The 144,179-nt window shown below is 44.2% G+C and overlaps 1 protein-coding gene across 1 annotated transcript; it reads right to left on the reverse strand.

Annotated features, from left to right (window-relative positions):
* Positions 1–1,144: 1,144 nt before the first annotated feature.
* CYTH3 (cytohesin 3) lies at positions 1,145–111,067 on the reverse strand. Its single transcript, XM_073542972.1, has 13 exons — positions 110,860–111,067; positions 68,704–68,786; positions 64,001–64,065; positions 58,577–58,643; positions 54,858–54,976; positions 48,141–48,221; positions 45,784–45,896; positions 44,981–45,129; positions 34,605–34,716; positions 8,360–8,436; positions 4,800–4,871; positions 3,813–3,967; positions 1,145–1,738 (listed from the first exon to the last, which is right to left on the reverse strand). The coding sequence occupies exons 1-13, from the start codon at positions 110,876–110,878 to the stop codon at positions 1,666–1,668; spliced, it is 1,185 nt and encodes a 394-aa protein (XP_073399073.1). The 5' UTR covers positions 110,879–111,067; the 3' UTR covers positions 1,145–1,665.
* Positions 111,068–144,179: the final 33,112 nt, after the last annotated feature.

Consider the following 144,179-nt stretch of genomic DNA (forward strand, 5'->3'; position numbering starts at 1 on the left):
GGCGGGTCCCTTCCCTCAGTCTCCACACCACAGGCGGGTCCCTTCCCTCAGTCTCCACACCACAGGCGGGTCCCTTCCCTCAGTCTCCACACCACAGGCGGGTCCCTTCCCTCAGTCTCCACACCACAGGCGGGTCCCTTCCCTCAGTCTCCACACCACAGGCGGGTCCCTTCCCTCAGTCTCCACACCACAGGCGGGTCCCTTCCCTCAGTCTCCACACCACAGGCGGGTCCCTTCCCTCAGTCTCCACACCACAGGCGGGTCCCATCCCTCCGTCTCCACACCACAGGCGGGTCCCATCCCTCCGTCTCCACACCACAGGCGGGTCCCATCCCTCCGTCTCCACACCACAGGCGGGTCCCATCCCTCCGTCTCCACACCACAGGCGGGTCCCATCCCTCCGTCTCCACACCACAGGCGGGTCCCATCCCTCCGTCTCCACACCACAGGCGGGTCCCATCCCTCCGTCTCCACACCACAGGCGGGTCGCCCCTCCGTCTCCACACCACAGGCGGGTCGCCCCTCCGTCTCCACACCACAGGCGGGTCGCCCCTCCGTCTCCACACCACAGGCGGGTCGCCCCTCCGTCTCCACACCACAGGCGGGTCGCCCCTCCGTCTCCACACCACAGGCGGGTCGCCCCTCCGTCTCCACACCACAGGCGGGTCGCCCCTCCGTCTCCACACCACAGGCGGGTCGCCCCTCCGTCTCCACACCACAGGCGGGTCGCCCCTCCGTCTCCACACCACAGGCGGGTCGCCCCTCCGTCTCCACACCACAGGCGGGTCGCCCCTCCGTCTCCACACCACAGGCGGGTCCCTTCCCTCAATCTCCACACCACAGGCGACATACCCAATGGCTCAATCGGCAAGGGAAAAACAAGGCCTTTGAAACATCGGGGGTCACAGATTTTGACTGTATAAGGCATAATTTCTAATATTTTCGTGGCTGCAGTGGGATACACACTGCACTATGTGATCATGCACGGATGGAGGGATGCACTCGTCCTCTTGGTAATCAGCTGGAGGCGCTCTATACAACAGTACTGTCTTGCTCCGTAGCAGGCACAATTGTGTAATAACCCCGCTGTTCATTATATGTAGCATCAATATATATGTAATGTATATATAAAATAGAAAGACTGTACGGATGACAAGTTAGCTTATATTCAGTGACTATTCGGAGATTATCCAGATGTGAAATGAACCAGATTTCCAAAGCTGGTTGCTGTATTCTAGTTCTTTGCTTCGGGGAACAATGGGTGAATGCACCGATGTCAGCAGCTTATGGGATAGCTATGGCCTGCTGGCGCAACGCTATGCTTGCACCGCACCTGGTCTGAGCGTTTAGTACCTTCAACATAGCTGCCATGTTAGAAAAGGAAGGGGAACGTGAAATCAGACATGTATGCACTATGGGTATGGACATAGTGTCGTGTGACAGGAGATATTTACATCACCACGAAGGCGTCATAGGAAATAAATAAAAAAAACTGTGGGGAATCTGGATAGCACAGTGCTGAGAATCGCAGTGGATACCAGTACGGTAGACTTTCCCACTGGAAGGAGCGTTTCATGTGGCGCCTGTCGACGCATTTTAAGTCCAGGTTTAAGATTGGTCCTTTAACTCGTACCAGGAGTGACACTTGCATCATCATCACGTAGGTTATTTCTTATTAGCGATTCTCCTCTTCCTTGTCGCTAGCATGTCATAGAAGGGATCTTTGCTAATACTTGCTCTATAGAAAGACAAAACAAAGACATATTAGGGAAAACCACAAAACAGATTAACGCCAATTATTAAATTATCCCCCTCCTCCCACATCTGGCATAACCTAGCATCGTTCAGTAGTGCGCGACACATATGCTCGGTATAATTGGGCAATCTACGCTATTAGGTATGTTCTCGCAGGGCGGACATGCTGCAGATCGGCTTCCTGAAATGCAGGCAGAAAATAGGCACTGTAGTAAGAAATCGGTGAATGAAATAGAAGTTCCGATCGTTCATTTTCATGTGACGTTAATGAAGAAAAGGGAAAGTCAAAGTCACATCAATATTTGGTGTGACCGTCCTTTGCTTTCAAAACAGCATCAATTCTTCAAGTTGCAAAATTTAAGAGATATTGAAGGACTATGATCGGGTGTATGAGTAATCCGTTATTCCAAACAGGTGATGATTATCATTTTCATACATAGGTTGAAACAAAGTTATCGAGTGAAACAAACTGCAATGTAGAAGGCTTAAAATTGAGTGAGGAACAGCCAAACTATTACAAAGGTGAGGTTGTGGAGAGACTGAGCACAGTAACAAGACACAAGGTAGTTATAGTGCATCAGCAAGGTCTCTCCCAGGCAAATATTTCAAAGATGACTGAGGTTTCAATATGTGCGTTTCCAAATCTTTTGAAGATGCACCGAGATGGTCAACGTTGACTACCGTAGATGCAATGGCCAGCCAAGCAAAAGTAGAAGTCGGAAACATGCTCTTCTAAAGGCACAAATATGTGGTTGAGGAGGACAGCGGATCAAGATGTGGGCACCGATCTATCATTCATCACTTATTCAGAGGACCAGTGATAAATGCCTATGGCTGAAATGTCCCGGTCATGTACCGTAAGAAAACAAGAGCAGAGCGAGTCCCAGTAATGCTGTAATTTTACCTCTGAGAGAAAAATCATGGAAGAGAAAACTAAACCTTTAAAATTAAGAGCAGTTGGTATATAGGTCATGCTAGTAGTGGGAGAAGTGCTCTCATTCAAGCAGATTTGTGCCAGATGAGCAACAATTAATGATATACCAAGTTGGTGATTGATTAAAGGCTTTAATATGGGCTAACTGGACAGAGGCACTTGTTAATACAGCACATCTCCTGTTTACGTGGTGAGATGTGCTCACAACGACTTCTTACGGTGCATTACAGTGCACGATCATTGGGATTGAGCAGTGTAAATAAGCTGCTTATCACATGAACAAGCAAAATGCCCATTGTGCTTAAAAATCATTGTTCTCAGCAGCACATCATCCCATGTAAATAGGAAACGTGCTGCTGAGAACAATTACTACCTATGTGCACAGAACGATGTATTAACCAATGTTCTGTACCCATCGGAAGTGTATTGGGCCTACTGCTGTTAAAAGGAATCCGTCAGCAGGTTTTTGCTATGTAATATGAAGACAGCAGGAGATAGAATTCAGGGATGTCATTGGTCAAAGTGCGAGCTCTTTACTAACTGAAGGATCACTAAAAGATTCACATTGTTGGACTAATACAGCTACGCCCCATTCTGTGATAAGCAGCTCATGGTCTAAGGACATCGTATACACAAAGCCTGGTATGGGCGGGCTTAGATGTGGTTGTGGGCAGGCTTAGCTTCCTCAGCTCTGCTTCATTCAAAATCTAAAAGCTCTGAATGTGTCAGAACAGCTGCACCCAATAAACTACGTGATACAATGTTGGATTCAGCTTCTCTTTGCCTGCATCATGCTGTTCTCAGATGAAGTAGTAAAAACCTGCTGAAATTCTCTTTAAAATGATCGTTGATCGGTAAACATGCAACCAACCGATGGACATTCAGGTCGTATAATTTAAAAGCACCCTTAGGCTGCATACAAGTGTAATTGCCGCCATATTTACAAGGAGCAAGGTTGGGAAACAAAGATTCGTTCAACCCTTTGTCAGTGCATGTAACGGAGCCTAGCTGGGTGTGTGATCTTGAAGACATTTCACCATTTGCAGAGTTTGACTAGTAAAAGCTCCTCAGGATTTCTACATTTAGCTCACAGACTTATCAGTAACTAATGGCCATGACTCACTTTATAGACTTTATCCATTCTTCTTTCTCCTCGGGTGTAGGTGCAGATATTCTGTACACAACATGGTTTCCTTCCACCACTCTCCCATCTGCTTCTGTCTTACAAGCTTTGATAACTTGTCCTTTGTGGCTTGGATTGAATAACTCAAAACAGTTCTGGAATATTAAAACAAATAATTAATAAATGGAGGAGAGATAGGTTATCGGTGGTGTCACCCAGGTCACAAAGGCATCATATCCTTTACTGCTGCATGGGGAAGAAAAGGCACAGGACCCCTTACTATCCTATAGAATACAATGTCCACATATTTAGTAAGCACATTATCCATCTCTAGTTGTGTTGGCTGCAGTCACGGGTCACCAGAAGGGATCGAAAGCAGATTTTGAGATTGTTAATCCGTTACCGAAATGTGGACACAGTGTAACATGTTGGGTTATGGGTTGAACTCGATGGACTTGTGTTTTGTTTCAACCTTAAAAACTACGAAACGTTATGCCAGAAAGATACGGCTCCAAAATACCACAAGGAAATACAAATGTTATCGCCTGCTGTAAGCTAGAGAAATGGAACCGCAAATTTGGTTGAGATACTAAATACTTGTATTCCCCATGTAACAGTCCTGGAGCAACTTTTCTTGGATTCTGCATTGTGCCCGTTCCTCTGTTATCCCTCCCGGATGTGTATGTCTACACCGGCCGTTACCACTCCCCTTTCTCAATGGCACGGGACCCTACACATTATGTCCATAGTTACACTGTGCACGGAAACATCCTATTGACCTCAATTTTGAAATAAAGGGGTGCCATGTAAGAAAAAAAAAAAAAGCTTAAAATTCTAAAATAAATAAATAAATAAATCCTCCTGATGCTCCGAATTCATCTCACACAAAGAAGTGATACTGATAGTGAAATTAAGATTGAGAGCCCCTAGGGGCACAGTGATGATAATGACTGTAAGGCGCTGTGGAATATGATAAATAATACTCACTGGTTTGCGAGGATCTTCAACTTCTCTAATACTCAAGTTTTCCAAAGGAATTATACCTCTTGGTTCTTTGTCCTGTAAAAACAAACCGTGTATGAATGAACAAATAAATGTGACATTCTATTTGCAGAGAAAAAATAAATAAATAGAATAAAGAGAGATTATATAGATACACTATAGTATAAATATATACAAACGTTATATATATTATGACATCTAAATCGAAGGAAGATGCAAATCTTGCATTCTCCACCAGGGGGAGGTACAGTACAAGATATAAAGAACGAGGCCGGAGAACCAACTAAAATATAATGGAAATCAGAGCGCGGCGCCTAATAAGTCGTGGCGAGTTGTGCTAATTGAACATGATCAGGATTTGAGGAACAAGTGCGTTTAGAAAATAGCATAGCCCGTCATCAGGTACTTGTCAATACGTCCTATTGAGCATATGGATGGCAAAGAAGGGGATTCGAACTCTCAACTTTTTTTTTTTTTTTTTTTTTAACAGAGAGATAGTCTGAAGGAGTGTCTTGTGCTCTAGCGGACCCGAGAAGTTCTTGTTATAAAAAAGATGGCCTGGCCTTTCAGCCAACTATCCACCATGTAGTACCACCACTCTCCAGCAGTGGTCACTACAGGAGAAATGTATGGCTACTTGTAGCCATCAAAAAAAAAAAATTAGATGATTGCTCTGGTGGCTGTGTTTAGCCCTGGCATATAGTATTGGAGACCTAGCCTTACATATCAGATCAGTGGGGGTCTGACCCCAGCAGTCATTAGCTTTGTCTGTAGCCAGATGTAAGCAGTGTACAAAGCTGGAAGAGCTCCATTCAACATATAGTGGCTGTTCGTGAGAACGGCAGCTCAGCTCCTATTTAAAGGGGTTGTCCAGGCTGAAATGAAAAGATATTGCACACGATGACCACCCACGGGGGATACATGACAATGTATGCTTCGCACAGTCTCACAATTAAGAAGTCGCACAGACTGCAGACTTTCCATTTCAGTGAATAAAGGCCCCGTCTCACATAGCGAGATCGCTAGTGGGATCGCTAATGTGTCACCGATTTTGTGACGCAACAGCGATCTCGCTACATGTGACACGCAGCAGCGACCAGCCCCCCTGCTGGATATCGCTGATCATGCAGCAATGTCCTGGGCCATTTTTTCGTCGTCGGCGTCCCGCTGGCCAGCGCATCGCTGTGTTTGATCGCTGGATCGTTGCTGCGTCGCTGAAGAGATCTGCCTGTTTGGCAGCTTACTAGCGATCATTTAGCGACGCACCAACGATCCCTACCAGGTCGTATCGTTGTCGGGATCACTGGTGCGTCGCTATGTGAAACGGGACCCTAAGAGCTGAGCTGCAGTATCTGGCAGTGGCCGCTATACATTGACCAGAGCTGTGCTCCCAGCACTGTGCCCTTAGCATACGGCACAGAGTGAGCTAATAAAAGCAGATTGGTTGGACCCCCATCGATCTGATAATGATGACCCAAGCTAAGGATAGATTATTAATATTATACACTTGTAAGTCACCTTTAAAAGGGTTGCCCACTACTTTTATATTGAAGGCCTATCCTTAAGATAGGTCATCAATATCAGATTGGTGGGGATGCAACATCCAGCTCCCCCAAAAATCACCAGATCCTGTGTCGGCTACGATCAGTTGTGGAGTGAAACCAGCACAGCTCTGTCAACTGCACAGTGGCCGCAGTGGTGTACTGCAGATGAACGCCTATTCATTCCAATAGGACGGATGTGCAGTATCCGGCCGCGGGCACCATAGAGTTAACAGAGCTGTGCTGTTCCGCAGCAGATCACATCCGGATGCCACCAGCACTGGGAACAGCAGATTAGATGGAGTACCGGGTGTCGGACCCACACCGATCTGATATTGTTGACCTACCCTAATGATTAGCCATCAACACAAAAGTAGTAGACAACGCCTTTGCATAATGAAAAAGAGAAAATGGAGTGCTGACTTCAATATCATAAAAGACACACATTTTATTGAAAAAATACACATATATAACATACGATACATATAACAAGGGAAGATTCCACAAAGATACTCCTCGGGAGATTGATGACATGGGAAAGTGAAGCAAAAAATTGAGGCTGTATCAGTAATTACTGCACCACCCAAATAAAGTACAAAGTTAAAACAATAACCATGAAAAAGTATAAAGGGTGAGCATAAAGTGCATAGTGCAAAAATAATAGTCACAGCCATTTAAGCACACTTACCCATGTTAGTGAACGCAAGTGCTGAACAATTCCCAGAGGAGAAACCCTGGACGCGCGTTTCGCGGGATGCTTTATCAACAGGGATCTGTTGATAAATTGTGAAACGCGCGTTGGGGTCCCTCTTCCCACGTCCCTTATCAGGTTGTTGCATTGAATGACATGTATGCCTAGCTGACCATATGAATAAGAGTCAGTGATAAGCGGCCATAAAGGAGCGCTTAGGAAGCAACCCGGGGCAGACAAGGATGTCAGGTCTCCACCACAGCTCCAGCCGAAAACCTCCAATGGAGGATAGGAGCAATGAGAAAATGGAAAACAGTCTTAGGAGCGCAGGAGAGGGACTCAGACAAGAGATGGGTTTAAACCACAACGCGTTTCGAAGGAGGATCCATCTTCATCAGGTGGATCCACCTGATGAAGACGGATTCTCCGTCGAAACGCGTTGTGGTTTAAACCCATCTCGTCTGAGTCCCTTTCCTGCGCTCCTAAGACCGTTTTCCATTTTCTCATAGCTGACCATATGGTCTTTTTGCACATAATTGGGTCTTATATATTTAAAATCATGTGACTGTCTCCTATCTTGCACTTGTCTTTAATAACCCCCCTTCCAAATTATATATGCACTTTTATTTATTTGAAGGTCTGTTATGACCACGCTGCCGCACTTATCACTTTATATACTATGACTATTGGTTCCTTTATATAAAAGGTTTTTTTTCACTTTATCGTGCATTATTATTCTCTCTCGTTGAGTATAACTTTACTTGAGACCTAAATTTCTTTCTTCTTGACCCTGCTTTGGCGTTTTGATGGATTTGTATGCTAATCTTTTTGGACGTAGCACTTAGGTGTCGCTATCCCTTTATCATTATAAGAACTTTTTTTTACCCCTTTTTTTTTTTTTTAATCTGTTGTCTTCTACATCTTTATTGATAAAATTTGAACATATCAATTTATTATTTGCTCCTTTGTTCAATTTTTTTTTTTTTTTTTTTTTTTGGATATTTTTGGAAAATAGACCGCAGATGTAAATTTCAGGTCCAGTATGCAATCCAAGTCCTCAATCTGGATGACCACATTTCAGATACACACAATCATTGTGTAATCCATTCCCTCGCCGGTAACGTGCCCCTTTCATTCGTAGAGATACCTATAGATGTATCAGTGCCTATTTTTGGATATGTACCAGGGAGAACGCTCCGGTTAGATTTGGCTCCTGGGATGAACCACTTTTAAGTGTGCAAACCAATCATAATAGTGCCTTCCGGTTCTCTTGAAGATTATCAAAGTTTAGTGAAGATACCAGATTTACTCACCGTTGTGTATTCAAAGTAATACAGGCAATTATCAGTCAAGATGAACCATCTGCGTTTCCACGTCTTCACTCTTCCTCCTGGAGAACACAAAGATCACGCCATGAAGAAGCCAGTCTACAAATGGCCGCGCTGCACAAGAACCTCCAGATCTAACCTCTTCACTTCTAGGACACGTGGAGGAGACCTTGCCCCCGATCTAACCTTTTCACTTCTAGGACACGTGAAGGAGACCTTGCCCCCGATCTAACCTTTTCACTTCTAGGACACGTGAAGGAGACCTTGCCCCCGATCTAACCTTTTCACTTCTAGGACACATGGAGGAGACCTTGCCCCCTTTCTTAAGTTATAGAGGTGTCCTATCTGTAAGATCACATGCTTTCACTTATCCAGCACGTTCTGATTAGTTACTGGAGTCTCTCTCCAAACGGAGAGGGGAAATATAAATTAAAAAAAAAATAAATAAAAATTTACATATCTGGGGGGAAAAATAAGGGTCTTCAGAAACTTCCCAAAGGGTTCTCCATTATTTCATATATTTGATATGGGATTTCTTTTCAGAGAGAATCCCTGACTACATTACAGGGCACATGGAGACTGAAGCCTTCTACTGTGCGTGACCAAACGTTAAGACGAGCTCTGGACGGACTCCAGGAGCGATCCCCGAAGACTAAGAGCCGAGCAAAGTTTGTGTGCTGGAATGAAGTCATCCAATATCTCAATTAGCTGGGGCATACTTATTGCCGAAAACCTCCAACGACAAAAATAGCTTCCACCTGTTTTACATTTCAGATTTTATGGACGAGGAGGAAGAGATCGGATTTAACCATTTCTACCGCTGCAAACCGACCGGCTATAGGCATGCTGCCGTCCATCCTACCATAATAACCATCATAACGAGAAAAATAAAAAAAAAACAAGTTTAAGAGCAGTGAACATTTCAGAATTACAGAGAAAGCGGATGCAAGCCTGGAACAAACAGACGATGTCTGGACACGACAGTGAAGATGACAGCAAATTAAGCAGCCAATGGAGACCAAGACCAACAGCGTGACTTGTAAAGATGGGTGTTCAAAAGCTGTGCAAACTCATGCTTCTCTGCCCGTTGCTCCATCACCGAGTCCATCTAAGGAACCTAGGGTCTTCAGCCCTTGTTGGATGATCATTACGAGTGCTTTTCACAAGGCTTACAGTGTAGGAGAGCAATGATGGATTCATAGCTGGGGAGCTTCATGTTGCTTCTGCAATTTACAGCATTATGCCCTATGGTAAATTGGATTCCAGTTTAGGAGACTGCGCTCCGTTTTCAGCTTTATCTCTTTTTGGTTGACAGGTCGGAGACTTATGGTACTTATGAATCCATTATCCATGCCCTAAAGTCATTACAGAATAATGTTATTACAGATCTTGTAGTTGGATGATATCTCGGAAGAGAAAATGACATTATACACCTAGGAGTCACCATGTGCAGCCCTTCTGCAAGGCATCATTGCACTGCCACGAACGCTGCAAACCAAGCGGGAAACCCTACATCTCATACAGAATTCCCACATACTGCCCATGGATCGATTATTCTCAGTCATGGCTTCTAAGTAGGAGTATAAAACATTGTAAGGAAATTGTAAATCCTTAAAGGGAATCGGTCACCTTGGAAAATGCTATTTATCCTGCAGGTATTGGGTTAATCCACAGGTAAATAGCGTTACAATTAGTGAGGAGAACAATTGCTCGTTACTAGAGTTTTCCTAGGGTGCTCGGGTATGCACCAAGTATCGCGGGTGCTCGAGTGACATGTCCGAGTTCCCATGACCGCCATGTTTCCCAGCTGTTAGATATCCACAAAACATGCAGGGACTGTCCATGTATGTCAGGCAATCCTCGCATGTTTTGTGGCTGTCTACAGAAGTACAGAAGCGAAATATATGGGCACGAGAACTCGGACATGTCACTCGAGCACCCTTGATACTCAGTGCGTACCTGAGCACCCTAGGCAAACTCGAGTAACAAGCACTTGTGCTTATCGCTAGTTAAAAAGCTTCCTGGCTGCTGCCCTGAACCTATTTCCTCCTGAGAGCTGCCGGCTTTCAGTCATGGGGGAGGCTTCAGTATGTGGTGAGCAGCAGCTGTAAGCAGCAGCTGTAAGCATGTCCTGGCACTGTGATCGACAACTTGCTCTGCACAGATGCACTGCACCGCGAGTTGTCAAAGTGCCGCAATCCATAGTATTCATCCATACACTGCAATGGCTTCATGCATGCCCCACGACTGATAGCCGGCGGTTCCTGGGAGGAAATAAGTTCATGTTCTCCCAGTAGCCACACTTAAAAGTAAGGCAGGTGGGCATCATTGTAACGCTCTTTACCTGCACATTAAACACTACATCTCTAAAGCCCTGTCCCTCAGCTGCAGTATGTTTGAAAGAAGAAAAAAACCCACAACCTGATCTTTGCGTACCCTCCCCAGGTCTCTACTTTTCCTCCTGGTGTCTGCAGTGGCAACGTCACCTTGACAGCGCTGCAAACAATAACGGAGCTCAGCGTCTCTGCCCAAGTTGAAAGCACGAGCCGCTGATCTCACTGATCGACTACTTTAACAGTGCTACCTATCTTTGCTACAAGCAAGAAACACTGTAGTAAGATTTCTGCGCCAACATCAATCCTTTACTATAATGCTTTCTTACATCAAATGCAAGTAATGTTTAACCATTTAACTGCAATTCCAGAATAGATGGCAAAGAGAACCGGTCACAAGGTTAATATTGCTCATCTGCGGCATAAAGTAGAGGGCGAGAACTTGGATTCTAACAAAAGATCACTTGGGCTTCTTGCTGTAGTTTTGAGAAGACAATTTTATCTGCTGCAGCTCTACTGCTATGTATCCATCCATAGCCATAAACTATCCATGCATAGATTGGGCGCCATCAGACTGTGCACAGCATAGGCGGAAGGCTGTTAATAATGGCACTGGTGGGGTTAACAGAGCTCATCACAGAGACAAAGGAGTAATCTTATCAAAACTACAGCAAGCAACCCAGTGCTGGAATCAAGATATCTGTTCCCTTTTTATGCAGTCCTCCGATTTGGAAGAATAAAGCTGGCAATAGATGCCCTGTAAATATTCTTATGTACCAGACCCTGATGTATGATGATGTGTTCATTGCTCCCGCCTGTTGCGGGACTATACATCAAGCCTATTAGCAAGAGCCACGCCAGCAAACCCAAGTGTCCTGCTCATCATAAAAGAGAACATCTAATCTGTTTGCCTCCTGAGGGACGTGTATCGTATTGATTTCCAATAATGTGCTGCTCCACAGGACGTAAAGTATTTATGAGAAAGCAAAAATATTGCTTTTCACACACTAGTAAAAAGCCAAATTAAAAAAAAAAAAAAAAAAAAATAATACAATGAAATTCCTTTTTCAAATTGTAAAATTACTTAAAAACAATGGAAGCAGCATAAATAATTTTCAGCTAACTGTAAGACTTTAAAAGGCACAAATCTGTTGCCATCCATTGAGCAGGGGGTTGGACCAGATGGCCCAGGAGGTCCCTTCCAACTCTACAATTCTATGAAATCAGCAGCAGAAATTTAGCCTCACATTTCTGCAGCCTTCACTACATACATCTAGATGCTAATTTTCCACAGCATCGCCTATTGGGGAGGTCAGAAACCCGTAAGATGCCTATAGGGGGAAAGAAATAAAATACTTTGTTGGAGTTGGTGGACGGCTTTTATGCTATGTTTGATCAAATACAGTATGACTAAGAACTCTCTATGATTTAGATGCACTTTTGCTTTTTATTTATTTAATTACAGCAGGGTTTTTTATTTTGTCTTTTGTAGGTTTTGTATGCTTTTTGGCCATGTGAACATGCATTTATATGCTGCATGTGTACCAACTCAAACCAAGCTCAATTTTTGTGTTTTTTCTTTGTATTTTTGCATTCTGTGCAAGCTGGGGTGTGGCCTCCCTCTACTGAGCTGGAAATTGTATTTAGAAGCTTCCCCTGACTGGTGTCTGGTGGTTGGGACCCGGTCCTTGTCTGCCCTTATTCACACAGACGTCAACTTTGACACACGATAAGGTTATTAACACTAGACAGTGTAGGACCGCCCCGACCACAGAGTCACCTTGTCTATAGTGGGACGGCTTTTATGCGATGTTTGATCAAATACAGTATTACTAAGAACTCTGTATGATTTAGATGCACTTTTGCTTTTTATTTATTTAATTACAGCAGGGTTTTTTCATTTTCTCTTTTGTAGGATTTGTATGCTTTTTTGGCCATGTGAACATGCATTTATATGCTGCATGTGTACCAACTCAAACCAAGCTCAATTTTTGTGTTTTTTCTTTGTTGGAGTTGGTCTGTTGAAACTATCATCCAAACCTCTTAACAAGAAGTCTCTCTTTGTAAATATCACTGCCAAAAAAAATCCCCAAAATCAAATGTACCTATACACTTTAAAAACTATTTGTTTGCCCTTCAGCACACTCACTGACCAAGCGTGTCTTCTCAAAAGGGGGAAAACAACATGTTGCTGCCAGTTACCTTTGACAGTGAGATTTCTCCTGTGGTAATAAAAGATTGGACACGATGAAATCCAACATGCCCAATCCTTCCTTCCCTGAACATATAGCTTACAAGTACATGCTTTTTATGCCAACTTGCATATTTTTGCTTAGGAGAATCATGAAATCTCCACAATACAATCAAATTTTGGTTGAGGAGATCATCTTAAAGAGTAACTCAAGTTGTCTCTTGAGCAGCTCAAAACTCTGCGGCCTCCTTACTTTCTGGTTTATAGGGCACTTGTGTGGAGTAGAAGAGCTGTGGTATTAGTAGAACTATAATGCTCAGCACTAGTTCTGCTGTAACACATTCAGCCATCAGTGGTTTCTTTTGAGTCTACACTACTATCACTATTTACAAGACATATGAACATGCACATGGCTGGGGAAAGTGAGAGCAGTCATTAACACTGCGCTGGAATCCGCTCATGGTAGGGAGCTGGTGATTTTGCTGAATTTCTAACAGCAGCTTGTCAGGAATGGAGAGAGAGGGAGGTGATCAGATTACTGCTGAATATAACTCAGTGGGCTGGAGAAAGGTTGGTGGGACATTAGGATTTAACTTGCATCCTGGAATGCAGCTACTGAGCATGCTCGGTAAGGCTCTGGTGACCAAGCTCTATGGAACCAAGCTGTACACTATGCAAGATAAAAGCTCTCATATCAAGAGAATGACAGAAAATAGAAAAAGTCAACTGCAAAACTGATTATTTTCAAGCTGTTTAACTGACTAAAGCAATTCATCACCATCAGAAAACCCCTTTACACTTTCTCTAAAAACTCCACTATCAGGGGAGCCTGTTTGTCCCTTCTATTACATTCTTAAGACAGCAACACATTTGTCCTGTAGATTATAGACATCCAGACATGTGGCAAAAAGTAATGATTTCCACAGAGAAATCAGAAGTAGATTTCTAAGACATAGCAGGACAAGGAATTAAAGAGATAATGAGAAAAGCAGAAAGCCAGTCTTGTGAGCCTCATGTCCGTTTCCTGATTTAGGCATTTGTGTTTTCACTCCAAATTTAGGTTGTGTGCCCACTAGGGTGACCGCAAAAAATCGATGTCGCAATTATGTCCGTCTGGACCCCACAAAACGATTCCCCTTTCCAGATATTGAGATAGCCAAAATTTCAGCTCGATCAAACGACGTTAACCCGTGCCGCTCGTCGCTCAAAGTGTGAAAAAATCCAAATTGAGGTATTTTAAGATTTAGGTATTTTGCATAGTCTGTTAGACTATAAAGAATGTGACAACAACATTGCAGAAATAGCCCTGACCAAATTTTCGAACCATTTTTGGTATTTGAATGCAGAGTTGGTGGGATTATCGTTTTTTGATCCCACCATTACAGACAATGAAAAGTTGTTAATGGCTAATAAATTGCTCAGTAGCACAGATGAACCATCAGAGCACGCTAGGGTTGTAAATCCAAAAGTTAGGAAAGAAAAATTAAAAGAGGTAGGAAGTAACCGACTTTAACGACCTTCTGACAAAAGATGAAGAACAAAAGCAATATGTCCTGCAAGTTGTAAGCAAATGCCGAGCATTATATTCTGACGTTTCAAAAACTACTTTAACAAAAGCTCTAGAATAGATAACTATGTAAAATTATCAACTCATGTAGGTTAGCGTGCTCTGATGGTTCATCTGTGCTACTGAGCAATTTATTAGCCATTAACAACTTTTCATTGTCCGTAATGGTGGGATCAAAAAACGATAATCCCACCAACTCTGCATTCAAATACCACAAATGGTTCGAAAATTTGCTCAGGGCTATTTCTGCAATGTTGTTGTCACATTCTTTATAGTCTAACAGACTATGCAAAATACCTAAATCTTAAAATACCTCAATTTGGATTTTTTTCAAACTTTGAGCGACGAGCGGCACGGGTTAACGTCGTTTGATCAAGCTCAAATTTTGGCTCTCTCAATATCTGGAAAGGGGAATCGTTTTGTGGGGTCCAGATGAACAAGATTCCGACATTTCCCCCCCCCCCCCCATATGAGATCCGGTCACCCTAGTGCCCACATAGCATTTTTTTAAGCATTTCCGCAGCGTTTGTGCCGGCTCAGACGCTGCAGAAACACTTAAAAGAAGCTTCAAATTAATTTGCATGCGTTTTTGGCTTTTTGTGCCAATGCATGCATTTTTAACTGCTCAGGAATCGCTTAGCGGCTAAAAACGCAGCATGTTCATTAATTTCCGCATAGCTGAGCATTTTTAGCCTTCCCCAATGTTCCCAGAAAACGCGCGTCAAAAAACACATGTCTTTTTTGCAAAAACCGCGCAAGAAACGCGTGGAAAAAAGACGCGTTTTCTGGGAAGGGGATCAGTTTCCTGAGCGTTTAAAAACGCTAGCGTGGGCACATAGCCTAAATCTTTACCCAGAAGTACTGAAGCAGATGTAGAGAGAAAAAGCAGCTCTGTTCCCCAATCCGCCAGGCACCAGTCTAGTCAGTGAGAAGTTAAAGGTTTTTAATTTTAGGACCAAACCTCGCACTCCCCTAGCTCTATCCTACACAAGTCTCTCAATGGAGAAATAAATAAATTAGAATTAAAAAAAAAAAAAAAAAAAAAAAAAGGTACCGGAAGCATGGACTGGTTCTCTGCAGACGTCCATGATGTCCACTGTAGACTGGAAACAGGCAAAATGATGCACCTTTTTGTAATTTTAACAGGAGATGGAAGTAAATATTCATTTTGGTGCTTTTTTCCCTACAATTTTTGTCAAAAAAAGACTTCACACAGCTGTGCAGCTCTGTTTATAAAGCACTTTCGGTCGTCGCTGGCATCGGAGCAGCTGATCAATGGGAGTCCTGGGTGTCGCACCTCCAAAAGATATTGCTGACCTATCCTAAGGGCGCAGTCAGACGGTTGTATAAATCACACCGCAACACAATTCACAGACTGGCCAGCGGTTCTCCCGACCCAAGCATGACAGCTTCATGAATTTCTATGTAGTTGTCACGCTTTGGTAGGGAGAGCCACCGGCCAACGAGTTCTGATCTTGGTCCAATTTATATGGCCGTCTGACTGTTCCCTAAGGATGGACCATCAATATATAAGTCCCGGATAACCGCTTTAAGTTCACCTATTTCTTGCCAAAATTATCCTATCCAAAGATACCATCTGTTCTTCATAACAAATACAAAGACTGAACACATACTGATAGAACAATAGTGTCACTGTGGTACTAAAGGAAAAAGATCCACATGACTCAAGTTGAGGTCCAAAAAGAAAGGTCTATAACTCAAAAAATGACCTTACCTGCAGGTATAGTGGTAAACGTGTATAGAAGTCTAGCTAGAAGTGCGGCTGCAGGGAGAAAATGAATTTACATTCTACCTACAGCCACTCGTTTCCAATCTTTGGGGTAACACTGGGGCTGTGAACGTTCACTCCTCACTACATTGAGTGCCGGGTAATCACTGCTCCATGCCTGACATCCTACTCAGTATGCTGCAGTCGTAGAGAAGGAAGAGTGGAATCAGCGCACTCGCAGTGCAGAGAGCGGTGACTGTTACAGCTCCTTGCACCGCCCCGATGACTGGAAGAGAACTGGACAATGCACCTATGGACAGTTGCAGCACTGTTTCTGGAAGAAAGCAGCCAGGTTTTTCTAATCCTGGATAATGCCTCCAAGTCATATTTTCAAGGAGGACTCATTTCAACACAAGTACTGTATTAACCAGACAATAAGGAGCAACTAATAAAAAGTAAGAATAAGTAACTTCCAGTTGAAACTCTTAACACCACGATTGGGATGCAGAAAATCTCCCATGTGATTGGTAGCATAGTCATCCACAATCTACAATAAAATGAGGAAAAATGGCATATATACAGTCCGAGTGTGTGCTAAAAGGACGATTTTGACATATGTAGGGTCTGTAGAAGCCTATCGATGACATTGTGGGCGAACAGATCATCTCACTAGATTTCTCCAAATCTCATTAATGCAGATATTAGACCATGTTCACACCAGTTGACACCTTCTCTCTTATTATTACCATCAAATATTACAGAAACCACAAGAAAACTCAACACCACAAGTATTAATCGGGCCTCACATAGGATAGAGACTGCTGTAGTATTTACAATCGAATCTTCATCAGGAAAGGTGATGTGGCTGGGAAGGCATCTGTTCTCTGGAGAAAAATAGCCACTTATGGCAAAATTTAGATGCAAGGACATTTATTTCTGTCACAAGTCCTTTCTCTACCTTTTTGCATAGTATAAAAGTCTCCATATATTACATCAAAACTCATATACTAAACATGCAGAAGTACCATAAATGACGATTGGAAAAAAATAACACAATTACTCTAGCGAATGGATTTCTCAGCAGGCCAGTGTCCTAGAGGTCTCTACGGGGTCCCATCCATCCTCCCGGCCAACCTTTGACCAGACAGTAGAGCACAATTAGACTTCATTCCATCATGCAGATTATTGTTTTAATATAATTGTGCCTTTTTAATTTAATTTCATACAAACAAGCCAAGCTAAGCAGTGAAATGAATCACTGCTACAGAAGCCTATAATGAATTGGAGATGGATCACCCATCTCTGCTGAAGGCCATTAAGAAAACATCTCTGAATCATAGACTTAATGTTCCCCCTTCAGTCTTGGTTAAATTGAATTGTTAACACAAAAAGGTTTTACAGTGCATATATTTATCACATATCCTGGGGAGAAACGTAGAATCAATGAGTCTCTGAGCCTTAAATGTTCACCTATCTTGAAATTGTGGGTCCTTAACTCCTGTTGAATGGAGTGGTTGCGTGCCTGTTTCATTCACTTGCACAGAACTAGTGGAAATTGCTGAGCTATCAGTCCCATAGAAAGTGGTTGGAGTGGTGGTCAAACATGGGCACTACCGATCCATCCACATAGGGGACTTTATTATTCTCAAGATCAGTGAAAGTCACATTGATCGGCCCCTCAGTGAAATCATACACTTACTGCCGAATTTGTAGGTGAGCGAGTTGTTTAAAGAGAGTCTATCAGCACAAAATGACTGTTCAAAGCAGGTACAGCCGCTCCATGTTCAACCTTGGTATGGCCAAACAGTTCAGTGAACCTTCCCACCTACATGTTTCCATCCATCATGGCAGTAAGTCCTAAAAGTCAGTATCAACCCTTTATCAAGCCTTGCCACATGACTTAGGCAAATCAGATCTTCTGCTGTGAGCTGATGATGGGCAAACACCCTGAAACATGTGTCTGAAAATGGAGTGTCCGATTTGGCTTCTTATCATAAGTCATGTGCAAAGGCTTGTTAAGGGATTGATATGGACTTTTAGGTTTGCTTCATCCTATAGGTGGTACTAGATTTCAAGTCCGCTTCCTCTCCGAAGAGGCTATTTGCATATTTAAAAACCTCAGATGAGCATTGCACGGTTTTCCTATGCCAACTTGAAACTCTCCATAAGGAAAAATGTTCCACCTTAGTCCCATTACTGTCTGTAATGCTGAACTGGACAGGTCCTCCAGAGTGACAGATGCTCTTTGTAGACATTTTCCACCCAGTCCAAGAGATAAGGTTCCGGGATAGATGGCACCTTCTACTGACTTAGAATTCTCTAACAGGGTACATGAAAATTAAAAATGGGCTCATTAATCCTGGGCATACCCTTTTCAGCCCTTTCCTATGGAGAACAGCAGAGGACTGAGATAACAGACATCAGCAACGTCATCTCAGACACATCATCATTTTTGGCTGGATTGAGAGTAGTGGATTAATCCATTTTGCTCCTTTGGTCTTGATGGACATTTGGAAAATCTATAGGGACCTATATTGATTTTCAGAAGTGTTAAGTGAAGCAGGGAGCTAGAAAGCAGGGGTGGCAATGTTAAATGTAACTCAATCCACCTGCTGATTTGCCTGTAGAAAGCACAACACAAGCTGCGCCCCGCATGATTTATTCATCAGCATTTGCAGGACCACTTCTGCTAATTTCACCCAATTCCTTTGGGAATTTAATGACCAGCAGGGTATGCATGGAAAGCAGCCACCGCAAGGGCAAACAGCACTCAGTCTAACGTCGAGCAGCTTGGCCCGATGTGCAGCACTACACTTGAAGGGAGAAGGAAGATGGCTTCTCCCCAATCTTCTGTCTTTCCTCATGCCATAAGCTCATCCATTGCTGTCCTCATTTCTACTACTATTGTTCAAATTGGCAAATATTCTCTTTAAAATGCAACAAAAAGATAATAAAATGCCCAAGAAAATTGTACTACATTGATGTGTAAGCACAGGAGACTTTGGCACGCCAACATTAGGTATACATACGGCGTTCTCCGAAAGAGACACAAAGGTTATCTGTAATAGGCTAAGAATTCTAACACACATTCTAGAAAAATATTACCCTACTGGTACAAATTACAGACCGCTCCTGATGTAACATTTTGTGAATACCATATATTCTTAGACCTCTCCTTTGTGCTGTTCCTCATGGAAATATATGAATAAGACTGACAACTGAGTGATACCATTCCCCCTCGTCATTGGCGAGTGCCCCTATACAGCGTGACCCAGTTTTATAGAAATCTATCATAACAAAAAAAATAAATAAATAAAAAAAATAGACCCCCATAATAATGCACCTGCTCCCACCGTAAATTCTAAACCGGTCTAATGAGTGCCGATATTGTCAGACTCGCTAGGAATGCATCTTACACCCCTAATTGTTCACTTATTCCTACATTTCCACTATTATGGGTATGTCTTATATATTCTTTATTACTCAATTCCTTCCAATGTTCCTGGCAACATTCATTTGTGTAAATGGGTTTTCCAATAAGAAAGGAATCACCGATGCATAGGAGAGGCAAATAAAGGCATCACCGATGCATAGGAGAGGCAATAAATGTCTGACCGGTTGGTGGGCCAATCCACTGTTCATGTGGAAGAACATCCTACTGACGGAACAGAGTCCTTTGCTACTTGGGACCCCTCATTCTCGTGATCTTTGGGGGTTCCAGAAGGAAATAAGAAATGTTTTTTTTTTTTCAAAAAGAGACATTTAAATTTCCCAGTAACCCAAGTAAAAATAAGAAACGCTTTCACCCACCTAAATTGATAATTTTGCAGTAATCCAATGGTAGCGCTGAGAAATGAAGATTTAAAGCCCCATGAAAATTAGTCCGGCAGTGATCTAACGACATATTAATAAAAAGGTAAATTGACTTGCGTTACATGTGGCTTCAAATCTTCATTTCTCAGCGCTACCATCAGATTACTACAAAATGTGCACCATTTTTATGGGTACGGCCATTCCGCTAGTTTGAGTAGTAAACTCGTTCTGACAGATTCCTTTTAAAACGCTTTACAAAATGGGAAATCTGCCTTTTATTTAACAGAAAGTCCAAATTTAGATCTCATTAATATTCAATCTAAGACTCAGGCAACCTCTTGAACACGTGACTATAATTAAAAAAAGGCAGAAGGGGGTAAAACGAGGATAATCTAAGAAACTGATGGCAGAATGACGGACTTTGGGTGGAGTTACATTTTCTGCACAGAAGGCCTATGAAGAAGACGCCTAAAATGGCGAAACTGCTCAGACCTCTCTTTCCAAAAGTAAGACATATACACCGGCACCTTCATATTTTAATTTTTTAAATCAATTTTTTTATTTCTTTATTATTTTTTTTTTAATTTCCAGGATTTTTTTCTGCAGACTAGGTTAAGTGATTGGGTTACGTGTTAACTCGCATTGTGAAATTGAAATGTTAGCATTAAGGATTTATGCTGAAATGTATTTACCAGGCTCTTAATACACTGCAAATGGATACCCCCCCCTTCCCCAGCACAGTTATATGTTCCCCTCCGGGGGATCGAAGCCTGCGGCACTTTGCTTTCCTGAGTGCTACGGGCACTTTTGCGGTTATCGAGATCTGCAGGCCGGAGTCTCGAGAGCTCAGTCTCCCAAAATGACTGCAGATCTCCTATGAAAGCCTTGCAAAATTAGTGACTGGTAAATGGCGATGCTGGTTAACTAAATTAAATATTAGGGGGGAAAAATAAATTGGAAGCTTGGCAGAAGAATCAGGAAGATTTTTCCAACCAAAAAGGAAACAAAAAAATGCAAAATGGTGATTATGGTCGGAAGAAAATAAACGGAGAAGAAAAAAAAAAAAAAAAAAGCGCAATTCTGTGATTATTTTTAAAATTTGCAAAATAAAAGATTTGTGGAAATAAATAAAAAAATAAAGTGGATGAGTAACTAAAATTGTGTGGCTGGAAGCGTTTGTGTACGTACCTCCTAACGCAGAATAAGCAGAGACAGCCAGTCACAGAACAGAAAGGTGAAAGGTCATAGGCCATAAGGAAAACAAGAAGGCACATTTAAACCACTTATTAAAAATCATAGCCGAACCAAACCAATACAAACTCACAGATAATATGGAAAAAATTAAAAAAGACACACAAAAATAATCACCGTTTGTAAATAAATGCATTCATACAGAAAATATAACTTTTTTGTGGAAAACCATACCCATACATATAGCACAGTAAAGGGACTGTTCAGAGCAAGGTTGTCTTGCTTTGTGGAGAAAAGCACAATTGCAACCCGCCATTACTCTACCAGGGATTAGCGACATCACCAAGTTTGGTGTCTCGGTTTCTCTAGCTGCTATAACTACTATAGTAAAGGGAATCTGTCATCAGGTTTTTGCTACCCCATCTGAGAACAGCATAATGTAGGGACAGAGACCCTGATTCCAGCAATGTATCACTTACTAGGTTTGCATGTTGTAGATTTTATACAATCAATCTTATTTGCTGCAGATCTAGCAGTTCTGACTACTGAGCTCTGTATAACCCCACCCACACAACTGATCAACTGATTAGCATTTTGCTGCCTATGCAGAGTGTACAAGCTGCCAGTCAGTGGTGAGGGCAGGGTTATACAGAGCTCATGAATATTGAGGAATACATGGAAGCAGGCTTTCTAGTCCTCCCACAGCAAGTAGCTCAGTAAGTGAGACATCACTGGAAGCAGGGTCTCTGTCTCTACATTATGCTGCTCTCAATTTAGGTGGCAAAGACCCGGTGACAGATTCCCTTCATGTTTAGATAATGGCAGGGTTGACCTGATCATGGTGGACCTGTAACATACATCTGGTCTTGCTGAACATCACTTAGACTGGCTGATATCACAATGTTAGGAGGATTCTGATTGGTACTGTATACTACAATGGTCATTTCAGCAAATAACATGATGGAAAATCCAGTGGCTGGGTACATACCCATAAAATATAAGGCCTTCTATAACAAAAGCATACGATAAGTCCAAGAATCATCCATAACATAAGGTCAATGTAACCTCAAAGCTTGGGGCCCAATTATTTTGATCAAATTTCAATTGCTAATCATTTTCGGGATTCTGATAGGATTTGACTTACAAGTAGACCATACAGTCATCTTTCTGCATTTTTGCCAATCTGATGCTTAAAGGAATGCTAAATGACCAAACAAATAAAAGGAAAAAAACACTTACCTTTCAGTAATTTGCAAGACTTTCTATAAACGCTTAAAGCAAAAAGTTTAATAGTTATTGATTATCTTGTGGCCCATTCTATACATGGCCCTCTCCCTCTTCAGTAGGGGGATCATCAGTACAAACCTTCAGAGGTGGGGCACAGCTAAAGAAGAACGCCCGATATTTATTTTTTTCATCCCTAAAACTGTGTAAATGTTAGTGTAATGGAAGTGGGTTCATATACTCGCCGATCACAGTCTTCTCATGTTTCCAGTGCCACTCTGGTCCTCTTCTGGGTCACATGACGTCTATTCCCAGTCGCCACTGGGGTCAATGTACGAGTCGGAAGTCGCATTAACATCTTTGGAGCTTCAGAACGAGGCTTACATTGTAAAAGTGACTTCCGGCTCACACAGAACGCAAGATGATCCTGCTGTTTGGAATTGCAGTCATGTGACTCAGAAGAGGACCAGAGCAGCACTGGAAACAGAGGAAGATAGCGATCGGTGAGTATATTACCGCACTTACACTACAGGACACTAACATTTATACAGGCTTAGAAAAAATAGTAATAATGGGAGTGCTTCTTTAAACCTCCTTTCCCAAGCTTCATCTTTGAAGGTGGTCACATACAACAAAAACTTTATTTTGTTTTTAATACTACTTTTTAGCCTTTTGATACAGGTTGGGCTGTTTGTATTTTTTGGAGGGTTCTAACAGAATGACAGAACACACAGTTACTACATCCGTTCAGTCTGTGTTTATTCTGGGTGACCTCGGGACAAGGCTCCATAGGCGGCTAACCTAAAGTACATCCGTTCATAAGTTTATAACTCTTTTTCCCAAAACATGTCTATGAATTCGTGGTGAGGAATTCTATCAGTTACTTCTCAATACCAAGTCAAAAAAAGAGAGAGGAAACCACATCTGAGAATGTGTGGTTTTAGATGATGCAGCTACTTGAACTTCAAAGACATGTTTGGTAGATTTTTCAAAAATTTCCACAAAGGAGATCACTTTCATCCCCCCTGTGCAAGTAGCTATTGAGAGAAACATATCACTGACAACTCAAGAGATCATGGCTGCGTGAGACCATGGTTGATGTAGCAGATGGGAGGACCATTAGGCCTAAATAACAGAATATTGGTTCTCATCTCCTCTACGGCCAAACCTTATTGGCAAGCATGGTCAATTCCAGCCGTATAAAGCTAAATAAGGCAATTCCTCGCAACATTATCAGCACTGACAAACCTTTTCTAACTCTAAAATGTGACCATCTATACACATTAGAAAGTAGGTTCATTGTTGAAAAATCATTACTACTGATGAGCAAACATGCTGGGATAAGCATGCTCGAATGGCTGAGTGATTTTGGCGTCCTCGAGTCCCCGCGACTGCATGTCTCACGGCTGTTTGACAGCTGCAACACATGCAGGAGTTTCCTGATTGTTAGGGAATCCCTGCATGTGTTGCTGCTGTCGAACAGCTGCGAGAATTGCAGGAGCGTGGACTCGAACATACGCTTTGAGCATGTCGAAGTCACTCGGCTAGAACCCGAGCATGCTCAAACAACACCTTATCCAGCACTAATCGTTATGCAATGCTCCTCTGGGAAATTAAATATGCAAATTGTCTCTTCAGAGAGAAATAGGACTTGAACTCTATCACCACCTATTGGAGGTAGCAATCCTAAAATTCAATATCAAGCCTGTAACGAGCCTCGCCACATTACTTAGGTTAGAAGTCAAACCAGAAACCTAATTTGCAGACATGTTTCGGAGTGTTGCCCCGCCTCAGTGCAAAGCATGAGATCTGATTTTGGCTGTATAAGAGGCCTCTGACTGGGGGGTTAAGGTGTACCGTCTCTCCTTGTGGACAGTAAAATGCCAAGATAAGGAGACTCATAGGCCATGCAATGCTCCTCTTTTAGGATTGCTACTTCCAATCGGTGGCACTAAAATTAAAGTCCTTTTCGATCTGAAGAGGCAATTTGCATAGTTAAAAGGAGCATTGTATGGCCTCTAAGTCTCCTAACCCTGGCATGTCACTTTACACGTTATCCCTTTGACCCCGGTCAGAGGTCACTCAAACAGCCAAATGAGATCTCAGATCGGGGCAACAAGTGTCTACAAATTGAGATCCTGGTTTGGATTTTAGGTCGCAGTCAGACGGCCGTATAAAATCAGAAAGAGATTGGAATGCAGTGCATGGACTGGCCAGCGGCTCTCCCAAACAGAGCATGACAGCTTCATGTATTTCTATGCAGCTGTCATATTCAGGTCAGGAGAGCCGCCGGCCAGCCCGTGCACTGCATTCAGATTTTGGTCTGATCTATATGGTCGTCTGACTGCGACCTTATGCCAAATCATGTGGCAAGGCTCAATGAAGGGTCGATATTGACTTTTAGGATTGCTACTTGCAATGGTACAACTTCCCAACTCTGCTGCCTCTATTTTCTGCTGCAATATATCCAAATGGTACAACTCCATACTTCTGATGCTTTACCATTTTGCTGCATATTTTATGTGCTTGCTAAAGCTTTGGTATAATTCATTTGTTGCACTGTATGTAATACTTACTGCTTTAGATCCGTTACTGGGGCCTCTCTAGATCTTATCAGGTGGAAGGTGCTATAGCATATTGACACAGCCTGGTCTAGTGCCTTTGATCATCTAACCATCCCCCTGGTGTGCTGGCCCCAGCTGCCAAATTATACCCAACCAGCTCCCACAATCCCTCTCTCCTGACCCTGTAGTGTGGCCTATATATGTAGTAGTTCCTAAGGGGAAGCACGCAGTGTGGGGTGCAGCACGCAAGCATCCCATAAGCAAAGCATCAGGAAAACGGCAGTTATACATGGCAGTTAATCAGGGCAGGAGTCAGGTAACCCACACTTTGCTCTCCCTTTTAACCATGTGCTTTATTTTTATCCTCCTGTGTTCCCTTGCCATTCACATTCACCACCCTATTCCCCCACCATCACGACTCATACACATCAGCCCCTCTATATACTTCCCTCTCCCATGTACAGCTCCCATGCACGTCTCACCTTCCTGAGAAACCTCAGCCCATCTTGCCCAAACACATCGCAGAAAAAAACTACTTACAATTCCAACAAATATTTGCTCTTTATCTTCCTACTCCTACTGATATCAGGGGACATCTCCCCCAACCTCAACCCTTACCTCATATCGAAACCACAATAATCTTATTAATATTACTTGCACTCCCTCATCTCCATCTTTTAATTGTGCCCTCTGGAATCCACGGTCTGCTTGTAACAAGCTTCCTTTCCTACACAACTACTTTCTGAACAACTCTCTTAATCTGTTGGCCCTCACTGAAACCTGGATTCAGGATTCTGACACTGTCTCTCCTGCTGCCATTTCCTACGGTGGCTTACAATTCTCTCACTCCCCGAGACCCACAAACAGACATGGTGGTGGAGTCGGCATACTCCTGTCCCCACAATGCACTTTCCAGGTCATCCCCCCAGTTCCATCACTCTCATTCCCTTCTTTTGAGGTCCACACCATCAGGCTCTTCCGTCCCCTCTCCCTCAGAGTAGCGGTCATATACCGGCCCCCAGGCTCACCCACCCACTTCCTTGACCACTTTTCAGCCTGGCTGCCGCACTTCAGGTCCTCAGAACTTCCAATCCTTATCCTGGGAGACTTCAACATCCCCATTAATAGCCCTACTTCCACATCTGCATCCCAGCTTCTATCACTAACCACCTCTCTAGGCCTCTCGCAGCTTTCAACCTCTGAGACACACAAGGACGGAAACACCCTTGATCTGGTCTTCGGCCGGCTCTGTTCAATCTCCCACCTAAATAACTCACCGCTTCCACTCACTGACCACAACATTCTCTCCTTCACGCTCACAAATCCTCCCGGACCCCACCTCACTCCTACCTACCACACAGTCAGAAATCTACAAGCCATTAACCCTCAGACACTTTCAGATTCCCTACACTCATCACTGTCCCCAATCTCCTCTTTTTCCTGTCCCAATCTGGCTGTTCATCACTACAATGACCCTCTTAGAAGCACCCTTGACCAAGTAGCTCCCCTCACCCTCAGAACCTCCAAGCACAGAGTAAAACAGCCCTGGCTCACATCGCAAACTCAACTTCTCCAGCGATGCTCTAGGAGTGCTGAACGCCTATGGAGAAAAACCCGCCCACCACAAGACTTCATTCAATTTAAATTTATGTCAAGAACCTATAACGCTGCCCTTCACCTCGCCAAACAGACCTACTTCACCACCCTGATCTACTCAGTAGCCAACAACCCCAAGAAACTTTTTGACACTTTTCACTCCCTCCTCAGGCCAAAAGCACAAGCCCCCATCACAGACATTTGTGCGGATGACCTGGCCTCCCACTTTACAGAAAAAAATAGAAAATATCCGTCAGGAAATCTGCTCCCAACCACCAAGTGCTGTGACTCCCATCCCTTCCTGCATCTCCCCTGGCTCATTTTCCACATTTGATCCCATCACAGAAGAAGTCTCCAGACTCCTCTCTTCTTCTCGTCCGACTACATGTACTACCGGCCCCATTCCCTCACATCTCCTCCAGTCTCTCTCTCTCCAGTCGTCAAAACCCACCTAACTGCAATCTTTAATCTCTCCCTCGCCTCGGGCATTTTCCCATCCTCCTTCAAACACGCCATCGTTACTCCATTACTAAAGAAACCCACTCTTGACCCATCCTGCACAAACAACTACAGACCAGTCTCCAATCTCCCCTTCATCTCTAAACTTTTGGAGCGCCTAGTTTACTCCCGCCTTACCCGTTACCTCTCCACTCCCTTCTAGACCCTTCACAGTCCGGCTTCCGCCCCCTACATTCGACTGAAACTGCACTCAAAGTGACCAATGACCTTCTGACAGCAAAATGTAACAGTGACCACTCTCTGCTCATTCTTCTTGACCCATCTGCAGCTTTCGATACTGTTGACCACCATCTCCTACTCTCTATCTCTCTGACCGCTCCTTCAGTGTTTTGTTCTCTGGCTCCACGTCATCTCCTCTTCCTGTCAGGGTACCTCAGGGCTCAGTCCTTGGCCCCCTTCTTTTCTCTCTCTACACGGCCCCAATTGGACATACCATCAGCAGATTTGGCTTTCGGTACCATCTTTATGCTGATGACACACAACTATATACGTCTTCCCCCGACCTTACCCCCGCTGTACTACAGAATGCCAGTGACTGTCTGCCCGCACTCTCCAATATCATGTCCACTCTCTATCTGAAACTCAACCTCTCCAAAACTGAACTTCTTCTGCTCCCGCCGTCTACTAACCTCCCTAAATCTGGACATTTCCCTCTTCGTGGGTGGTACCACATAACACCCCGGTAGCAGGCGTGCTGTCTGGGTGTTATGTTTGACACCAATCTCTCCTTTACATCCCATATACAATCTCTTGCCCGCTCTTGACGCTTACACCTAAAGAACATCTCTAGAATCCGCCCTTTTCTCACCATGGAAACAAAAACCCTCACTGTAGCATTGATCCACTCCCGCCTGGATTACTGCAACGCTCTATTAATTGGCCTCCCCATCACTCGACTATCCCCTCTCCAGTCCATACTTAATGCAGCAGCCAGGGTCGTCCATGTGGCTAATCGGTACTCGGACGTGTCCTCTCTTCGTCAGTCATTACAATGGCTGCCCAGTCATTATAGGATCCAATTCAAAGTACTTGTTCTCACCCACAAAGCTCTCTACAGTGGAGCACCCCCCTACATCTCCTCCCTCATTTTTGTCTATCGGCCTAGCTGATCGCTGCGCTCCGCAAACGACTTTCGACTAACCTCTGCACTAATCCGTACCTCCCACTCCCGACTCCAAGACTTCTCCCGTGCTGCTCCTATCCTCTAGAATGCTCTACCCCAAGAAATTAGGACTAACCACAATTTGCATAGCTTTAAGCGCTCCCTCAAAACACATTTGTTCAGAGCGGCATATCACGTTCACTAATCAAAGTCATTCTATGTGTAAGTGTGCGTGTGACTATCTCCATCCATCCTTCACTCCCTCAAGATGGCAGGACCTTCATTGTAAATACACCATTGTAAATACACACCTGTACTTTGTATCTCCCCCACCTCATTGTAGATTGTAAGCTCTCATGAGCAGGGTAGTCTTATTTCGTCGTAATTTGCTTTAATTATTGTATTGTTAACGTTGTTACTTATGACTTGTGTTTTGAAACTGTTAAACTGTAAAGCGCTGCGGAATATGTTGGCGCTATATAAATAAAGATTATTATTATTATACGTGGCACTAGAGTTCACGTCCTCCTTCTCTATGAAAAGGAGATGTGTTACGCAGAGACCGCTATATGCATCTTACTCCATATTAGCTGTCACAATGGTCCAAACAGGCCATGACACAAACGGACCACTTTGGAGCAATATTCTTTCAAAGAGAGATCATTCATGGATGAAAGATCTATTATTGATTGAAAGATTTTTTTCACCAAATTTTCTGGCTACAAAAACAAAAAAAAAAAACAAACATGGCCGACTTTTTTTCAGGCGATGATGACGTGGTTGGCCAAACTGATCTTTGTCAAGGTGGAACTGTCCATTTTCATCAACTTTAGTCTAACGTGTATTGACAACTTTACTTTGATTTACAGCCAAAACATCGATCATGGCATTTCCAAAAAGTTTCAAAGTTGTCAACTTTTTCTTCCCCGAAAGACAATTGAGGCTGAATATACACCAGGAAAGAGAATGTTAAGATGTAAACTTTCAGCGTTCTTAGCGAGTGAATCTGTGCAACCCAGTGATATGCTGGATGAAACCAAAGTATGGTCGGCAAGCATCGAAATTCTACAGAAGCGCCTGAAGGTATACAGGATGATAAAAATACCAACAGAGCTCTTCAGATTTAGGCCGTGAGCTGCTAAGCAAATTTAATGATTAGGCAGAGCTCCGCTTTGAAGATAGCTTCGTTATAAGAATAAGCTAACATGCAAAATTGTAATGTAACCCCAGGGAATCTGTATACGGATTATAAAAAATATACTGTATAAATGGTAGTAGTCCATTTTCACATTTCCTTGAAATCACTGTACAAGACATTAGAAACTCCGTCGTTAATTTTAATGCTGATTGCGGAGTATCAATGGTTTGGGCTCTCATGATAACATCCGTTAAGTCACTTGGGAACACAGTCTATCTTGGAAATTCCTTATAAAAGTCCAGAAACAGAAGACTATAAAAACGAAAAATCAAAAAAGACAGTGCAAAATTGTGTCTTGATTTCTCTTGAAGTCAAAAGGTAACTTATTACAAATCAGGCTCTCTCCTGTGATTTAGCAGTCTACAAATATATTATCTGACGCGGCAGTAAGTTCAGTTCTGCGCCTCCCGCCCATATGCGCCATTAAATAGTCTATGTCACTGTGGCTTTATATGGATTATAAACACCTCAGATTTACAGCTCCTGAGGAAGATTGCGAAACGCGCGTCTAGGTGAGAAGTCACATCACTGGGACACATATACCAGCATCATGTCATTAGGTAATCTTTCATAATGTTGTCATTTTGGTTTCCTATATCATTATCTCATTATATATAGCCGTATATGTGTCTCATTAAATTATGTGTTTACAACTGATTAGAGGTTACTGATAATTATTTGGCACTTGTATGGCTTTATATCTATTGATACTGGTCTTTTGCATAATACCTAATGGTAAGAGAATTGATTTATTATATTATACTACATTTTATATCATGATTGTGGACTTAATTTATTGATATATTAAGCGGTTGCTGCATTTGACAACTACATATACTTGATATCTATTATTATACTTAATACCATCTTTAGTTTATCTATATCTAATGATAGTTTCTGTCATATCGCTGTCACACTGATTTTATATGTTTTTATAGAGGGTTTTTGTCAGTCTTTCCATTTTGGGATGTCCTTATAATTTATATTAATAAAGCTGTTACTTTTTATCAATCATGTATTATATTTTTGAACTCAATTAAAGGTCATACAAATATATTATCACCTACTCAATGTCTCCCACAATAACTGGACCACAACCAGGAGCTGTAAAGATTAGTGGGTCATGTATGTACAATATGACTCCACACAAAGCACATGGCACAGACATGATAGCAGAGATCCATTTTCATCATCACTATGATAGACAATGAATGGAGGCCATGTGTGACCGGACTCCCCAACTGACACCTCCATAGACCCAGAGAAAATCAACGGGTGGGAGACATTTTGGGTTATTCCAGTCTACAAAAATTAACTCCCTGGCACAACTAGGTGATAAACTTTGGGACTTTCAGTTCAATCCTTGCAGGTAAGTCAATTCACAGCACTAAAAAGCAGAGACGCCATTCCTGATTTCTTCTGTTCTACACACCCACCATTGGCGACCCTGCCCACTAGTAACAAGACCATTTCTTCGCCTAAAAGAACCCTAATCCTGAATTTTCACTCCACAAAAAAAAACAAATACTAAAAATGCCATCCTTTCCTCTGTTTAAAAAAAAAAAAGAATAAATTGACAAGTAGGTGTTACTACCGGTTGAGGGTGTGTCCAATCCTTGCTGGGAGTGTCAGACCACTGTACGGACAACACCGGTTTCTAACAGGAATAACAGAGGAACAGAATAAGGCAGAATTATAGCAAAATCTTCTCCAGAAATGTAATTTTCAAAGCCCATTTAGATCATCAGCTGAAAGAACTTTCAACAGGCAACTATTAACCTCAACACCCCCTCACAGGCTGTTCCTGTGATTTTACAGGCAGGAGGGGTGAAAACACCTAATGGCCCGCCTGCATCTGACAACGTTACCCACTTCTCAGGGATCGCTACCCATATGTACCGCATAACACAAATCTGGAAATTTAACAGACCGTACATAAACCGGTGTCTTCACCAAGGCACAATTCAATGAAAAGGAAAAAAAAAAAAAAAAAAAGGTATTCATGTAATGACAACTTTATAAAAAAGTTGCAAAAGCAAATGGGTGACTTGGTGACAATGAGAGCCTCCAACATATCCCTTCCGCCTAGTATAATACGTAGCGTTGGAAACAAACGTTTTGGTAGAGATGGTCTATAGCGGAAAAAAAAAAAGAAAAAAGAAAATTGACCAAGGTACCAACCACCGATATCCATCAGGCCATCAACGTCACACGTCGGGAGATTCGCCGACAATTGGATTTTAAGGAAATTCGTCATATTTTATTCTTTGTAATCCAGACAGATAAATATTGCCATCAGTGTTTCACAGCAGTAAACATGCAAGCCATGCCAATCCTGGCATGCATGTTTACAGGGGAATCACGAGAGATGGCTTTTGTTTGGGATGACACAGGAAGATGGCCTATTTCTTAATGGTTTGTCTATAAGGGTTCTTGTGGACATGGAAAGCGTTATTACGATAATGCATGTATCAACTGCTTCTGATCGAGAGGCAGTTATAACCAAGATAGGCTCTGGAGAGAAAAGTGATCCACCACTCATTTTCTATACTGAAAAGGGTATATCTAGAACGCTGCTATTTAACTTTAACAATATGCACCAAGACGTAAGCCTTGATGCCTCCACAAGAAGCCTATCCCAAAAGAAAACACGGCGCAAACACTTGCTATATAAGCACTGTCTAATTCAAGAATGACTCCTGGATTATTATGAAAGGTTAGAGAGGACACTGAATTTTGCAATCCACCCCACCCCCCACTGTTCGTGGAATTTTCACTCTTTTTAAAAAAAAAAAAAAAAAAAAAAAAAAAATTTGCCAAAAAATTAAGATGCAACATAACAATTGTAAAATGACAAACAATACAGTGGGTGAACTATTCCTTTATTGTACGTAGCTGGCCAAATCCCACTATTATGTACCATATTTTTCGGACTATAAGAAGCACTTTTTAGCAAGAAAAACGCTTGCTAAAGAGTGTGCTTCCTTATAGTTCAGAGGCAGCTTCCTGTGATGGAGAACACAGATAACTGCGCTCTCTCCTCCTGCCCAACACTGATCTATGTGATTGGAGCAGGACAGGAGAGGAAGGTATCTTGACCTGAACTGAAGCTGCACATGCTGAGCAGATGAAGGACCTTCCACAAGACTAGTTACAGGACCTTTCAGGTGATGTAATCAGTTACAATGCCTGGAAGGAACTACAAGATGTGGTAATGTATACACAATGTGCGTATGTATGTATGTATGTATGTATAGCTGTGTGTGTGTGTGTGTGTGTGTGTGTATATATGTAAGTAGCAAAGGTGTCTGTAGCAGTGCTATGTGTATATATGTATGCAGCACAGCTGTGATTGTATGTATGCAGCACAGCTGTGATTGTATGTATGCAGCACAGCTGTGATTGTATGTATGTATGTATAGCTGTGTGTATATGTAAGTAGCAAAGGTGTCTGTAGCAGTGCTATGTGTATATATGTATGCAGCACAGCTGTGAGTGTATGTATGCAGCACAGCTGTGATTGTATGTATGCAGCACAGCTGTGATTGTATGTATGCAGCACAGCTGTGATTGTATGTATGTATGTATGTATGTATAGCTGTGTGTATATGTAAGTAGCAAAGGTGTCTGTAGCAGTGCTATGTGTATATATGTATGCAGCACAGCTGTGAGTGTATGTATGCAGCACAGCTGTGATTGTATGTATGCAGCACAGCTGTGATTGTATGTATGCAGCACAGCTGTGATTGTATGTATGTATGTATGTATGTATAGCTGTGTGTATATGTAAGTAGCAAAGGTGTCTGTAGCAGTGCTATGTGTATATATGTATGTAGCAGAGCTGTGTGTGTATGTATGCAGCACAGCTGTGATTGTATGTATGCAGCACAGCTGTGTGTGTATGTAAGTAGAAGAGTTGTGTATGTATGCATGTATTTATATAGCCGAGCAGTGTGTAGGTATGAAGCAAAGCTATGTTTGGGTATGTGCATATGTAGCAGAGCTGTGTGTGTATAACACACACTGCTAAGAAACACTAACAATAGATCTATTCTACTCTAATGCATTAAAATGAGTGATAATGACCACTACATTTTACAAGACTAGTGAAGTTTTAATTAATAGGAAAAATATTTTTTCTATTTTCTGCTGTCTAAACCTGGAGTGTGTCTTATAGCATGAAAAATACAGGTAATTAGAGGTTTTTTTTAGCATTTCCTTTCCACTTTCTATTTTTATACCATGGTCTGCCTCCTGTTCAGCTGATCCTCACATCTCCCAGGGCTGCTGACCCTACACTAGAGGTTGCAGCTCCGAGGACCTGGCGAGCAGTCCAAGTTGAAATTGAAAGCTCAAGGTCCACACGTTTCATACTAGAAGGAAGGGGTCATGTTGGAGGGGCAAAGACTCCATAATGGGTATGTGATATTGGACTGTGCTGATGCAAATCAAATTGCTGAGCTCTGCTACCGTGGCTTGGCATGTAATGAGCTGAAATAATTATCGAGCAGCTTAGCAATGCACGGGGTGTCCGCCTCTAAATTCGCTTCAATTAGCAGAATAATCTCCAGATGGAAAGGAGCCTTCTACTCTGGGAATAATGCTTAAAGGTGGTGGCTCAAAATTTTAAATAAAAACCCAATTTCAAATCAATGATATGATAAGTAATCACAATTTAAAACATTGGAAAACAGCTTTCTAAAGACAGCCAGTTTAGTGACGAGAAAAATAACTAAAAAAAAACCTGCTACATAAAAACAAATGTAAAACATGAAAAAAGAAAAAGATCTAAAAAAAATATATAAAAGATATAAAAAGTAAAATAAAATGTAAATATATAAAATACAAATGTGTATAAATATTTACAGCAATTCTGTCTTCAATATAGTGATAATATGGTGACAAATAGATTAAATTAAGCTTGAGTTACAGACAAGTTGCAAAATAAATATTTTATATAATATTTTATAATATATATTCTTAGCTGACACATGTAAAGATAATTTATTCTTTGGGAGTAATGAGACGCTCGCATTGACTTCACATTGTCCTTCATGTGACATTGCCTCAGGCTAGATCTACAGTATTAAGTATGCAGGTTAGCTGGATAGGGGCTTAGATAGGTTTCAAAGAAAGATGGCTGAAACGTCTAGAAGGCAACAATGGAGAAATCAATGTGCACGTATATTCGGAGTCCACTAACCTAACTTCAAGAGCCAGCCTTCTCGGTCAGGGTTGAAGAACGTGTGTGTCAGGTCGTTGCCGTCGTCCTCTGGGATCTTGAAGGGCTCATTCTTAATACTCTCGTACAAATTCTGGAAAAAAAAAAATAAAAGAAATTGTATTGTAGAGCGATGAATCACATCCCAGAGAGAAAAAAAGAAGCAAAGAGCGTTGCTCGCCAGCAGGGAACACGGCACAGGTTGTGTAGTATAGCGAGAAGGCGTCTGTAAATCCATAGGGATGATGGACTGATCCTTCTCGCCTGCAGCTTCTTGTGCGTGTATGGTGGCGTCATATTATAGGGCTGCGTTCACACGCAGTTGTCAGGCTGCAGCTTTTAAACATAGCAGCCCTATGCTGCTGTGCTCTTTCTGCAGTTTCTCGGCACAATCCTTTAATCTTGCAGAGAAACAGCTGTTTCACCAGAAAGGCCGCGAGGCTGTAGATAATGGGAGCGCTATTTTGCAAACAGATGTTTCCTTGCAATATTAAGTCACTGAGCACAGAAATAATAAAAAGACACTAGAGGCAAAGGGCCGCTAGTAGAGGCAAAGGGCCGCTAGTAGAGGCAAAGGGCCGCTAGTAGAGGCAAAGGGCCGCTAGTAGAGGCAAAGGGCCGCTAGTAGAGGCAAAGGGCCGCCAGTAGAGGCAAAGGGCCGCCAGTAGAGGCAAAGGGCCGCCAGTAGAGGCAAAGGGCCGCCAGTAGAGGCAAAGGGCCGCCAGTAGAGGCAAAGGGCCGCCAGTAGAGGCAAAGGGCCGCCAGTAGAGGCAAAGGGCCGCCAGTAGAGGCAAAGGGCCGCCAGTAGAGGCAAAGGGCCGCCAGTAGAGGCAAAGGGCCGCCAGTAGAGGCAAAGGGCCGCCAGTAGAGGCAAAGGGCCGCCAGTAGAGGCAAAGGGCCGCCAGTAGAGGCAAAGGGCCGCCAGTAGAGGCAAAGGGCCGCCAGTAGAGGCAAAGGGCCGCCAGTAGAGGCAAAGGGCCGCCAGTAGAGGCAAAGGGCCGCCAGTAGAGGCAAAGGGCCGCCAGTAGAGGCAAAGGGCCGCCAGTAGAGGCAAAGGGCCGCCAGTAGAGGCAAAGGGCCGCCAGTAGAGGCAAAGGGCCGCCAGTAGAGGCAAAGGGCCGCCAGTAGAGGCAAAGGGCCGCCAGTAGAGGCAAAGGGCCGCCAGTAGAGGCAAAGGGCCGCCAGTAGAGGCAAAGGGCCGCCAGTAGAGGCAAAGGGCCGCCAGTAGAGGCAAAGGGCCGCCAGTAGAGGCAAAGGGCCGCCAGTAGAGGCAAAGGGCCGCCAGTAGAGGCAAAGGGCCGCCAGTAGAGGCAAAGGGCCGCCAGTAGAGGCAAAGGGCCGCCAGTAGAGGCAAAGGGCCGCCAGTCGTAGCATGACCACTGCGTGTGAACGCAACCTAAAAGCACCCATACACAGACTAATCTGCCGATATCAACACCTTTGGCCGACAGTCTAATGTGTATGGGGGCACCGGCCGACTCTTGGTGGTGGGGATGCCGATCAGTAATGTTTGATTTTGGACCACTGATTATATTGTTTTCCCGGGGATATGTCAGTCGGCAGCTTTCTCATACAGAGCACAGTAGCTCGGCCCAACGAACGCTCCAGTGTATGGGAGTCGGCTGAGTTGGCTGTCGGCTGAACGAAGCATAGATTGGCCAGCAGATATCTAATGTGTATGGCTGTTTTAAGGGTCTATCTAATCTTTTTAATTGTTCTTTTGCTGGTGTAGAGTAGAGGTCTACCTCTACCTCTACTACGTCTCTTTGACACTTTTCATTCTCTACTCAATCCAAGAGTACAGGCCCCAACCACGGAGCTCCGAGCTGACGATCTGGCCAATTACTTCAAAGAAAAAATTGACCAGATCCGACAGGAAATTACCTCCCAATCACCTCATACCAAGCACTGTCCTCCCTCCCCCACTGCATCTAACTCACTCTCTGATTTTGAACCAGTCACAGAAGAAGTAAGCAGGCTCCTTGCATCTTCTCGCCCAACTACTTGCACCAGTGACCCACTTCCGTCACAGCTCCTCCAGTCCCTTTCCCCTGCTGTCACCCCTCACCTAACTAAAATATTTAACTTCTCTCTCTCTTCTGGTATTTTTCCCTCCTCATTTAAGCATGCCATCATACATCCACTACTTAAAAAACCATCCCTCAACCAAAACTGTGCCGCTAACTATAGACCTGTCTCTAATCTTCCCTTCATCTCTAAACTCCTGGAACGCCTGGTCCACTCCCGTCTTATCCGCTATCTCTCTGATAACTCTCTTCTCGACCCTCTCCAATCCGGTTTCCGCTCTTTACACTCCACTGAAACTGCCCTCACTAAAGTCTCTAATGATCTGCTAACAGCTAAATCAAATGGTCACTACTCCATGCTAATTCTCTTGGATCTCTCTGCAGCATTCAACACTGTGGATCATCAGCTCCTCCTCACTATGCTCCGTTCCATTGGCCTCAAGGATACCGTTCTCTCCTGGTTCTCCTCCTATCTCTCCGACCGCTCCTTTACTGTATCTTTTGCCAGTTCCTCCTCCTCTCATCTTCCCCTTACTGTTGGGGTCCCCCAAGGATCGGTTCTAGGCCCCCTCCTCTTCTCCTTGTACACTGCCCCTATTGGTCAAACAATCAGTAGATTTGGTTTCCAGTACCATCTCTATGCTGATGACACCCAATTATACGCTTCTTCTCCTGACATCACGCCAGCCTTTCTAGAAAACACCGGCGATTGTCTAAACGCTGTGTCTAATATCATGTCCTCACTATATCTGAAACTGAACCTGTCAAAGACTGAACTCCTGGTGTTTCCTCCCTCTACTAATGTACCTATACCCGACATTGCCATTTCTGTGTGTGGTTCCACTATTACTCCCCAGCAACAGGCCCGCTGTCTTGGGGTCATACTTGATTCCGAGCTTTCCTTTGCCCCCCACATTCGATCACTGGCTCGCTCTTGTCATCTGCACCTCAAAAACATTTCTAGAATTCGACCTTTTCTTACCTTTGACTCTGCAAAAACTCTTACTGTTTCTCTTATTCATTCTCGTCTCGACTATTGTAACTCTCTTCTAATCGGTCTCCCTCTTACCAAACTCTCCCCTCTCCAATCTGTCTTGAATGCTGCAGCCAGGATCATATTCCTCACCAATCGTTACACCGATGCCTCTACCTTGTGCCAGTCATTACACTGGTTACCCATCCACTCCAGAATTCAGTATAAACTTATTACCCTCACCCACAAAGCCCTCCATGGCTCAGCACCACCCTACATCTCCTCCCTTGTTTCAGTATACCACCCTACCCGCGCCCTCCGTTCTGCTGATGACCTGAGGTTAGCATCCTCAATAGTCAGAACCTCCCACTCCCGTCTCCAAGACTTTACACGTGCCGCGCCAATTCTATGGAATGCACTTCCCAGGTCAATACGATTAGTCCCCAATCCCCACAATTTTAAGCGTGCCCTGAAAACACATTTATTCAGACTGGCCTACCGCCTCAACACATTAACCTAATCTATCCCTGTGTGGCAGAGCCAAAAGTTTTACCATAACCAGGTTCCCCGCATCATTCTCCCACATGCTTTATGCATCCATTAGCCCTCTGTGTCCGTACTGTCACACACCTAACATTATGGCTGGTCCATACAATCAGGGCAACTGTTACCACCCACCTTTCGTGTCTACCTCTTTCCTCATAGACTGTAAGCTTGCGAGCAGGGCTCTCATTCCTCTTGGTATTTGTTATAATCTACTGTATGTGATTATTGTTATGCTGTAATGTCTATTGTCTGTACAAATCCCCTCTGAAATGTAAAGTGCTGCGGAATATGTCGGCGCTATAGAAATAAAATTTATTATTATTATTATATTATGGTGTAGCAATTAATCTCTGATGCCAGATTTCACATTGAAGTAAATGGGATTTTATAAAATCTTGCTCACATTAGGCTAGGGGCTTAAAAAAAAATTATCACATATGTCAATACAATCATCACTCAATTGGATCAATTTCAATTATCACAAGGTTGCCTGGAATTTGTAGGACGATGGAGCTTGCCATGGCGAGCCCAAGGGCTTATTCACACAACCAGATAATGGCCACATTTTGAGGTGTGTACAGCGGCCGTAATGCCAGGCCCAAACTGTGGGACTTGGCGCTCAAACGTTGAAGCAAATCTGTATTATTTCACTTCTACTATTCAATCCCCATATAAAAAAAAAAAATATGTTTCAGTCATAACAGACCTTCATCAGACATACACATTGCTGATGAGGAAAGAGTGGAAGCGAGAGAATATCAGAGCTATATGGTCTGACTAGTGCTATCCACAGTGAGGATTCCCACCTTCCTTAGCGCTGATCTTCTCTCACTTACGCTCTCTTTCTTCATCAGCAAACCGTATATCTGATGAAGGTCCATTATGACTGAAACGTAATTTTTTTTTTTATATGTGAACCGCACTGAATGGAAGTCAAATGCAGATCTCCATCAATGTTTGCGTGAGACCCACAGTAGGGCTTGGAATTTTTGCTCGGAGTAAAGAACGCAAAATATGGCCATTATAGGGTCATATAAATAAACCCCATTTTCCTATGGATGTAAACTAGGGCAGGACCCTACTGAGCACCTAATCCATCAGGACTGCCATGCTCCATTACTGGCCAATGTGCTGCCGAGAGCATCTTATCTGCTATTATGGACACTCTCCACCTGAGCCTTTGTAAATTCAGGTATTTATAGATGCATGCCATGTATAGATTCCAGATGGGAAAACATATGTACGAGGCAATGTTCCCATAACCCGGACTGTCAACACCAATGGATTGCAGAGATTGTACATTAAAGTCTATTGGGAAATCAATGGGAAAGACCTGCTACGAGAACATGAAGGTGGATGGAAAGTCTGCTATAAAGTAGAACGTCACTGGGAAGGAACGACTGGCTAATAATCTCCAGACGTAGAAGGAAAAAAAATAGGATGGACATAGCAGAGTTCATACGGGCCCTATATACTACTTTCCGTAAATGAAATTTTCTATAGGACCGGAAACAAATATAAGCCGCTGTCAGCAACAATCGCGTCACCTTATTCCTGTGATAGCTGGTACTGTCGCACTACTGCCGACAGCATGCACACATTGTCACTAGACCGTTCACGGGATTCTATCTAAAGCATCACATTCCCTCCACTTGTTAAATTACTCACCTACTTCTACATCCTGTTCTGTTAGAGAGAATCTGTCACTAGCCTTTGCTACCTCACCTGAGAACAGCATAATGTAGTGTCAGAGACCCTGATTCCAGCGATGTGTCACTGCTTTCTGCATAATGTTATTTGCTGCAAATCTAGCAGCTCTCTGAAAGCTAAGTTCTATATAACCCCGCCCACACCATTGATCAGCTGATTTCTGTGTACACTATGCATAGGCAGTAAGCTGTCAATCAGTGGTGGGGCGTGGCTAGACTACACCGCAGTAAGCCCAGTAGTCCTCTAGTGATGATCTCCTGCTTATAAAACACTGGATGTTATAAAAACTACACTAAGCAGCCTAGTAAATTACACATCACTAGAATCAGGATCTCTGCCCTTACATTATGCTGCTCTCAGATTAGACAGCATAACCTGCTGATGGATTTCCTTTATCCAGAATAGCTTCTATAGACAATAATGTTACTAACTATTCGAAATCAATAGAGCATCACATCCTGAAGAGTGCCATTCGCATGTATATGATCACCACATGAATGACGGTTTAGGAGCACACAGTGCCACTATGATAACGAAGAACACGAGAAAATCAGAGCCCAACAGCTTCAAGTAGGATCTACTGTAGAACTTAAAATACTGATTACTTAGTTATTATTATGCTTTTTCCTCTCTTTCTTCAATGAGCCACAACTATGTCTATGAACTCTTAATGACCTGGAGAATCATAATGGCAGGTCAGTTTTAGCATTTAGAGAACATGGTTAAAAAAAATAAATAAATGTACAATTGCGCTTTTTGACATTTCACCACAGATGATAATAATAATAATAATCTTTATTTATATAGCGCCAACATATTCCGCAGAGCTTTACAGTTTAACAGTTTCAAAACACAAGTCATAAGTAACAACTTTAATAATACAATAATTAAAGCAAAATAAGCCAACCCTGCTCGTGAGAGCTTACAATCTACAATGAGGTGGGGGAGATACAAAGTACAGGTGTGTATTTACAAGGATGTATTTACAATGATGGTCCAGCCATCTTGAGGGAGTGAGGGGTGGATGGAGATGGTGAATGGGCTGCTCATGCACATTTATACATAGAATGACTTTGATCAGTGAACATGATAGGCCGTGCTGAACAAATGTGTTTTGATGGAGCTCCTAAAACTATGCAAATTGTGGATAGTCCTAATTTCTTGGGGTAGAGCATTCCAGAGGATTGGCGCAGCACGAGAGAAGTCTTGGAGTCGGGAGTGGGAGGTACGGATTAGTGCAGAGGTTAGTCGAAAGTCGTTTGCAGAGCGCAGCAGCGGTCGGTTAGGCCGATAGACAGAAATGAGGGAGGAGATGTAGGGGGGTGCTGCACCGTGGAGAGCTTTATGGGTGAGAACAAGTACTTTGAATTAGATCCTATAATGAATGGGCAGCCAGTGTAACGACTGGTGAAGAGCGGATGCGCCAGAGTACCGATTAGCCAGATGGATGACCCTGGCCGCTGCATTAAGTATGGCCTGGAGAGGGGAAAGTCGAGTAACGGGGAGGCCAATTAATAGAGCGTTGCAGTAGTCCAGGCGGGAGTGGATCAATGCGACAGTGAGGGTTTTTGTTGTTTCCATGGTGAGAAAAGGGTGGATTCTGGAGATGTTCGTTAGATGTAAGCAGCAAGAGCGGGCAAGAGATTGTATATGGGATGTGAAGGAGAGATTGGTGTCAAACATAACACCCAGACAGCGTGCCTGGGTGTTATTGTGGTACCACCCACGGAGAGGGAAATGTCCAGATTTAGGGAGGTTAGTAGACGGCGGGAGCAGAAGAAGTTCAGTTTTTGAGAGGTTAAGTTTCAGACAGAGAGCGGACATGATGTTGGAGACTGCGGACAGAAAGTCACTGGCATTCTGTAGTACCGCAGGGGTCGCAGTTAGAATTTTTCCCCCAATTTTCTAGTACACGATATGGTAAAACCAATGGTAGCCATTCAAAAGTACAACCTGCCCCACACACAAAAAGCCCTCACACGGCCATATTGACAGAAAAATATTTTTTTTAAAAAAAACGTAGGGTTCTGGGAAGAAGGGGGGCAAAAAACAAAAATGGAACATTCCAAGGTGGTGAAGGAGTTAAGCTAAAAATAAGTATAAAAAAACCCCAAAGTGCCCATATGCTGTAAAAGAAAATGTTCTTCAGCACAATCTATAAAATAAAGAGGCTGCAGAAAGAAACACATACGGTCTGCAGTTTCCGGCTTTGCACAGTACCCAGATACAGAGGACGGTACATATACATTATTTTTCAGTAGTCGTTGTGTAAGCCGTCACAGCTTTCTCCTGGGAAAGCAATCCATGCTGGTGGGATAATTGGCTTCCTGTGAAAGTGGCTTTAGTGTTCCTATGGTAAAGACATTAGACGGCAACAGGAACGGATGAGACTTTATTGCATTCTCCGACTGTACAGAGCCACAAACACACTGGCACCATACAGAAAAGGAGAACCCTAAACCTTGTACTGCCAAAGTATGCCGTGCCCATAAGCCAATGGTTTGGCAATATACAGTGTCTAGTCTGTGACTTGTAATTCTTGTTACAAAAATGTGCCGAAGAATGTCATTATTACCTATAACGCTCTATCCGCTCATACCATTAATAACCTTTATACTGTAGATTGCATGGGGGGGGGGCTTTAGAGGGCTGTTATGTTGGCCTTGTGCAATCACACTAGGCTCCATGCTGCCTGGCAAGAAGGTCCAATATGGGTGAGAAGGAAAGTGATTGGCCATGCACTTGGAATTATAAAAGGGGGGTGAACATTATCCTTCCCTCATACCAAAAAGTGGCGACCCTCCATATCCTGATACCGCAGCAGTAAAATATTTCTGGCAGTCAGTTACAACAAAGGGGAACCCAGTGTCAATCCAGACTTTTTTTTTTTTACTAGATAAAATAGGGTAGTCTACCATGTTACATAGGAGGTCAAATGGAGCCCAAAAATCATTTTTTGGACTCAATCTATAACATTCAAATAGATATGTCTGGGAGAAAGACTAAATATAGTTTTGAGCAAAACGCAAATGTGATGTGAATCCAGCCGAACGTTGACTGGACAAGCTAGATTTGTGAGAAATTAAAATCAAGTTTTAGGACATTCAGGCATTTTGGGCCATCGGCCAGCAACCATCAAGTGTACATGTGCCACCAAGAGTGTACTGTGACCTACAAGCGTCTTGTGCCTTCATTGTGGATTGTAACCATCAAGTGTACTGTGCACCAGCGATTGTAACCATCAAGTGTACTGTGCACCAGCGATTGTAACCATCAAGTGTACTGTGCACCAGCGATTGTAACCATCAAGTGTACTGTGCACCAGCGATTGTAACCATCAAGTGTACTGTGCACCAGCCATTGTAACCATCAAGTGTACTGTGCACCAGCGATTGTAACCATCAAGTGTACTGTGCACCAGCGATTGTAACCATCAAGTGTACTGTGCACCAGCGATTGTAACCATCAAGTGTACTGTGCACCAGCGATTGTAACCATCAAGTGTACTGTGCACCAGCGATTGTAACCATCAAGTGTACTGTGCACCAGCGATTGTAACCATCAAGTGTACTGTGCACCAGCGATTGTAACCATCAAGTGTACTGTGCACCAGCGATTGTAACCATCAAGTGTACTGTGCACCAGCGATTGTAACCATCAAGTGTACTGTGCACCAGTGATTGTAACCATCAAGTGTACTGTGCACCAGTGATTGTAACCATCAAGTGTACTGTGCACCAGTGATTGTAACCATCAAGTGTACTGTGCACCAGTGATTGTAACCATCAAGTGTACTGTGCACCAGTGATTGTAACCATCAAGTGTACTGTGCACCAGTGATTGTAACCATCAAGTGTACTGTGCACCAGTGATTGTAACCATCAAGTGTACTGTGCACCAGTGATTGTAACCATCAAGTGTACTGTGCACCAGTGATTGTAACCATCAAGTGTACTGTGCACCAGTGATTGTAACCATCAAGTGTACTGTGCACCAGTGATTGTAACCATCAAGTGTACTGTGCACCAGTGATTGTAACCATCAAGTGTACTGTGCACCAGTGATTGTAACCATCAAGTGTACTGTGCACCAGTGATTGTAACCATCAAGTGTACTGTGCACCAGTGATTGTAACCATCAAGTGTACTGTGCACCAGTGATCTCGTGTGCTATATCTCATATAGACAATAACAAACACAGGCTTCCTGGCGTTTCCAATTACCACTCGATTCAACTATGGAAGTACATACAATCCAGAATCTGCTCAGCTGTGTGTATGTGGTTTCTTTCTCCAGCTGGGTCGATTCCGGATTGTGTCTCTTTCCAGAGCTGAACCGAGAGGTGCATGGAGACTCCTGAAAGTTTATATCCCCCAATGTCTATGTGAGCTGTACCCCACACGACCGCTGGAATATTGCATAAAATTTTATGATGGTATCTAGGTCCTGGAAATTGTGTGGCTCCTCTAAAAGTACAAAATTAATGCTGGTCAAAAAAATGTGACTTACATCAAGCAAATTGTCTCCACTGTCATAGAAAAAATTTATTTGTTCTATCACAGCATTATTGAATTATTTTGTGTAGGCATCAGCATCCCATTAATAGCTTCATGCTGCACAAACCACAGGCAGCATCAACTAGCGCCTGCCTATGCAACTGCAGACAGGTATGTCTTCTCTAAATTCACATGGGAGAAACCTGCTATGCAACTGGAAGAAGCCTGAGCATTTTCGAGAAAAAAAATGCATACCCGCAATCACACAGTCAGGCTTTGGATTCTTGCTGCTGTCCGTGGTTCAGGTGGCATGAATCTAATAACAGGTTTCCTTTAAAAAGAACCCCTTTTACAAAAAACTGCGTAAAAAAAAAAAAAAAAAATAGATCTTTAAGTTCCTTAGACATCACCCTTGAATTTTCACTTGTTATCCTAGCTTCCATTCGCACTACAAAATATGATTGGGGTTCATTTAAAAATGCGGAGACATAAAGTGGAGTGCGTTCTTGGTACAGTACAATTAAATATATTGGCCATATCTAAAAAAAAGTAGTAACAAAGTTCTATAGATGAAACAATATTGTATAAATTAAGAGGATTGAATTACCCTTAATAATTCCTCTGGAAGATCGCCACCTTCATTGATTCCACGATTCATAGATATAAACCGCTCTACTGACGGTTTATCCCTCACATTGGGGTTATGCAAACTTGTGTTCAGCATAATGATAGCGAAAGACAAGACATAGCAGGTATCTATAGAGAAAAAAATGCTGAAAATTAATATACAAGCAATGTTATTGTCCCATACATTTTAGACATCGATTGGCCAAAAATGGTTCAGCTGATCGTTGGGCAGCAGACACCTTGTTCAACTCTCCCATACACAGGAGCGCTCGCTCTGTTGAAAGCTCCTCTGTGCTCTAAGAGAGAGCTGCTGCCAGACATCTTTGGTGGCTTATCCATAGAGAACAAAAGGATTGAAAGTTCAAAACTAGACATGCAGGATCTTTAACTCCCCAAAATCATCCATCGGGGGCCCCCATACATAGACAGTCAGCTGAACCTGTCAATTTTTCAAATGTTGGCCTATTGTGTATGGGGGACTTTAGACCTTCTGATAGGTTGTAGAAGGTTCACGAGTTAAAACAAAGCCTTTCATAACCCATCTGGCCCCTTGAAATAAAGATATTAAAAGAACTTAGAACTTGTGTGCAACAAAGAAAGCTTTCAATCAATTAAAGGAGAAAAAAAACCCACAGAAACGGAAATAAGGTAAATTTAAAAAATGTGAACCTTTCCTATAATGCAACAAAACAAAAATAGAAAAATTAACAAAAAAACTTTGTAAAATAATTCTTCTAAAAAAACCATCCTTGTTATTGTGCTAGGCGGCTGCGAAACACTAACCTGTGGACTGAAACACCCCAGGGTTACACAGACAGTACCGGGATGCGAATGCTTCCATCATCCGGTCTATCTTCTGGGCTTCCCCTGGTAATCGGAAGCTCCACAAAAACTGTCTGCATAATAAAAATAAAAAGCATATATAAGAATTACAGAAACGTGGAAAATATACCTGTTTTGTCTAATGACAGCTGCTACTACTGACCTGCTTCTGAACAATCCTGCTGCCACTTCTCTGCTCCCCTTTATCAGAATCCAAGTACCTCCATTACACTAGACTCTAACATGTCCTCTCATAGTGCCTGCCCTATACATAGCCTATACTTCTCATAGTGCCTGCCCTATACATAGCCTATACTTCTCATAGTGCCTGCCCTATACATAGCCTATACTTCTCATAGTGCCTGCCCTATACATAACCTATACTTCTCAGAGTGCCTGCCCTATACATAACCTATACTTCTCATAGTGCCTGCCCAATACATAGCCTATACTTCCCATAGTGCCTGCCCTATACATAGCCTATACTTCTCATAGTGCCTGCCCTATACATAGCCTATACTTCTCATAGTGCCTGCCCTATACATAGCCTATACTTCTCATAGTGCCTGCCCTATACATAGCCTATACTTCTCATAGTGCCTGCCCTATACATAGCCTATACTTCTCATAGTGCCTGCCCTATACATAGCCTATACTTCTCAGAGTGCCTGCCCTATATATAGCCTATACTTCTCAGAGTGCCTTCCCTATACATAGCCTATACTTCTCAGAGTGCCTGCCCTATACATAGCCTATACTTCTCATAGTGCCTGCCCTATACATAGCCTATACTTCTCATAGTGCCTGCCCTATACATAGCCTATACTTCTCATAGTGACTGCCCTATACATAGCCTATACTTCTCATAGTGCCTGCCCTATACATAGCCTATACTTCTCATAGTGCCTGCCCTATACATAGCCTATACTTCATATGAGGATTACATAGACTAGATGGGTTAAAACTTTTGAGACGTTATGAAATGGAAATCTTGCAATTTTTCTCTGTGTTGAACAGTGGTCTGTGTAATCAGGGGCCGACAGTGGGTGGTCTACTAGCGTTAACGCTCCAAGACACATTAGCTCTATATGTGGCAAGGCTTATTGGCACTAAATGGTTTTCGTTAAGTAAGCATTATTTGTGCCAACTTTGGTTCTGCATTGAATTCAGACTATTCATAGGGAAAATCGGAATAGGTTTATATAGTGTTGTACAGATCTGTACCCAAAGGACAAAATATGGGGTCGGTCTCCGAAGAAAAAAAAAAGGAGTCCACAGCTCCAAGCATTGCTAGCTAATGACAAAAACGTTATTACATTAGCAAGTTACACTTATTACTGATGCAATTCACTTCTGGATCATACCCAGTTCTTCAGTTCCTAGCAGGTCCTCTACTGGTTTGTCTCTGGGTGTGAAAGGACACAAGACCACTGCTGTGCAAGAAGGGGGTGGCCAACCACTCTGCTCAAGAGTTAAAGAGAACTTGTCACCAGGTCAATAGTTGCCAGTTTTTGCTCTTATTTTATTCCTGCTACTCCTCTATTTTAATTTGCTTTTGCTTGTTTTTTTTTTTGTTTGTTTGTTTTTTAAATCTACCATACGGTCACAAATACTTATTGATTACAAATTTTTTTCTAAAAGGGGTGTGGCTCAGAGGATCCTCTGGGGCGTGTCTCTAGGCTGATCTGCATTAATTCCCTGTGAGAAATACCCCCTTGGCAAAAATCATAAAAAATTAGCTCCAAGTAAAAAGTGCCCATATCTCTGGAACCGTATGGCGTATATAGAAAAAAAAATAAGCAGAGTACTCAGGGGAGCAGCAAGAATAAAATAAGAGCTAAACCTGCATACTTTTGACCTACTGACAGGCTAAGTCAGCTCTCTTACTTGGCTCCATATTTGCCGTGAAACGGGGCTAGTTTAGCTACTGAAATGAGAAGTCAGCCGGCCCTTTCTTACAAAGCTCTGCTCACATGCAGAAAATTTTGAAAAAGCACCTTTTAGATGTAAATTATATTAGAAAAATGCTTATTAAGCAGATTTAATGACATATTTTATTAGCTGGACTACCCGAGCAAAAGCAGAAAGAGAGACTTCCATGATATTTTTAATTTCACAGACTTCAGTAATGATTGCTATCCATGGCCAACAATAACTGTGCGGCCAGACAGATGAAGGGAGGGTCCACGCACAGCATTCTAACACTCAGAGTTAAAGGTCTGTAGACTGTTCTTGCTTAGTTGCCCATTGCTGACTGCGTGGACCGCTGGGACATACGAGTTGTAGGAAACAGAAGACCTGAGGATCGCCGCACTGACCTTAATGCCTGGACAAGATTCAAATCCGCAAACTCATGGAGTTCAACAAATGCTTGAAGAACCTGGATATTAAAATCATCCCTGTAAGAAAAACAGAACATATTGGAATGCTCCGGAGACTATAAATCGCTTATGGCTATGAGGCATTAATGGCCTCCAAAGGTCCCAACACGCACATGTTAAATGGAGGCTGTGAAGGACAGGTTATCTTGGAATCCATTCATCCACCCAAGGTCAATATATTATGTAGGAAATACAAGAATATAAGTAACTTTTGTAAAAGGGTTATCCCATACATTATAACTCATAATAGATGGGTATCCAGCTGCCGGGACCCTCACTGATCCTAAGAAGGGGATTTTCCAACTTCCTCTGGGAATGGAGCGGTAGCCATACAAGTGTGCCACTGCTCACTGCTCCATACATTCTCTTTGGGACTGGCAGAGATAGCGGAGTACATCGTTCAGCTTTCTCCAGCAGTCCCGCACATAATGAAAAGCGATGGAGTGCATTCATTCCCAGGGCTCCATTCCAATGGGGAATTTCAGAACTGTTTTGTTTTTTTTTGGAAATAGCGGGGGTCTCAGTATCCGGAACCACATCAGCTAGTTACCACCTAACCTTAAGACAGGTAGGTGGAAAGAATTAATGCTTGGAACAACCGTTTAAAGTTTAATAATGCCTAAACAAAATAAATATCCATTAAGCTCCTCCAGTTTGGTCTGTTTTCTTCATTGAGTAAACTTGCTGGCGTTCCCATAACTATAATACAAGGGTTTGTGCCTTTCCTGCTGATCACTAGGCAGACATGCAGTGGCAGCGCGCTAGAGCCGGGTCATGTACTTAAATGGTTTAACACATGTCTGCATTCCTAAATCATTGTGAGTATAAATCAGGATTACACAACCGGGGCATTCAGGGACGGGTGAGTGACAGCTGATGGCTGCTGGAGCTGCCAAGAGCAGGATTTTTGTGCCTCCGCTGCACTGGGTGCCTAGTGATGGAGTGCAGGAGGTAATGTTAGAGCCATTAATCCATTTAGAAAGTGTCAACATTTTCTGTAAACAGGAACCAGGCCTGTGGGGTGTAAAGGACTTGTGCAGTTTAAAAAAAATAGGGATAGTTGACGTGTATAATATAAAGTTCCCACGTTGGACATTTATGATATATCCATAAAAATGTCCGAGAGATGAAGGTCTCATTTCTGTGAAAAATGGACTCCCCATGACCTACCTAAAGAGATCACTAACCACCCCCCCCAGTCCAGAAAAAGAGTGGTGGTGGCTCTCTTTACTCTCTTCTATGGTGGTTGCAGAAACGGATTAGCATGGCCACTTGGATGTTCCCACAACTCACATAGATGACCGTCCTTAATTCAGTCTATACAACGATGAGGCAGCCAAAGCATCACCGGATGGATCAAGAGACCTTCATTCACCAAACAAAAAGGACCTGCATCTCAGACATTTAAAAGTTTAGATGTCATCCCCTAGCCAAGGGATATAAGATATCTTCCCAATTGCTGATCTCTGACCGCTTTGACCCCCTCCCCACGATCTCGAAAACCAGAATCCTACGTGACTGAAGCAACGGTCAATCATGTGCACTGCTGCCAGAATCATTATTAATGGGACTGCCGGAGACAGATGAGCGATGCGCTTGGCTGGTCTACTCTACGGCACTCCCGTAACAATAAATGGAGCAGAGGTGCTTCTTCGACCACCACTCCATTGACATGGGGCTCTCCCGTTCTCAGGATTGGTGGAAGTTCAAGTTATTGGACCTCAACGATTGGGAAGTTAGGGGATAATTTCCAAACTCGAGAAAAATCCTTTAAGTTCATATACCATGAATGTCCAAGGTAGAAATATCCCTTTACATACGAGTACCCTTTTACTCTCGGCAACCAAATTATGTTGCCGCGTTCCTTTTACAGAGGTCCTTCAAAATCTAAAGAGGAAAGGAATTGGTTGCTATGGGGTATTATTGGTATTATTCTGCATTTGAAAATTTTCTGCTTGCAGTCCTTCAGTTTGCTCTTGGAAAATTTGTTTTCATGGTCCTACTACTAAATTTGCCCCATAATCTTTTACTTTTATTTTGGACTACGAGCCAGAAAAGGGCTCAGGGCTTCTTCTTGACACTACAATGGTGTCTCCTCTGTAGCAAAGGCTTAATAGAAATACATCAGGCAATTACTGTACCTACGGATGAGGTGGAGAAGAAAAGTGAAATATTGCATGGCCGTCCTGCATTCCATGGTTACGTCAGTCCACACCTACACCGAGGAACTTCACCGTAAAGCCTCCTCACTAGAACTCAATGCTTCCTACTAAAGCGAGCAATTAAGTCAGTTATTACTGCTCACAAGGCAGCAACAGGGCTAAATGACAGGAATATCCAGCTTGCGCTGGATCTGTGGTTATGTTTCAACCAAGCCCATTAGGACGGCACTAAAAAAGGGAGTGTGATCGTAAAAGGGACACTAACGTAGAAATGAACGAAGCCCATATAGAAAGAACTGCAAACCGTAGTTCAATTGAACAGAATTATGTAAGGAAGAAAAAATGTAATTTGTGTTTACTAAACTGTATGTTCCAAAGAAAAAAAAAATTAATAAAAGATTGTCTGGAAAAAAAAAAAGCAGTAAACTTAGCAAATGACGTAGTCCTGAGCAGTCTCGAATCCAAAAGTGAAAATATTTGGTCTAATCTCCATACACAAACCGTTTCAGCTTAGATAGCATCCAGGCGCAGGTTCTGCAAAGTTATTAAAAAAAATATTATTCTCAATGCAGAGCTCGTGTGCCCAAAAGCGTACGCTGGCGCCCGGACAAGTTCCTATAAAGGAGCCATAGCGGCGCGCAGCACAGAATGAGGTGGCAGATCGCGAGCACAGTCCGTGTGTTTGGCACGCACAGCAGATTTAGAGCCAAGACACAAATCCAAGATGTCTATTCAAGTAGTGAGAACTAAAACCATCGCTAGAGAGAGAAAATATTAACAGCATTGCTAGAGACAAAATCGGGGTGGAATGGGACGAAAACTAAGCTCTTCCGAATGACAATTTTTGGTCTGGAGTATGTCAGAAACCGGGATGGGTTTTCCCATCAGTAGATTGGTTATAATCTACTGAGATGACTCAGATAGATGTATGCTTGAGATACGGACACACACATGGCCTGATCAAACCAATGACTTCCTGTTTGAGCTGTCAGACCCCCATCTCCTCACCTTTTCCATTTTGGCTGTGAAGCAGATGCCAAGATGGACTTGTGGCAACACAGAAAAAAATGGTCTATAGTTGAGTCATTTGACCAACCTTTACATGGCTAGAGTTCCCACTGGTTAAATTCCATGGTGTAAGGAAGCTCCTGATCCAAGGGGATTAACGATCCGGTACGTGAGGGGCCTGTCGACGCCAGCCCAAACTTCAACTGGATTGAGCCCATCCCAGCATTGTGCAGGTCTACAATTTTGTCCCTGGTGTCGATAGACATTAAGCTGAAGTGCAATGAGGTGCAGAGACCCCCTTGGGTCCTTGCGTGACAATACACGCCGCCAGCATGTACATGACTGGGAGCACATGGCATTGACGTCCTCCACTCCCATCGCTTGCACGCTGAAGTCAATTGCTGGCATTAGAAGAGAACGCCACGCGGCAAGGGAGGGGAGTAGAATGGTTTCCTTTTTTCTATGTATTAAACAACAGCCGTATAACGAGGGACAAATGCCAGGAATGGGGATATATACAGTGGGGCAAAAAAGTATTTAGTCAGTCAGCAATAGTGCAAGTTCCACCACTTAAAAAGATGAGAGGCGTCTATAATTTACATCATAGGTAGACCTCAACTATGGGAGACAAACTGAGAAAAAAAAAAATCCAGAAAATCACATTGTCTGGTTTTTTTTCATTTTATTTGTATATTATGGTGGAAAATAAGTATTTGGTCAGAAACAAAATTTCATCTCAATACTTTGTGATATATCCTTTGTTGGCAATGACAGAGGTCAAACGTTTTCTGTAAGTCTTCACAAGGTTGCCACACACTGTTGTTGGTATGTTGGCCCATTCCTCCATGCAGATCTCCTCTGGAGCAGTGATGTTTTTGGCTTTTCGCTTGGCAACACGGACTTTCAACTCCCTCCAAAGGTTTTCTATAGGGTTGAGATCTGGAGACTGGCTAGGCCACTCCAGGACCTTGAAATGCTTCTTACGAAGCCACTCCTTCGTTGCCCTGGCGGTGTGCTTTGGATCATTGTCATGTTGAAAGACCCAGCCACGTTTCATATTCAATGCCCTTGCTGATGGAAGGAGGTTTGCACTCAAAATCTCACGATACATGGCCCCATTCATTCTTTCATGTACCCGGATCAGTCGTCCTGGCCCCTTTGCAGAGAAACAGCCCCAAAGCATGATGTTTCCACCACCATGCTTTACAGTAGGTATGGTGTTTGATGGATGCAACTCAGTATTCTTTTTCCTCCAAACACGACAAGTTGTGTTTCTACCAAACAGTTCCAGTTTGGTTTCATCAGACCATAGGACATTCTCCCAAAACTCCTCTGGATCATCCAAATGCTCTCTAGCAAACTTCAGACGGGCCCGGACATGTACAGGCTTAAGCAGTGGGACACGTCTGACACTGCAGGATCTGAGTCCATGGTGGCGTAGTGTGTTACTTATGGTAGGCCTTGTTACATTGGTCCCAGCTCTCTGCAGTTCATTCACTAGGTCCCCCCGCGTGGTTCTGGGATTTTTGCTCACCGTTCTTGTGATCATTCTGACCCCACGGGGTGGGTTTTTGCGTGGAGCACCAGATCGAGGGAGATTATCAGTGGTCTTGTATGTATTCCATTTTCTAATTATTGCTCCCACAGTTGATTTCTTCACTCCAAGCTGGTTGGCTATTGCAGATTCAGTCTTCCCAGCCTGGTGCAGGGCTACAATTTTGTTTCTGGTGTCCTTTGACAGCTCTTTGGTCTTCACCATAGTGGAGTTTGGAGTCAGACTGTTTGAGGGTGTGCACAGGTGTCTTTTTATACTGATAACAAGTTTAAACAGGTGCCATTACTACAGGTAATGAGTGGAGGAAAGAGGAGACTCTTAAAGAAGAAGTTACAGGTCTGTGAGAGCCAGAAATCTTGATTGCTTGTTTCTGACCAAATACTTATTTTCCACCATAATATACAAATAAAATGAAAAAAAAACAGACAATGTGATTTTCTGGATTTTTTTTTCTCAGTTTGTCTCCCATAGTTGAGGTCTACCTATGATGTAAATTACAGACGCCTCTCATCTTTTTAAGTGGTGGAACTTGCACAATTGCTGACTGACTAAATACTTTTTTGCCCCACTGTATACAACTTATATGCAATTTAATTATTTAAAAATCATACAATGTAATTTTCTGCTTTTTATTTTTAGATTCTGTCTCTCACAGGTGAAGTGTACCTACGATAAAAATTAGAGACCCCTCCATTCTTTGTAGGTGGGAAAACTTCAAAATCAGCAGTGTATCAAATACTTATTTTCTTGTGTGTGTGTGTGTGTGTGTGTGTGTTTGTGTGTATGTATATATATATATATATATATATATATATATATATATATATATATATATATATATATATATATATAGCGCTCAAAGTGTGTATGTATGTATGTCCAGGATAGGCATCCGCACCGTCGCAGCTACAGCCACAAAGTTTGGCACAGTCACACGTCTGGACCCCGAGAGTGTCCTAAGCTATGTTGTAAGGCGAAATTTTAACCCCGCACGTTCCATTTCACCAAACAATTTTTCCCCTATCTACATAATGGGGAAACAGTGTGTGCGTATCAAGCCCCGCCGCTCATTATGATGTCATAATGGTTGACTATGAGATGGAGGATGTGTGATGGGTATATGGGCACTGGACTATGGGATGGAGGATATGTATGATGGGTATATGGGCACTGGACTATGGGATGGAGGATATGTATGATGGAGATATATATATATATATTTTCTATATCAGGATAGGGTGGAGGGGAGCCGGGTCCAAATCTTGAATCGAGGCCCATTGGACTCTAGTTACGCCACTGCTTGTCTACATTCCTCCTTAAGGCACATGGAAATCACAGGAAGGAGGTTCCCTTGCTTCGGACCCTCCTCTATAAGCCACCAAATAGTAGTTCTCTCTCTGGCACTAGTGGCAGTCTTTATTTTTTTTTTATACCTGCCACCATTCTTCTTAAAACAAAACTCAGTCTAGACAGGTCTGCTTTCTCCCCAGTTTTCAGTAGGTCTCAGTTGCCGGAACCACGATGATCAGCCGATTGTCACAACGACTTCCATATTAAAAGGATTCTCTCTAATGTGACAGATCCTCTTAATAAACCATCATGTAATTCATTGCAATCTATTGCTCCCTGTAATCAGCAATTTCAGCCTCGGCAGGTTCGGACAATATCAATAACTGACAAGAAGAAGTGCAGGAAGATTCTTGCCCCCATGATCGACACTTAGTCTTGCACATTTCCAGTTCTGACTCATTTATATACATATCATCTGAATGATATCAGCTTTATTTTTATAATCTGCACTTTTACAAGCTGCTGACTTTAGGCTCGACATGACTCATTAACTTTCGATTTCTTGATACAAGATGCAGAATTTCCAGTCTCTCTCAGCGAAAGACGAGCGCATGTTTAATATCCAGCGTATCAATTTACCTTTCTCCCAAGTAATCACCGATGACAGTTTTGTTGAGACCTTCGCCTTTGTATAGAAACTGTGCTATGTCCTCCGGAGTGTTCTGCAGCAAGTCGTTCTCTATCAGGAATTGGATGCCCTGTTAATAAAAAAACAAAACATAAAAGGCCTCAATGTTACCATCAACACAATGCCATTCCTTCCCTAAATATTACAATCTATATTCCATCCAAGTGTATACAAGTCTATAACTGGTCACTTCAGATTTTGTATTAGTCTATGCCTGATGAAGAGACCTGAGTAGTCTCGAAAGCTTGCAATGTGTTACCATCTTTTCAGTTAGCCATTAAAAGGTATCAACCACTGAGGACTCTCAATTCTGAATATTTTTCTACAAGATACTTGTGATTCACACACATGCCGCATATGTGAAGGATGCATCATCCAGTTTTCCTTATGGGGAAGCAATCCCCTAACCTTACACTCTTTACACACCCATGGACGCCTGATGAAGCACATGCTAATCGAAATATGGCTATTTACACCTGCACCTAATGTAGTGCGAATGTTGGACACGAGACTTAATAAACTGTTTGAAGCATCAAAAATTGCCATTTGGTGTGCCGTTCCCCCTCTCCTTTCTTCCTGCTAAATTTGCATTAGGGCATAGTGGGTGGCTCTATAGGAACTAAAATCCACTACAATTAGACCAAGATTAATAGGATTGCGGCCTTCCCAATTTTCTTATTAAAAGGGGTTGTTGTCTCTGTCTTCTGGACAGCACTGCGGTCCTGCGTCCAGGACCCTCGTTTATAGTCGACCCTCGTTTATAGTGGATATAGGAGTACAGACTTGATCTTTGCAGGGACTGGCAATTCATGTTAAGGATTCAGGTCCAGCACTGGCTGATGAGTCGATCAATGTTTGATTCAATAACTACTGAGATGGAGATGTGGACTGTGTGAATTATTAGTTTTGTGTTATCTGGCACCAAATACCCAGTGGGTCAATGCCTTGTTTTCTACTGTTATTTCCACAAAATATATTATCAAATTATAGACTAGATCCGTGGAGGCACTGAGAGACACTTAATTCTTTTTTTTATTTTAGTCTGTATATCCAAATGAATGCCTAGATGAATGACTATACAGGGAGATACATCACAACGACCTGAATGGAGTATGAACTAAGGAATTTTTACGTTAAATGGATGATCAAAATGTGATGTGAAAAGGGACTTCTGGCAATCAGTAAATAAATGTTACTCTTAACTCCCAACCCTAGGCCTCAAGGCTGCAATACTGCAGTGCTAACCACTAAGCCACCAGGGCATATAACCCTCTTACTACAATGCCAGAACATAACAGCAGACATTAAAGGGGTTGTCTGGGATTTTCACATAATCTCAGTACATTTCTGGGCTGCAGCATTATGGCAATAAGTAATTTACTTTCTGTCACTAGTTTGCACAGTTTTCTAGATATTCTGAACAGAACGTCCAAGGGGGGGGTGTTATGGCATTGAAATGAGAACTAGTCGTAACCTCCTACTCTACTCCAAACATGCCCTCTATAGCAACAACCCCACTCTCCATAGCTACAGGCCCTCCCCGACCACATGAAGCAGCCCTCATCACACAGTAACAAATCCTCCCCCTCTAGCAGCCTCACTGCATAGAGCAGCTGCTCCTCCCCAAGACACACGCTGAACAGTGATCTATGGAAAGTGAACCTAGTGAGGAGGGAAAATCGTCCTGTATTCTGGGCCCCTCCATGATTACAATACATAACTCATTATCAGTGATTCCTTCCCTCACTGTCCCAGGCTGCTGGCAGCAGTGAGAACAGACTGTGTGATGGCCAGTGATGGGGGTCTGCAGCTTCTAATCTGAACAGGGGATGGCAGTCATTGATGTAATCTGTTGTGTGACAAAGCCTCTGCTGTGTGAATGAGACAGCTCTGTGTCACTGATGTCTTCACACAGCAGCAGATTTGGTGCAGTGTATGTGTGAGCACTGTGTCTCCAATGACACAAATACTGATGGGAGCAGGCTGTCCCAGAATACAGGATGATGTGTGTCTGGGGGAGGAGCAGCTGCTCTCTGCAGTGAGGCTGCTAGAGGGGGAGGATTTGCTACTGTGTGATGAGGGCTTCTTCATGTGGACGGGGAGGGCCTGTAGCTATGGAGGGTGGGGTTGTTGCTATAGAGGGCATGTTTGGAGTAGAGTAGGAGGTTACGACTAGTTCTCATTTCAATGCCATAACACACCCCGCTTGGACGTTCTGTTCAGAATATCTAGAAAACCGTGTAAACCAGTGACAGAAAGTAAATTACTTAGTCATAATTCTGCAGCCCAGATATGTACTGAGATTGTGTGAAAATCCCGGATAACCCCTTTAAAGGGTACATCCGGGCTTAAAAAAAAAGAAAAAAAAACCTCCCTAAGCACTACCTAGCAGTGGTGCCCGACGCCATTCTCTGGGGTCACAGACTTCCACTGACGTCACGCCAACAGAGCAACAGTTTCTTTTCCTGTTGACAGGGTAGGATTACTGACTTCATGCTGATTGACAGCTTGCTCTCCGCTTCCTAACTGGTGGAAGCCGGCTGTCAATCGGCATGACGCCTGTAGTCCTGTCCTGTCAACAGGAAAAGTAACTGCTGCTCTGCTGACAGGGAGCAGCTGAATCTCCTGCAGGAGCGGTCAATGACTGACGCCAGTTACAAAAGGCAGGTAGTTGCCCTTGTTAGTGATTAGGCACATTTTTTTTTTTTTAAAGTCCCGGATATCTCCTTTAAAATATAACTATGGTTTAAAAAATGATTTCATATATTATAGGCGCTGCATAAAGTTGCTGATTGTGTCCGGAGACCTAGATCGATAGGTCAAAGACACTTGTGCATGAGCTGCACACACAAAGCTTTGTACAGGATCAAAAATAAGTCTGTGTCTGTACACGGACCAGAGAATGAATGTATTGTACACTTACTATAGACCCCGTACGTTGTTGGACCGATCGGTGGGGGTCTCAAGACCCAGCCCCCCAAACAGTCAGTAACATCTACCTGTTTTTATAAAGTGACACTTTAAGCTACTACATCTAAAGGCTTCGCTAAGGGAGGATGCATTTGGTCTCTGAACCATTAAAACCAAGTAAGAACACGTTGTTCCGACTCATTGCCAGATAAAAGCTCGCTCCACTCTGTCCATTTTATACTTAAAACCTTCTAAACATAAGGCAACCATTAACATCGCACAGTAAGGTTTACCCAGCTCTGCCTCAGCCCACATTAACTTCACTTATCTCCGACTGAGCGGGACTGGAAGGACAAAATGCAGGAGCCGGACTCATCCCTCCGGTACCAACGTCTGCAGACGGCAGCCTACGCCGGCATATCAGTGTCATAATAAAATACTGCCCAAACGTGTCCTACGAAATATTTTATACTAGGGCATGGAAATCACTTGTGGACATTACACACCGAAAAAGTAACAATCACATAAATAGAATACGAAAAGAACACAAGAGTTATGCATTTTTCATCTGGGGTTTGTTTCTATATATGCGGTCAAAAAAATCCCAAAACCTGATAGACCCCATGATTAAAAAGCTTATTATGGTCAACAAGTATCATTAGAAAACGGGTGGGTTGTGGCTCTGTTAGGAGAATAAAACGAGTTACATTTTAGGGGTAAATATTAGTATATTTAAACTAAACAGGATTGATTAAATTACCTTTTTGGGATCCATATTGAATTTTTTTCTTCCCATGGCAATCTGTTTATTTCTCTGGGTGGTTTTGCTAAAAAAAAATTTGAAAAAAAATAATTACCGTACAAAAAACTGCTTTTACAAACCGTAAACACACATTATAGAAAAATCATAAATCACAATATACTAATAGTTTAAAAAAAGGACTTTGTGGAATGTCTAACGAGGTTACTGAAGACAGAAAATGGATGCAGTCATCAGGTTTACTGTGATTTTCTCCGGAAGCATTAAGAGGCCACTACTAATTGATCTGAAATGAGATAAAGCCGCAGCAGCCGAGCGCCTGTCTTCGCTCTATATTTGTATGGTAAAATCCCTGACATCACAAGTTTTATACTATATTTCTTTCTCGGTTTACATTTACAAGAAGGGAGTTGGCATGATGCCCGTCTAAACATCATGAAACAGCTACAAATGCAGTAAATTATACTCGTGCAGTGAAATCCCTTCAATCTGGCATCAGCGAGACCTGACAGACCAAGGACGGACATAACATACAGTGTGCGAAACCTATGCAGGTAATGGGCCCTCCGCCACCTGCAGAACTGTAGACCGTCTTATATAGAAGCAGTGTTGCGGTATTTATACATACTTTTTGCACCGTTAATGCAAGTTTTTATTGCATCATGTGCCACTTCTGTAAATGCTTTCTGGGTGGTCCTTATCCCCAAAATGTTCTTCCCTCTTTGCAGTAAGCGATCCAAACCCCTCCCCTCTGCCACTAAAGAGAATTTGTCATCAGGATTTTACATACCAAACGAATGAGATCTATAAAGGTGCTTTAATGCTGAGTAAATCCTTATCATTCTTGTGCAAATCTGTTTTTCTGTTTTAGAGAAATTCATAGTTGAAATTATATGCTAATGAGTTGCAAGTGCAGTGGGCCGGCGCTGCACTTACAGCTCTCCTGCTTCTCTCCCTACTCCCCCACCCGCTGTCTGCCTCCTTTCGCTGACTGACAGGTCACTGAAACAGGAGTCACCTGTAAGTCAGAGTTGGGAGGCAGGCAGCGGGCAGGGAAAAGGCAGCGACGCAAGAGAGGTGTAAGTGCAGTGCCCGCCCACTGCACTTACAACCATTTGCATACCATTTCAACTAGGTAATGTCTCAAAAAACGCAAAGAGGATTTCACCCCTGCTTCAAGTATAGGGACTGCTCCCAAGCACTTCCGGAGGCAGTGGGTGCGCAAATCAAATTTCATTTGCGCATTCATGCTGCTAATAAAACACTATAGAGAGGTATGCTAAAGTTCCCCATTACACTTTTTTTTAGGATCTTGAATTCTATGGTTGTGAAAATCTGGTACTTAGGAGGTCTTAAAATAAGAAAAAATATACAACAAATTACATCATGCAGTCGTTTATCAAAAACTAGGCCAAAATGCATAAGAGTATGAAAAATTAAGTACCGTACACCATTACTGCTTCCATATGACTTAAGAGGGTAAGTAGCAGCCAGGCACTGCTTGTCAAATGCTTGATTAATACTTCATCAGTGACTGTGACCACCTCTATAAAAGCAGAAGGTTTTGCAGTTTGTTGCTTGCAGTTCACTGCTCTGGGGCAACCAGGCATGTGTTTACACTGACAAGGATGCAGGAAACCAGCAATGATCGGGAGAAGCAGTTTTCGTTACCCATCAATCTGAGAACGGTTATGCCATTTCCAAGATATTTGGAGTCCATCATTCTACAGTAAGAAATGTATTCACAAGTGGAAAGCTTTCAAGACAGTTCATCTTCTCCAGAATAGAGATCCCAGCAAATTCACGCCCACGTGAGAACATACAATGCTCAGAAAAAATTGCAAACAAACCCAAGAGTTACAGCTCAGACTCTAAAGGCCTCAGTTAAATGTTCAATTCCTGACTGTACAGTTGTACAGTTAGAAAAATGCTGAATAGAACTGGCTTGCTTGCCGTGAGAAAGCCTCCTCTTTAAAAAAAAAAAAAACATAGTACCATGGCAAGTTTACCAAGTTCCATCTTAGCCAACCACATGACTTGTGGAACAATGTTCTTTGGCCAGACGAGACAAGTTTGGACATAATGCTCTGCAAAATGTTTAGCGAAAACCCGAAAAACAAGCCGCACATCAGCACAACTCATATGAACCGTAAAGCACGCTGCTGGAAGGCTGGCGAGTTGGGATTGCTCTGCAGCCACAGTACCTGAGCACCTTGAAGTTATTCAGTCGACCATTACCCCCATGTATGTCAGCGTATTCTAGAGTCAAAAGTGAGGCCATCTATCCAAAAACTAAACCAGTTCATGCAACAGAACAATAGTCCCACCAGCAAAGCTACATCTCAATGCCCATGTCAATCCCACAGTTGACTACATGATCCAGGGATATCTGACAGTTCACGCCTGGAGCCAAGGAACCTGGTTTGGGAATAACTCGCTGTACACTTCCGCAGACTTTACAGGGAGTCCCACTCTAAAAAGGGTTCTTGGGTAGATCATGGAAATCGGTGCCTGGCATCCAACCTTGTGGGCAGCCCACCGATACCAGTAGATCCCCTTATATTGGCGACATTCTGTGGGTAACAGGAGTACAGCAAGTTGGACAATCAATGTATTCCATCCATCATTATTCTACGTACCCTTTTTGCTGGGGTTTTCATGAAAAAAGGTTGGAGTGAACACACATTTTCTTAGCCCTTCGTTTTCTGTCTCACCAGAAATAGCGGGCCATTATATTTTTTTGTTTGCCGATATGGGTGGGAGTAGGGTCCTCTCGGCAGATGGGCATTACAGCAGCGGATTTGCTTGCTACCTTGTAAATTGTGCCTTCATTTGTGGAACTTAAATTCCTCGAAGATCTAGCCACCACCCCACAGATTTTGGAAGGTGTTTGTTTAAGCCAACCAGACTTACTGAAAATTGCAACCACATGTTCAAACTCCAAGCGCAATCTTTACAGAAGTAAAAAAAAAAAAACAAAAAAAAACAAAAACACAACTACACACAGTACGTAATGGTCACCGATTTGCCATTTTAAAAAGCGTGCAGTAGTTCTTCCTCCTTAAATGATGTCCCATGACTTATTTTTCAGGCGAATGTTTGGCTGAATGAGTGTTTTTATTAATTTAAGGAACGCCAATATCCTGCTTCTAGCACTTCCCACCAAAAATTACACACGATATCCTGTCTTACACTTGGCGGCTTTGTGTTGCCTGTGGGCCATCTGCACGCAGACAATCACGAGAAGCCTTTAAAATAGAACATTAATTGGTTTCCTCGCTGTTCTAATCATGGCTCTTCAGAAACCTAAAATATTAATGCGACATGAAATCTAATTCTCCACTGTCTTACGAGCGGTTCCGTGTAATTTGAGTTGATCATTGCTGTAGGAGCTAAGAGGACTAAAAATGCCGGCTCGGAGGAAAAAGACAAGATTATAAGGCTGAGGCACAGATGAAATTTTTGGATGCATTTTTTTTTCCCCAGGAATAGCGCATTTTTTACTTGTACTGCACTTGGACCACGTGCTTCACCTTCACGAGCCGCGCCAAAGGAAAGCACATCGCAAAACATCAATGTGCGGTATTGCTTGAGTTAGCAAACAATATGGCGGCAATTAGGGCTATCACATACGTTTGCTCGGTTTTATAGAAAAAATGAAATGGCAAAACGAGCTTCGGCCATGTTTTATTAGACAGACAAAAGTTTTTGACATGGAGCAATGATCAGGAATAAAAGGTTTGCCAGCTGGATTATCGGCCTCATAGGGGTTGTCACGGAATTTCATATTGACAGCCTAATCTTAGATTGTCAGCTCAGTGGGGTCCGACACATGCGCCCTGACTGCCGGCAGTAAACGGGGTCCAGGGACAGAATACATCCCTATTCACAGTTCAAAGTTGGGTGTGGTTTTTGTTTTCGTCTACTGCACGTGAACGCAGCCTAAATAAAAGGTCATTAAATTGCTGATGACTTGGTACCACACCCAGGACTCCTCCGCTAGTTAAATCTAACTAACTACAAAAGGTCATTTTAATCTGTAACTTGAATCAAAGATCTAAATATCTCCATGATTTTTTTTGGCTTTATGCAGACCAATAAAAAAAAAAAAAAACAGGAACATATGAACAGCTCGATAGTTTATAACGAGTACGTGCTCTCTCCATGAAAAACACGGCTACAACATACAAGTATTCTTGTCGACAAAAGTGTAGATGGAAACTTTAGACCCCATTACACATCAATATTTCCGGAACATTCTATAGGATATATTTCAAAGTGGGTCAGGCGTAGTATATATACACACACACACTTTTTTTTTTTTTTAAATTGTACTCGTATATACACCGTACATGATTTTAATGTGACCAGAGGATCCAAAAATTGATGGATCTGTAAATTTGCAGATAAGTACACCAAGCGACAGTTTAACATTTTTATTAAAAAGGTGTAATTTAGAAGAGCAAAGAACCCAATGTAACCGTGACCTTGATCACCGAATGAACAAGAAAGACGTTAATTCGTCAGGTGACGGGATAGTTTATGCATACAAATGATGGGCATCAGCCGCACATCGCCGTATAACAGGGAATGTGCCGCTAATGACACGATGCTGTATGGGGACAGAACGATCATATTAACATGATTGCCGGCTGGGTAAACAGGAAGTTTTATACAACTATGTGACTGCGTCCTTAATTGGACCGAGATCGGACCGTAATGCATGGACTGACCCGGGACTCTCCCGACCAGAGCATGACCGCTGCATAGAAATATATGAAGGTGTCACGCTCCAGTCGGGAGAGCCAGCGGCCGGTCCGTGCATTATAGTCTGATTTATACAGCCATCTGACTGCATCCTAAGACGCATCAATTGACTGATATATAGTCAGTTAGTGCTTCATAACAACCCAATATCAGTCCATCTGAATTCACCTTAGGGCCATGTTCATACGGTCAGGATTTGACATCAGTAGGCCAAAACCAGGAGAGGAACAATCAGAGGAAACGTATACTAGAAACACGTCCCCACTTCTGTATTTATCACCCACTCCTGGTTTCAGCTTACAAATACTGATGTGAAATACTGACTGTGTGAACGTGGCCTTATTGTAGTAAATATTATTTTCTTATAAAAAAGAAAAAAAAAAAAAAAAAAAACACTACTTTGAGACTTCCTATTGCTGCAATGGCTGATAACAGGGAACAATAAGCAACATTCAAGTGCAATTAAACTGGACATAAAGTCTACACATTAAGTGTCACTTTAACCCATACTTGCCAAGCCTTGACAGTTAGCAGAACCAGATCTCCGGTCTACACTGGTAACAATCATCCTCCGACAGTTTGACAATAAACCGGTAATCTACTCGCTGGCCTTTAAGAACCTGCGACACAAGCATCAGTAGTGTGAATGGCGCTTACCTTTCTTCTACAGACGTTAGATTGTCAATTTCGGTCATCACCTCGGCAATCTCGCATTTCAGCCTCTGTATAAAGTAGAGAGAAAGCGGTTACATCCAAGGGGCTGACATTTACATGTGGGAGTCGCTAAAGTTTCAGGATTCTGACACAAGACTAAAATTGGGGCGGATTTAACATCGCAGGTCAATGACTTTCCTGTAAAGTTCCTCTATGAAACACTGTTCTGAAGACTCGACATAAAACACTTCCAAAGTGTCGGACAGAAAACTTTGCTTGAGCGTAAAAACCAAATCGCAAACAAAAAAGAAGAAATACAACGAGAATGAAAGAGGCGATTGTGTGAAGACAACGGCGAGCTTTGTGAAATGGCGTGAGCAAAACCGGCAAACACATTCCCTCTCTAATTCACCAAAGCCGTGACCGCGCTAGCGTAAATTATGAGTACAGCAAAAATTCCCAAAAATAGGCGGCAATGATGTGTAGATGATAGGTGCAGTGTGTCAGGGCTAGGTAACTGGGAGAAGACTTACCAGCCATAATATCAGCCTGATTGATAACAGTGAAAAAAGTAATGGACGGCACTTGGACCAACGTTATTCTACAGAGCTGCTGACATTACCATATTTTTTTTTTTTTTTTTAAATTTTCATGGACGGAATGTCTGAATGAAAAAAGAAAAATTTTATCAGCTCACATGAACTTTGCCTGGTTTGGGTTAGGCTTTCATGTACCAAAAATTAAACTTAACATTACCCATATTCAGGAGTCAAAATATTGGTGGCCCATCCTTTAAGGTGTACGCATTTCCATTTCCACATCGGGATGGGAGCAGAACCAATGATACCGCATCTACAGATGCCTGTCGGGATGCAGAAAGAATCACTAATGTGTCCTATTTATTAGCAGCGAGAGTTGATGGTGACGTTAGGTGTGGACATAACTGCAGGTATCGAGCAGGAGTACTAGTAATGAAGGAGACTTGTACACGTCCTAGTATGTAAGTGTAGACATAATGTCATTGGCAATAGTCACCTACTGATGCGGAAGTGACTAGCGCCAGAAAACCCCTCTAAGACAGGTCATTCAACCGGTTTATCAGTCACTTAAAATGTTTTGGCAGGTAACAGTCAAAGGAATAAAGGCCCTCATACATATTAGACCAAAGTCAACTGAACCAGCCAATTTCAGTGGTACTGGTCAATGATTTATTGTGTATGGGGGCATCCTGACTACCCCATGAGACAAAGAGCTGTCAGGGGGACAAAGAGAGGTCAGAGACTGAAATCTAGGCACAGATCCTTTGGCTTCTGGCCGTGAGAAACCACTGCCACTGGCTTACATTGCCCTCTCGAGCACACCTTCATGATCAGCCAAGACTGGCATGTATGTGTATGGGGGTGAGGTCAGAAAAGACAGCATCAATGCTGGGTGAACAAAGACAACAGAGGTGAAGGACAGTTTTAGTGCAGGAGGAATAGGGGGCTAGTAAGGCAAGTATTAATCATTTTGCCATTTCATAGGACATATACAGAGTTAGTTCTCCCCATGTTTGTGCGGGCTTCCTCCCATACTCCAAAGCCATACTGATAGAGAATATAGCTTGTCAGCCCGTATGGGGACAGTGGATGATGGCAATGTCTGTAAAGCTCTGCGGCATATGCTGGTGCTATATAAGAAAATAATAGGGTATTTGAAAAATATTTTGAGGTTGTACCCCCGAACGAATGGAATGAAAATGCATTAATTCTTACTGACAGCTTGCGACTCAGATTGTAAGCTTGGAAGCAGGGCCGTGATTCCTCTTGGTATCTACTTTTATCTGTGTTTATTGTTATGGTGTAATGTCTATTGTCTGTACAAGTCCCCTCTATAATGTAAAGTGCTGCGGAATATGTTGGCGCTATAGAAATTATTACAGACAAGCCACTACATGCGCCTTCAATCTGTTGATCGGAGAGGTCTCAGGAGTTGTACTCTCACATCGATAAAATATCAAGATCCTATAATAAGGATAAGCCATCATGGTAAACCCCCTCTGATAACCTACAATATGTACATCCTATTTCCCACCACACATGCTACTCCGTAACTACATCCAGCTGTGATTTATCCGGGTTCATCTTCCCAGCTTACGTAATTTATGTCTACCGAGGGCGATTGCTCAACTCTAAGGAACATCCTGCAGTCATTGAAGACGCATTCCTCCGAGAGACCTAAAATATTCTGGCCTTTACATATCAGCCACTTTCTCAGCAGACTCCACACCCAGATGTGTCATAATGATGTGCGGATCACTCACCCAGCTGGATGGAGATAATCTCACACACTGCATCCCAGAAAGATCCCAGCCCCATCCGTACACACAACAAAGCATTAACCCACTGTCACCAGACCATATGTGGCCACTTTTTCCTCTCATTTTTTCCTGATGCTCCCTTGAGTATAACTTTTTTTTTTTTTTTTAAACCTGCCATACGGTTCCTGAGATATGGGCCCTTTTGGTTTGGTGCCAATTTCTATGGTGTTGACAAAGTGGGTAACAGGGTAATTATGCAAAACAGACTAAAGACACGCCCTAGAGGATCCTGTGAGTCACACCTCCTTGGTAAAAACAAGTGATGGGCTACAGTAGTGATGAGCGCTGCCGAAGTAATGTCAGCACTGCAACCAGATTGATGAGACCGGAGCAGCGACAGACAGGGCAGAAGGAGAGAAGGAATCTTCTGTGCTCATTGTAGGTATTATGCAGCACTTGGGGTCCAAACTCCTGAAAGTTGACAACCCCTTTTAAAAATGACAGGAAAAGCAGAGCACAGCACTAGGCAGGAAGACACTCCATGCCGCTGATTTATTCAGTAGCCTCTGGATCTATAAAACTAAACCTTTCCTGCCTAGCACCCTTACGACTCCTCTAAGAAAAGGCAGGTGGTGTATATTTTCTATGTATGAGGTGTCGCCTAGATGTTATATAATATATACACCATAAATTTTATTTATATATATATATATATATATATATATATATATATATATATATATATATATATACACACACACACATACACACATATATACACACACACAGACAAAATTGATCGCTGAAATATCTTAAAGCTGACATAAGTAATTTAAATTTTTTTGAATATCAACTAATGAGGATAAGATATTGTTGAACTACTAGTGAAAAGCAAAAAAAAAAAAAAAGCAGAGGATTTATAATTTAGATCACGGCTCATAAAAGCCACTTCAGAATAGTTCAATGGTTTGCTCTTTGCCATTCTTGGATGTTTTGGGTCATTATCATGTTGGAGGACCAATGACCTGAAACACAGACCAAGCTTTCTGACACTCAGCAACACATTTTGCTCCAAAACACCTTAAATAGTTTAGAGATTTCATTGTACCCTCCACAGATTCTAGACACACTGTGCCAGATGCAGCAAAGCAGCCCCAAAACATAACCATGCCTCCTCCATATTTTACAGTAGGTACAATGTTCTTTTCTTTGTAGGCTTCATTATGGTGTCTGTGAACAGAGAGATGATGTGACTTGCTAAAGAGCTCCAGTTTGGTCTCATCTGTCCAAAGGACATTTTCCCAGAAGCTTTGTGGCTTGTCAATATTTATTTTGGCAAATTCCAGTCTTGCTATTTTACCATTTGCTTTCAACTGTGATTTCCTCCTCAGTCGTCTTCCAAGAAGTCCACTCTGGCCAAGACAGCAATGAACGGGGCAATCTGACACTCATGTACCTTAACCTTGGAGTTCACCTCTAATCTCTTTAGAAGTTGCTCTGGGCTGTTTGGTTATCATTCGCATTATCCGTCTCTTTGATTTGTCATCAATCTTCTTTTGTGGCCATGTTCAGGGAGGTTGGCTACAGTCCCATACACCTTATGTCTGAATAATATTTGCAACTGTAGTAAGAAACATCAAGCTGTTTGGAGATGGTCTCATAGCCTTTACCTTTAACATATTTGTCCATAAATGTCTTTTTCTCCCGATATCAGACTGAGCACTAATACAATTCTTACCCTGAGAGGGGCGGCTATAGTACTTTAGTATCTGGCACACATGCTGTGCAATTGTGTGCACCAAACAGGTTATTTTTTTCTTTTATGATAGTTTTTATCTTCACAGTATTAAGACTCATATATACCGTAACCTGTTTGGTCTTTTCTGCAGTTTTAGGTTTATTTTTGAAGCCCCTTGTTGAGCTCTTCGTTAGATTGTATTTATCTGATCCACTGCCTGTTGGTGGTATACGGAAATAACGTTTACAATTGAATAGCAAATTGATCACTTTTTTACAGTATTTTTCAAGAATCAATTTCTTGGTTTTTTAAGTGTCTTTTCTCAGGCAGTTTTGTTCATTTTTTGTTCTTATTAGTGTGTATCCATTTAGCGCAGTGGCACACATGCCGTATTTTTCAGACTATAAGACGCACTTTTATCCTCCAAAAATGTGGAGAAGAATGGGGGTGCATCTTATAGTCCGAATGTACTGGAAATGGTTGAGGACAGGGAGGTGGGGGAGCAGCGGGTCACAGAGGCAGGAGCCGGCGGATGCAGCTAACTCCAGTGCCCGCTGCCACAGAGAAATGAATATTCACTGCTCTCCACGCCTGAAAATTTGCAGAAAAAAAAAAAAAATAAATTGGAAATAAACTCCTACAGAAAACCGTGAAATATTCCAAAATTACCTCAATGTCATCTATAAGCTCCTTCTTCCTCCGTCTTATATTTAACAATTCTTCTCTCTCCTCACACGAGAGATCTTCTGGCGCTGAAAGAAGAAAAAAAAAAAGAAAAGAAAATACTGTAAGTGACCCACAATAGAAAAGGAGGACGCTAACAATAAAAAACGACCACATCCTAACCAAACCAATCTATTAATAACGAGAAGGTTTCCAGACCACGACGACACCCGCTGCTGAGCTCAACTTCACCTTGTGTTTTACTTTCTGAATTACAGACTGTCCTTTCGGGCTGTTTTCGTGTGAGATGTCGCAGATGCAAAGTCACCATCACCAAGACTACCGAGTAATTCAATTTAGCAGATTCATTGCCAGGCCGCAGTGATGGGGGAAACAGCGGCCACAAAAAAGTCCAGGGCCAAGATCCCTTCCCTGGGCAACAAAAGGGTTAATTTTTCCATTTCCTGAATCAGGAAATCAGCAATCAAATGTGTATGGAAGGAGAAGAGAAAGAAAAACCTCTGCCTGATTATTCAGTGCTGTACGCCTGGGGGATGGATGGCGCGCAGAAAGAAGTATACAGCGCCAGCGCACAATGCAGCACAGAGGACGGTAGCCGGCCACCACTCGGACCACAAATCCTAGAAGACCAAGGGTTTGCCACGCCGTGAGGACAGACTTTCCTTATTGTCAATGTGGCCAAATATTAATCCAGAGCACAGAAATCCCATACAAGTCCAGCTCTGCACAGATGTTCAGGCTTATTACCCCTCATCAGCAGAGGACAAGTAACCAACACGCTCCGGTATAGGGATTGGGGGGATAGCCTGATCGTATACCCCGGCCTTGTTCACATATGTCTGGCTGTCAGGTGAAGGACGCTCCCTCGGGCTTTTTACATAACAGAATCTGTTATATTATTTTTCGCTGGGAATAAGCTACAGTACTCATTCATTTTAGAAGGAACCTTTCCCATTGAGTATGTAGCCCCATCTGTGGTTTTGGAGTCAAGTGGATGCTCCTAATCAGTGATTGACAACTATCTCATAAAGAAAAAGCTATCAACCACCAATTAAGACCGCCCACTTGACTCCAAAGCAGGAATTTCCATTACTAAGATACAATTAATACTGAATGTTTATCCACAAACCACCTATTAATCATTCAGCTCCATATGATGCTCATAACTTGTGCAGGAAGTCCATGCTTATGTAACACTGGATGTCTCTCGAAGCCTTCCCTCCTACATGGTCGAGCATCCTTGTCTACTTGCTTTATAAAAAAAATTGCTATCATACCTGGCACTGATGAGATCTGAGAAACCTGAAACCAGGGCTGTGGAGTCGGAGTCGGAGTCGTGGAGTCGGAGTCGGTGCTCATTTTGGTGGAGTCGGAGTTGGAGTCGGTATAAAATGGAGCGACTCCGACTCCTAAAATATATAATAAATTGGGTACAGTAATTCAATGCAGGATGTGCTGAATATTTTTTCATAGGAGTTTGGGAAAGTTATGAAATGTCCTATAAATGGCTGTTATATTCCTAATCTAAGGCTACATTCACACACAGCGTTTTTCCTGTGTTTTTTGAGGATACGTTTTTCAGCTGCAAAAGCTGATCATCTTTTTAAAAAACTGCATCACCTGAAAGGTTTTTGAGCTCATAGATAATGTTTTCAATAGCAAAAGCAGATTAGAAATCTGCTCTGTCTATCCATATCGTATCTGTACCAAAAAGAATGAAAACCGGGTAGTACACCAATATATATTCTGTTCTATCTAAATATCTTGATTATTGGATCATAAAAATGATTAAATGTCTGAGGTTCACATTGTACTACAATAAATTTTTCACTTAAATATAAGCAATATGTGTGAGAGTCGGAGTCGGAGTCGGTGTAAGGGAAATTGAGGAGTCGGAGTCACAGGTTTGGCTTACCGACTCCACAGCCCTGCCTGAAACAGTTATTTGTAAGTTAGAAAAAAAAAAAAAAAAAACCATGGTGTCATTATGGAGCATGAAAGTCACTAATTCTGTGGGCAATATGCCCAGGAAAACTACCATTCTTAAATTATGAACAAAGCCATTTATGATGAAAGGGATGTTGGGCAAATATCTTCTGTTTAACGAGGACCTTCCACCTGGTAAAAAAGTGACCAGTTTTTGCTCTTATTTTATTCCAGCTGCTCCTGAGTGTCCCATTGTTTGTTTAAATCTGCCATACGGTCCCAATGATATGGGCCATTTTCTTATTAAAGGCTAATTTTTATGGTCTTTATCAAGGAAGTGCAGGGGAATAATGCAGAGCACCCAAAAGACACGCCCCCGAGGATCCTGAGAGTAATGCCCCCTTAGTAAGGACCCTAGAAAATAGCAACAAACTATAAGGACCACATCTCTGGAGCCGTATGGTGGATTTTAAAAAAACCAAAAAAAAAAACCGAACAAATTGGTAGTATTGGGAATATAATAAGAGCGATAACTGACCACTTTTGACCTGGCGATAGGTCTTCTTTGAATGGAGGCAATGCTGTATTTCAGTACTTCACTGGAGTCCGTTTCCTTTCATTCCTCCAGGCCATAGGTTCACAGTGAAAGAGTAATTGAAAAGGTCACCTAGAACCAGGGGATAAATCATGACATGGGTGGCTCACTGCTGTGACCTGGTGGTTCTCAGCATGGTCCTTTGATCTGCTGGAGCCAACATACAGCCCACCCTGTGCATCTGCTCTAATGTAGGAAGCCAGGACTAGAGTCTCAGACTACAACCAACTAACAACGTGACCCACTGAAGGGGACGCACAAAGGTCAGACAATGTAAATAACAGGAGGATGCCAAGACCTCCTAAGAATAAGTGCAGTAATTAGTACTGGGCTTGCAAAATACAGAAGGCGCAGAACAGCATTACAACAAATAATCTGATGTCAGAGATTTTTAACAAGCAGTTTGGCTTCGGTTAATTTTTCCTTTAATTTTCTTGAAGTAGTAATGCCATTTTTGGACAACCCTCAGTTTCAGTAGAACCCCAATAAATATGCACTGTAAGGCTAGAGTTCCATGTAGCCACTATGCGTGAGATGTAATACAGGTACCTTTCCTTTTGGCTCAACATTTCACAAGACAAGAAGCACATGAGAAAAACCAGCTTTGGAAAAAAAAAAATAATTGATTTTGTGATAATCTGATGGGAATTGCTTATGCTACACGTCTATGGGTCATCCATCGGTTGTGATGCGATCTACAGTCTGTCAAAGGTTTTTCTTGGATGTCACGATACATTTTTGAAACTGTATCATGAGAAGCTGAGAGTCCGTAATGAAAATCAAGGGGGGGAACATGGCTATGTACCAATGTATTGCGTTCAAACTTGAGGGACGGATTTCATTAGCATTTTTAAAAAAAATCACACACTATGCAATCCTATAGTGTAAGGGCTCGTTCACACGTCTGATTATTTCATACAAGTGCCATCCATGATTTTCACTGACAGCACTTGAATCTATGATATTCTATGAGGCAGTGCATATGTCAGCGTTTTCCCTTGGACAGAGTGGTCCGCTGAAAATATGGGAGACGTCCGCTTTTTATCCCCGCGTGAGATCAAAATCAGTAATAAAAATCTATGCCATCAGAGTGCGGTCCAGTTTTCACTGACTGTCAGAAAGGAGAAGGTGGATATTTAGGAAAAAAAAAAAAAATTCCCATGTACAAAAAACTCGATCAAAACTCTTGATCAAAACTCTTGATCAAAACTCTTGATCAAAACTCTTGATCAAAACTCTTGATCAAAACTCTTGATCAAAACTCTTGATCAAAACTCTTGATCAAAACTCTTGATCAAAACTCTTGATCAAAACTCTTGATCAAAACTCTTGATCAAAACTCTTGATCAAAACTCTTGATCAAAACTCTTGATCAAAACTCATAAATCATTTTTTCTCGTACTTAAGTAAATCGGACGTCTGAGGCCTAATATTGCATATCATGCTGCAAGGCCATATTGAATTTATTCATACGTCAAGGGGCCCTGGCATGTGAATGTAAAAAAAAAACGTGATTACTCAAACAGCCGAAGCAGAGGTCCAATTAAAATACTGAATATTATCAGATATATAAAAAGATAATAAAATTGTTCTCGGCAGCCGATGAATTCACTTGTAGTCGGCACGTGGCTTCCATACCATACCCCATTATCATGCATTTGTAAAGCGTAAGACACAATAACAGCTGTTTTCAAGGACCAAAGGATCATCATTACTTAACTGCACAGCAGCTAAAACCCGTAAAGAAATAAGAGGTCTGCAGCAGACCACACGTCTCATCTCTTCCTCCTCTGCTCCAACACTTTTATTACTCAGCTTCTCTGAATGACGCAAAATGTGCACATATCGGAAAGTTCTTACTATTACACGACTAGACCATCCTATACCTGCAGAACGTTTCTAAAGTGAAAATGTCACTAAATACAAGTAAATATTAATCCTTGTATATTGGAGAAAGGTGCATAAATAACAATGCCCAAATATATTACAAGAACCATTCTTGAAAAATTGCTATTACAACAAAGCCGTATGGAATAATACGTAGTTTACAGGGAGCAGGCATTACGAGGGCCTATCACTTGCCATAAATACATAATACTGGTGTAAAGGATGCTGTTCTCTATATTGTGTGTTATCTAGTTTTTCCTGCTTCTCTCCATTCCTAAGATATGGCCCTTTCTTTCCTGTATTTATGGTAAATCTAGTTTTTGTTTTATCCAACTGGGCGGGGGGGGGGGGGGGTTCTCAAGACCGCTCCTATAGAGAAGATCGGAGGCCCACACCCACTTGGATAAGATGAAAAAAAAAAAAAAAAAAATAGTTTACATCTAGAGGCCTCTGTGTTAACGTTTCTTTTTGTTTACAATGCTTTTTTGTTTTCTATATCGTAATCTTTTTTACACATGAAAAATGGAAATCTTGCCCTCTTCACACTGGGGCTTTGTTTTAAAAAAACCTCTAACTTCCTGTTCTTTCATGAAATGCACGTGTACATTAGCAGCAATGATCAGACCCTAGCTTTTGTATTGAAGCATCTAATGAGCGTGTGCAAAGGTCATTGCCAAGAGAGGGGGAGTTGAGACTTTTTTTTTTTTTTTTTTTTTTTTAAACAATAGATCATTTTTGGATTACATATTATCTTTAAGCAATAAATGAAAGAACTTAAGAGGTGACCATTTTTAATTCAAAATTTTCCACAAGAATAATTGCTTTGGGAGTTTGCACAGGTAACACTTAAATTGTCCAGCTGATTGCTGACGTTCCGGCAGATCCGCTCCAATCTCCCATTGAAGGGGTGGGTGCACATTTTCTTTGTTCAGTTGGGCGACCGTGGTGGTCCAAGTCTGCAAGAGTGACAGCTGCTGATCTGGAGTGGGGGGACAGCTCTTAGTAGATTAACAAACGTTGTCAAGTCATTCCACCGACCAATCACTGGTCCCTGAAAAATTATTCACAAATTCTAAATGACAAGTATTTCACTGAAAGGATGTAGGGTGGAAACCGGGGAAAAATCCAGCACGCCTCTGATTCAGTTACCCGCTTATAGTATTTCTAAATGCAAATGATGAGGGCTCATTTCATAAAAAATAAGCAAACCTTGAGGGAGTCTTGTCACAATGCCGATACAATCTGACACATTTGGCATCCCTTGTGGAAAATGGTCTATTCAAGGTGGAACGAAAAATGGTGTTTTGCTTCCCAATAGCCACAGGAAAACTTTTCTGCTCAGGAAGCACTTAAGGCCAATCCGTCCCCACAAGCTGCATACATTATAAAACCACTCTCAGACCTGATGAGACTAGTGTACTTACTCAGAAAATCCTGGTCAGCATGGCTGTATAATACTTTTTGAAAATGTATACTCAATCTCTGCCCACCTGGGTTCCTCAGTGTCGCTCCAGTTGCTTTCTCACACAGCTCAGTGCAAGCTGCAGCTGTCAGTCAGGCTGAATACAATAGGGCTCATGAGCCATTTCTATACCTGTTATTCTGGCATGAATCATCAAAGTAAGTACACCAGTCTTATCAAATCTAACAGCTCTGTATAACAATATATGGTGTTTGTATGACGACTTTTTTCACAGACCCACTTTAAAAGGGGTTTTCTCACACTTCCGGGTTCAGGAATGGACTACTGTCTCTTTCCGGCTTATTGTTTTCCCAATGGTGGTGAGATCCTGAAGTTTGACAGTCTGGGCCGCTGTCATGGTTGCGCTACTTCTCCAAAATGCGCCCTCTCTGATGCGCTACTTCTCCAAAATGCACCCTCTCTGATACTGCAAGCAGAGACTTTGCGGCATCAAAGGAATGCTGCGTCATTTACAAGCTCTATTAAAAAGAGCTTGCAAGCACTGTGCATACTTGGGACACCAGTGCTAGACTACAGAAGAGGCCAGTAACGTAGAAATGAGCATTAAATTCAAAATACTGTCTTATTTCTGAGGATTTTTAATAACACGCACATTGCAAAGCTGATTGATCTTTATTTTTTTTACAAGCCCTTTGCAATTTTTTTTTTTATTAGTAATGTTGAGATTAACCCTTTAAGATGATAGTATGGGGCAAGGAAATATTTTTTCACTCGTGTTTGTTTTTTAACAATATGAATGGATGAACTATGCCAATATAGTCCGTCAAGATGATCGATCCAAATAAATTGGTGGCATTCTGTCCGACTCTGATCTAAGTCACATTCTTCTACCTCTCTGCCCCCATTGGAAAAAAACAAAGACAAGTACAATTTCTCGCAAAAAAAAAAAATGCCATTAGCACAGTCACCCCGTAGCTGCGTTCTGGGTAATGACATATGCTTCCATTATGGAGTGTAAATTGTGAATTATGACATCTCTCTGCCGCCTAGAGCTTCAATTAAAAGAATACAAGAAACGCACAGGATGATGACCTAAAGTGTAAGCCTTGGCGAATCACACGATTAAATTACTGGGAACGTGCAATTGCTGTTTATGTGTCTGAGTTTCCTTCCTATTAAAGTCCCTGCTGGAAATCCACCCACGTGTGTTTTCAAAGCCGCTTCCCAGCCACAGAAATCCCTTCTCCATTTCCCACCAATGTGAGACAAGATTGGGAGTGAGCGGGTCAGTGTGATGTCTGGGAAACTGCTCAGATTTGGGGTCTCGGGAGATACATTGCGCCCAATAGTCCCCATACGCACCACTCCTGTATGTGCCGTATACCACTGTGCACTGGCGTGGGGGGGGGGGCGTCTCATATACTTACTAATCAGAGATTACCGGCAATCAACTGTTGAGCAATTATTTGTTAAGTTTGGAATATTTGCCGGAGGACACAAAGTACCCATTGCCCTAAAGGTAAGTTGCTTGGCCACCATACACCGCAAAATCAATTTTTTTGTATACTGTATAGGAAAAGTGTAACCTGCCATGCTTTTCTATAAAGAGGACACATTTTTTCTTTACAATAGGGTCAATGGCTGACAATGGACACCATATGCCTGCCTAGTGACTTCTGCTGGAGCACCAAGGAATGTAAGTGCCAATATAGAAAAGTATGGCCATCTTCCAGTGGGAAAAAAGTTTGATATCTAAAACGCAAATCCCAAGGGTTGCTTAATGGTGTATGTAGTAAGTGTAATAAGAATATTAGCAAATACCTTAAATTGGAAATGTAGTATAGTTCTCCTGATTCGCTATGTCACTTACCCCATGTGTAGGGCAATTGCAGTAGTTAGGCATCCGTGGTTACGACCACTAAGAACTAATTGTCACTATATGAGTGCTTGTAACCATGGATACCTAAGCTACTGCAATGCCCTGCACATGGAGTAAGCGACATAGCAAATCAGGAGAACTATACTACATTTTTAATTGGAGGTATTTGCTAATATTATTATTACACCTTCTACATATTGGGATATTATCTTGGAAATGGGAACACCTCTTTAAGTCCCCACAATCAGCTGTGGCAAATTATGCTCTGGATGTTAAGCCAAATTGTCACAACTAAAATCGGCAAGAGTCTTTACCACGGCAGAAGTGTCCTGGGTGCATGTATTGTGAAGCAATGCCTGTGCAAGGGATACTGCAACTGATTCCCAAAAGTCAACACCCCTCAAAAGGATGGACGAGATTTGTGCGGCGAACACATCTGGCCTCTAACATCTCAGATCAAACCCAGCTGATTGCGCCTCGTGTCATGTTGGGGATTGCAGGCATTTCTTTATACAATTGCATAAACTTGGGATATTAAGATTCTAAATATGCTGCGCCCAGACAGAGATACCTTACAGGGGAAAGAAGCAGAGAGAGAGCGACAGACTGCCTCTGGGAATCACCGTCAGCATGACCCCACAGTGAAGTCGCAGTGACATACTTGGAGGTGACAGCGGGGCTCCGAGACATTCGGAAACTGAGAAACAGAAAATGACAAAATGTGAACCGACCGCTGTTCTCCAGTCACCCAGATGCAGCAAGTGAGCAGAGATCTAGGATTACTGTCACAATCATCAAATACTCAAAGTCTCTGTCATTTTACTACGCCGACTAGTGGGTAACACACAAGGCAGAAAGCGGAGTACCTTATAGACAATGAATGAGGGGAGCGGCAATGCACATGTTCGATCGTTGCTCCATTCAGACGGCGCTGTGGACACCTCTTTCCGTCCTAAATATACTACAACCGGTGTTCATATTAAAGGAAACCTCTCATCCCCCAAAACTATTTATATGGGCATGTAGCTTTCAGAAAGACAAGTCCAGGGACACAGTTACATGGCCAGTCCGTTCTTCAGTTACTGAAAAATCAAATGAAGCTGAAGGACTACGGTAGATCTGAAGCCTCCGTCACTCCAGCTCTATTTCCTGCCAGCACCGCCTCCTCATGCTAGACAGACGACTCCTTTGCCTGAAATCACAGTGCATCAAGGCTGTCAGTCAAGAAGGGGGAGGTGGTGGTGCTGGGCGGGGATTAGAGTTGTAGTGGCAGAGGCTTGAGATCTACCATAGTCCTTTGGCCTAATTTGCATATCAATTCAAATGCTGATTTCTCAAACTGAGGAACGGACTGGCCATGTAAAAGCATTGCCGGACAAATCTTTGAAATGAGCTACATGTGCATATGTAAAGATTGGGGGTGCGTATTCCTGCTTACAGATTTACACCCATAGGTGACTGTGTCCCCATAGGAAACATTCCTGGAGAGTACACTACTACACTGCATGACTTCTACATGCCATCTGGTTTGTAGAGAACTTTTCGGAGTCTACATTATTTATGTATTAATCACTGTCCAGTCTAAATATTCATCCGAACCTAGGAATAATTACCATCATTAGCAGCAATCAATGGTTGGTGATGCAGCATAGGCCCGGAATATTGGCCGATTACCGGTAAGCGATGGTCAGTGTGTCATTCCAAGCTATATTACATGAGCTCACCCAATATTGCCCTTAATAGCTGTGTCACAGATAGGTGACATAACGGACATGACTAAACCCTGCTTATTATAAATCCCTGCTAACTCCATTATTATAATTAACCCATTCCTCACATAGCAGATCACAAAGAGGGTGCTGGTTTCTGCTCAATGCAGGAGACGTGGGTGGAAAGTATGACGGCATCTCAATACGGCCGACACTGTGACAAACATTCACATGAAAAGGGTGAAAATGTCACTGCGCACTGTTTATGTAGCAAAACCTACAAATCACACAGGCGTCACCTGGGGAAAAAAAAAAAAAAAAAAAAGGTGTAGATCCGGAGACATGTTTTCCAAATCTAAAACTTGCAATACACCTTAGGTAGACGTGGGCAGAATACTCGTTCAGACAGCAGTTATTCCTCCCGACTGCCCACACATCTATGCCTGCCTTGGCACAGGAATATCTGACAACAGAACATCTCCCGTGAGAACAAAAAGGATCAGGCAAGTTGATATCCAAGTGCACGATCCTTCTCTTCCCTGATCATACAGTGTGTGCCATCAGGATTCTCCGGTACCAGCTCCTGGAGCGGACGGTCCTGTAAACACTTCCAGCCACATGCCGACTAGACGTGTCCAGCCTCACTCAATTCACTTGTATTGAGTGAGGCAGCGCACGTCTAGTCGGCATGTGACTATGTATGAACATCACATACTTGCGGTCACCCACCTGCTGCTCACAGTGCCAGCACCAGAGAATCCTGACAGCACGCAAGCCTGGAAAACCCCCTTTAAGGTTCCTTTATTAGTAAAATATGCAGGCTGTGTGTTTCAATACCAAATTAGTATCTCCATCAGGCCTAATACTGAAAATTGGGTATTCGGCAGGATTAAGATACCAGTTCAGTATGAAACTCGTAGCCTGAATTTCTTACAAATAAAAAGGAACCTTATCTACATCTTCTATTCTTTGGGTGGTCATTATCAGTAACGCCTGTGTCCCGAATTTTAAGAAATCTCAGTCCCAAGCTGTGAAGACTATCCATCCAGGTCTCCTACATCCAGGTTAAGTAGTCAGAAGAAGGAAGTGGGGGGCCCGATGCTATAAAAACCTGCCCCCTGGGACCATCGCTGATCTCAAGAATGGGGGTCTCGTGTACACCATGTCACCGGAGCGGTGGTCACTACAGTTCCATTCACTGTGTAACGACCTGGCAGGGATCGTCCATATGGGTCACTTCCATAAACAATGAGTAGGGCTGGAAGGTGCATGCTTGATCGCTGCTCCATTTACAAAGGTAGAACACTGCCTCCATTCTCGATCAGTCAGAGGCTACCTGTAATCATACATTTAGCACCTATCCTGTGGATATTCAGGAGCACAGACCTTTAACCAGAACCCAAGCCCCTTACCAGTTTTCTGTCCCTAGTTAATGCTGGGATCACACATTTCTTGTTCATGCAGTTTGTTTTTCCAGCTAAAGCCAAAAGAGTAACTGGCAGGAAGGAAAAGTACAGGGTATAATTTTAGAGTTATACTTCTCCTTTTGATTACATTTATGGCTTCTTTTGCAGCCTAACAGCGCAGAGACTAGAGAAACAATTAAGAATGTGTGCATGTATAACAGTCATAATAAAGCATCTAATATATACTTACCTTGTAATGTCTTCACATAATGTTCTGTCCAGATGTATCCGGATCCCAGAATTCCAAGCAGCGGACGTTTACCAACCGCCATATTGGGACACCCAAGTGATGAGTGTCTCAATATGGAAACTGCTGGTTGTACCAGCCTCTTGCGCAGTATCACTAGCGGAACACCGTTGTACCACACACACACACACAGTATACGCCATACGCACCACACACACAGTATATGCCGTACGCACCACAAACACTCACAGTATACGTCATACGCAGCCTCTTGCGCGGTACCACTAGCGGAACACCGTCGTACCACACACACAGTATACGCCATACGCACCACACACACAGTATATGCCGTACGCACCACAAACACTCACAGTATACGTCATACGCAGCCTCTTGCGCGGTACCACCAGCGGAACACTGTCGCGAACACACCACTGCCGGGATCAGCCGAATGAGTCACTGACCGCCGTCATCTTTGTACAGGAGGAGCATGCGCAGTTTTAATGTGACCACCGCTGTCTGCAAAAAGGTGGCGGCGGTCTGATTTACTGCGCAAATTCCGCGCAGGCGCAGTGACTCATTCGGCTGATCCCGGCGGCAGATGCACGACGTGTCTACAGGCAGAGGAAGCAGGTCACTAACGAAAGTTCATTTTAAAAGTCGTCTGTTTCTGACCATGTACGGAGCATACCACATCTCCTGGGCAGGGGAGGAAGCAAAAGACAATACTGACATTACAGCAGGGGATCACAGAGGATTCATTTTGTGAGGTAAAATATTTCACAATAATTTACCTCACAAAATGTATCCTCTGCGATCTCCTAATATCAGTATTGTCTTTTGCTTCCTCCCCTGCCCAGGAGCTGTGGGGAGACGGCTCAAACAAGAGAACACATGAGGGAAGAACACAGCACAGTGGTGGAGAGAGAGAGCGTAGACAAGGGGGAGAGTACATGGGGTACACAGGTCAAAGAAAAGATGACATGAGAGGAAAAGACATCAGATGGGGAGAGAAAAAGCACACAGGGGTGAGAGAGACAGAGCACATGGGGGACACAGCTCATGAGGGGAGAACACAGCACAGGATGGAGAGAGACAGCAGACAAAGGGGATAGCACCTAGGGTAGACAGGTCAAAGAAGAGAGCACAGGCGGGAGAAGTCAGCACATGGGGAAAGAGTGGATAGGTGTGTGAGCACATGGGGGAGAGATTCTCCATGCTGCAAAGCCTGCCCCCATTGTGACATTACCGCCCTCCCAATGCGACAGCATCGGTCCTCCATCTAGTACCTTATAACAAAAAAGAGGTTTTAGTAACTCAGGCGCCATATGCAAATTCTTCACCAAGTGTTACAAGTGCGTTTCGTTACCTGTCCTTCTTTTACATCTCCTTTAGGGAGCTGAGGAGGACACAAGAGGCATCAGAGATGTCAGTAAAGCCTCGGGTTGAGGAGAGAACGGTGGCTGAAATGGCAGGACAGTTGCCTGCTGAAAAAAAAAAAAAACCAGCAGGGGCTTGTTTCACTACAGCTACAATACATGGTTAGATCTCGAAACGTACCTGTAGCCCCGTGTAGAGCAGGCTGCTCAAAATTGAGGACCGGTTCCCACCAAAAGACATCTCACCTGTCCGCAGCCATAAGGATCACAGAAAATTACTTGTCTTGCTGGTCGGATTGATGGCCGCTATACATTATGTTAATGCAATAATATATTAAGTGCATCAGCAATCAATAAGTCAATGGAAAAGGGACTAATGATCTCTGAGGATTTGTTGGTGGGGGCGGCATGCTGCATTTGAAAAAGGAAATTATAACTTCACCTTCCAAACACATGCTACATGCACAGCACAATCAGTCATCTTCTGTGTAAGGTTTTTACTATTACGTGGCAAAGTAGAGAAGGTGTGTAGGGTTAAACGACCACCGGCCGGTCATTTTAATGTGTTTTTTTTTTTGTTTTTTTTTTTAACATTTACCAACGCCGCTCCAGATCTGAATGACCAATCATTAATTGATGGCTCAGTGCGCATTGACTACCATTATTCTCTGCAGCACAGGTTTACGCAGGAAGATGTGCTGCCGAGAACAATGATATCTCGGAATGTAATTGCACCTTTAGATGTATAGTATAATTTTTTAATTCAAGAGGTTTTTCAGCAGACGACTAGTTTACAAGTGAGGGTCCAACTGCCAAAACACTAACGGGGATAGAGCCATGGGGAGGGGGGTGCAGCGGTAACTGTGGCATCAGAGGGCCCAAAGGTTCCTCCATGTCAAACAAGACGTGCCACTGAAAACATGTGCAGCAGAAATAGACTCTAGGCCCAACAAGAACGATACTAATAAAACCATTGGCATGCTCTGGCGGTACTACATACCTTGCACGCTTGTCACTCGTTATCTGCTAGCTTGAGCAAACACGAGTTTTCTCCGACGCCCCTTCGCCAGATAAAATGCTGATGTCGCTCTGTGCGGCAGACTTGTTGTTGGGCACGCGGCCAGTCTTAAACACTGGCCACAAGACCCCTTTGTACGAGGCGAGAAATGACTAACGGGTAACATTAACTGCAGAGTGAATAGCCGCGCAATACACCGCGCTTCTCGTCTGCGGGCTTTAGCACATTCTGCCCTCCTCGTGGGCTCCGGCTCGCTGCCATTATATTCGCTGTTTTGCAGGGGAGATAATTAGCGCGTACAAAAGTTGTAATTACCACATTAGACAATCACAATAGTTTTCCGTTGGCGGATATTACAAGAGTACAGAAAAGAAACTAGGTGTACAGAATCCCGCCTGGACACCGATACCAGTGCCCTAATTACTTCTACGCAGTGATTCACTATACTACGTCCACCGAGGACAGGACTTTGAGTAACTGCGTCTAACTTTTTGAGGCTTTTTGTACCACAACTAATTTTAACTATCAGGGTCCAGAGAAATATGCTAAAGGCTTTTTCACACCGTGCATTTTTTTGTTTTACTCTTTAAAGAGTTAGCAGTAAGTTGGAAATGCTCTTGATGTGTCCATTGTTAGACTAAGATAAAAAAAAAATCCAAAAAAGGAATATATATTGTTAGCTGCCAGAGGGGGAAGGAGACAGATTCTGTCTAAAAAGGAGCAACAAAGGGCATACATGGAAACAAATTTATGAAAACAGTATTTTTATGTAAGAAATATTGACACCGAGATGAAAAGTAGTATCAGACAGAGCTGTTTGTAGGGATACGACAATGTGCCCCGTATTTTTTAAGGCATGTGTGTCACCTGTAACGGCATCTATTACAGCTAGAAGGGCATGTCAGGCTGCATGTGCCACAGGTTGTGCCCAGAGGCACATTGGTCACCACCTGGCAATCACTATTGGCCGGATGTGCATAATTATCATCGCTTTTATGGAACGGCCAAAACAGCCCTAATCTAGCAAAATTCTTCAAGCGTCCAAATATCAGACTAATAGGTTAAAATCCTCTGTAACCAAACATAAAGATATGTTACCACTGCTCATAAAGAACGCGGATCAGTCCTTTGTCTACTAAAGGCTCTGTCACAAGTAATTTCACTTTTTAGAAATGAAAGCTTTTAAAGGGGATCGTATAAACTGGAGTTTGTGCGTACGGCTGGAGGTATAACATGATGACCGCCTAGAGAGCACATCGTCGAAGTACTTAAATCACCAACTTATGGGCCTTGCAGCTATCCAGTTTCCAGGCTTGTGTGAATTCCGAGCGTGCAATCATCCTGCCGAATGGAGCGTGCGCGGAGTATACCGTACCCCCGAGCTGCAGTCGTAGGTCGGATTTCCTCGTGTAGGCCTCCGCCCGCCTGTGCAACATTTGTTTAATAACCAGCGACACATGTCTTTAAAGTTCCTCCACATTCTTCTGGCATCAGGAACGAATATATCAGACGCAATATGTTATACACATGTGAAAATATGAACCGTACATGACGGGGTGGAAACACTCCCTAAACGCCGCCAAAAGTGCTGCAACCATTTTCAGCATTGCTTTACGGATTCAACCAGTTTGTTAATCACAGTAAATCGATATGGAGATAAAATAATATTTTTTTCTTCTCCAATTCTCATGTCTCCCTATGTTAAGGTCAGGTCAGGAGACCTGCGTCCGATAGGGAAATTCTGGCCCATATACAGACTGGGAAACATGACCTCATAGAGGTAAAGGCAGGGAAAAAAAAAGAAAAAATTAAAAGATCAGGTACCACCCTGGAGGGGTAGCTACCTTCTTACGTCAATGTCCGACCCATAAACGAGCCTTGCGCCATGGCAATAAATAGATGTGAAGCCAGAAACCCACCTACAGACACATTTATATAGAAGCTACCTCTTCCAGGTGGTGCTTGAAAGGATCTTTCCTTCTGTGAAAGCTAATTTGCATATTTTTCTCCCATGGTCCATTGCCTGTCAGACTCCATATTCAGCTGGTCTCATAAAAGCGATCTATCAACAGGTTATTGCTATGTAATCTGAGGGCAGCTTGAGGTAGGGGTGGGGATACCAATTTCAGCGATGTATCACTTATTAGGACGTGTGTTGTTGGTTCAATACAATCATTGCCGGACTGGCTGCCCACGTGCCTCCTAGTCCAACCGCATTCTCCAGCACTGATTAGCAGCTACATAGAAAGCTGTGGTTGGCATTTGAGCTCTGCTACGTCTACAGCACAGAAATCTCGAGTGCGCCACAACTGCAGCACCCAGTAAGCTAAGTGATACATAACTGGATTCAGGGTGTCTTTCTCTACATTATGCTGCTCGCAGATGAGGTAGCAAAAACCTTCTTATAAAGAAAGAACTGGGGCTTCCCCGTCATTGCAAAAACAGAATAAGTTTGGCACATGTAATAAATATACCAATATACATAAAAGCAGCAGCAGGTCAGAGGCTTCGGTCTGGGGTACAATTCTTTTTGAAAACTCCTTTCTAAAGGCTCTGACACATTGTGTGGGGGAAGAGTTCCATCCTTCCCATGCAGGAGATGTAACATAAGGCCGGCTTTGTAGTCTTGCGCTCCTAGCAACTGACGGGCAGCCTGACCTTTCACAAATGACTGCGGGAAAACAGAAAGCCGCTCCGAGGAATTACTGACACCACGGCACCCGTTACTGTAGTGTGCCCTGTTATTTTATTACATATCAGACATGCCTATTCCTAAGGTCCATTATTATCGGGAACACTACTATCACACTAATCATGAAATCTAAACAGGTCGCCGATCACCTGAGCAAAGAGCAAACCTGTGGGCTGTCAAAAGCGCACTGTTCTCGACAGCACATCTTTTTAAGTAAACAGGAGTTGTGCTGCCGAAAGCAATGGCAGCCGGTGGACATCGGTGTGTGTACACAGGCTAGTAAATGACCGCCAGCCAACACACACTTATCTAGGGGTGCTTTCGTGATAAATGGTAGTGGGCCATACTTGCACACATAGTAAAAAGAGCACAAAAATCACACAAGTAAAAATACCAAAATAACCAATGAGAGATGGATCGGATGTGACGCCTTGGTTGACTTCGGGCGTTCTCAGCTTTTCTCCGGCTCACCTCTTGCATTGCTGACCATGGATGATTCATGACATTGAGATGTTGGCCGAGAGCCGCACAAAGTCTAATTTAGGATTAACACTGTACACTTAGATAAAAACCTCACAAACATGCCAAGAGCAGACTCTACTTAGTGGCAGGAGAAAGCCAGCTGGTTTTTAGGATTTCACTTGCTACTCACCTCTAATTTATTCACTATCCGATGCAATCTAATTACTGTAGTCATTCGGGATTGCGCGGTGGGATCTGTCAACAACCTTATCTATACAATGTATGACAGATCTCAGAATAAAGGTGGCCGGGGAGGGACAACGATACAGTAAGTGGAATTTTTCACATCTGATCATATGGTTTAGCTGATGACATCTATAGGCCCCAATACACCTTAGATAACACTTGGCCAGCAGACCGCCATGACAACAAATGCACGCTCGTCTGAGCATACATGTGTTCTCTCTGGCGTATCTGCTGCATAGCAAAAAGAACAGGTGAAAAAGAGCTAAACCCTCTCGAGTCAACAGGCCCTATACACATTAGAGGACGAGCTGAGGTTAATCAAAATTGGACGCCTTATCTGACGTGTATCGGGTCTTAAGCCCCCGTTACACATAGCGATATCGCTAGCAATATCGCTGTAACGTCACTGGTTTTTGTGACGTAGCAGCGATCTTGCTAGCGATATCGCTATGTGTGATACTTGTCTCCGACCGGCTCCCCCGCTGCTCATCGCTGGTCACGCGAGAACATCCTGGACCATTTCTCGTCGGGCGCTTCCTGTGGCGCCGACAAGCGACGCGTGGACGCAGGCGGGAGGACGTCAGGATCGCCGCGTCTGACACTTAAGTAGCGACCCCCGACCCCAGCGATGTCGCTGGTGAGATCTGCCTGTGTGGCAGCTCACTAGCAACCACTTAGCGATGCACTAGCGATCCATATCGTTGTCAGGATCGCTGGTGCATCGCTAAGTGTAATGGTACCCTTAGGTCTACTCTACGCACAGACTGTGGCTAAAACAACACAGATTGCTAAAAGGTGCATCCAGATGAGCCAAGAACCGGTTAAGGATCAGTCATAAGAACACTCGTTCCCGATTATTGGCCTGTGTGAACATGGACCGAGGTCGCCCGTCTACATGCACATCAAATGTAGTAATATATACGTCAAAAGTAATGCTAAGAAATAACCTGTAACCTCACCTGGCACCATTCTCATCCATCCCGTCTGCAGCACCCCCTTCAGTTTTATGGAGACCTCCATAGGTACAGTAGCGTCTGCTACCGGCTTTATGACACAATGATAATCTCACATGATAAGACGGAATTTACAATAGGAAGATAGGAGTTCTCCGTCTCTTTGAAGTTGTGTTTTTTCAATAATAATCCTCCCCTCCAGGATGAATACTAGAGTACCTCGGCTTAAAAGGGGTTATCTGGGGGTTTTTTTTAAAAGCTAAAGACAGGAAATTGTAAAAAAAAAATAAAATGACTGTTACTTATTTAATCCCCCGACAGGTACATTGGATGCAGGGGAACAATGCCATCACATGAATGACAGGCGAGCTCCGGAGGGATGGTGTCTCCTATAAAAGTAACATAATGACCATTTCATTACTTAATATCAATCCTAGTTTTTGTCCTATTTTGAAGTGTGTCCATGCTTGTAATGATGACAGTTATCTGTTTTATTTTTGTCTTACGGAAAGAAAGAAAAATAATTATATGTAATGTACACTGCTCAAAAAAATAAAGGGAACACTTAAACAACAGAATATAACTCCAAGTAAATCAAACTTCTGTGAAATCAAATTGTCCACTTAGGAAGCAACACTGATTGACAATCAATTTCACATGCTGTTGTGCAAATGGAATAGACAACAGATGGAAATTATTGGCAATTATCAAGACACCCTCAAAAAAAAGAAAAAAAAAAAAAAGAAAAAGAGTGGTTCTGCAGGTGGGGACCACGGACCACATCTCAGTACCAATGCTTTCTGGCTGATGTTTTGGTCACTTTTGAATGTTGGTTGTGCTTTCACACTCGTGGTAGCATGAGATGGACTCTACAACCCACACAAGTGGCTCAGGTACTGCAGCTCATCCAGGATGGCACATCAATGCGAGCTGTGAGCAAGAAGGTTTGTTGTGTCTGTCAGCGTAGTGTCCACAGGCTGGAGGCGCTACCAGGAGACAGGCCAGTACACCATGAGATATGGAGGGGCCGGTAGGAGGGCAACAACCCAGCAGCGGGACCGCTACCTCAGCCTTTTTGCAAGGAGGAACAGGAGGAGCACTGCCAAAGCCCTGCAAAATGACATCCAGCAAGCCACAAATCTGCATGTGTCTGCACAAGCGGTTAGAAACCGACTCCATGAGGATGGTCTAAGGGCCCGACGTCCACAGATGAGGGTTGTGCTCACTGTCCAACACCGTGAAGAATGCTTGGCATTTGCCACAGAACACCAGGATTGCCAAATTCGTCACTGGCGCCCTGTGCTCTTCACAGATGAAAGCAGGTTCACACTGAGCACATGTGACAGACGTGACAGAGTCTGGAGACGCCGTGGAGAGCGATCTGCTGCCTGCAACATCCTTCAGCATGACTGGTTTGGCTGTTGGTCAGTAATGGCGTGGGGTGGCATTTCTTTGGAGGGCCTCACGGTGTTGGCCTGTGTTCTCTATGAGAAAGTCACCAACCGACATATCAGCCAGTGGCTTATCTCCAGGAGGAGAATATATTCGGCAGTCCGAAACGGAACATGCCTAATTGACATCTCTCCCCACCATCAGTTGGCGGGCACCCCATACACATTAGTCTCTATTAGTCTAATGTGTATGGGCGCCTTAATACCATTTCATCATTAACCACTTAGGCCATTCATTAGATGTGCTAAGGGAGACGTCTAATACGGGCAATCACCTATAGTAGCGCAGAGCTGGTCATGTCATTTATATTCCCCGCTGCTTCATTCTTTGCATACTTTGCCTGGACAAAAGTAGAAACCATGTCCGAGTACATAAATCTGGATCCCAGAACACAGGCAACTTTTTTTTTTTTTTTTTTAACTTAACATGAACAAATGAAGTTCACTGCAGGAATGTAACTTTGTGAAGAGAGAAGGAAAAGGGAAAAAAAAAAAAAATTCTAAAAAAAACTTGTCAAAACATTCTTCAGAAGTCCAGAGCTAAAGCCTCCGCAATGTCCCAGCATGAAGTCAGAAATTATAACCAAAGCCATATGCAGCACAGACTGCCCAGGACGAGCCAAGTCCGCCCACGGGAAGATGTAAGCCCATAAGAAGAACATAAGAGCACACATCAGTCCATGTACAGTTACGCAAATAGTGGATGCACACAAGTCACTGACCCCTTGCCCGCTGAATGCCATCACTCCCTATTTCACCATGCACAGGAATGCTTAAAGGGGTTGTCTGACCTTAAGACTACGAGGCTTTAGGCTATGAGTCTGCAGGCAATCGATGTGACTGAAAACTTGTTAATTCTCTGGTGCCACCGCCGAGAGCGGGCTATCATGTGACCACAATATGAAATTTGCATACTTTCGGCCACATTCCAACTAGACGTGTCCGGCTTCGCTTAATACACTTGCACTGAGTGAGGCCGCACAAGTCTAGTCGGCATGTGACCACATGTATGCAAATTGCATACCTGCAGTCACATGCCCGGTGCTAGAGAATCCTCACAGTTCACAATGCGCGCGATGTGAGGATTCACAAGTCTGCAGTCACAGAGTGGCCTAAGGCCGGACAACCCCTTTAATTTTTCTTCTGTTCTCTATGCCAGACGAATCTCCAGAGAGAAGAAAGGGATCAGACGCTGAAATTCAACAGGCTGGACCCTTCTCTTACCCAACATCATCTGTCAGGGGAGACACTGAAGGTCCCAATACACATTAGACTATTGGCTAGTTTAGCCAAATTTAGTCTACTTTGCATGGGGGGCCTTAACGTTATCGTGTAGCAATTTAATAGGTGTAAACTGCCCCCCCCAAAAAAAAATCCTCATTGTACTTCGATCAAATGGCCTTAACCCAGTCACATCACTCTTTGACTACCATTATGGGCAAACAATCTGATGATGCTCCTGGAGAGCACTGAGCAAGAGCTTCGATATAAGGCCATACGACAGCCCGGAATAGGTTTTACAATATGCAGAATGGAATACGGTATGTGCCTGACACTTTTTTCCCCCATCGCCTATGAAACAAAGAAATGGGCATGTTGAAATACAACATGCCCAATACTTCTTCTCACTAAGAAGAAGTTGTTACACCCATACATGTCACATTGTTGGTCAGTTCTCCCAAAGATAGTCTAATGGGAAAAGTCAATTAGACTTAATGATCTCACAAATAGCATAAATGGCGTAAAAACAACAAAAACCCATCAGAAATGAATGCACAGAGTTACTGGAGGCATCATTTTTCTTTATACACTGCACAACCTTGCTGAAAGTAGAAGACCCTTTTAAGTGTCGAAACGCGCTGACCCCATTTTGACGGCGGGACTCTTCACAATGTAATCCAGCATGCGTGGGCTTCATTCATCACTCCCCCTAGGATGCTTCCTGACGATGTGCAATACTTCTCATTTAGGACAGAACCACACAGAAGGGGTTTGAGAAATCTTTTTCCATTGGAAACACGGCTAAAAATGGAATGTTTCCCACAAAGGACGGCTTAGGACTTGACGGAGATTTAGTCTTGATTAGGATTCAACACGGAATATGCAGACATTTTATGCGGCCAAAAATGAAATCACTTCCATGTGCTACAAGTCAGCTTATTAGCTGAACACCGGGCAACATGGCAGACAAAACCGTACATTACGCTGGCAAAGGAATGAGAAGGAAACAAAAATACAAGGCATCTTGGAAGTGTCTTGCTGCTCAGTAACTTCCATACGCCCTATTTTTGAGAGGAAGATTTCGCTATAAATCAGCATTCAGCCAGCACTACTGGTACCGGACCGTCATTTACCCCCACTTCCCATCCTGTATTGAGCCTGCTATAGTCCAATAGCTTACCTTTCCCGATCTGACAGTTCGCCTACCGGTTATACCGGGGACAGAGAAAAAGGTATTATCCTCTTACTTTAATATCTGCGATAAGGTAATGAGGTCAGCCAATTGCGAGGCTCAGTGTCCAAAGTGAAAAGTGCAGCATGTAAAATTATTTTAAAATCACCAATGATGTTCTTTAATTTGACTACATTAAAACACCGATTTAAATTACAGATCATTTTCTGATGACGCATTCCTCTTAAATGGGAGCTCCACCTTGCAAAATGCCATTTTATAAGTAGCAGTTATGTAATGTATAGTCTTCGGATATTAGATAATATTATAAAGGGCTGCAAATGACTTATTTTATTTCTAATGTTCCCGAAATTAAGAAAATCAAAAGAGAAGAATAGTGAACAAATTTACTCCGCCACAACTGTTCTTGCAAAGTACAATAAAACTTTCCTGGAAAAAGAAACTTGAAGTTTTAAAGAAATGGCAAAAACTTGAGAAAAAAAAACAAAACACTAATTTTTTGATTTATTTTTACACAACTGCCATCAAATTTGTGGGTTATTATCAAGTCGTCATTCTTTTGGTTTGGCATGGTCTGTTCTAATAACCTATAAGCCATATGGTTCAGAAAAAGCAAAAGGAGATCAAAGATGGCACTTATTATCAACCCATCAATATGATCACTTTTCAAGTATCATTCATGGGTGGCGGGGTTTTTTGGGGGGACCGCTGATTGCATTGTTCTCCCTGAGACAAGCCACCGGCCGATATATCAGTCATACAAAACACAGGAGCACTTGGCCAACCGATCGCTCCTGCGTAATGGAGAGTTGGCCAAATGACCGTCTGTCTACACGGCATCCTGGGGCTTCGGAGAAAACGGGATTCAGAGGTGCCCTTGACGAAGTTAAATAAGGCCAAAATGATCTACCACTGAACAATAGGATAGGCCGACAATTTTATAGGCCCGGAAAACCCCTTAAAGTCTAGGACAATTCGGCAATCATGAGTATCGCGCTGCCTGTTGCAACCAAATTCACAGTCACGAGATGCAACGTTGTAGCAGAACACTGCAATCCAATGTCAGCTGTCTACGAGTCCGGGTGTGGAACATTTTACTACAGTACTTTTATAGGCTGCGACATCACAGTTTAAAGGGCCCAGGCTCATTTAAAGAGCATGGGCAGCACGGTGGCCTTGCAGCGCTGGAGTCCTGGGTTTGAATCCCACCAAGGACAACATCTGCAAGGAGTTTTGTATGTTCTCCCCGTGTTTGCGTGGGTTACCTCCCACATTCCAAATCTAGATTGTGAGCCCCATCCGGGACTCACAATGATGATCATGTGTGCAAAACTGTAAAGCGCTGCGGAATATGTTAGCACTATATAAAAATAAAGATTATTATTATTAAAGAGCATCAATTACCATGTTGAGGTAAGGCGAAGTAAGACGCGAAAAACATGTGCAAACTTAACTAGTTTTCTTAAAACAATTTCAAATTTTTTTTTGGATGGGAACCCATTATAAAATGTTCAAAGAAGACAACAATTATGCATGAAAGGAAGATCAGGAAACCCGCGACATGAAAGACCTCGAGACACGCTAGTGAAAGGTGTTTCTGATCATGTCGTATAAAAATGACGGAGGATTTATGGAGCACATCAAAACACAAATGTCAAAAGGAAAGTTTCTTGGATGTTGCATCCATCCTCAATCAAAATTCATTTTACAATCGTGTCCTACGTGGTGTAAAGCTGCTTTCAAGCACATAGATTCCATGCCACATTCCTCCATCTCATAGGACCGGTGCCAAGTGAGTAAAAGCATGGTGGTGGTGGCCAGAAAGACCATCACCATTATACGAAAAACGTTCTGCTGCTTCATAGATACTCAGGATCTCACAGGCTGACGACAAATGTAGGCAGATATAAAGACCGGCATTGTGATACCAAGCAGTGCAACCAACCCTTGCGATACCCTTACATTCTAGCGCCATTGTCCTGTCTGAACTCACTGGTGCCACCAAAAAAAAAAAAAAAAAAGCTACGAACTGAGCAGATAAAAGGCCTTTAGTCAAAAATAAAAAAGCAGACTTAAAGGGTTATTCCAGGCTGAAGCATTTATCACCTACCCATAAGATTAGGGTCCTGTTGCCAGAAAGACCAAACCTAGCGGGAGTGCCACAATGAATAAAGACAGATCGCTCGTTCATCACCAGGTTTAACTGAACTACAAAATGAAAAAAAGCCAGGTTGAGTGCCTATTACAGTTAATATGGACTAAAAGGAGTACGACTGGGTTGGCATTACAATCATACATTGAAGGGAATCAGTCATCAGGTTTTGCTATGTAATCTGGGAGCAGCATGACGTAGGGGCTGAGACACATACTGTATTCCAGCAATGTGTTACTAGCTGGGCTGCTTCCTGTCATTTTGGTACAATCCTTGTTCTCTCTTCTTCTGATCTAGCAGTGCTCACAATGCTGAGCTCTGTAGAACAACACCCACACCAGCTTTCTAAACATACTATAATATTGAGAAAAACCTGCTAATCAGTGATGGGGGACGTGGTTACACGAAGCAGTGGACTAGGAGGCACAAGACACTTAGTCCTCGAGTGATAACCTCCTGTTCATAAAACAGTATTTTATTGAAACAGCAGCACGTAGCCCAATAAGTGACACATCATTGGAATCAGGGTCTCAGCCCCTACATCAAGCTGCTCTAAAAATTACATACCAAAAAAAAAAAAAACTACTGAGAGTTTCATTTAAAACACCTGATCAACCAGCAACATACTTTGTGTGGCGGTATTATCTGTGTTCAGTAGCCAGTCATTCTGAGAATACCACCCTCTATCCAACCTTCCAGCCGTATCACACACTGAGTCTATGATCAGCATGCCAGCCCAATATATGGGTCAATGCAAAATACTATAAATGGGAACACACAAGGTTAATCAGGATTCTTTTTCCCTTATATTTTACACTCTTATCATTAATGACCTAAATGTAATATCTTAAATTCTATTAACAAATAAATCTGGGAAAATATCTATGTTGCAAAATTCAGTTCAACTTTTGAGGCTAAACCAGTATTAAATCCACTAATTCAAAGAGAATTAGCGTCAATCCACAAAGCTATCAGAGATTTAACTACATTCCAATGAATGGATGAGCAGTAATCTCCGTTTTACCTATATAATGGATGCCTTAGGCAGAACCTAAGGTCACTTCTGGATAGGATATTATGGGAGCTGGAATGGCTGCTAAATTGGTTTTTAAGGTCTAGAATATTGATGGCTTACTTTTAGCGATCAGTTGGTTACCACGTACATTAAGTTGTAGCTGTACCTGTTACTGCAGCTCACGTGGATGGGACTGAGCTGCAGTCCCGGCCACAGACAGAACAAAAAAATGTATTTATGCCCCCTACCAACATGTCTCAAAGAAACCGTAAGAAGAAAGGGACAGAAGGTGTCTCTGGCTCCTTACGTTCTCAAGAAGGTGGTGAACCCGCTTTTTGAGAAGAGGTCTAAAAACTTTGGCATTGAGTAGGATATGGAACTCAGAAGTAATCACATCCACTTTGAGAAACTGCAGCGCTGCAGTCAGTGCCAGTGGTCCATATTGTACAAGCAACTGAAGGCGACTCTCCCATACCTCCACAATCAACCAGATCATCCGGGCCATGGACCGGCAAGTAGCCACGAAGATCGTCAAACTGGTGCACAAATATTGACCAGAGGCAATGCCGGAAGAAAAAAAAAAATGTCTGCTGGCCCAAGTAGAAAGTAGCCGGAAAGAAAAGGTCTCAACCAAGAGCGCACCAGTGATCAGAGCACCTTGGTGGAAGGAGGCCTCACTGGTCATCGTCACTCATGATATGGATCCCATTGTGCTGGTTGTCTTTCTGCTGGCCCTGAGCCTTCATACATGTGAATACAGAGGATAAAAGGAGTTTGTAAAGACCAACTACAATGACCGTAACAATAACATCCATCACTGCTGGGGAGGAGGCATCTTGCGCCCAAAGCCTTTGGACAGAGTCACCCAATCTCAAAGAGGCAAAGGCCACGGAACTGGTTATGCTTCAAATCTGCTCTGCACATAATATAATTCCAGAGGAAGAAATGGTAATGGGTTTACGTGAAGGCTCCTTCATACTGTAGATCAGCTGGAATCCAAGGATTGTACCCCACTGATCAAATTTTGATGGCCTATCCTAAGAATCGGATTTCCACATGGTATAACCAAATCATTATATCAGCATCACAATTATCGAGCAAGATCTGATCATCTAGGTCTAGGACATCAAGTGTAACAAGCTAAACAACATACAGGTTGACGTTCCAGGTGGTGGTCCAGAGTCTTCATTTTCTCCAGAAACAGTGCCACCACTGCCCATTTGTAGAGTTTGGTATTGCAACTCAGCCTCAATAAGAGACTTGGATCCTCTTTTCTATCCCTAGACAAGCCCTTTTAATAAGAAGTTGCAAACAAAAAATATGATGGAAGTGAGCAGTATCATCAGGCCCTGCAACTACATGCAAAGTTCTCTTCCCCATTGCATTGCTCTAATGCAGAAGACAAGACCAGTTCCACATAAAGTCTATAGATAGTTTTGAAATTCCAGATGTGAGTACAAGTTGGTCACAAATGTCAAATACCAAACAAAACATACCTCACAGTCCTGTACGGCCGTACGGCCGTGGGTCTTTCTACAAGTCAAAGGGTGCGGAAGTGACTTCCGACTTTTCTAATGACTCAAAAGTTATTCAATCTTCCGATGACCTGTGCAGTGACCTCGAAATTAATGGGTCAACCACAAAGTCCTACCATGTGTCAGAAAGCCGCAGCCACTGAAGAGAACAGAAAAACACTCCCATGCCTACTGTCTGACAGCTTAACTCATGACCTAGGCCAGGTCAAGCCCGATAAACATTTTTTTTTTTTTTAACACCCAGATGGAACAAAGTTTCCTACATTCTTTTCAGGGACTTTTTTTTTTTTTAGAACTTGTCCAGTATACACAAAGCTGACAACTTTGACGGGATGGCCTATCAAGAGTCATACGCCTGATCGAAAAATCATACACTTCAGGCCAATATGGTTCTTATTGACTTCAGCACTTACCGTAATTCACAAACCTTCGCCTGTCGGCTTAAATGACAAGTATGGCTACTACGCTTAGCTTTTAGGTATTGCTGAGTTTTCTATCGTAATTAAAGCGTCACAGAGCACGTAACAGTTTCATAACACAAAGAAGATTGACAGACACACATACAGTGTCCTGCAAAAGTATTCACCCCCTTGGCTTCTCACCTATTTTGTTACATTACAATAGTCTAAGTGATGTTAGAAACATATAGGCATAAATTAAATTTATGGGATAAAAAAACCTAAAAATTGTCTTGTACATATGTATTCATCCTTTTTGCGATGAAGCCCCTAAAAATTCCTGGTGAAAGCAACTACCTTTATAAGTCAAATGCTTAGTGAAGGGAAGTCCACCCAATCTAAGTGTCACATGTCGGTCGGTATATACACTTTACCTTTTCTGAAAGGCCACAGAGGCTGCAGCACCATCAAGTCAGGGATAAAGTTGTTGAGAAGAACAAGTCATGGTTGGGTTATAACAAAAATATCCCAATCTCTGATGATCCCCCGTAACACCATCAAATCTATTATCAAATGGAAGAACTTGGTCCCACAACAAACCTGCCAAGAGAGGGCCGCCCACCAATACTCTCAGCCCAGGCAAGGAAGGCAGTAATCAGAGAGGCAGCACAGAGACCAAAGGTAACCAAAAGGTATTTAGATGTGTGATGAGCATCTTGAACCTCAAGGTTCTTTATAGAAGTTTATAATGTAGAGATTTGAAAATAGAAAAAATAATTTTTCCCATAAACATTTTCTTTTAACGACAACTTTTTTTTTTTATTTTCACAGGAGGAAAAAAGACCCCAAAATTTGTTGTGGATCGAGTTGTAGCTTTTATTGGGAACATTTTACAAATCGTTTTGGATCACATTTATCCTGTGCTCTATGCTGAGCACTTACTATGGGGTGTCCAACTAAATCTCCAAGTGATGTGACAGATGAAACCCCAGAGGGATCCATTCACTATAATGATGCAGCAGAGATATCCTTGGCTCCGTCCAGCCTCTGTTCAAAGTTTTAGATGTTTTCAGCTATTTCAGCACCTCCTGCGTGATCAGACTGACTAACCGATCATAGCAATCTGAGTGCGGGGGCCAACGACATGGGTCCCCACACCTCATCCCATGCTGCTCAGCTGTCACTGACAGCCGTCGGCACGGAATTGTCACTGCATGTTTACACACAGTGGCAATTCAAAGTCATGACTGACATAGCACAGGATGGTGCCAGGAACTGACACCTGCTCATGACGTGCTCAATCTGTCATTGGTCGTTAAGGGGAAATGTGTAAATGTTTTGGAGCGACTTAGTCAAAGCCCAGAATATCCATGTGGGAATTTGTGGTCAGACTTGAAGATTGCTGTAGTGTTCACCAGAGGAAACCATCTAACTTGATGGCGCTGGAGCAGTTTTGCCTTGAGTAATGGGCAAAAATCCCAGTGACAAGATGTGGAAAGCTCATAGAGACTTATCCAAAGTGACATGCAGCTGTAATTGCCGAGGCTCTACAAAGTACTGACTTTAGGGGGGTGAATAGTTATGCACACTGAAGTTTCAGTTATTTTGTCACCCTTTGCTGCTTGCTTGACAATAAAAAAGAAAACTAAAGAGTTCACAGTTATTGGCATGTTTTTTCTATGAACTGATACAAACCCTCAAAAAAAAAAAAAAAACACCCTGAAATTTCAGGTTGTGAGGTAACAAAACAAAAAATGCCAAGGGGGTGGGAGAATATTTTCACAAGCCACTGCATATATTGGCAAAAAGTGGGGGAGGGGAAGAAAAGCAAGACAAAAGGGATTGGGCATGTTCAAACCCAACATACCAAATCCAGGCTGTCAGGGAACAATCTGGAGAGTCACATACACATGGGTTTGATGCCAATATGTAGTAGGTGTAATAATAATATTAGCAAATGCCTCCAGTTAGAGTTCTAGTATAGTTCTTCTGATTAGCTATGTCACTTACCCCATGTTTCGGGCATTGCGGTAGCTTAGGAATCCATGGTTCCGACCACTAACAGCTAACTGTCACTACACGGGTGGTCGTAACCATGTGTACCTAAGCTACTGCTATGACCTGCACATGGCGTAAACCACATAGCTAATTAGAAGAACTATATTACATTTCTAATTGGAGGTATTTGATAAAATTATTATCACTCCTGCTACATATTGGGATAGGATCTTGGAGAGAGATGGGAATACCTCTTTAAGCAATTTGTAAAAAAAAAAAAAAAAAAAAAAATATTAGTAGAAATACTGTCTATTTATACAAATATTTATTATTCACCAGAAAACTTATTTATATGATAAAATTAGCCATCTTTTCAATTTTTATTTCATTTATCGATAGTACACATGAATGTAAGCAACTTTGTAATTTTTTGCTTTCCTCTGTATCAATACAGGCTACACTCACTGGACTTAAAGGGGTATTCTCATCTCTAAGATCCTATCCCAAAAAATGTAGAGTGTATACTAATAATAATATTAGCAAACACCTCCAATTAGAAATGTAGTATAGTTATTCTGATTCGCTATGTCGCTTACCCCATGTACAGTGCATTTCAGTAGCTTAGGTATCCATGGTTACAATCACTCATATAGTGACAGCTAGTTGTTAGTGGTTGTAGCTATGGATATCTTGGCTACTGCAACGCCCTGCACATAGGGTAAGAGACAAAGATAATCAGAAGAACTATACTACGTTTCTAATTGGAGTGATTTGCTAATATTATTACTACTACTACTACTTTGTATTGGGGTAGGATCTTAGAGATGGAAACACCCCTTTAAGTCTACTTTCAACCTTAAAAAAAATATATCAGGGAAATCTGCTTTATTATCTTCATGGACTGATCTTTCACTCTTATTTCATGGGTAAAATCTGTATTCGGTGAAGACAGACTTTCACATTACTGAGATAGGAGATGGCAGTTGATGCTTTTAACATTCTATGCAGTGGGAGGATGAGCAATCCTATAAATCCTGCAAGTTCCATAGAACTTTATGAGCACCACCTGTCCTCCCCTGTAATAACTGAAGATCGATTTTACCTGAGGAGAAAGTAGCGAATTCCTCTAAGAAGATATAGCACAAAATGTTCTTATTTTTACGTGTACGGTAGATTTATGGTGAAAAAATTCAAACAACATGCATTCCTTCAGAATAAAATAAAAAAAATCACCTAAACCCCTTTTAATGGATTTCCTCATCTTTCTGAGGATTTTGACCATGTTGTTAATATGATTTTGCACTCTGTAGCGTTGCACGTGCCCCTCGTACCTTTTGTTTGCATGTGTAGAAGTGGCAATTCCCCAGAGCATTACATGCACATATGTCAATGCGACTGGATTTCCAGGGCACAGTTCTGTAAGATTACATTACATCAACATATGAAAGCAAAACAAAGGAAGAAAAAAAAAAAAAAATCTATTGTACATCGAGGAACGGTGTCCCAATGGGACTGCGGTGACCCGTCTAAGTCAATCCTTTCTGGGGTCACGCACGCTATAAGGGCAGACAGCAAGGTCAGTGATTCCACCGAAATACGACTGTACGGGCGGCTGTACACATTGGAGACTGGTTAAAAGTGACAACTCAAACGCATGGTGGGTGTCCTCTCAATTCCAGACCCAAATGACTGCTGGCAACTTTGGCAGACATCATGCGGCACGTTACACTTTAGGTGGGGTGTCCTTGTCCCATTTCGTTAAGCCGACAATTTCTAAGATTTTGCAGCATTACAATCCCCCAGAAAATTTCCCGCGCCGTTGGCTAGAAACGTAAACAGATTTCGTGGCTTCACACTTTCTGCATTAGGAGTAGACAGGGACTCCATTGTTTTCCCTCTTTCCAACAAGGGCAGCGCTCTCCGCCAGCGTACAAAGGGCCTCCGGGCAATTTCTGACTAGATAAAAAAAAAAGTAGGTCAGGAGCGCACAAACCAGCCGTCAATCTGGCAACAGTTTAGAGGCTTCATTAATTAAGTGATTAGCATCACCTATTTGACCCAAAAAACAACATTAACATCCAGCTGAGAAGAGTAATGTAATTACGGTGTACGGTGAAAAAATACAACTACATAAAAATGGAGAATAGAGCAAATATGAAAAAAGAAAATAAAAGGAGGCGGGGGCGATAACTGGGTGAAAAAGAAGTGTCACGGTAACAAAGTGGCGCAATAGATGTTTGGAACCATAATGGTTCCATTATGGAATGGCAATTCTAGGCCCCCGACAGACCCCCCCCCCCATCAGTACAGTATAGGGGTCAGTCCGTGGCATTTTTTTGAAGGGGCTACTTGCGCTGATTCTTCGGTGAATGTGGAGTCTACTGAGTGTCAAGATCAGTCGGAAAAAAACTGTCATTCGCTCATTAAATAGGCTGGTCGTGTGCAAAAGGGGGTTTTTGGACTCACCATAAAATCACTTTCTTATAGCCTTCATTGGAAGGGGGGGGGAGGGGACACAGGAAACTACGGCAGTATCCCCGATGAAGCACCCAATAATAGAGGATTTTTAGAATTCCCGTAAAATCCCTGTCTTGTAGCCTTCATTGGGGGACACAGGAACCAATGAAGCGCCCGAGAAAAGACAATATTTGGACTAACCATAAAATCCCTTTCTCATGGGCTTCTTTGGGGGAACACATCCATGGTTTCCCCATCTCTTCCAATGGAACATCCAGAAATGTGCCTTTTCCTACTTATCGGCTTCTGAGATATCCAAGATGACCAGCTTAAAATCATTTTAGCATTACTCGGTCTACTCTGTCGGGCATGGTTTATGCTCTGTGTCTGGAGAGAATGTTCTGAACTTGAAAAATAACAATACAGAGCTCATAATGAAATTTGCGTTGGGCGAGGGTGGACACAACTGTACTTTAAGCTTTGGCAGTATCAACGTGCGAAAAAAAGGGAAGATGGGCGTTAAGCAGCAGAGGGGTCACCTAGGGCATTTCCGACAGACCGATCTTGGAGGGGCATCAGGAGTTGGTGTCTTCTTGCCAAAGTTCCAGACTAAAGTGATCATCCTGCCATTGGACATATATATGTAAAGAGTAAAGGACTCTTAGGCACTTCAGTCTTATGGAAAGCCATATGTAAAATATGTCAACCTTTGTTTTAGACCATTACATTTTAGAAGATACAAAGCCAAAAAAAAAAAAAAAAAAAACAAACACTAAACAGTCTCTTTAAAAAATAAATAAATACAGGACATCATATGGCACTTATAACCTACCGATGGAGACTAATAACTTATTGTACCATAATTCCAATATATTTTGCAGATGTAGTACCAAATATTAACTCAAAGCAGACGTCCGAGTGGCCCGAATATGGGCCGTGACTTCCCAGACCTGCCTCCGGACTCCTGGCCCGGACTCCTGGCCCGGATTCCACAGTCTCCTAGGCATATGGGAGGCTGAGGATTCCAGGTTAGGAGACTCGGCCGGTCAGGAAAGCACTGTTTGTACTCAGACGTCTGAATTTAGCCTTCAGGTGTGTTGCTGAGCAAAGCACAGATACAAAGATTGTACACACTGGTCACCATGACCGAAATTGATCCTTTCGCTTTTGCAATGTTTGCACACAGACAGGACAGAACAACATAATAGACAAGATGCAATCTTCCACATTTTGCATTGCTTCCCAAGCAATACATAACATTTTTTCGTCATCCACTGTACATTTTCCGCCATCCTAATGGCCCTTTAACCACTGCTGTGTGGTCTGGTCATTTTTAGGCACGGTGTGCACCAAGGCGGATGAAAAAGGAACAGAATGTAGAATCAGGATCAGTGCCGAGATCAGCAGCAACATTATCACTGATCTGTTCTCGGCAGGAAGAGCAGGCACCATTATATAATATTAGATCACGGAGATTTCATCTGACGCTTCAGATCTGTAGGGAGGGAAGTCTGGCGCTCTTGCTACATTTTCCAGAACATTTTCCTACCATCTGAACACACTGAGGGAATACAGGGGGATTATGCAGAGCGGTGGTAGAGCGAGATCGCCCTGGGTCCCAATGTGCAGACAGCAGAACGAGTGCAGTATACGCAGTGTACTGTATGCCTTAAATACTGCAGTGCTCGAAATGCGTAAGGTTCATCCCGGATAGTTTTTGCACTATTTTTCAAGGATGTTTTTAATCTCTAATTTTAACATGGAATAATAAAGGACTTTGATTCTAATTATTACCTGTGGATGTGATGCTGGAAACACCCAACATTTGCATCACTAGGACAAGCACTGTATACGCTATGTATAGCTGCTATATGGCACCTTTACTACACATTGGAGACCCTGGTAAGGTGACTTATATTAATATGCTTTACAAATTGCATCATTAGTTAGCTATGAAATAGCAATGTGTCAATGCACTTTTGGAAGATCTGTTCATTACTCATCAAAAATAGCACAGGCTAAAAGAGAAACAAGCCCAAAAATACGAGCGAACAGTCCTCCCAACTGCAGAGGACTTTAGAGTCATGGTGATGTCAAAGTTACAAGTGTGTTTTTACCCAAGCCTACTGTCTCTATACTCAGTTGCAGAAATATTCTTGATGCAATGACTACTATCTCAACTGGGTGTAGCTGCCATGCAGAAAAGTTCTTTTCTCTGTCCCTAAATGTGATTTTCTAAGCTTGATTGACGTGCACCATTCCGTGCTCCATCAAGTTAAGCCTGGTCTAAGATTTGCACGTGCTCTACACCAGGTGCCTGTGCAGTTCAAGAAAAATGTCCCTGTGTGCCTGTCAATCATTCATACAGCTCTCTTATACAGTATACAGAAGGCAGCATTTAAAGGGAACATGACAGCCCATCCACAGGTAGCATGTATCAGAAACTGACTGCACGATTCAGACAGGTATGTTTGACTCTGAAACGCTAAGGAGTTCCAAAGAAGCCAAGATGGGAACCAAGATGCATGGGAAACTGGTCGAACAGTGGCTTCTCCCCGCTCACTGACCTGGAGTGACGCAGGGAGACATCAGTCACTCAGAGGGAACGGGCAGGGAGAAGCCACTGGTGAGCCGATTGTCCAACTAGTCTCCCGTGAGGCTCAGTCCACGATGGCTTTTAAAGTAGGTTTTTCTTTGAAATGCCGCAACTACACCCAACAGATGCTTAGCAGCAAATCTTCAAACAATTTAAAGAAAATATTAATTTTATTTAGTTGTGAAAAAAACTGGACATAGTCCCAACTACTGACCTCACAATAATCTTGTTCCACACTGGAAAAAAAAAATAACACGTGTAGAAGCATTTAGCGAAATGTTCAACCCGGTGCTAAAGAAAACCTGGAGAACACATAATTTTCTTGGAGAAAAGGAGTCATTACTGGAAAAGTATGCTCCAAGTTCCCAAAAAAAAAAAACATTAAACTGTGTCTGAGAGTAAGGCCGGAGTCACACTGGCGAGGAATACTGGTGCGTGAGAGGCGCAAAAAGCACGCATTAGACACGGACCAATGATTCTCTATGGGGTCACTTGCACCAGGCGTATATTTCTCCTCCGTATCCTCCGCTCCGTGCCACTCGCAGCATGCTGCGATTGTCAGCGTACTACGCCCGTAGCACGCCAATGCAATTCTATGGGTGCGCAAAAAATACGGATTACTCACGGACCACACGTGTGACTTGCGAGAAATACGCACCAGGTGTCTTTGAGCAAAGCTGGCAATTCAGTGCGCGATACAGTAAACTCACACTGACAGGTTTAATAAAGATAGAAAGAATAGATATAGACACATAGAATACACATATATATATATACACATTCTATGTGTCTATATCTATTCTTTCATTTCTTTATTAAAACTGTCATAGGGCTCCATTATATGTCCATTTTGCAAGCCGGCGAGAAAATCTCACCATACGGATGCTGACATGCGCAAAATACGCGACCACACCTTGATTACGGATGAAATACGGAGCATTGTTTAGGGGTCTGTCATCCGTATTACGCTTGTAAAATACTGACCGTATTTTGCGCAGGTTAGTGTGACTCCAGCCTTTAACAATGAGGAAAGAGAAAGAAAGAAAGAAAGAAAGAAAGAAAGAAAGAAAGAAAGAAAGAAAGAAAGAAAGAAAGAAAGAAAGAAAGAAAGAAAGAAAGAAAGAAAGAAAGAAAGAAACATTTCATAGGTTCGTATACTATCAACTTGTGGCAAGAAAGAATTTAGAAAATCCAATGTTAGAAATTGAACGCAGATGTTCCTCAAAACACAAATAATAATGGTCTCACTTCATGGCAACCAAACAGGTCAGCCCACTTCCTTCTTAAAACAAATGCTACAGGTCCCAAGAGCCTTCCCGTTCCATTAAAATAAAACATATGTACGGGCTCGTAGAGACGGGTCCTCACAAAGGACTCCGCAGGTGGCCAAACCGGCTAGTTACTTTATTGTCTAATTTATTATTAAGATTTACACCGTAACTAAAATATATCTGAATTTACAGGGTCAAATAGTTTAAACATCCCTTTCCTCCAGACAAAAGTCATCTGCGCCTTTTTCAGACAGACGAGGGGGACTGGGAGGCTACAGATTTCCAACAAGCCTCGAGGAGAAATGGCAGGGAATGTGGAAAAACAGAACACTACATTTGTGTTATGGAGTAGATTTACATCACTGAGGAACCTGGTCTCTAGCGACTAAACATTGTCTTCTCCAATAAACACCGGACGAGTAAACAAGAAGAAGCGTGAAGACATCCTAACCAGAGGAATGTCTGCTTTTAGGATAACCTTACACTAATCAGATGATCGACCATTGCCCACATCAAGCAGTCCTGCACTGATCAATACACCACAATGGAAAACTCAACTAGAACTTCTCTAAATTAGACAGGTTCTCGGCTTTAGACAATTCATACTCATTCACAGGGCCTCATGACATTAGGCTAATCATAAAGTGTTCCTCTATAATGTAACTGCTAAATTTCTCTACATCATCCCCAGAGGGGAAAATAAGGAATTACACAGTTATCAAACAAATCAAGATCTGTATGATGCTGCACAGGACAGTCCTCCAGAAAGCTCTTGTAGCGGCTCTTCTCTTTGGCCAAAATACAAGGTTCCTCAATCCATGAACTCAAAAATCCATATTGAAGGATTTCTACATCGGACAACCCTAGTAAATATCCAACAATTTAATTTAGATAGAATGTACTCAGACCAGGACAAATTTTGGCTACAAAAAGGAGTCTTTCGCTCTGGAAGACCCAAAGTACAAGCAACACATATGTCTCGTTTATGGCATCAGCCGTGTACAACAGTCAGCGATTGAACCGCAAAGCAAGGACTGGACGTGGCTCTCCTGACCAGCGGCCAGTCCATGTTATTAGTGGTTTGATTTCACACCGATATGATCCATTTTGCCTGTGATGGTGCTGGAGCCAAAAACTTTCACTTACAAGCTTTTGCACAGGCTACAACTGACCGCTGGAGGTTCTTATGGGCAATGCTTCTAGCAATAAGGGATTGTCAATTAAAAAAATGAATTAAAATGAATCTATTATGTATTATAGGGCCACCACAGGGGGATATGAAGAATTTCCGTGTTGGGTTATCTATGCGCTATAGGACAGGTTGGGTCTTCCAAAGTGGTAGACACTCATTGCCCTCCACTCTGACAGAGACATGGATGATCCTCAACAAAGGAACCCCCTTTAATGCAGAATTCCCCAAAATTGAATATGGAAATAGGTTTTTGTCAACTGTACAACCCTTTGGTGAGTACAACGTGTACCAGACATCTAGCATCTCTATAGCAATGGATGATTGCGCTGGACTTTTGTCGTTTGATTATGGTGGTTGTCTTGATACAAACATGATACCCTGTAAAGTTGGCGGCATACACCCATTCAGCTAGAAGAAAAAGGAATTACTAGAGTTGAGCGACTTTGGACGGATCGGGTTTCATGAAACAAAATTTGTTTCAGATGAAACTGGTCCGACTAGGGCAAAAAAAAGTCGGAGTTTCGTCCGAAACCCGACCCCAATGCAAGTCAATGAGGAATAAAAGTCGGCATTGAGTGGATGAATGTCATCCGCTCAATGCCGACTTTTATTCCCCATTGACTTGCATTGGGGTCGGGTTTCGGACGAAACTCCGACTTTTTTTGCCCTAGTCGGACCAGTTTCATCTGAAACAAATTTTGTTTCATGAAACCCGATCAGACCAAAGTCACTCATCTCTAGGAATTACTCAATTCTTAGAAAAAAAATGACAACTATGATATCCACAGTCTAAAAGGAACTTACCACAAGCAACAACAGAGGAAAACAACTAGCTCCTAAATGTTTCCTGTGGATTCTAAACTGACCACAAGCCTTGCCTCAGCCGAATATGGCGAACGCAAAGAATTATCCAGTATAGGCGAGATTATTTAATACTGATAAGCGAATCACATGGCACAAGAAACTGCTGCTCTTCCCTAGATCAAGGTATCACAAGACCAAACTCTGCAAAGTAAAAAACAAAACAGAACTTCCTATTGCTTTACTTTCTAAAAAAATAAACACTTACCAAGTCTACTTACACACGAAGTGAGCCCAAAAATAAAGACACTCTCTAGGATCTCCTATAGGTGGCAACTTTATGAGACAAGTATCACCACACCTGTGTTTCACAGTCCGAGTACGGACCGCGATGTAGACTTGAAAAGTATTTCCTTTTGGGCAGCACGGTGGCTCAGTGGTTAGCACTGCAGCGCTGGAGTCCTGGGTTCGAATCCCACCAAGGACAACATCTGCAAGGAGTTTGTATGTTCTCCCCGTGTTTGCGTGGGTTTCCTCCCACATTCCAAAGACATACTGATAGGGAATCTAGATTGTGAGCCCCATCCGGGACAGTAATGATAATGTGTGCACACACGTATGTGCACACAGAGTTTTTTGGATCTGCGGATTTTGTAGTGAAATCTATCTGCGCTTTTACACCTTATAATGGATGAGGTGTGAAACTGCAGCGTTTCTGCACTAAAGAATTGACATGCTGCGGATTGTAAACCGCAGCAAAACCGCGTGGAAAAATCCGCAGCATGTGCACAGCGGTTTTTTTTTTTACATAGGAAATAAAGGTACTGTGCAACGCAGCAAAATCTGCTGCGGACCCGCAGAGCCAAAACCGCTGCGGATCCGCAGCAGAATCCGCAGCGTGTGCACATACCCTTAAGCACTGCGGAATATGTTAGCGCTATATAAAAATAAAGATTATTATTCCTGGCCAGAACCCAACAGCCTCAAAGGCATATATATACAGTGTGTGTGTGTATATATATATATATATATATATATATATATATATATATATATATATCTGTCGATTTTGGAATAGGAGACCTGTGGCAAGTCCGTACATCACGCTCTGTACTCAGAAAGGGAAATATAGATGTGTGAACCAGCATAGGTCTAAACCATAACTAAAGATCTGAGCAGAACCAGAACTACCCATCTCTATAGACAATCGCTTTCAGCTTTTCTTCTGCAACACTATAGGTCACCAGTTTGATCTCCGTAAGGTGCATCAATAACCTCCCCTAGCCCCAAAAAGCAGCATTTACAGCATCTCATCCAACCAATCAGTGCCATATTCTCAACCATGAAAAAAAAATCCAAAACATTGGCTCTAGATGGGCATCTCAGGTTTGGCTGAGATCCTTAGTCATGTTTCAAAGATCTTTAATGGGTTGGACATTGATTTACAAGGTAGCTACCTATAGGTGGAGAGACAATTTTTTACCTCCTGGAGGTGTGCTGATTTGAATACTTTTTTCCCAAGGAGCATTGCCTATAAGACGTCCTACACCAGCTGGATCGCCATAAGGAGAACCTATAGCACCAAAACATATAAAGTTATAGGGAACAGTACTCATTAAACAGGTTTCCTAGGGAAATAAATCAAGGATCCCAGGAAAATTCATGTGTTTTTGGCAAAAGGAATCAGAATATCAAGAATACATAAGAAGGGTTAATACATGTATTTTTTTTTTATTCTTAGTCAAACTACTTAGAAAAAAAAAAAAAACATGACAAATGAATAACTTAGTCACCAAGAATGACTTGTCTACACAAACTGTTCTGACATTACTCAACAAAACCACTCGTAAACGGACATTGAGAAGGAATGTCGTCTGGAATACATTGTTCTCACACGACAAAAGGACCCTGTAGGGTTCTGGAACTGAACATGGAAGAACCGGAAATTAGAGGGGAATTCCAAAAAAATAAATAAATGCCAATATCTGCTGGGATGTATGGAGTTGTGAACCCCACCAGCACCCCAGGGGAAGTAGCAATGATGCTCAGAGATATCTTGGAAAGATCTCTGGAAGAGATAATGAATTAAGTAAATCTGTCACTTGGATTTCAAGAGTGAACTGTCACCACCAAGTCACTCCGACTTCTTACTGCTTTACAGACATGCCTTTATATAATAAACAGGCACAGGGGGAAAAAAAACTACCGTAATTTGCAATCAGGCGCAAGCACTATGCCAATTACTCACGAATATTCATCAGAAGGGCAGTTACTTCCAATAGTCAATCTGCCTGGGCTGTAATCTGGTCACCAGAATAGCTCCCGAGCATGCGCAGTGAAGCTTCGTGTACTTTCCTCGGCTTCAATTGCGTATGCGCCGAGAGACAAAAACAGCGGTCCGCGGTAACACTTTGGTTTCCCAAAACTGGAAGCAAAGAAGAGCGATCCAGATGGACGGACATAAGAATCTTACTTACTTATTGGTACATGTTAAAATTCCAAATATCATCCTTATCCGTTGAGAATAAAAAATACTGACGCGTTTCTGGTGCGTCAAGCACCTTTAAGTGTGGCATACCATGAAATGCGTTGGTGTTTTTCATTGTTCTCAGTATATGGAATTTTAACACACAATAATGATTATGTCTGTGGAGCTGGATCTCTCTTCCCCGCTTCCAGGTTTTGGTAGTAACACTATCCGTGCTCTGGACAGGACTGGATTCAGACATTCAGGTGAGCTGCACTTTATTTTCCTGACTTCCCGCTCATCCACTGACCAATCCAGGGCAAGCCTGAGGATGTTGGACCCCCATTAGGCTAACATTGAAATTAGCATAGTACATGCACCGGCTTATAAATACATTTTTTAACATTGTGCCTTATTTATGGATATCCAAGAGCGTGGAATTGATCGCTGGGTCTAGGACGTTTCCATTCATTCATACGATGATGAGAGATGGAGCTCTGCTTTAAACAGAACCCATCAGCATGCTGTTACGTATTGTAGTAGTGGTACGGCTGTATAGGCGCTTGTCTCCAGTTTAAAAAAAAAGGCTTTGTGGGGATCCGATACGCCAGTCATTATGGGAATTCTAGCATACACAAGCAAATTATCCCTGAAATAAAACAAACAATCAGCATCTTTTTACATAGGAAAGTAGTGCTATGGTCGTGTAGGTGCTTGTCTCCCAATCAAAATAATACCTTTTGTGTAGCGATCTGATGTGCCAGTCATGAGACATCTAGTGCAGAAACCGTATGTAAATCAGGCTGGAAGTGCACTAGGGGGGTGTCAATACAAGTGTAGCGATTCTTCCAAGAGCACTGACACGCCCCTAGTGCACTTCCAGACAGATTTACTAGTACTGGCACATCAGATCACTACAAAAAAAAAAAAAAAGGGTATTTTATTGGGAGACAACTGCTCTTAAAATACACTGACCGATTCCCTTCAAGGATATAAAAAAAAAAAATCTATGCAGAATTCAAGGAAACCTGCTACTCGTGCCACATCTCACATACCCGGCCATCGATAAACTGGCAGCATCTGAGCAATGATCGCATGCATCAGACTGGTTAGAGGAAAAACAACTGTCACCGCAGCTGTTCTACCCCCCGAACACAAGACAAAAACCTTCTTGACGTGGGATTGTAATGATGCATTGTGCAATCGTCTGCAGGGTTCAGTGCCAGAGAAAAACCTCGGGAAACACAACGAGCCAAACTAAAACTTAAATGACTGCGCCTTATGCAACAGAGCCTTACAGAGATATAAAATAGTATACTAATATATATATATACACACACACTGTCCTGCACACAATTCCTCCTCCGCCCAGAGGAAAAAGAAAAAACGCTGAACTCAGGCATTCATTACACATTGCCAAGGGTGGGGAAAAAAATAACACAGAGTTTCCTTGACTCTGAGTATCCATTTCAAGGGAACATACAGCCAGACAGGGTGCTGTCTCTGGAATGGAGACATTAAGCCCCGCTCAGCCAGACTTTGGGGGGCTCCAGCCACCCACCTAGAAGAATAACATGACAGAATCCACGCCAGTCTATTAAATACGAAGGCAGGTTTCTATCGCCCTGTGCAACCCTGAACGCCCGTCCGCGCTCCACCCGGCACATACCGGGCTCCCGGGTAGCCCTCTGCTATGGGAACGTTTGTGTTCTCCCTCCGCCGTAGATCGGTGACCCCACCATGCCTCAGTGCTGAGCGCTCACCGATGGTAAACCCCATGAGGATCAGGACCACTTACCGCGCTGTGCGTACAGGGGGGCACGTCAGGGTTGCTAGGATACAAGCTGCGCAAAAAAAAATAAATAAATAAATCTGCTGCCGTACGTGAACAGATCATTTGGACAGGGCCTGGGAGAAGCAGGGATGGCCGATGCAGGACGCAGAATGCAGCAGTGTGAACTGTGCCAATACCCAAAAAAGCAATTACCTATCCGGAGCGCCGCCGGCATACACGGGGTGAATCCCAAATAATATTACCGCACAACTTTACAGAACCAAACAATCCGGACCCCCAATAATGCCGCCATCCTCCCCCAAACCAGTGACTGCGGTAATAGCAGGGCGCAGGTTAACCATCTCCGTGCTGAATCCTGCCACCATGAGTCAAGCCTTTCAGGAATGCAAGACATGACACTCCGGCATTAACCTGTTCACCGCCAGTGACAGCTGGAGGTGACCCCCACAGCAAATCCATCATCAGAGCCATTTAACCCCTCGTTGACCTGCTTACATGCAAGAGTCACTTTGAGGGAAAAAAAAAAAATCATTGCAGGATATTATTATAAATTGCTGGGAATACATAAAATGGCGACAATACAGAAAAAAAGCCACATTGTCCTCTGTCAGCCTGGAATCCGGCACACACCGCACATTAACCACTTACCCGCCGCACACTGCCAGCTAGCGTTATAGCAGGGCACAGAGGACATGGAATTTAACTCCTCCAATGCCGGTGCGGGGAGCTGCACGTAAACACCGTACACACACAGGTACAGCGCCATGCGGCTACTCACCGGCTCCGTCTTCCTCCATTCCGGCTTGTTTAGAAGGGATAAGAGGAGGCGACAACACCGTATCTGGTCACAGCCGCAGCGCCAAAGCCCGTCCCGTCCTCTCACAGACACCGAGCCGGAGCCACTGCAACACCAGGCGCAGCTCACTCCGCTCCTGCAGCTGCGTCACCGCCCACCGTCACATGACCAGCCCTGGCTCCGCCCTCCACATCGGGGAGTCACGTGACTTGTGTGTATATAAAAGAACGCAAGGCATTGGAATGGAAAGGGGAGTCTGTCAGACAGACAGACAGTCAGTCAGTCAGTCACACAGTCAGTCACACAGTCAGTCACACAGTCAGACAGACAGTCAGACAGACAGTCAGTCGCTATTTTCATTACTGCATAAAATGCTACGTGTGAACAGTGACACAATAGGGTCTTTTTATTTTTTGATTTCCTAAATATGAAGTAAAATTGTTGAGTTTTCAGAAAAAAATCCGGTTCGTTTTTTTTTAACTCCTTAACCCCTGAAGCTTTTTTCGGTTTTCGGTTTTCGCTCCCCTTCTTCCCAGAGCCATAACATTTTTTATTTTTCCATCACTATGGCCATCTGAGGGCTTGTTTTTTGCAGAGTTTTACTTTTGAACAACACCGTTGGTTTTACCATGTAGCGTACTGCAAAACTGGAAAAAAATTCCAAGTGCAGTGAAATTGCAAAAAAAAAAAAGTGCAATCCCACACTTGCTTTTTGTTTGGCTTTTTTACCATGTTCACTAGATGCTAAAACTGACCTGCCATTATGATTCTCTAGGTCACTATGAGTTCATAGACATCAAACGTTTCTAGGTTCTTTTTTATCTAAGTGTTGAAAAAAAAACTCCAATCTTTGCTAAAAAAAAAAAAAAAAAAAATTGCACCATTTTCCGATACCCGTAGCGTCACCACTTTTCGTGATCTTGGGTTGGGTGAGGGCTTGTTTTTTTGTGCGCCGAGCTGACGTTTTTATTGATATCACTTTGGTGCAGATACGATCATTTGATCGCCCGTTATTGCATTTTAATGCAATGTCATGGTGGCCAAAAAAACGTAATTTTGGCATTCTGACTTTTTTCTCACTACGCCATTCAGCGATCAGGATAATCCCTTTTTTATTGATAGAGTGGGCGATTTTGAACACGGCAATACCAAATATGTGTATGTTTGATTTTATTCGTATTGTTTTATTTTGAATGGGGCGAAAGGGGGGTGATTTAAACTTTTATATTTTTTCTATATTTTTAAACACATTTTTTTTTACTTTTGGCATGCTTCAATAGTCTCCATAGGAGAGCACAAAAACTGCCCCAAAATTTAACACGGAGGAGTGTGAGAACAGAGAAAGCCTAAGACAAAAAATCTTCCAATAAATTATCATAAAAATGCAAATTTTATTGAATCATGTCTAAAAATCTAAAAAAAAAAGGGAAGACAACACACACAAAAAAAAATTGACAAAACAGCAAACATTGAGCAGAGGGATAAATTCAGTCCCATCACAAATAAATGACAATCAAGAAGACATTTTTGCAAATAAGATCCCAAAATTAATAAATAGAAGCAAAAATGCTTTCAAATGGATCACATAGAAGTGTGAATAGACCAGGACTAAGGCTATGTGCACACGCTAGCGTTTTTAAACGCTCAGGAAAAGGATCCCCTTCCCAGAAATCGCGCGTCTTTTTCCGCGTGTTTTTTTGCGCGATTTTGACGCGTTTTTGACGAGTTTTTTGACACGTGATTTCTGGGATCATTGGGGATGGCTAAAAACGCTCAGCAATGCGGAAATTAATGAGCATGCTGCGTTTTTAGCCGCTAAGCGATTCCTGAGCAGTTAAAAACGCATGCATTGGCACAGAAAGCCAAAAACGCATGCAAATTAATTTGATGCATCTTTTAAGCGTTTCTGCAGTGTCTGAGCCGGCTCAAACGCCGCGGAAACGCTTAAAAAAACGCATCGTGTGCACACAGCCTAAACATATCCTACAGGACAAAACTGGGTTGATGATAAGATTTCTTTGCACATCATAGCCACAAACCCAAAAAGCATGATAGAAAATGCATGATAGTGGGGAAAAATGCAGAATATACATAGATCATAAAATAAAGACACAGAAACAGAACACAGTATGACAAACGTGCATAAATACTCTGTTGTAAAATATATGTAACTGTAAGTAGCAAGTGCTAGTAAAAGATGTTAACAAAACCAGGGTATTTTGATGATACGTTTTTCTGCAAAAAAATGTACGCTAAGCCACTCCGCCGCGTCAAGAAGGGTATGCCTTGACGCGGTGGAGTGGCTTAGCGTACATTTTTTTGCAGAAAAACGTATCAACAAAATACCCTGGTTTTGTTAACATCTTTTACTAGCACTTGCTACTTACAGTTACATATATTTTACAGCAGAGTATTCATGCACGTTTGTCATACTGTGTTCTGTTTCTGTGTCTTAGTTCTTGGGTGGTGTGAACAGGGTCTTATTGACCCGTTCAGTTTTTGTGCATGTTTCATGTGTTCTGAATCTATAGATCATAAAATGTACATAGTTATCCAGAGTCCACACTGCTGCAATGTACCCCGACGCACGTTTCGAGATCCCTTCCTCTTCTGAGGAAGGATTTTTTGTCTTATAAAGGAAAACAGTGGTTCATAGCACCACACAGGAATCACGGGTTAACCGTGCCCATAGATAGGTGCACGTCCTGTCCAAGTAGACCCTCTTGGATCCAATGTAGAGTCCACAGCATACAAAAGAACAGCGCTCCACACGTTGGTGAAAATAAATATTCACATTTAATCTGCCTTCTGTCGCAACGTTTTGATCCAATGAAAGGCTTGATAAAGATCATTGGACCGAAACGTTGCCTCAGAAGGCAGATTAAATGTGAATATTTATTTTCACCAACATATGGAGCGCTGTTCTTTTGTATGCTGTGGAATTTAATTTTTGTCTTAGTCTCCATAGGAGGCTAGAAGCTGCCATAGCCCGATCGGCAGCAGATGGTCAGATCGCCTCTATGTAGTAGAATTGCTGACTTGCTATGTGCGCCAACCACTGGGTGGCGCTCACAGCAATCCGGCACTGACAACCATAGAGGTCTTCAGGAGACACCGGTGATCCACGATTACGTGATGCGGGTTACTTGTGTGCGTATTTCCGGTGCGATTGCCGGAAGCGCCATTTAAATGCAGCTGTCAGCATTTGACAGCAACATTTAACTAGTTAATATTGCGGGCACTGTGGGCACATGTCAGCTGTTCAAAACAGCTGACATGTCCCGGGAAAGCAGTGGTCTCACCTCCGGAGCCCACATCAAAGGGAAGGAGTCCAACATCAATGTAAATATACGCCCGATGTTGGAAAGGGGTTAAAATGTTTTTTGTTTTTTTTTAATGCTGCCATCTTTGAAATTTGCTGTAAAAATGCACCGATTTTACGGCGATTTTGTGTGAACATAAGAAATGGGTGGGTTTACACTGTGAGAAATATCAAGGCCTCCAGATGAAAGTTTAGCAGATCAAATTTTGCAATAGAAAAAGTGTAGAAGCCGGCGCTGCTTGTGGTCAGAACGCAATACGTAAAGTGCATACGCACATATTGATTTCTAACTGTATTTCAAAATGAGACATTTAGCAAACAATTGATTAATTACTTGAGCCACCCCGCCACGCCAAGGCATTCTCATATGGGGCAGTCCTACTGTACGTTTTTTATATTCGCTGTGCCATTACGGCCTCCTAAATATATTAAAAGCAAGACCACATGAAATGCAAACTGTACCTGAAGCATTTCTTCTAATGACACCCGGCTCTAACTCTGATTGGAGTTTGATCCGAGTGTCATCTGAGTGTGATCCAATTCTCTCAAATGCACAATTCTCTCGCAGCACAAGTGTGGAGAAGACAGAGAACTTAATTTCTCCATCTTCTCTATAGCTTGAGTCCGCAGATGTCACTGGGATGACATCCAAATGCAGACTGATGCTTCATGTGCATCCATAGATTTGTGTGGATGTGTCAGCATGCGTGTGATCCGAATTCCAGAATCCACAAATGATGAAATGCTGGGAAAAGAATATGAATTCATTTATTGGATTAGCATCTCTTCAATTTTCCAACCTTATGTATAATGGAATGTCAAGGAAAAGCATATGGAAATGGAAAGTCAGTACACCATCATGTAAAGAGAGATTCACATCATAAATCGCTGTATAGTGTGATGGTAAATATAGACCTTGGTTGCATACATAATGGACATGGTAAAAGTTTGGGGCTTTTTTACGGTCAGAAAGCATTATCACATTTTCCAACCTCTGAATACATTAAATGAGCAGTAAATCAATACTAGAATAGACCATCAATATATATTCCAGCGTGCACACTGTGTTCATGTGAAAGCTCCTAAGACGCCATATTTGATCACTTGGCATTACCAAATGAGATCCCTAGAACAGTGGTCTCCAGCTTGAGGCATTCCCGGTGTTGTAAAACTATACCTCCTGACAAACTACACTTACCAGTGTCCTACATAAGGATTTCTCTATGTTCAAATACCAACTACATACTTGAATGTATAGTAAATCACGGCACTCAAAATTGGTGGTTGAATTACAGGAAGCAGGTGCACAATGCAGATTCTAGTGTACTAGCCCAAAACTCTACAGCCGCCAGGAGAAGGAAGGCAGACCTGGGTCCAGCTGTGGCACAGCAAATATTCACATTCCAAATTTTATCAGAGATTTTGATCTCAATTAAAGACTAGGGGCACCTTGGCCAAAAAAAAACTATCGGTCCTCACTCCTCACACATTAGATAGCTGAACAATCATTCGCAGACAACTTTCGCTCCCGATTTCCCAATACACAGGAAAGTTTGGCTTTGCCGAGTGCTCTCGTCTTCTGTATGAGAGATCTATCGACAGACACCTCCGGCAGCAGCTTATCTCCAGGGAGAACAAAAGGATCAGCCATTGAAATTCAACAACCCGAATCTGTCTATAACTATAAGTTGAGAGGCCCCCGTACACAGTTGATGGTCTGGCGATATCGGCCAATTTCATTATAATGTATGGGGTTCTTAATAGGTTAATCTTTGACAAGATATTCTTTTGTTTAAATCAGTATTTTGTGTTATGCGTTTGTTCCTTTTTCTTTGGGGGGGGTTCATATCATGATCTTGATTTAAAAACAAAATTAGTACAATTGCAATATTTACAATGGTTACTGGGGCCGTTTTAAACTCCTGAATTTCCAGGAAGAGTTTACAGCAGTTTACTCATCATCAGAGGTATCAGAGGTAGGATTGCAATGACAGGTAACACCGCTATACACATCAGCAGATAACACAGGGTTGGCCAATCAAAATTAGACAATGTCACAGCTGATCTCGTTTCCCCTCCATTCACATTGCACATGCTCTTTAGATGCTACAATACAAAAGATAGGATCTGCATCAGTATATTGCTGCTAATGTACATATGGATTTCCTTAAACACAAAGTTAGATTAAAAAAAAAATATATATATAGCCCCAGTGGTCAGGGTGAAAAGTACAAGATTTAATGTTTTTATTTAAACAAAGATTGTGATATAGGAAAAAGATACATTTCCAAAGGTAAAAAAATATATATATACTTTTAAGATAAGAATCTATATTTAAACTATGGGTCACTGTCTAGTGACACTGAAAAATTAATTTTAGAAGATGCAAGGTGCCCACAGTGAAACATGATGGTGGCAGTGTCCTTATGTGAGGCTGCATTAGTGCTGCTGGTGTCGGGGAGCTACCTGTCATTGATGGTGTCATAAATTCACAGATGTTCTGCTCTATTTTGGAAGAGAAGATGCTGCCATCACTCCGTGCCCTTGGTAGACGCGGTGCACTTTTCCTATTTGACACTGATCCAAAACACAAATCTGTTGCATTTCTGAAGAAGAACAGGGTGAAAGTGTCTCAGTGGCCAGGTGTCTCCTGATCTGACCCCAACCGATCACCAACAGGGAATTCTGAAGAGACAAGTTGTCATCAGTCTCCTTCCAGCATCCAGGCTCTAGAAGAGGTCATTCTAGAAGAAAGAAAAAAGATAGATGCTGCAATATGTCAATGTGGCGCCCCCAGGAGTATGGTCGCCACAGTGGCATTACCTTCCTCCTAGGGAGTGTGATGTCATGCTTGGAAGCAATGAAGGGTCTCTCTATCAGTTAAATACAACACACAGCACAGTTCCCACTCCAGGCCAGCAGAGGGAGCTCTGAGCCAAAACGGGGGGGGGGGGAGAGCTGCTCTCTGGGGGCCGGGAAGGGGAAATTAGTTAGTTCGTGTGAGGAGGGAAACATGTGTGGACATGAGGAGAGGACCTGGAAGATTGAGCAGAGTTCAGGCTCACTTCTAGCTGTAGTGCATGGTCTGGAGCCCGGTCTCCAAGGTTGTACGGATACTGATGTTCCTGCAGCAGAAACCGGAGGAATAGGAAACTGTAAATGCTCTGTTCCCACATAAGACTCCGAGGCACAACAGCAACGTGTGAGCCAGAAGAAGAAGGCTACAGCTGTCTGCCATACGAGGGAGTTCTAAAAGGGAACAAGCAAGTGGAATTTCAGTGTAACACAGTACTGCAAGTACCTCAGATAAGCGCTACAAAGGAGACTACACAACCCATCTGCATAGAGAGATTCCTAAGTTGCTTCCAAGCTGGCCAGCCTCTGTTCCATCAGTAATCTGGACCTTGGATTGCATTTACAAAGCACAGTAAAGGTAACGGAAACTGCACCCTGTTGTGTCATTGCATTCTTCCTGCAAACCCTCCAGCACTGCTACATCTCTGTGCCAGACACTACACCCTCTTCCTCAACACCTATTACCACAGCCCTGGGACCACAGCTCTACCTGTGGGGAGCTATTACATCTTGCTGCCTTATACCATCTGTCCCAGAGGATCTGTCTGCAGCATCGGCTTAACCCCTACATTGCCGAGCACCACAGGTGGCGTCACGTATCATCCACTCATAAACTTTAATCAGTCATGCTCAACCACTTTTACATGGACGCCCAGGGCCACGGACCGGGTCACCTCCACTGTGACACTTCCCTCTGAGATACCGGCCCGGTACCGAGTACCCCACTGCCCAGGCGGGTGGTCCATTTTGGCGTCACAAACAGGATTTACGGAGCCCGGTGTCCCCGGGTCCTGTGTGCCAGAGACTGTGTTGTGTGCCATAGACTGTTGTGAGCTCATTTTCCCCTTCACCATTGAGGTCTGATGAACTCCCTCTTCTGGTGAAGGAAGGTAGTGAGGCTGATTACCAAGCACCCGGGCAGGATGATGATGACTGGGTGACGGGAATTACTGACTGGATATAAGGCAGCCGACGCCCTTCTGCCTTGCTGGTGATCTCTCTGAGGGATTCTAGGAGAACAGTCTGATTCCTGCTTCTCAAAAGCTAAGTTTTCTGCTCTACTTTTTTCATTTGTGTTTTGGTTTTGTTTTGCATTGTTTTCCTTGATTTCTGCCATTCCCTGCTGGGGTGAGCTGAATTTCTTTTTGCTCTGTCTTCAGAAAATACCTGAGTACTGATATAGTCTTTTTGAAGCCTAGCGTCTTCAGGGTTTTTTTCCCTATCAGCTGTTGGCTCTTGTTTTGATAGGGTTTTGGCGGATTACAGACAGCAGCTTTTCTATCCTGTCCTATCTAGTTAGCTTGGGCCCCATCATTTGCTCAGCCTATCTTTCTATCTGTGTGATTTTTTTTTCATCTTGCTTCACCGTCATTATATGTTGGAGGCTGCCTTTTGCTTTGGGGTCTGCTCTGGGGCAGTTTAGATTTCCCTTTCTGTCTTTAGGCTATGTAGTTCTCCGGCTGTGATCGAGGGGTCTAGGGCACCGTAGGAACCCCCCACGGCTACTGCTAGTTGTTGTTGATAGGTTCAGGGGTCTGCAATCCGATAGCTGCCAACTTCTCTGGTTTTCTGGACTTAGCTAGTATTTCTGTTTTTGCCTCCTACGGTGACTCATTCATAACAATAGACTATCTGTGCAATTGCCGCCATTACCCCGCCGCTTGGCTCGCATGGGAACCCAAAGGGGCGGGCCGTCGTGGGAGGAGCCAGCCAAAAAGCGCAAAAAAGTGAAGTGCTGCGCGGGAAGAGGCCAGCGCGCGGGAAGTGAGAAGCCGAGGCCTGCAGTCCCGGCGTCCCCCGATCATCCAGCCTGCAGAGCGGCAGCCGGTAAGCCAGCGCAACCCAAGGACTGGCCAAACGTTAACTAGGGGGAGGACAATGTCTGAGGCAAGAGCATATGCAGCGGTGGACACCACCGCACCCCCCACAGAGCCGCAAGATGCAGGGGCCAGCGCAGCTGCGGCTCCAATGGCACCGCAGAATCCAGCAGCAAGCGCTACCTCCAGAGCACCACAAGAATCAGCGCCCATTGCAGCAGTCCCCATAATGCCGCTGTCTATGCCCTATATACCGGGAGCGGTCTGGTTACCGCAGTACTCAGGTGAGTCACATACCCTGAGTGAATTCAAAGAGAGACTGTGGAGTTTGTTTGAGGTGTATCCTCTGTCTGAAAGCCAGAAAGTGAACATCCTTATTGGGCAGCTAACTGGTGCAGCGCAAAGAGAAGTAAAAGCCTGGCAGGACACTGATAAAGAGACTGTTAAAAAGATCCTGGCTAAGCTAAGAAGCACCTTTGACACTCGGCCCTGCAGCTGAAATCAAAATGAGATTCTTTGGGTGTAAGCAGAGACCGCAGGACAGAATACGGGACAATGCTCTTAACCTGCAGGAGGCGCTGCGAGCCATAAAGCAGATTGACCCAGACAGTGTGAAAGATGGTATTGAACTCCTAGTATGCAAGGAGCTGTACATTGATATATGAGATTTATGAAAGGAGTCTTTTCTCTATGTGAATTATTGTTCATCTTGGTATCAGTTGCACTTTATTTTGATTTGCTTGAATTGAGTGTATAAAAATTTTATATGTCTATAATTTATATTTGATGATAACATTATACTTTTTCATATGAAAAATTATTTTATTTAAAGTTTGGTATAATTTCTTTGCAGATAAATTCTTGAAAAAGGCATTATAGCCGAAACGTCGATTATATTTTTTTTCTGTGGATCATTTGTCACATTTTCTTTTGGGACTATCACTATATGGAATTATGACATGCAATAAACTTTGCTCTTGGATCGTGTGAATTCTCTCTTTTTGTGTGCCGAGGTTGTTTGTAGTATATACAGTATTGAATTTTTACCTCTGAGCACCTGATAACAAACAGTGAGCACCCCGATCATCTCTGTTTGTGAAAGATGGAGACAGGCTGTTAAAGGAGCAATTTATTGATGGACTCCTATCCAGTACCCACAGAGCACAGCTGCGCATCATAGCCCTACAAAACCCTGACCTAGACTTTGCAGACTTCAAAGACAGGGCTATTCGGGTGCTGCATGAACCAAATGTCAGCCATCCAGCGCCCCCTAGGCGCCCAGCGATCACATACAACCAGGAAGCAGCATCTTTCCCTCCCAGCCCTGTGGGGGCTGGTGCACAGACTCTGGATAATGATCCATCTACAGAACTGCGCCTTCAGGTCCAAGAGCTGGCCAAAAGTATGGCTGCACTTGCCAAAACTGTGCAGTCCATGCAGGTGTCCTTAAAGGAGAAGATCCAGCTGGCCTCCAGTCCAGAGGATGTCCCATGGCTACGGAAGAAGAGGATCCCGCCACGCCGAGGGAGAGACAACGATCGCTATGACCAGGACGGACGTCCCATCTGTCGTCACTGCCACAAGGTAGCCACATCGCAAGATTCTGCTATTTAAACGAGCAACCCCTGAGGCAGAGGGCCAACCCCCAGGAGTAGGACCACAAGGCCCAAAGAACTGGCGAGCCAAGTATGTTGGAGGCCGACCGGTCGTCCCAGTGGTGATTGACGGCATCCCCATGTCACGTCGCCGTCAGACTCGGGGCCCGCTGTTCCGCCCTCAGCCACTAGGAGGCGACGGACTGTCACGCCGCCCTCGGGCTCGGAGCCTGCTGTCCAGGCCTCGGCCACCAGGAGACGCCGGACTGACATGTCGTCGTCGATCTCGGGGCTTGCTGTTCCGCCCTCAACCACTAGGAGGCGCCGTGGCTCGCGCCCGAGTGACGGCGGCAACAATGAAAGGGCTTCTGCGCAGGCGTCTACTGGACGCAGACTCCGCTCCTCTGTCAGTCATGATGGGGCTGGTGCATCATCATCAGGTCTGCTCCTGGGGGCGGTCCTGATGACATCACCAGCCCAGGAGCCTGTGAGGGACGACCTGATCCCTCAAATACCTTGGGACTGGGCTTGCAAGCCGCCGGATATATTCTTGGTTCCCCTACGTGTTGCTTGTGATTGCCTATCGTTAACTCCGACCTCAGCCTGAACTTCTGACTACTCTGTTGCCTGCCGTTTTTGTACCTTGCATTTCTCCTGATTACTGACGCTGACCTTGGCCTGGATTCCTTACCCCTCTATTGCCTGACGATTTTGTACTTCTGCTATTCTCCCGGTTTTTGACTTTGGCCTGGATATTCTGACTCTGCTACTGCCTAACGATTCTGTACCTCTGCTGCCCTCCTGGTTTTTGACTCTGACCTTGGCCTGAATTTGACTCTGCTATTGTCTGCCGTTTTCTTGTACTTCTGCTGTCCGCTCGGTTAAGACTCTGATTCCCGACTACGCTTTTGGTCCCGTTTTTATTCCTCTCTGACGACCGTCCTGCTCTGGTCACTGTTCATATTCAGACAGCGCCTCCTGGGCTCTGCTGTAAATCCAGATCCCTGTATAGGGGTAAAGGGTATCAGTGTTTCTCGGGGTGTTGTCTGGCTGCAGCCCAGAACCGCAGACGGACGTTACACCCCATGAACGCTTTGCTGGACACTGGCTCTCAGGTGACAACTATGCCATATATCCTTTACAAGCGGTATTGGGCTGACTCTGAACTTACTCGCGGCCAAAGTGATGAACTGACAGTAGTTGCCAGCAATGGTCCGTCTTTGCCGCAAGTAGGATGTAAAGAGATTACCATGAAAGTGGGGCGAGTAGAGTTAAAATCTCAAGGTCTGATAGTTGTAGACATTGATCGACGAGAATGTAACCCAATGATGACCCTAGGTACTAATGTGATTGAAAATTGTCTTGCCGAGGTTATTGTTTTGTTGCAACAGGAGGCTGAGACTGCTGGTTCCAGTGAACAACGAGTCCTGCAGAAGGAGATCAAGGCCCTGATGCAAAGACAGCAGGTAGAACTGTCTGGCGGAGAAATTGGCAGGGCAAGAGTGATTGATCCTTTCCCCATTGCGATACCCCCCAGATGTAAAATGTTAATTTGGAGTCAGGCAGCCATAGGCCTCAGAGGAAAAGATTACCAAGCCTTGGTAGAGCCAGTGTACTCTAATAGCCGGCCCACTGTCCTGACAGCCAGAGGGGTAGTTGATGTCCGCAAAGGGAGAGTACCTGTACGCCTCTTGAATTGTGGGGAAGAGGAGGCCACAATACCTCAGTATGCCACAGTTGCTAAGCTGCTTACTGTCAGTAACAACGCCATACAGGCAGCAGAGCCCTTAGTCTCATCCGACCAGGTGGAGGACAATGGCTCTGTAAATCAGGTGGAGGGGTGGTGTCAGCAGCTGCATGTGGGAACTGACTCCACCCCTTCATACCAAAAGAGTGGGGTTTACCGAGTGACTCAGGAGTATGAGCGGGTATTCAGTAAACACCCTCTAGACTTTGGGAAGGCAAAAGGGATTCAACACCATATCTCCACTGGAGATCATCCACCCATTAAAGAAAGGTACCGGCCTATACCTGCAGCACAATATCAATGTGCCAAAAGTATGTTTGCGGGAAATGAAGGAGGCTGGGGTGATCAGAGACAGTTGTAGCCCCTGGGCAGCTCCAATAGTCTTTGTGAAAAGGAAAGATGGTACCATGAAAATGTGTGTTGATTACAGAAAAATTAACAGCATTACACATAAGGATGCCTACCCATTACCCAGAATTGAGGAGTCATTAGCCGCACTTAAAAGTGCTAACTATTTTTCCACCTTGGATCTCACTAGTGGGTATTGGCAGGTTCCCGTGGCAGAGGCAGACAAGGAGAAAACAGCATTTACCACACAAATGGGTCTCTGCGAGTTCAACTACATGCCGTTCGGGCTCTGCACCGCCCCAGGGACATTTCAACGGCTAATGGAGTGCTGTCCTGGACACAAGAACTTCGAGACAGTCCTGTTGTACCTTGATGATGTCATTGTTTTCTCCAAGACTTATGAAGACCATCTGAAGCACCTGGCTGAGGTGTTTGAAGCCCTGTCCAACTTTGGCCTGAAAGTGAAGCCTTCCAAATGCCACCTCCTGAAGCCCAAGGTATAGTACCTCGGTCATGTAGTGAGTGCAGAAGGTGTGGCACCGGATCCAGACAAAGTCACTGTCATCCGAGACTGGCAGAAGCACAGCAACCTCCATGAATTACGCCAATTCCTCGGGTTGGTAGGCTACTACCGAAGGTTCATCAAAGGCTTCACTGAGATAGCCACGCCTATGCAAAATCTTCTGGTGGGCCAACCCAAGAAAGCCAGGAAGAAGAGTCCTACATTTGAATGGAATGAGGAACTGGAGAGGTCCTTTACTCGACTGAAAATGGCTCTCACAGGAGACGAAGTTCTGGCCTACCCAGATTATGACCAACCATTTGTTCTGTATACTGATGCCAGCAACGTGGGACTGGGAGCAGTACTGTCACAGGTACAGAATGGCAAAGAAAGAGTGATCTCCTACGCCAGCAGGAAGCTTCATCCCACTGAAAGGAACCTTGACAACTACAGATCCTTTAAATTGGAGTTCCTCGCCATAGTCTGGGCTGTGACTGAACGATTCAAGCATTACCTAGCTTCAGCCAAGTTTACCATCTTCACGGACAACAACCCGTTGACTCACTTGGAGACTGCAAAACTAGGTGCACTGGAGCAGCGATTGATGGCTCGGCTGTCTAACTATGAATTTACCATCAAGTACTGAGCGGGGCACAAGAATGCCAATGCTGACGCGCTGTCCAGAATGCCCAATCTGCCAGATGCAGGAGAAGACCTTGAGGCACTCGAAGAAATAGAGTTACCTGCCTTCCACCGGCCAATTGCAGCCCAACGTGCCCAAGGAGTGAAAAACAGATGGTCTATCGTGAAAGAGGCCACCCTAAATCCATTGCCTCATAATGACTGGGCAGAAACGCAGGATAACGACCCCGCAGTCCACCTGGTAAAGGAGCTAATGTCATAAGCTGACTCACGCCCAGATCCAGATGCTCCTGAAGCCCAGCAGTTGGGGAAGGAAAGAGGCCGGCTGTTCACCTATGAGGGAAAGCTGTGTCGGAGGAGTATCAATGCCCGCACTCATGAGTTGGTCTGGCAAGTGGTAGTCCCAAAGAGGGAGGCATCAATGGTCTTGGAAGCATACCACAATGGGGCTGGACACTTCGGATGGAAGAAGTTGGAGGCCTTGCTCCGGGAGAGATTCTACTGGGCTGGTATGAGGAAGGCCATTAAAAATTGGTGCCGGGAGTGTGGACAATGTAACCTGCGCAGAAAGGACCGTAACAGCCAGCAAGCTCCTTTGCAGCCAATAATCACCAAACAGCCACTCGAGTTGGTCGCCCTGGACCATGTGAAGCTGGTCTCAAGCCGTTCAGGCTACGTTTATGCTCTTACCATCGTTGACCACTACTCGAGATTCCTGGTAGTCGTGCCTGTCAAGGATCAAACAGCCAGGACAGCAGCCAGAGCATTCCAACAGCACTTTTGTCGACCACACGGATATCCCGAGCAAGTGCTTACAGATCAAGGTCCAGCCTTTGAGGCGGAAGTGTTCCAGGAATTCTGTAACTTTTACGGTTGCAAGAAGATCAGGACAACACCGTACCATCCACAGACCAATGGCATGTGTGAAAAGATGAATCAGGTGGTGATCGATCTACTGAAGACCTTGCCTTTGGAAGAGAGGAATCTGTGGCCAGAGAAGTTGCCAGATCTGGTAGACCTCTACAATCACATTCCTGTGAATTCCACCAACTGCACTCCAGCCTACCTAATGAGAGCGAGGCCTGGCAAGTTGCCTATTGATTTGGATATGGGAGTCCTTACACCTGAGGTGACATCACCAGCTGCTGACTGGGATACAGAGCGGCAGCAGAAGACCGTAGAGTACAAGAGTGTGTGGAAAAGAGTCTAGCACAGGTGAGACAAAAGCAGGAGAAGAACTACAATCAACATGCACCTGCAGTTCCCTTGTCACCAGGAGAACAAGTCCTAAAGAGGAAAAGGAGGATGCATAAATTGGATGACCAATGGGAAGCTGAACCCTACACCGTCCTACCATCAAAGTTTGACAACACCAAAGTGTGCCTTATCAGTAAGGATGGAGGAGAAACCTCATCAGCAGTATAGAGGGATCATCTGAAACTGTGCCCTGACCAACTAAAGGACAGAATGGAAGAGCAAAACAACCTTCAGCCCATAGAGGAAGAAGAAGAAAAGGTCAGCACTGTACTCGGAGAATTCCCTGCAAATTGGACTAGAGCGAATCAAGCCATAGTGGTGTCAGTTTTGACCTTTCCCCATCTGGTAGTGCAAGAAGAAGTGACTCAAGACAACCCTGAAAACCAGCAAGTACAAGCAGCGGATGCCACACCAGCAGTGAAACAAAAGAATTCTCACCCTGCCTGTCATGGTCACGAGTGTCTGGACGCAGATGTTTCCGCAAGGCAAACCCATAACACACGTGACCCTGGATACAGCGCCTCCAGTGGGGTGAATTTAAATAATAAAACGTGCAGATGGATACACCGCCTCCACCTGGCAAATTTAGGTATTACACGTTAATATAAATTCTGGAAACCCCGCCTCCAGTACGGCGAATTTAAATAATAAGGGGGACCTGGGAAACATTAACAATGGTGGGCCCTGCGCTAGGGAATAGGGAAGTGGAGACCTCCTGAGCTCCCCTGAGCCAGTGTCCCTGCACTCCTAACGTTCCCTATGCCGGTTCCGCACCGGGCGCCGCACGCGTACCTCGAAGCCCTTGCTCGCCCTGACCCTAAACCCTCACTAGGGAATTGGTCGGTGCGGAAACTAATCCCACCACTGCACTAACAACACACATGAGGGAAAGAGACAATACAGGGGGACACCACTTAGCTTTATGCTCTGTGCTTATGCTCCTGCAACAGAGCCCTCCACCTGGGTGCGTCTTCTCCTCCACCCGGATCCATCACCATAACAGGATCCTTCACCATAACAGGGTCCTTCACCATAGTGCAGCCTTGGAGCAGAGTCCACCACCAGTTGCTGCTGCTTAGAACCAGAGTCCCAAAGATGAGTTCAGCTTCTGCCACGAAGGCAAGCATGCTTGAGTCCAGCTCAGCAGCCAAGTCCCACATGGTGAGTGCCACTCTCCATAGTCGCCACTCCACCAGTCCATGCAGACACTTCCTGCCGACACCATCACTGCGACCCCACCACGCCATGCCAGCCCTTCGTCCAGACACCATAGCTGACACACGTCCCCCCTGGCTAAGCTGCGCAGGACTCCTCCTCAGCTCCATCCTTCCACCAGGCTCTCACCAACTCAGAACAATGAATAAATGAATATCACCAGCCGTGATTACACACCCTGAGACTCATTTATAGAGCCCCACACCTGATTAATAATTATGTGCACATTAAACCTAAAGTGCGATACCACTAACCACCACCGGGGACAGTCAAGTCACTTGGCACTTGCCAAAGTAAAAAAAGTTCACCCTGTGCAATTTAAAACTGTCAGATCAAATTCAGATCATGACACTGCCAGTGGTGAATCTGTCATGCCCACAGTGAGTAGAAGTGGTCCTAAGAAATCTAGTATTCCTGTGCTACACAGAACCAACAGTAATGTAGCCAGTACAACACACACTACACCAGTAGTAGTTAACACAAGGCATCCAGTAAGGCCCCCAACAACACCAGTGCTACGTAGGTCTGTCCGTAGTACCCAAGGTATACCGCCCATAAGGTTTCGTATATAAATAACTAATGTAAATGTTAAAATGTAAATATGCAACTTTTCAAGCTTATGTGCCTACAGAGACTCTGTAAGAACTCTTTTTGAACAGTCTGTTTGTGTTTTTTGATGGACAATTGGGCCACAGGACTATGTGTGGCCAAAACTATCTTGTACATAGTTACCACTTGCTCAGGAAATGGACCATGGACATTGACGCATGGACTAATCGTCATCAGGACTATTATTGAGCTTTGGTTTTTGTAATTTTTCACATTTGAAATCTTGTAACAGTTACAATTGTTCATTTGTTAATATGTTTTTGCATGTTTTATTCAGTCCGGGAGTACTGAATTGCACTAGGGGGGAATGTGGCGCCCCCCAAGAGTATGGTCGCCATAGTGGCATTACCTTCTTCCTAGGGAGTGTGATGTCATGCTAGGAAGCAATGAAGGGTCTCTCTATCAGTTAAATACAACATGCAGCACAGTTCCCACTCCAGGCCAGCAGAGGGAGCTCTGAACCAAAACGGGGGGGGGAGAGCTGCTCTCTGGGGGCCGGGAAAGGGAAATTAGTTAGTTTGCGTGAGGAGGGAAACGTGTGTGGACGTGAGGAGAGGAGCTGGAAGATTGAGCAGAGTTCAGGCTCACTTCTAGCTATAGCGAATGGTCTGGAGCCCGGTCTCCAAGGTTGTACGGATACTGATGTTCCTGCAGCAGAAACCGGAGGAATAGGAAGCTGTAAATGCTCTGTTCCCACATAAGACTCAGAGGCACAACAGCAACGTGTGAGCCAGAAGAAGGCTACAGCTGTCTGCCATACGAGGGAGTTCTAAAAGAGAACAAGCAAGTGGAACTTCAGTGTAACACAGTACTGCAAGTACCTCAGATAAGCGCTAGAAAGGAGACTACACAACCCATCTGCATAGAGAGATTCCTAAGTTGCTTCCAAGCTGACCAGCCTCTGTTCCATCTGTAATCTGGACCCTGGATTGCACTTATAAAGCACAGTAAAGGTAACGGAAACTGCACCCTGTTGTGTCATTGCATTCTTTGTTGTGAGTTCATTTTCCCCTTCACTACTGAGGCCCGAGGAACTCCCTCTTTTGGTGAAGAAAGGTAGTGAGCCTGATTGTCAAACACCTGGGGCTGATGATGATGACTGGCTGAGTGGAGTTAATGACTGGATATAAGGCTGCCGACGCCCTTCTGGCCTGCGGGTGATTTCTCTGTGGACTTCTAGGAAACCAGTCTGATTCCTGCTCATCTAAAGCTAAGATTTCTGCTTTGCCTTTTTGCATTAGTGTTTTGTTTTCCTTGCTTTTCTGGATTCTGCCATTCCCTGCTGGGGTGAGCTGAATCTCCTTTTGCCTGTTGCTCTGTCTTCAGAATATTCCTGAGTACTGACATAGCCTTTTTTGAAGCCTAGCGTCTTCAGGGCCTTTTTTACTGTCAGTTTGTTGGCTCTTATTTTCATAGGGTTTTTTCACAGATTGCAGACAGCAGCCTTCCTGTCCTTTCCTATCTAAGCTAGTTTGGGCCCCATCTTTGCTCAGTCTATCTTTCTGTCTGTGTTTTGTTCTTTCTTCTTGCTTCACCATCATTATATGTGGGGGGCTGCCTTTTGCTTTGGGGTCTGCTCTGGGGCAGTTTAGATTTCCCTTTCTGTCTTTAGGCTATGTAGTCCTCCGGCTGTGATTGAGGGGCCTAGGGCATCGTAGGAGCCCCCCATGGCTACTGCTAGTTGTGTTGATAGGTTCAGGGGTCAGCAATCCGATAGCTGCCAACTTCTCTGGTTTTCTGGACTTAGCTAGCATTTCTATTTTTGCCTCCTACTGTGACTCAATCATAACAGAATCACCCGCCCCCCTGAACCTATGCAATGTGATAGAGTTTTTTCCAGAGAGCAGCGTCAGGAGTTCAGAAGGCGTAATAAGTTGTGTTTTTTCTGTGGGGATGCCTGTCTCTCAAAGGATGACTGTTATTTGGGTGATTTGTGATAGGTTCTCTAAGATGGTTCATCTTGTACCACTCCCTAAGTTGCCGTCTTCCTCTGAATTGGTGCCCCTGTTTTTACAACAGGTGGTTCGCTTGCACGGGATTCCTGAGAACATTGTATCTGACAGAGGAGTCCAGTTTGTGTCTAGATTTTGGAGAACTTTCTGTTCCAAGCTGGGAATTCAGTTGTCCTTCTCCTCTGCTTTTCACCCTCAGACCAATGGGCAGACAGAGAGAACAAACCAGACCTTGGAGTCATATTTGAGATGTTTTATTTCTGCTGATCAGGATGATTGGGTTTCATTTTTGCCCTTGGCCGAATTTGCTTTAAATAATAGAGCTAGTTCTGCCACTTTGATGTCACCTTTTTTTTGTAACTTTGGGTTTCATCCTCGATTTTCTTCAGGGCAGATGGAGCCCTCTGCCTGCCCAGGTGTTGACACTGTGGTGGAGAGAATGCACCAGATCTGGGACCAAGTAGTGGAAAGAATTGTATAAAAAAAAAAAAAAAAAGGTGTGTATATTTTTTCCTTTATATCTCTGAGGCCGTAGGGGGAATTTTTTTTTTTCTCTCAATGGAGATAAAGCAATTGTCTGATCATGTGGAGCAGCTCGCTGCGGAAGTGCGGGGAATTTCCGCCTACCTTGCTCATTCACATGCTGCTGAACCAAAGATTCCTACACCTGATGTATTTTTTGGGGATCGGTCTAAATTTTTGAATTTCAAAAATAATTGTAAATTATTTTTTGCCTTGAAGCCTAACTCGTCAGGGAGCTCCGCGCAGCAGGTTAAAATTGTCATCTCTTTCCTGCGTGGCGATCCCCAGGATTGGGCATTTTCTTTGAAACCAGATGATCCTATTCTGACTAATGTGAACGCATTTTTTCAGGCCTTGGGGTTGTTGTATGACAAACCTAATGCCATTGATAAGGCTGAAAAGACCCTGCTGGCATTGAACCAGGGTCGTGATTCTGCAGAATTGTACTGTCAAAAATTCCGAAAGTGGGCAGTACTTACTACCTGGAATGATAATGCCTTGGCTGCTCTCTTTCGGAAGGGGTTGTCAGAAGCCGTAAAAGATACTATGGTGGGATTTCCTGTTCCCTCTGGTCTTGACGATTCTATGTCTTTAGCCATTCAGGTTGATCGGCGTTTGCGCGAACGCAGAGCTGCACGAGAGGTGTTGCCACCTGTTGAACAGATGTCTGAACCTGTGCAATGTGATAGTTTTTTCCAGAGAGCAGCGTCAGGAGTTCAGAAGGCGTAATAAGTTGTGTTTTTTCTGTGGGGATGCCTGTCTCTCAAAGGATGACTGTTATTTGGGTGATTTGTGATAGGTTCTCTAAGATGGTTCATCTTGTACCACTCCCTAAGTTGCCGTCTTCCTCTGAATTGGTGCCCCTGTTTTTACAACAGGTGGTTCGCTTGCACGGGATTCCTGAGAACATTGTATCTGACAGAGGAGTCCAGTTTGTGTCTAGATTTTGGAGAACTTTCTGTTCCAAGCTGGGAATTCAGTTGTCCTTCTCCTCTGCTTTTCACCCTCAGACCAATGGGCAGACAGAGAGAACAAACCAGACCTTGGAGTCATATTTGAGATGTTTTATTTCTGCTGATCAGGATGATTGGGTTTCATTTTTGCCCTTGGCCGAATTTGCTTTAAATAATAGAGCTAGTTCTGCCACTTTGATGTCACCTTTTTTTTGTAACTTTGGGTTTCATCCTCGATTTTCTTCAGGGCAGGTGGAGCCCTCTGCCTGCCCAGGTGTTGACACTGTGGTGGAGAGAATGCACCAGATCTGGGACCAAGTGGTGGATAAGTTATCTCTCTCCCAGGAAAAGGCCCAGCGGTTTTCCAACCGACATAGGACCATTGGTCCCCAGTTTAAGGTTGGTGATATGGTGTGGTTATCATCAAAAAATATTGCTATGAGGGTGGCTTCTCCTAAGTTTAAGCCTAGATTTATTGGACCTTACAAGATTTTGGAGATTATTAATCCGGCCTCTTTTCGTTTGGCTCTTGCTGTCACATTTAAAATCCATAATGTGTTCCATAAATCTTTGTTGAAGAGGTTTGTTGAACCTGTTGTTCCGGGGGTTGCACCTCCAGACCCTGTATTGGTTGAAGGTAACATGGAATATGAGGTAGAGAAAGTACTGGATTCCCGTCTGGCTAGACGGAGACTCCAGTTTTTGGTTAAGTGGAAGGGTTATGGTCAGGAGGATAATTCCTGGGTCTCTGCCTCTGATATTCATGCCAAAAGATTGGTGCGTGCCTTTCATTGGGCTCAACCTGATCGCCCTGGTGGTGTGGTTGAGGGTTCGGTGACCCCTCCTCAAGGGGGAGGTACTGTTGTGAGTTCATTTTCCCCTTCACTACTGAGGCCCGAGGAACTCCCTCTTCTGGTGAAGAAAGGTAGTGAGCCTGATTGTCAAACACCTGGGGCTGATGATGATGACTGGCTGAGCGGAGTTAATGACTGGATATAAGGCTGCCGACGCCCTTCTGGCCTGCGGGTGATTTCTCTGTGGACTTCTAGGAAACCAGTCTGATTCCTGCTCATCTAAAGCTAAGATTTCTGCTTTGCCTTTTTGCATTAGTGTTTTGTTTTCCTTGCTTTTCTGGATTCTGCCATTCCCTGCTGGGGTGAGCTGAATCTCCTTTTGCCTGTTGCTCTGTCTTCAGAATATTCCTGAGTACTGACATAGCCTTTTTTTGAAGCCTAGCGTCTTCAGGGCCTTCTTTACTGTCAGTTTGTTGGCTCTTATTTTCATAGGGTTTTTTCACGGATTGCAGACAGCAACCTTCCTGTCCTTTCCTATCTAAGCTAGCTTGGGCCCCATCTTTGCTCAGTCTATCTTTCTGTCTGTGTTTTGTTCTTTCTTCTTGCTTCACCGTCATTATATGTGGGGGGCTGCCTTTTGCTTTGGGGTCTGCTCTGGGGCAGTTTAGATTTCCCTTTCTGTCTTTAGGCTATGTAGTCCTCCGGCTGTGATTGAGGGGCCTAGGGCATCGTAGGAGCCCCCCACGGCTACTGCTAGTTGTGTTGATAGGTTCAGGGGTCTGCAATCCGATAGCTGCCAACTTCTCTGGTTTTCTGGACTTAGCTAGCATTTCTATTTTTGCCTCCTACGGTGACTCAATCATAACAATTCTTCCTGCAAACCCTCCAGCACTGCTACATCTCTGTGCCAGACACTACACCCTCTTCCTCAACACCTATTACCACAGCCCTGGGACCACAGCTCTACCTGTGGAGAGCTATTACATCTTGCTGCCTTATACCATCTGTCCCAGAGGATCTGTCTGCAGCGTTGTCTTAACCCCTACATTGCCGAGCACCACAGGTGGGGTCACGTATCATCCACTCATAAACTTTAATCAGCCATGCTCAACCCCTTTTATATGGACGCCCAGGACCACGGACCGGGTCACCACCACTGTGACACTTCCCTCTGAGATACCAGCCCGGTACCGAGTACCCCACTGCCCTGGCAGGCGGTCCATCGCCAACTTGTTCATTCCAGGCCTAGAAGACTTGGCGCTGTCATTAAAAATCATGCAAAATACTAGACGTAGCAGTCGTTGATGTGAGGTGCACTAATTTTTGCATCGAGCAAATGGAGTAAAACTGAAGATTTTTGTACTGAAAGTTATATAATTAACCTTACTTTCATGTTATGGGTTAAAAAAATGTTCTATGAAACTTAGTCTTGTCAAAATTTTGGAAAATGTCCTTATGTTTAGTGAGATTTTTTTTTCAAAGGAGGTGCACTTGTGGCACCCCTGAGACCTTTCGAGCAGAATAAAGGATGAACTCGTGGGTCGGGATACCCCGACCACTTTGGAGGACCTTATCTCGCTGGCCACCTGCATTGACCTACGCTTCCAGGAGCATGCCCGGGAGTCAGCGAGAGACAGGAGGTCCACCAGGCCAGCTTCCTTTTCTACCCGGTATGTCAGTCCCCGTCCTGCCGGCTCCTCGTCTCCCTCCTCGGTCAAATCAATGCAGGTAGATCGCCTCAAGTTGGCCGAGTTGCATCGGAGAGATAGGCGGGCACAAGGTCTATGCCTCTATTGCGGAGGCTCGTCACACTTTGTCCATACCTGTCCTGAGAAACAGGGAAACTCCGCCACCTAGGTCAGGTAAGAGAGGCCTCCCTAGGTGCTAATGATTCCTCTCAACCTCTTACTATATCTGTAATTTTGGTTTCAGGGGAGAGACGTGGGTCCGAGGTGGCCTATGTGGATTCGGGCTCGGCAGGTAACATCATCCGGCGTGAATGTGGCGCCCCTGAGGCTCAGTCGCCACAGAGGTACTGCACCTTCTCCTAAGGTGTAGTGCCCCACCAACTAGGTAAGTTGGGAACTCCTTTCCACACTCCAACACCTGCATCACACACACAGGATAGTTCAGTAGGTCCGCCTAGCAGCTTCAGGCTGGGGGTAGCAGAGCACCCTTCGTGGAACCCTGCTTCGTAACACGAGATGTGCTGGGAGGTGGGTGGAGTTAGTATAAAAGAAGGGGAAAGTAGAGAATAGGAGGTCAGTCTGACAGAAGGTCAGTCTGGGGTGAGTCCCAGAGAAGTTCAGTTCGGTCTGGAGGATTGGCTGAGAGCAGGCTGACAATAGGTCAGCCTGAGGAAAGCTCAAGGCAGAGGAAGGCAGTCAGTCAGGAGAGGCTGAGGACTGGTCTTAGTGGAACGAGCTCCCTAGGAGAGGAAGAGAGGAAGGAGTGCTGCAGCTGTCTCTGTGATCTGAGTCAGCTGGCACTGGAAAGGAACAGAAGGAGAAGGACGTAGAACTGCAACCTAAGCTTCCATAAGAGAGAGAAGGAACAGCGCGGAACGAATGAGTAGGAGAACAGAGAGGAGTTGTGGGTTGGAAGAGGAACCCTGCCTATAGGTTCTCAGCGCAAGGCCGGGGCCCGGTCCCCGAGGTTGTATGGACACTTACGGTTCTGCAGCAGACACCGGTGGAGTAGTTGGCTGTAAATGCAATACTCCCATCCAAGACTTGGGACACACCAGCAACCAATTTGCGAGCCAGAACTCTGAGAGGAGTCCCCAATAGAGGCTACAGCTGTCTGTCATACAAGTAAGGTTCTAGGAACATCTGACAGGAGGAATTCAAGAGAACTACGGTACTGGAGTCGTTCAGGAAAGGCACATGTTGGCGGAGTGTTGGAGAGGAGAACCCTGACTTGCCCGGGAGGTTGATTGAGTCTCTACCCCGGAGGATGAGGCACAGAGGCGGGCTCCAGTGGGTACCACGAACTGTGAGTAAAGCTTTGAAACTGCAAGCCCTGGTGTCCTCCATTCATTCGTCGCTAACACCTTCAGCACCGCTACATCTGGGTACCAGCATCTATACCATTCTGCGCCTCTCCTCATCCATTGCACACACACTGCCCTGGGACTACAGCTCCACCTGTGGGGAGCTACACCATTTTTGCTGCACCACACCATCAGTCCCAGTGGATCTGCATGCAGCGTTGGCTCAACATCTTACTTGACAAACACCACGGGTGGCGTCACAAACTATTCAACTAAGCTATAACACTATTGACATCACCGCCATTGATATTGGGCGCCCAGGGCCACGGACTGGGTCACCACTGCTGTGACACATCCCCCTGACACCGGCCCGGTACCGAGTACCCCGCTGCCCTGGGTGTGAGGGGCGACCCACACTCATTTATGCTGAACACTGCATATAGTGTTTGTTACCACGGCTGGTCAGGAGACAAATCTCCAGGAGTAGACCCTCTGGACCGTGGCACCAAGGGGCCCCGGGCGAGCTGCCAGGTGGAGCCGACCCCTATACAGGGATCGTTAGGAGCAGGCCCAGGGGTTCGGGTACCACGATAGCCGGTACCGAGAGGGGCGGCTCAGGACGGACTGGAGTAGGAGTGTGGATGGGACTGAAGTGTAGACAACAGAGCGGGATCACTGGAGACTGGACCGGAGTAGAACTGCTGGACTGGAGCATAGACAACAGGACGGAGAAGGAACACGGGAGGCAGGACTAGATTAGGAATGTAGGACTGGAGTGTGGATAGCAGGATGGAGCAGGAACACCAGAGGCAGGACTGGAGTAGGACTGAAGGACTGGAGTGTGGATAGCAGGATGGAGCAGGAACACCGGAGGCAGGACTGGAGTAGGACTGAAGGACTGGAGTGTGGATAGCAAGGCGGAGCAGGAACACCGGAGGCAGGACTTGAGTAGGACTGAAGGACTGGAGCGTGGATAGCAGGACGGAGCAGGAACACAGGAGGCAGGACTGGAGTATAGATAGCTGGACCCACGGAGCACCGGACTGCGGGGCTACTGCAGGGACCACGGAAGGCAGGACTGCGAGGCTACTGCAGGAATCACTGAAGACAGGACTGCGAGACTGCAGAGAGCACACGAGGAAGCAGGGCCCAGTGAGCTAGCAAACACAATGATCAGGCGCCTCCCTCAGGGGGGGGGGACGGCCTGATATGGCCCTGTCAGGTCTGCCATTGGTCCGTAGGTGCTTCCGGGTCAGGGCATTGCCGGAGCACAAGTAATAGGAGGGAGGCACGGCTGCGGCCTATGTCGCATGCATATTGCATGCAGAGACCCCGTCGGCCGCGAGCCTGTCAGAAGGGACCGCCGTGGCTGTCGGGCGGCGGGGGGCTGCGGCGAGGGAGCGGAGGCTGGGTGAGTATGCGGAGGCGGCATAACAGTACCCCCTCCCCTAAGCCGCCCTCCCCTGAGATTAGCAAAAAATCTCTTAAGGATACGGGTAGCATTGATATTCTCCCGAGGTTCCCAGGATCTCTCCTCAGGACCAAAACCCTTCCAGTCAATAAGAAAAAGAGTCCTACCTCTAACCTTCTTCATGGCGATGATGTCCTCCACCTCAAAGACATCATCGGCACCAATCGGCTGAGAACCAGGATCAGACACGGAATGGAAGCGATTCAGTACTACAGGTTTCAGGAGAGAGACGTGGAAGGTGTTCGGGACCCGGAGCGAGGAAGGCAACCCCAATTTGTAGGCGACTTCGTTGATACGTTCAAGAATTTCAAACGGACCGATGTAGCGTGGACCCAACTTGTAAGAAGGCAGTTTCAACCGGATAAATTTGGACGAGAGCCAGACTTTGTCCCCGATACGATACGGTGGGGAATCCAATCTCTTCTTGTCTGCATAATTCTTCATCCGATCAGCGCCCCTCTTGAGTGACGTGTTGGTCTCAGCCCAGATCTTGGAAAATTCAGACAACAAGACATTGGCCGCGGGTACCTCGGAGGCAGGGGTTATCGGAAGGGGAACACCAGGATGTCTACCAAACACAATGAAAAACGGAGACTCGGCCGAGGACTCGCCAGCATGGTTGTTATAGGCGAACTCTGCCCAGGGGAGTAAGTTAACCCAGTCGTTCTGGTGGGCGTTGGAGAAATGATGTAGGTACCCAGTCAACGTCTGGTTGGTATGCTCCACCTGCCCATTGGACTGTGGATGGTAGGCAGAGGAGAAGTCGAGGGAAACGTTCAGGAGCTTACAAAGTGCCCGCCAGAACTTGGAGGTGAACTGAACCCCTCGGTCAGACACAATGCGTTGAGGTAGTCCATGGAGTCTGAAGATCTGATGGATGAAAACTTTGGCCGAGGGGAGACCGGGCAGAGGGACGAAGTGGGCCATCTTGGAGAAACTATCCACCACCACCAAGATGACTGTACAGCCAGAAGAATGGGGTAGGTCGGTGATGAAATCCATGGCAATGTTTTCCCAGGGAACCGCAGGGACGGGCAACGGAAGCAACAAGCCGGACGGGGGTCGTCGTGGCACTTTGTTTTTTGCACAGGAGGGACAAGAGGCCATGAAATCGAGCACATCTTGGCGAAGCGTGGGCCACCAGTAGTGATGCGTGATAATGGCAAGGTTCTTCTTAGTTCAGGCATGGCCGGCCAGTCTGGAGGAGTGCCCCATAGAAGGACCTTTAGCTTGAGGCTTTCAGGCACAAGAGTCTTGCCAGGAGGTGGAGGAAGCCAGTTCACTGGAGCCACTGTGATGATTCTAGTGGGGTCAAAGATATGTGAAGGTTCCTCCACTGTTTCGTGTGGCTGGAAGACCCTGGACAGAGTGTCGGCTTTGGTATTCTTGTTGCCGGGGCGAAAACGGAGCTCAAAGTCAAATCAGGCAAAAAATAAGAACCATCTGGCCTGACAAGGGTTGAGTCTCTGGGCAGACTGGATATAGGCCAGATTCTTGTGATCCGAGAAGATTACAAAGGGATGTGTTATGAATGAGTCACCGAAGGAGGAAAAAACAAAAATACTAGCTAAGTCCAGAAAAACGGAGAGGTTGGTAGCTATCGGATTGCAGACCCCTGATCCTATCCACAACAACTAACAGTAGCCGTGGAGGGTTCCTACGATGCCCTAGACCCCTCGATCACAGCCGGAGAACTAAATAGGCCTAAAGAAAGAAAGGGGAAATCTAAACTGCCCCAGAGCAGACCCCAAAGCAATAGGTAGCCCCCAACATATAATGACGGTGAAGCAAGATGAAAACACTAACACAGATAGAAAGATAGGTTGAGCAAACGATGGGGCCCAAGCTAACTAAAAAGGACAGGATAGAAAAGCTGCTGTCTGCAATCCGTAAAAACCCTACCAAAAAATGTCCCAACCGTCTGATAGGAAAAACAGGCCCTGAAGTCGCTAGGACTTCAAAAAGACTATATCAGCACTCAGGTAAATTCTGAAGACAGAGCAAAGAGACAAACTGATCAGTGACAAAAATGGAACTCAGCACACCCCCGACCGGGGATGGCTGAACTCCAAAAAAAAAGGTAAACAAAACACAACTAATAAGTTCAATAGCAGAGCAAAAACTTATCTTTGGGAAGCAGGAGTCAGACTGGTCTCCAAGAATCCAGCAGAGAAATCACCAGCGACTCAGAAGGGCGTCGGCTGCCTTATATCCAGTCAGAAATTCCTGTTACCCAGTCATTATCTACCAGATCAGGTGTTTGGTAATCAGCCTCACTACCTTCCTTCACCAGAAAAGGGAGTTCATCAGACATCGACGGTGAAGGGGAAAATGAACTCACAACAGGGATGGACAGCCCCGTCCAGGAGATGACGCCATTCTTCTAAGGCCAACTTTATGCCCAGGAGTTCCTGGTCGCCGATCGAGTAGTTACACTCGGATGGAGAGAAGGCCTTAGAGAAGAAGCCACAGGGGTGCAGATGACCGGAGGCGGATCTCTGGGACAATACTGCACCGGCACCTGTCGAGGAAGCATCCACTTCGAGTACAAAGGGTCAGTTGCTCTCGGGACGATGCAGCACCGGGGCTGTGGAGAAAGCCCATTTTAGGGTCTGATAGGCCTCCTCCGCCTCAGGAGTCCAATCATTGTGAGTAGTCCCTTTACGGGTGAGAGCAGAAATAGGTCTGGCTATTGCGGAAAAGTGAGAGATGAACTGCCGGTAATAATTGGCGAATCCGAGAAACTGTTGTATCGCCCTTACTCCGACGGGGCGAGGCCATATGAGAATGGCAGTCAACTTCTCGGGATCCATCCTTAATCCAGCGTCGGAGATAATGTATCCAAGAAACGGCAGAGAGGTCTGTTCAAAGAAACATTTCTCCATCTTAGCATGCAGGCGATTCTCCTGAAGACGCTGTAACACCAGGCGGATACTCTTTCTGTGGGATGAGAGATCCGGAGAGAAGGTGAGGATGTCGTCCAAGTACACGACCACACAGGAGTACAAGAGTTCCCCGGAAGATCTCGTTGACGAACTCTTGAAACACCACAGGAGCATTGCAGAGACCAAAGGGCATGACCAGGTACTCGTAATGGCCGTCTTGAGTGTTGAAAGCCGTCTTCCACTCGTCACCTGCGTGGTCCCTGCAGCACTCCTTCCTCCATCCCTTCTTCCAGGGATCCCCATTCCTCCCGAGTGGCTTCCTTCCTCGCTGACCTTCTGTCAGACTGAACCTGTAATTCTAAACCTTCCCAACCTTTTATATGGATCTCAACTCCACCCACCTCCCAGCACATCCAGTGTTCCATGCAGGGAACCACCAAGGCACTCCTAATGTCTAGGAGGAGCGAGACACCTCAATGTGGTTGTGCAGAACTACCCTGTTGTGTGGGGTGCGAGTGTTGGAGTGTGGAAAGGAGTTCCCAACTTACCTAGTTGATGGGGCACTACACCTTAGGAGAAGGTGCAGTACCTCTGTGGCGACTGAGCCTCAGGGGCTCCACATACCCCCCCGTTAAAGACAGCACGTCCGCGGGCTTTAAAGACAGCACGTCCGCGGGCTGCAAGACAACAAAGTTGACAGTACAGGAACATACAAAATTTTATAATGCTGCATAAACAATTCTTATACTAAACTTCCTAGTATAGGAGGTACGTAGTCTTGAACGTTACAAACAATTCTTATTTAACTATCTAAGGTTCAAGTCAAAAAGTGCAATTTTTCATTCTAAGTGCCATTATCTGTGACTCACTATCACTTCAGTATTATTCAGCCTTCCTTCCCTAGTACACGTTTCTTTATCATTTTACTCTCTTCTAGACGCAAGACGCTGACCGCAAGTACCTGGTCCGTCACCTGTCTACTTTCAATTCTTTATTCTTAATTCTGTATCAAAACATTCTCAATTCTCTATCTAAAAGCCATTTCTCAGTTACTAATACGCTTATAAAACACATTATCAAATACTTCACAGTAAAACATTCAACAATTATTCTTGTAAGTGCTGGACACCGCTCCCAGCCGGGACCTCTTGCAGTGTCCTTTTAGGTAGACATCATCTTCGCAAAGTGTCCATATATAACATCTTGACATCATCTTCGCAAAGTGTCTTTTATGTAAAACCAAGAAAGGGCACCTACAGAGGTGCAACTATTTACAATAAAAGTTTTTGGATCACTCCAAGTTCATGATCGCTTAGTTCAATAGGAAGGCTGCCAGTTGCCGGATGGTGGTTTAACATTGGGCCCAGTTCTCCTCTTCCTCCCGCTCTTCCTGGGACCGATCCAGGCTGGTATGGTACTGCGGCGCCACCTTCAGGGGTTCCGGTGTTCCCCCCCGGGGACTGATATCCCGGTCCCAGACCAGATCGAGCACGACCTGGCCAGCCGCTGCGACCGTGGTGCACCCCAGGGCCTTCCCAGTTGTCGGGACATCAGACGTACCTGGGGCCTCCTGGCGGTGTGGTCTCTGCTCCGATGCAGCGGCGGCAGTCACCGCAGATATAGGCCCCTCCTGGGCGTGCGGCCTGCTCAGCCTCCATAAGGCCTCCTGCCTCAGTCGCAGGCGGCACGTCAGCTGGGCGATTTCGTCCTCCAGCTGCTGGCGGTTCATCTCTGTTACAGGGTCGGAGCCTTCAGCCAAGGCGCCGGGGAGATCCATTTCCCCGCGCTCCGCAGGCCTCCATCCCTCACTCTCCAAAATGGCGTTCTTCTTCCTGCCTCGGGCCCTTTCCCGCCACTGGCTTCTTCTGCCCCTCCTTCCGGGGGCGGCGTCTTCTTCCAGCGCCTCCATACCAAGCCAGTATATGAACCCCTCGGGGGGTGGGCCATGTCGCTGTCACATAGTAATTCAGGCAGGGAAGGCCCAATACTCTTCGCGGTCTTTTCCTAGGACCTCCCATCTCTTCACGCCCTTCTTCTCCACGCCAGCGGCCATTTCTAATGTCCATTTTACAGTCTATTAAATCAGGTCTTCTGCACATTAACAAAAGTATAAAGTCTCACAAATTTAAGGCGCACAGAACCCGATGGTATCGGGTCTCGTCATCCTGTTCGTGATGCCAAAATTGAGTCGCCCTCCCAGGGCCGTGGGGTACTCGGTACTGGGCCGGTGTCAGGGGGAAAGGTGTCACAGCGGCGGTGACCCGGACTGTGGCCCTGGGCGCCCAAATCAATGGTGGTTTGTGATATAGATTATGTGATCGTTCGTGACGCCACCTGTGGTGTTTGGCACGCAAGATGTTAAGCCAACGCTGCGTGCAGATCCTCTGGGGCTGATGGTGGGTTGCAGCATAGATGGTGTAGCTCCCCACAGGTGAAGCTGTAACCCCAGGGCAGTGTAATGGCAATAGATGAGAATAGGCGCAGGCGGTGTGAGGAATGCTGGTACCCAGATGTAGCGATGCTGACGGTGTTAGCGCACAAATGAATGGAAGACACCAGGGCTTGCAGTTCCAAAGCTTTACTCACAGTCCATGGTACACACTGGAGCCTGCCTCTGTGCCGTGTTCTCCGGGGCAGAGACTCAATTAACCTCCCGGGCAAGTCAGGATTCTCCTCTCCAACACTCCGCCAACATGTACCTCTCCTGAACGACTCCTCTATTGCGCCTTTTAGTGTGAAGAGCTCCTGTACCGTGGTACTCTGGAGTTCCTCCTGTCAGATGTCCCTAACAACTCTACTTGTATGGCAGACAGCTGTAGCCTCTCTCGGGGACTCCCTTCTCCGGAGTCCTGGCTCTCTATTCAGTGGCTGTTGTGCCCCAAGTCTTATATGGGAGTAGTGCATTTACAGCCAACTACTCCACCGGCGTCTGCTGCAGAACCATAAGTGTCCATACAACCTCGGGGACTGGGCCCGAGCCTTGCGCTGAGAACCTATAGGCAGGGTTCCTCTTCCAACCCACAACTGCTCTCTGTTCTCTCTACTCCTCTTTCCTATGGAAGCTTAGGTTGCAGTTCTACGTCCTTCTCCTTCTGTTCCTTTCCCCGTGCCAGCTGGCTCAGATCACTGAGGCAGCTGCAGCACTCCTTCCTCCATCCCTTCTTCCAGGGATCCCCACTCCTCCCGAGTGGCTTCCTCCCTCGCTGACCTTCTGTCAGATGGAACCTGTAATTCTAAACCTTCCCAACCTTGTATATGGATCTCAACTCCACCCACCTCCCAGCACATCCAGTGTTCCATGCAGGGAACCACCAAGGCACTCCTAATGTCTACTGTAGGAGGAGCGAGACACCTCAATGTGGTTGTGCAGAACTACCCTGTTGTGTGGGGTGCGAGTTTTGGAGTGTGGAAAGGAGTTCCCAACTTACCTAGTTGGTGGGGCACTACACCTTAGGAGAAGGTGCAGTACCTCTGTGGCAACTGAGCCTCAGGGGCGCCACATTCACGCCGGATGAAGTTACCTGCCGAGCCCCAATCCACATAGGCCACATCGGACGCACGTCTCTCCCCTGAAACCAAAATTACAGATATAGTAAGAGGTTGAGAGGAATCATTAGCACCTAGGGAGGCCTCTCTTACCTGACCTAGGTGGCGGAGTTTCCCTGTTTCTCAGGACAGGTATGGACAAAGTGTGACGAGCCTCCGCAATAGAGGCATAGACCTTGTGCCCGCCTATCTCTCCGACACAACTAGGCCAACTTGAGGCGATTTACATGCATGGATTTGACCAAGGAGGGAGACGAGGAGCCGGCAGGATGGGGACTGGCAGACCGGGTGGAAAAGGAAGCTGGCCTGGTGGACCTCCTGTCTCTCGCTGACTCCCGGGCACGCTCCTTGAAGCGTAGGTCAATGCGGGTGGCCAGATAAGGTCCTCCAAAGTGGTCTGGGTATCCCGACCCACGAGTTCATCCTCGAAAGGCCGCGCCAGAATGCCCCTACTAAAGCCGCGTTGTTCCAGCCGAGCTCAGAGGCTAGAGTGCGAAAGCGGATCGCGTAATCCCCGACCGTGAGCGAACCCTGATGTAGGTTAAAAAGTGACTTGTGAGAGAGGCTAACCGACCCGGCTCGTCGAAAACCCTGCAAAAAGTATCCAAGAAGACCGGAAGACTCGAGACAACGGGATCGTCACGTTCCCAGAGAGGATTCAGCCAAGACAGGGCCTCTCCCTCCAGATGGGACATAATGAAGGCCACTTTGGCCCGGTCAGAGGGATATTGCTGAGGCAACCATTCAAAATGGAGGCTACCCTGATTTAAGAACACCCTGCAGAGTTTGGGATCACCAGTAAACTGCGGCGGCTTGGCGAGGCGGGGCGCCGGGAGAGCTGTAGACACGGGGGGAGGAGTCGGGATAGCGGTGGCAGACTGGAGGACCGACAAGCGGCTATCAAAGGAGGCCATGTAACTCAGAATATGGGCTTGAGTATCTCGTTGCTCACCCAGCTCCTGTTGAAGACTGGCCAGTTGCGTGGTATTTCCAGGATCAGCCACCTGCAGGGCCGACAAACGGGTGTCCATAGACTTCATGACGGACATGATGCGTCCCTGATTCTCCCGCAAAAAGAGCAACTCCTTTTGGGTAGCAGCAGTAGTACCGGCGGAGTCCATGGCCTGATCGTACTGTCACCACGGCTGGTCAGGAGACAAATCTCCAGGAGTGGACCCTCTGGACCGTGGCACCGAGGGGCCTCAGGCGAGCTGCCAGGTGGAGCCGACCCCCTATACAGGGATCGTTAGGAGCAAGCCCAGGGGTTCGGGTACCACGATAGCCGGTACCGAGAGGGGCGGCTCAGGACGGACTGGAGTAGGAGTGTGGGTGGGACTGAAGCGTGGACAACAGAGCGGGATCACTGGAGACTGGACCGGAGTAGAACTGCTGGACTGGAGCATAGACAATATGACGGAGTAGGAACACGGGAGGCAGGACTGGAGTAGGACTGTAGGACTGGAGTGTGGATAGCAGGATGGAGCAGGAACACCGGAGGCAGGACTGGAGTAGGATTGAAGGACTGGAGTGTGGATAGCAGGGTGGAGCAGGAACACCGGAGGCAGTACTTTAGCAGGACTGAAGGACTGGAGCGTGGATAGCAGGAGGCAGGACTGGAGTATAGATAGCTGGACCCACAGAGCACCGGACTGCGGGGCTACTGCAGGGACCACGGAAGGCAGGACTGTGAGGCTACTGCAGGAATCACTGAAGACAGGCCTGCGAGACTGCAGAGAGCACACAAGGAAGCAGGGCCCAGTGTGCTAGCAAACACAATGATCAGGCGCCTCCCTCAGGGGGGAATGGCCTGATATGGCCCTGTCAGGTCTGCCATTGGTCCGTAGGTGCTTCCGGGTCAGGGCATTGCCGTAGCACAAGTAACAGGAGGGAGGCGCGGCCGCGGCCTATGGCGCATGCGCATTGCATGCAGAGACCCCGTCGGCCGCGAGCCTGTCAGAAGGGTCCGCCGTGGCTGTCGGGCAGCGGGGGGCTGCGGCGAGGGAGCGGAGGCCGGGTGAGTATGTCGAGGCGGCGTGACAGAGTTTTAGATTTGGTTCA

This window comes from Dendrobates tinctorius, unplaced genomic scaffold, assembly GCF_039654945.1.
Source record: "Dendrobates tinctorius isolate UK_male_01 unplaced genomic scaffold, ASM3965494v1 ptg000129l, whole genome shotgun sequence".
Classification (NCBI taxonomy): Eukaryota; Metazoa; Chordata; class Amphibia; order Anura; family Dendrobatidae; genus Dendrobates; species Dendrobates tinctorius.

Excerpts from the sequence above, each read along its gene's own strand:
- CYTH3 (XM_073542972.1), bottom strand. Across the intron at positions 58,644-64,000 it reads CTAACGTCTGTAGAAGAAAG|CAAAACCACCCAGAGAAATA; the intron begins GTAAGCGCCATT and ends ATTTTTTTTTAG. Across the intron at positions 45,130-45,783 it reads TGGGGTGTTTCAGTCCACAG|ATACCTGCTATGTCTTGTCT; the intron begins GTTAGTGTTTCG and ends TTTTCTCTATAG.